Below are 144,179 nucleotides of genomic sequence, written 5' to 3' on the forward strand. Positions count from 1 at the left end.
TATGCAGGCTTACTGGAGAACCAAGAGGAAAAGTAAGAGAGAAAAAATGGAGTTAGCTGTCTAGAGATTGGAGCAATTTTGCACTTGAAAGCAAATCATATCACCTTTGGCTTTTTAAAAATACTGATAATAGATACTGCTTGCTGGAGTCTGTGAATACTGGTGGAAACATGTGTCCAGACTGGATGAAAGTACAGAACATGACCACGTGGATACTAGTGAAAATATGATGTATTAAGAATGTGAGTTATCTCCAAGAGGAAGATGATAAAAACTGAGGTTTTTTCCTGCCTAGAAGACTGATTATGAATAGATTTACCTTTTTAAATGGCAAGAAATTACTCTGTTTTCACTACAATCTTTTTCAGCTTCTTGCAATAGGATGATGTTGGAATTAATTTAAAACCAGTAACTTATCAGTTTCAAACACAGTACTATGTTCCACTGTAAAGTCTATTGACATGTAGATCAATTTGAAAAAAGACCAGCAGTACTGCCTCAGGATGCAGTAGTTGAGATAAGTCAAATAGTGGGGCTATTGTCTTTGCCATAAACCTTACACAATGCTGATCATTAGTGGCATGTGAATGCTATAGTAGTTTTTCAGAAGTTCATTACTTTGGCATATACATTTGCTCCATGCTGCATTTTGGAAGACAAGATTTGCCTACCATAGCAGCAACATATTTTAAACTACGGTTTCGCTGTTTGCCATACCATGATTAAGAAATGGATTTTTTTTTAAAGAACTGCGCCACAATAGTCTAAATTAATTTAGCCTGGTTATGACACCTGGTAGTATATTTTTACATATGTACTTAAAGACTTTAATGTACATTAACAAAAAAGTATGTTTCTGTAGTCACGGGATAAGGCGAATGATCACAGAACTGAACTCCAGATGTCTGAATTGAAATAAAATATGAACGTAGTTTGGGAACAGGTGATGTATTGACTTGTGTGTGTGTATGTATCAATACCCTCTACACAATGGAATGTCAGATGCACTTTGGTGCCTTGAGCCATTCTCTAAGGACCAAATTGTCTCCTGGGAATTTTTGCCATTTAAACTTACAATGGAAACTCAGTACCTACTTTTAAGCCGACAAAGAGTCACTATTCCCTACTGGAGCTAGTTATGAAGGAAGTTGAGGAATTTTGCCAAAAAAAGAGTCCTTTCTCATTGAATTCATTATAGGAAAGTAGATAGGTTAGTTAATGGCCAGGTGTTGCAGTATTAGAGGGCTCCCTGAAGTGAGAGACCAGTCTAATGTCCTTGGACTATTAAACTGTTCTTCCACTTTTTTTTTAGACCTTTCTCTCCTCTTACCTGTCATATGCACGTGTAGAAAATAAGGTGCATTTATTAACATATTTCTTCTATCTTGTACACAGTATTAAACTTGTGCTGGGATAAATTGCTCAGATTACGTAGTTGGACACCCATGCAAATTTTGTGAAGAGGTGTGCTTCTAAAACTCCTTGTCTTTGGCAGCTCCCCTGGAAATTGATCCTACTTAAATATCTGTAAAATCTATTTGTTTACTTAGGTTAAACACATTTCTCAACTAGCCAGCTAATCTATGGGAGATGTTGATCACTACTGCTCCTCTGGCCTGTAGGAATGGACCTGAAAGTACCTGAATTCTCCTACCTATAAGGAACTGTTTTTCTCTTCAACACAGCTGTATGTGTGCACACAGAAAAGTGTGTTTATTTGGAGAGAAATATGTAACATATAGCTGAAATTTTTTTAAAAGTTATTTTGATAAAAAGATTTGAATTCTAAGCAGAGTCCAGATGAAGAGGGGGAGAGAAGAGAGCATAAATAGTGCTCTAGTTTGGCTCCATTTTAGGGACAGCGATGTTTACATGCTTGGGACTTTGTAAGGAAGGGAAAGGAAAGAAGTGAAGGAGATGCAAAGATACTGATGCAGATCCTCAACTATTACATTGCTTCACTTGGTACAGCTAAGGTTAGAAGTAAAGAACATAAGGCTGACTTTAAATCATATTTACACTCCCTCCTACAACAGCTATTTAAATCCGAAATATCATTAATATCAAGCAAATATCAAGCAAAGACAGTTTGTCTTAGAAATAAGGTACCACACATATAAGTTCATGAATAAGATTAGCTGCATAATTCCTCCAGCACAATAAGTTGCAACTGCCCACATAATGTTGTTACATGCCTTGCAGAACAGAAAAAAATGATCTAAACTTAATGTGGGTAAGAAGTCTTGTGTAGCTGATCATAAGTCACCTGGCTCCTTTGTTTTTGCTGAACACTTGTCCTTTATTTGGTGTCTAATATCTGTTCCCCCCTCCCTGCCACCATCTATCTATAAGTAGGATAAATGTCTTTCAATGACAAGAAAAGGTTGATATGCTGCATCACACATAAAAACAAAACAGCTGCCATACTGCTTCAGACCATGGTCTAGCTGACCCACTCCACTGTCTTTAGCAGTTGTGCACAGTAGAGCTCCCGTGGGAGTGTACAGAAAAGAGCCATTATGGCATGATTCACCCGTCTTCCATCCCCAGCTTCTTGTAGGGAGAGGTTTCAGGTAGTCCAGCCCATGTTTGGGGCAATCTTGGCTAACAGCCGTAGCTGGACCTATTTTCCGTGAACTTATCCAGTTCTTCTTTTAAACTGGTCGTACTTTTGGCCATCAACCAGCACATGCATGGCAATGAGTTCCACAAGTTCCTTGTGCAGTGGGTGGAAAGTGGACACGTCCCCTTGTTTGTACCAAACCTGCTGCCTAATTAATTACAGGGGCGGAGCCCTGGCTTGTGTATGGTGGTGACCGCACCACAAAACTAAAGCGTGCTGGGGTGCTGGCCTTTACACAGCAGCCCGTTTCACAGCCGTTGTCTCCGTGAAGCCTCAGGAGGGGTGACCTGCTGGGGGCGAGCATGCCCCCCACAGGAGGGGCAATGTCTTTGCCGTTTTCCACTAAGACACCCAGCTAGCGGACCGGTCCAGGGGGTGATATTTTCTACTTCTCCCTGGCCGGGGACAGCCACGATCCTCCCCCCGAGGGCTGCTGGCCCATGCTGCCGGCGCTACGCCCTAGGGAGCTTCCGCGCGCCGCGCAGCAGGAGGCGCCGGGTGCCCGCTGCTGGGCTGGGGGAGGAGCGGGGCCGCTGCCCTCACCCAAGATGGCGGCCGGGGCTCAGGCGGGCGGGCCGGTCACCTGTTGAGGTGGAGGCAGCGCGGCGCCTCATTGGCTCCGGCTGCCCCGGGCCGCGGTGCCTGCGCGGCGGGGAAGGGGTTAACGCCGGGGCCGCGGGCGGAGGCGGCGCCGTCAACCGAGGAGGAGCTCGCAGCGCCGCCGCCGCGCAGCCCGGCTGGGCCGGGACAGGGGCCCGGCGACCACCCCATGGAGAGCGAGGGCGCCGGCTGCAGCCGCTTGCCCGGCGCGGCGGGTGGGAGGGGCCCGGCCGGCAGCGAGCGGGAGCCGCAGCAGCCCGGGGAGGAGGCGCCGCCGGAGACCGAGTCGGACTGGAGCTTCATCGACTGCGAGATGGAGGCTGTGGCGCTGCGGGACCTGCCCACCGCCACCATCGCCTGCAACCTGGACCCGCGCCTCTTCGAGGACAGCCTGTGCCGGGTGAGCGCGGGTTGGGGCCCCGGGGAGCTGCCGCGAGTCCCGCCGGTGCCATGGCGGCTCGGTCACTTTGTGGCCTCTCCCTTCCCTGCCGTCGGGGCGGCTCGGAGCTGGGCGCCGCACGGGGGCGGCGGAGGGCGCGCTCCGGCTCGCCGGGCTGCCGGAGGAGAGCTCGCCGCCCGGCCGCGGGCAGAGCAGGGAGAGCCGGAGCAGAAGCTGGCCGTGCCCCGGGGGTGCCCCTCGCTCCCTGCCTGGCGGCCCCGCTCGTGCTCGGCCGCTGGCCGGGGAGGCCGCGCGGGGAGGCTGCGGCACAGCCGAGGGCTGCCTGAGCCGGCTGCTCTCGTGGCGCCTCGCTGGCGGGCCGCGGCTCGGGCGTGGGGCGGTTGGGCGGCCGTTGGGAAGGCCGTTGGTGAGGAGCCGGTCATGCGGTGGGGGCCGGGCGTCTGGGTGGAGCGTGACGTCCGCAGGCAGCTGGGTGGTGGGGAGCCCTTGGAGGCCGGTCGGTGAAGCATTTGCAGCACTTGCCTGGATCCTGGCCGCCCCCCCCCCCGCCCGGTCCCCTGCCAAGCGCTGCTTGAGAGCAAAGGCCGGTGACCCCCCACATTCCAGCGGCGCCCGCTGGGGGGTCACCCTGTCCCACAGACTGCCTGTTGCAGAGATCCCATGCCCTTCTGTTGCAACTCCCTTGCATTAAACCAGTGGCCACTGTTGGCTGTGCCTGGTGATAGGCTATATTTTAACCTATGTGACCTTAAGAGGAATAATTCTGGAACTTAAACAAATATACGCAGGTAATAATTTTGATTTTTTTGGATAGCTGCTCCTCTGAGTGAAGATAGCGTGTGCTTAGTTAGGTGTCTTCAGGTTTGTGACGAGGGTCCCTAACCTGAGGATTTAGTTCTAAAGAAATCATCATTTTTTAAAGAAATGATTGCAAGCAGACCTTGACATCTTAATATACTAAACTCAGACCCTGCCTATAATTGGGGCTTGTTTACACTTAAAATGCTGCAGCGGCGCTGTTGTAGCGCTTCAGTGAAGACGGGACTTGCGCAGACGGGAGGGCTTCTCCTGGTGGTCTGGGTACTCCACCTCCCCAAGAAGTGGTCGCTTTGTCCATGGGAGAAGCCCTCTGGTCAACATAGCACTGTCTACAGTGGGAGTTAGGTTGGTGTAACTCTGTTGCTTGGGGATTTGGATTTTCCATCCCCCTGAGCGACACAGTTATACCACCATAATTTCCTAGCATAGACTGAGCCCTACATGCTTTACTTCGCTTGTTTGAGTAGTCTCTTTGAAGTTGATGGTACTACTCACACAAGTAAATTTAAGCAAGTGAGTGAGTACATGTTTGCAGGATCAGTGCCTTCTGTTGTAAAGAGATCTCTTTGCCTATGTTACTAGTAATGCTTGGATTATTAAAAGTGTAGAAAAAGATGGAAATCAGTTGTTTCATTTTGCTTTTATGGTCTTACTGCTTGTAATGGCTGCCTTTCAAACACTGCTAGGGATTGTTTAGTTTTTAAATCAACTGTTTTTGCTGGATTAAAAACTTGAGGAAATATTTGTACTGGTTTTTATCTTTTGCAAAAGCATTTTTTTTATAATATTCAGATCTAGGGGCCAAATTTAAGTGTCTTTTTTTTATTTTATTTTATTTTTTAAAGTACAGCTACTGGTTGTCATGGCAGTAGTAAGTCTCTGAGCTTCCAGATAATTACAATTCATTAAAGATGAGAGTTTACATTTTTTAAAAACTGGCAACAGTATTAACTGCTGATTTCAGTGTTTACGTTTAAGGTTGTATTCACTTTAAAAGACTATGTAGTTACATGAAAAGTTAAAACTTTATTTATCACTTAAGGCCTAGTATCCTGTTAGTGTGTCATCACTGCCACTGATAAGTTACGCATGTGTCAGAGGAAAAATAGACTTCTTAGTGTACATACTATTTTCAAGACTTAGTTTTCCTAAGTTCTGTAGGCATGTTGCCACCCTGTATTATAAGTGTTATGTAGATGAAGATGAGATTTAAATATGAGAATGAAGAATAGATTTCAGTTTTGCCAATACTGGGACCAATAGCCATTAAAAACATCTGGAATTTTCAATCTTAGTTAATGCAGTAATAGAGATGATGAAGATAAAACTTCTTTTCTATTGAAAAAGTACAATTTTTATAGTGCAAAATGTCAGATTGTGAGGGAGCATTGAATTTAAGAAATACATTTTAATGTAGGTTTCAAAGTAGCAGCCGTGTTAGTCTTTATTCGCAAAAAGAAAAGGAGTACTTGTGGCACCTTAGAGACTAACCAATTTATTTGAGCATAAGCTTTTGTGAGCTACAGCTCACTTCATCAGATGGATAAAGTGGAAAATACAGTGAGGAGATTTATATACACACAGACCATGAAAAAATGGGTGTTTATCATACACATTGTAAGGAGAGTGGTCACTTAAGATGAGCTGTTACCAGCAGGAGAGTGGGGTGGGGGGAGAGAGAACCTTTTGAAGTGATAATCAAGGTGGGCCATTTCCAGGAGTTAACAAGAACGTCTGAAGAAAAAAGAAAAGGAGTACTTGTGGCACCTTAGAGACTAACCAGTTTATTTGAGCATGAGCTTTCGTGAGCTACAGCTCACTTCATCGGATGCATCTGATGAAGTGAGCTGTAGCTCACGAAAGCTCATGCTCAAATAAACTGGTTAGTCTCTAAGGTGCCACAAGTACTCCTTTTCTTTTTTCTTTTTACGAATACAGACTAACACGGCTGTTACTCTGAAAGAACGTCTGAGGAACAGTGGGGGGGGAGGAATTTTAATGTAGCATGTCAACCAGATGATGCTTTATAAAATGGTATGAATGTTACACAATACCCCTGAAGAAAGGAATGAAGAACTTCCACTCCCTTTTAGGCGATGTCTACACGACAAACTTATGTTGACTCAAGTTACATCAGCATGTAGCCACTACCGCTAAGAGATAGTTTGACTCCTTGTGGCAGCGGTATGTGTACTCACAGTAAAGATTGTATCAGTGCAGTGTGTGATGCACCAGAGGTAGGTATCCCACTGGGCAACTTGCCACCATCCAGTACACTGTCTTTTGAGAAGTTCTGGCACTGTGTGAGGGGCCCAAAATGAGTCAGGCAGGGGTGTCTGGGACCATGGGGTCAACTTCTTATTTGCAACTGTCTCCATTCCATGGTGTTATCTGTATCCCATAATTTTCATGCTTTTTTTTTTTCAAAATCCCACAAACCTGCGTGACCCTCCTCGCTGTCTGACATCATAGAGCCTGCACAGCTCTGCACTATTATGAGCGTTACAAACACAAGAGTGCATAATCCTGGAGTATTTGGAGAACTACAAAAAGAACCAAATGAGTGGGCAACTTGGCTGTTCCTTGGGGGATGAATTGCTCACATCTTTAAGAATACAGAACTCTTCAGAAAGCTGCCCCCAGGGACTTTCTTTCTCAATTGGTGGATTAATAGTCATTTTGGGCAATCCAGCTTACCCCTTGCTCATGAAGCTGTACACCAGCTACCTGGACAGCACCAAGGAATGATTCAATTGTGACAAAGTGTGGCATTTTCTTAAGATTTTGAACGAATACTGCATGCCTCAGTTTCCCCTATGTGTTGCATGATTAACTATGTGGTGAGATGGTGTTTGATCTTTGCAGAGACTCCTAAAGGAACAGGTGTGATTGTCTAGCTGCCTGGGCCCAGACAATGGCTAGACATTGTGTAACTTAGAAACTGATGGCCTGGGGGGGCACATCCTCTGCAAGAAGCCAGACTGCTGTGTCAAGTTGAAGAACAAAGAGGTGGAGGCCAGGTGACCAATTTTTCCTGGGAAACGCAACAAAGGACAGAGGGGCAAATGGGCATGACTGAGTGTGGGCTGCTGGAAACAGGACAGTCTCCTTCTCGTGTGTTTTGGAGAGGGAACCCAGGCCCGGGGCCCAACTAAGATGGACTTTGCTAGGACTCCCTGCTTTCTGTGCTAATGAAGAACTTTCTTACCCTGTGTTCCAGACAACTAATAAACCCCTCTCTTTTACAGTTCTGTCTGAGAGTCACTGCTGATTGCAAAGTTGGGCGTGCATGCCTTTGAGTGCGTAAGACTTCCCCAGGTGTTCCGTTCAGACGAACCTACTGTGGGAGCTCATGGCGTGGAATGGGGGTGCTGAAAACTCCGAGGTCAGTCCCTGGAGGTGCTAAAGCTGAGGAGGTTTTCCCTAGTGAGTGTGTGATCTGAGGGAGTGCGACACTGACAAGGGTCCTGCCTAAGACTAATTCAAAGCTGTTCAAGAGCACTGAATCTGTGTGCCCATGACATCGACTATTGGCTCAGCAGGTGCAAAATGACCGTTGAATGTGCTTTTGATCATTTGAATGGATGTTGGCATAGTTTACTCACAAAATTGGACCTCAGTGAGAAAAATACCTCAATGGGCACAGCTGCCTGATATGTCCTGCATAATATCTGTGAAGCAAAGGGGGAAAAGCCTCGGCTGAGATAGAGGGCAGAGGTGGAGTGGCTGTCTGCTGAATTTGAGTAGTCAGATACAACGGCTATTAAAAGAGGTTATTGTGGAACTGTATGGCTTGGAGGCTTTGAAAGACTGTTTTAACTCTGAGCCTGAATAGAGTGCTCTACCTGGCCCTGCTCTTTTGTGGCCTGGTGGGAATTGTGTGGTGATTACTGTATATGGGGAATATAACCTTTTCAATGCATGTATTAATTTTGTTTGTGAATGATCCTATGGGTGTGACACTGTGCAGTAACAGGTAATTGGTTGCTTTCAGAACTGCTGAGCACTCAGCTGCATATGTTCTGAACTAATAAAAATGGGATTGTTGAACCTGCAGGTCTACCAGAGTCTGCAGCATGTGTGTTTTGCTGCCCAAGTAGCCCCATTATGTCCTGGTGCATTTGCCTCTCCTTTTACTGCTGTGACTCTTGGGCCTTTATATTCTTCACTCTCTCCTTCTCCAGGCTGTCCGCAATGTCCATCCTCCAGGCCTTGTGCTGCATGGTACCATGAGCGCTAGCTTGCAGGATCTCATTGAACAGATCATCCTAAGTCGTTGTCTTTCTCCTCCTTATCTGGCTCAGGCATTCTGTGGGTGTGGAGAGGGAGACCCTGAAGGCTGTAATGGCAGCACCTCCAGATAAAACATGGAGGTACCGTTGTCAGCATAATTTCTACAGAAAGCATAACTTAAGATGCTGAGCTCACTCCCCTTGCTACCCAAAAATTTTAAGCACTACCCTTTTACTCTTCCCACTTCTGCTTGTGCATCGCACCAGTCACAGCACCAGCCATGGTGAATATGGCCCTCTGTGGCTTGGGGAAAGGAGGAGGGAATTGCTTGGTTGCAATTGATTCTAGTAGAAGAGGGTACTGGCACTGAATACGGGCATTATTTTCCACAGGCGGTGGTGATTTTAGCTGATATCTCATTCCTCAGGGTAACAACAGCAGAGAGAGCACAGCTGCAGCTGATATCCTGACGGTACCTGGTTCCATGTGGTGCACAGCCTGTGTATTGCAATCATACTTGCTGAAGTTATTGTTGAGTGATGTGGGAAAGTGTCCTACCTTGGAGGAAGAAATAAGGCAGCCCTCCATAGAAATCTTTGGCAGAGGGTTGCAGAGTACTTCCATGGAAGTTTCATCAAGATCTCTCAGGAGGATTCACCGGACATTCCTGTATGCATAAACTACTACTCATGCTGTTCTCCACACCCTTCCTGCCACCTAACTCTAGAGGGGAATGAAAAGCAGATAACTCTACCTTTCTTGGTTATACCACTACCTCTTGTAGCGTGGGTAAATTAAGGAAAAGCCAAAAGATGTGTTTTGCAACTTTGGGAATGCCATTCCTGTAGTGAAAGTTTATCTGCACACTTACCTGAGGTTTCTTCCCCTGCATCGGGCTCACCCATGCTCGACTGGCTGGACTTCATTGGAGTCAAAAACATGTCCTGGTTCACTGTGTAGCTGGATCCACCCAGTCGCCTGTCCCATATCCTCCACTACCTCCTCACTGTTGAGAGCAGGGGCCTGTGACTCCCCTGTGCTGTGCAGGTGGTGTCTCCGCCACACATGGCATGCAGCTCTTTGTAAAAGTGACAGATCTGCATCTTAGCACCTGGTCGATTGTTGGCCTTCTGGCATTCCTGCCTCAGCTTCTTGGCTTTCATGTGGCACTGCAGCTAGTCTATGTTGTACCCCTTCTCCTGCATTACCTGAGCAATCTTCTTGTACATGTCGACGTTTCTTTGGGTGGCTTGGACCTGTGCCTGCACAGCCTCTTTTCCCCAAGGCCCATGAGATCCAATATCTCCTGTCTACTTTAGGCAGGCGCACATCTGGGGTGCGTAAGCGGCATGGTCACCTGGGCAGTTGCATTCAACAATGGAGCGGTGCTAGGTGTCTTCACTAAGCCAGGCAATCAGGAAAAGGAATTTAAAAAATTTACAGGGCTTTAATGAACTTCCAGTTTCCATCAGTGCTTGTGCTAGCCCACTGGAGGCCCGAAGCAGGAATATTTTTGGGGCAGTGTGGGGCAATTATGCCTGGGCTTTTACCTTGGCATAGTTCTCCACGGAGCCTGGCTCCTCCTTCTCCTGCTCCCAGCCCATCCTGGGGTGATTGCCTGGCTTTTTTTTGTCAGTTTCACAGCTCCAGCATGGAGTGTCTACATGGACACTGTGTTGCCCTAACTACACTGACATAAGCCCTAAGCCTCTCATGAAGGCAGAGTTATGTTGGTGTAGTAGGATACTTGCGTCGGCCGGAGCAAGGCTGGAGTATGTACACTGACCTAATTAGGTTGATGTACATTGCCTGTTATCCCTAATAACTTGGTGTGATCCCAGTAAATGTACAGAGGCACAGGCATAGACTCCGTGGGTGTTCCGGGGCTGGAGCACCCACAGGAAAAAATCAGCTATTTAGTATGTGCAACAGCCCTCATCAGCTCTTTGGCTGGCTGCGGCCAGTCAGCTGTTTAGCGGCGAAGTCCTCACCTATCAGCTCTTTCCCCTGCAGCTGCTGAAGCTCCCAGCAGGCTTCCACCCCACTGCAGGCAGGTGTGAGTCCTTTTAATTTTCAGGGCAAAGGGAGCTGGGCTAGGGAGACAAGCAGCCAGGACACGGCAGCTTCTGTACTAGCTGCAGAGGGGTGGGGGAGACAGCATGGGCAGCTTCTTGGCAGGGGTTTTGGGGGAGACAGGCAGGCAGCTTCTCGGCTGGCCACAGGGGACTGCTGGGGGGTGTATGGGCTGGGTGGAGGGGCGGGTTTCCTCGAGGACCGAGACAGCCATTCTCAGCCCACTTTGGTGTCTCCCCCAGGACCTGTGCCCCCCTCTAGCCAGGAGAAACTAGCTGCAGACCCACTTAGTGCTGGGCAGGGGGACAAACCAAAGGACATGGCTCCTTTAAGAAAAGTTTACCCTTGTGTCTGATGAGTGAACTTGGGCTGGGGCCAGCAGCTCGTCCCCTCCCCGTGCTCCTTCCAGCCAGTCGGGTGCGCGCGGCCAAAGGTGAGAGGGGCTTCACTGCAGCCCCAGTCGCAAATGAGCAGCCTCCCCCAGCCCGGACCCTGCCTGTGCCTGGACCCCTCCCTCACGGGCTCTGGGAGCTCCCAACCCCTACGGTTCTGATTCAGGTCCCAGGGCTCCGCATCCCTTCCCCCGTGCATGAGGGGACAGGAGGGGGAACACACCAGCAGTAGTTCTAGCCACATCCTCCCTGTGGGCTCTTCTCCATGACTGGCTCTCATGCTTGGCAACGTAACGCTTGCCCAGCTCAAAGCTGTTCTCTTCTCTCTCTTTTCCCCCCCCCGCCCCCAATCAAGCCTGCCTGAGGGGCTTTTCCTCCAAGAGAGGAAGTTTATTTCTCTCCCCCCACCCCCCCCCTTTGGCCATGGTCCCACCAGGGGCTCCCCTCCCATAAAAGTTGCAGAGTTGTGAGGGAGTCAGTGAGTGAACTTCAAAGCTGGGATGGGCTGCAGCCCTGGGGACTGGGAGGAACTGGAGTGACACAGCAGCCACACAGCAGGATGAATGAATGGGACATTTCTATGCCGGGCTGTTGAATTCAATTTCTCTGTGTCAGGGTGGGCAGTTTCTGGGCTGGCCGTTGGGGTTGGGGGGAGACAGAGCTGCTTTGAGTGCATGGGTGGGAGCGGGCGCGAGACAGAACCACCAGGAGGTAGGGAGCAGAGAGAGATGGGGGGAAAAGGGACACAGGTGGAGAGCAAGAAGTGGGAAACATCAGGAAGGGGAGATACCAATGATAGATACACATTCAGTAACTAGAATGAAAGTGTGTAAATATGCTGAAAATAGCCTCCCCTCAAAACTGGCGGAGCACCCCTCCAGCACACACACCTCGTCCTTAAGGCAGGAGGGGTAGAAAGGAGTGAGCGGCAGGTGGGAGGTATTTAGGGGAGGGAGGTCGGCAGGCACGAGGCGTTCCAGGGGGCGAGGGGAGTCTAGGGGGATGGGGCAGGAAGAGGTGGAGTGGGGCCGGGGCCTTGGGGGAGGGGGCGGAGCCAGGATGGGGCACCCTCTGGCAAAACCAAAAGTCAGCACCTATGTACAGAGGACAACTTGGCAAATGCTATTCATGGCCTTAATCTTATTCTGTCTCTTTAGATTAGGCCCCATGTGAATTCCAGGGTGCCACTGGAGTGAGTGGGAAAACGTGAATGACATCACTAGGCTTTGAGTAGGGTCCTGAGTGAGGAACACAATTCTTCCAAGTCACTGATTAACCCATGGGGAGGGCAAGGGGGAAATACTTTTCCCAGAGGAAGTCTTCTTCCTATTAGAAGAGGTAATCAGACTGACCCCTATGCAAGTCTTGACAAAAGTAATGGCCACAAACTGCATATATCTGATGGAGACCAAGGTGTCATATGCTGTTTAATGTCTTAGGTTATGCCAAACTCATACAGCACTCTAGTGACTTTTATGATCAACCCTCAGAATTGCAGGAGGGAATCTAGATGTCAGGCCATCTGTCTTAGCAAAACTAATGTTGTCCTTGCTCTAGCAGATGGATAGTAGATGAACATCCTTAAAAGGCCTCTGCTTGCAGATGTACCAAGACTGTATTAGCACAGATAGCCAAAAGGAGCCAATCTACTGAAGCTTCTGCACAGGGAGAATGGTCTTGTAGGGAGCTGTCACTATATGCCAGTATACTGCAACTTTCAGAAGTGAAGCAATCACTGCTCCTCATGGAAAAAATCCTGTGCTCAGCAACATATACCAATCAGGACAGATAATGTAACTCCAGTATCATATCACAGTCAGCAGTCCAAGATTAAAACCTTTCAGAGTAGTAATTCTTTTTAAGTCAAGAATTACTTTCAGTCCACCACTCCTTCATGTTCCAGGACATCCAGGTTGACAGGCAGGCTCAGCAATGAGGAAATCCAACCAGGAAAGTGGAGTCTAGAAAGTGAAGGGCTGGATTCTCAGCCAGTGTAAAATGGCATACTTTAACTAAAGTCAGTAGAACAACACTGATTTACAGTGGCTAAGAATTTGGCCTAAACTGATCAGCTTTCTGGAAAGTGCTGAAATAAACAAGACATCAGATCCTTTTCATATTGATAGCACTAGAATAATGAATACATTATTTAGAAACCCACTAAGACATGGAGCTGGCGCACACGCTCCTCTCTCTGTCTTATAGAACTGCTACATCTGGGGTCAATATTGTATTTCAACCTAGGAGTAGTAATTCTCTTAGCCTGTTTTGTGATTATAAGGCTCTTAAAAGACTGGACTATCAATTTGAGTAAAAGTATCCTCAGTAGTCTGTTGTTTTTTCCTTACCAAGCTTAATAATAGCTGATCAAGGAACAACAACAATCCCTGACTTACTAAAATTTCTTCAACTTGGATTCTAGAATGGTCTACAGCTAATCTTCCTAAGAAAACCTGAATGTTCATCTCCAAGGGTTTTGAGATGCCCTGATTAGAAGAATCACTGTAGATTCTGCTTCCTCTCTTCTTACGTTCCAGGTTACTAAAAAGTGGTTCTGTTTCTGCATTTCAGGTTCATGGTTTCCTCCCAAGCCCATTTCCCTGGGTTTCAAAGATTTAGTCTTTGAAACACTTTTCTGTTCTGACCCTCTGAAATTGCCTTCTCTAAAGTAACTTTTCTAGCAGCTGTAATGTCAGCCATGTAGATGGGCAAGTAATGGTGTGTTTAGAGAGAAGTAGAATTTCTTAGGAAAGCATCGCAACTCATGATAAGGTTGTAATCCTATTAGTTCTGTGTTCCAATGCAATATATGTGGCAGGACTCAATTAACAAAAAACATTAAATGTTTCGCTGTAGCACAATGGCTCCATCTCCTTGCCTCCCCAACTTGTTCTCCATTTGGCATTTTTAATGGTATTTTTGATGTAGGAGAGGTCTTTGATTTTATAGAATTTACTGTCGCATAAGTACAGTAGATTGATGCTCCTTATATATCCTAGAATATTGCACCAACAAATTTTAATGACTTTAAAAAATAATACTGGGTGAAGCCACAAGGGGGCTAAGTAACTTCATTTATGCTTTATTAGGCTCCTGCAAAGTAGGCTACATTGTTCATATTTAAGATCTCAAAGAATTTCTGAGTGTGAAGCTTCTGTTTCAGGTTAGTTATGGACAGGTTTGTCACTTATAAATGTTTTCCTCATGATTTGGGTTTTAAAATGAATATGGGTCTAATACATGTGTTGAGCACTCAGATGGAAGGAATTCTGTGTTAGAGCAGTAAATGTAGTTCTGAAGCTAGCAGATCAGGTACAGTGAAAGATTGTATGATCCAGCTAGCTTCTGTCATTTAAGTACAGGTACCTTAAATTAGCTTAAAGGATTTAAGTTTGCTGTAGACTTGTAAATCTTGTTGCATATTAAAACAAATTAATGAATGTAGTGCTAGATCTGTCTTAAATAATCAAAATAATTACCATTACAATCAGAGCTATCCCTCTTGGTTAAGACAGGATTTTAGCTAGAAGGTAAGACAATTTTCTCCACAAACTCTGGAGAATAACCCAGTTTTTACCAAAATTATCTTGAAAAAGAAAAGAGAACTGTTGTTAGGTCCGTAGAACCCTTCCCCCAATTGCTGGAGTGGTAAGGGTTGGAGAGTGGAAACAATCTCTCACAATGACCTTCCATGGCAGTTGCAGACAGAACTATCTTTGTATATTTAAAAAAAAAAAGTGTCCCTGCTAAAACCATGAAGGATCACAATTTGTGTTTACGTTTCAGAGTAGCAGCCATGTGTTCAGAAATTAGATCTGACCTGTTGCAAGTTTGAAGTAATATAGGCAAGGGTTCTTAATGGCAAATATACTGTATATTGTTAATGACTGTCATATAATGTTAAAATTCTAAAACTGTCTGCAGTGTAAAAGTTTAATGTTGAAAAAGACATTTATGAATTGATCTTTAAATGCTAAGTCATTATTGAAGTGATTCAAGCTTATTAAAACTCTTGTGATCTACAGCCTTCTAAATATCATATGACCTATTTAACAGAAGCTTTAATTATTTTGTGTCTTTCATTAAATATTCACAGAATTTCTCCATAAAGCTAATCTTACATTTACAGGATATCATTTTTTTTTTTTTTTTTTTTTTAGTTTTTTATTCAAGTGTTTACAAAACTTTCTTTAGAAAATTGTACTTGGGTTTTCCTGTGTGTCTCACATGTTCAATTAATCCCTCTCACATGTAAAATAATCCTGTTATGTCATGAATTACATTTAAACCCTTTGTGTTTAAAAAGAAGTGTTTAAAGAGGTGCACTTTATAAGCGTTACAAACCATTGTTTTAGTATTTTGGCCAAATTAAAAAAAAAATTTAAATGAAAGATTCTGTTGCAATTTGAATTTAAAATTCAAGTGTTTTATTCAATAGAATACATGTGTACATACATTTATTTCACTGTCAGGTAAAAAAAAATCTCAAAATATATTTGTCTCCCATATACACTTTGTTACCACACCCATTCACGTAATTCTCCCTGTGCTACTCATTCATGAATTGACACTGAGTTCTGGCAGTTGAGATCATGGTAGGAGTTTTCATAAACCAAAAGTCCACGACTGCCTTTCTTGTAATAATTTAAAAGACTTTTGCAGTAATCTTACTGTTTAATCTAATTGGAAGACTGAGGCCTTGAGTAAAATTTTCAAAAATTACGTAGGCACTCAAGTTTCAAAGTCTTATTGAAAGTCATTGGGGCTTAAATTCTTAAGTCATTCATGCTTTGGGAAACTTTATCCTTAATGTTTTTCTATAATTCATAATTCTAATAAAATTCATAACACAGAACCATGTGAATTATGAGCCTAATGCAGTATAAATCCCCTCTATGCTGTGCATATATACTTGCTGAAAATTTTAAGCAGTAAAAGAAAGCGATGAAGCATTGAAAATCTTAGTTTTTTAGGCATTTTGAACACAAGATCCTCATTCCATGTATATGTGTATGTATACAGAATTTGTTCAGGGGTCACTGCTCTGCTGTTTCTCCCTCATGGGGTGCAAAGGAGTTTCCCTGACAATCTCAGTCAGGAAATCGAATTAGGTGTTTAAAAATGCTATTTCCCCCCTTAATTTAAATTTTTAAATAGAGAGACCCCAATACCTAACTATTGTGTTAGATTTTGGGGGTCTCTGTTTATCAGGGGTTGGTGTCCGTAAAATATGGGAATATTCACATTTTAAATGCTTTCGTTCATGTGTCTTTTTCTGGCACCCCAATTCAGGAGAGGCTTCCCAGTTACTCTAAATAGCTTTTTTTTTTTTTTTTTTTTTCCCTGGACATAGCTTACCTTCCTAGTAAAAGAAGTCTGGAATAGAAGGGTTTAAATAGATTGTATAATTAAGTGTTTGACCAGGGCATCATGAATACCTTACTCTTGGAGCTTTAAAGATTGGAAAGAATCTGTTTTGAGAGGACATGCTTTTCAGCATCCGTGTTAGTTTTATAGCTAAGCCCTTGAACGTCTCATGATAGATAGAGGATTCCACTTCCATTTTTAGTCTGTCTGGCGAATGATTTCTAGCACTGTTCAGAATCCTAGGGCTCTTACTTACTCATTTCAGAAATGTTCAAATGATCCTCTTTACCTAGACAGTCCAGAAAGATAAACAGAAAATACTTTTATTTAATGTCTTGGCCAAATAGCTTTGATATGTGAATATAATGTACTGTATAAAATAAATAGTGGGTACATTTCTTTAAAAAGGCCTTAAAAGTAAGGGCAATGGGAAAAAGAATTACTTTAATAAAAGTAGTCTGTTATACATAAACTTATTAAAGCTACTGGCATTTTAATGGGCAGGCAACTATCAAGGATGGAAAAACGTTTCTGGAGTTCATAGCCATAGGGAAAAAATGCATAATTTTGTTAATACGTTATGTTGAAGAGGGAATTGGGCTCTTGTGAGGAAGAAGTAGAGAGGAGTCTTTAGTACCCCTAGCTTTTGATTATTTAGAATTTTCAACAATAATTTTGTTCAAATGGATGATGATCTGAAAGATTCAGCATTGGAATAATTGTAATCTAAGTGTGTGGCATGAGAAATGTTGAAAAATAACCTATGTACACATGCATATGTGCCCACACTGTCCAGCTCATAGACTGGGATCAGTGAATTAGTTTATTAAGTTTATTAATACTTAAGTTTGCTGCTTTCATTGCATGCATCCTGTCCCTCTTCTTGCATATAATGTGGCAATTCTAGAAGAATATGCATACATATGCATCTAATAAGGGGGAAAGAATCTATACAGGTATCACATTTTGTAGCTATATATAATCTGTTAACTCAATACTATTTTCCCTGTTAATATTTATGGAAAAATGTGATCGCACCCGGGAGGGCCAGATCATCAGCTAGTATTACACTGATGTAAAAGGAGTTGTGCTGACTTACACTGGGTGAGGTTCTGATCCTACATGGGAATATTTACTTTCTGATCCAGATCCTGTGCTGTATGCTAAATTAACATTTAGATTTCATTAGAAGGTTTCGGTTTTAGCTGTGCTGTGCAGGAACACAGAAAAGCTAATGCAGCTGTCACCTTTGAATGACCTTTATGCTGTGTACTGTAGCCCACTTTGCAATTTCTATAGTTTTCCCTTTAGAAACTACAGTATTGAAAAGGGTGTCTGTATGGTTTTGTTACCTGAATCTGTTGTTTTTCTGAAATGATACACAAGTGATGTGTGTACTAGAATGTGGGAAGTTCTCAAAAGACAAAACAGTGACTTTTAGGCTATAGCTACACTAGTGAGCTTACAGTGATTCAGCTCTGCCTCTGTAAGCTCTCTAATGTAGCTGCTTTAAGCCAGTGGGAGAAAGATCTCCTGTCGGCTTAATTACTCCAGCCCCCGTGAGTTGCGGTAGCTATGTTGGCAGGAGAGCTTCTTCCACCGATATAGCACTGTCCACACCAGTGATTGGGTCTGTGTAACTTATGTCGCTCAGGGAGGTGGCTTTTTCACACCACTGAGTGACCTCAGTAGTACTGACACAAATGGTAATGTAGAGATAACCTTAGGTCTTGTCAACAAAACTCTGTAGTGTAGACAAAAGTTGTTGACACTCGAAGTGCTATAATAAAAATCAGTATTGCATGTTCACACTCGCTCCCTCTGTCGTCAGAGCACATCCGCAGTTGGCGCACTCTCATTGACAATATGAGCAATGCCCTGTGGGTACCTATTCCAAGTCCAGCTCAACACCTGCTGCCGCTAGGTCTTGTGAGAAGGCGGAGTGGATCACAGCGCAACTTGGGACCGAGCTCAATGTCCCATGATGCATTGTCTTCTGTCCCAGCATGCCATGGTCTTCCAGCTTTCTTTCATGGCATTTTTCAACGGCCCTTGTTTGGGGTGCACCCCAGCATCTCTGTGAGAAGGGATGGATCCCGCACTGCTCTCCTGTGCTCTGATAACTGTCATTAAGACATCGCAGATTGCAGTGCAGTTGATCACAAAGTTCCGAACTGAAGAAGACTGCCAGTTGCCTGACATGCTGTGTGATATGGATAGGAGCAACTTTAGATTGCTTTTGGCATTCACAGAGCAGCTGCAGATGGTGGACTGTCGCTTTTTGGCTCGGGAAACAAGCACTGAATGGTGGGATCATATCGTCATGCAGGTCTGGGATGACTATCAGTGGCTGCAGAAGTTTCGGATGCAGAAAGCCACCTTCCTGGAACCGTGTGCAGAGCTTGCCCCAGTACTGTGGCGCAAGGCCACCAGACCAGAATGAGAGCTGCCTTGTCGGTAGAGAAGTGTGTGGCAATAGCTGCGTGGAAGCTGGGGACTCCAGACTGCTACCAGTCAGTCGCAAATCAATTTGGAGTTGATAAGTTGACTGCTGGGGCTGTGTTAATGCAAGTGTGCAGGGCAATTAATCGTGTCCTTGTACAAAGGACCATGACTGGGAAATGTGCATGAAATAGCGGATGGCTTTGCAGAAATGGGTTTTCCTAACTGTGGAGGGGCAATAGATGGTGCCCACATTCCAATTTTGGCACCAGACCACCTTGTGATGGAGTACATAAGAATGGCCATACAGGGTCAGACCAAAGGTCCATCCAGCCCAGTATCCTGTCTACCAACAGTGGCCAATGCCAGGTGCCCCAGAGGGAGTGAACCTAACAGGTAATGATCAAGTGATCTCTCTCCTGCCATCCATCTCCACCCTCTGACAAACAGAGGCTAGGGACACCATTCCTTACCCATCCTGGCTAATAGCCATTAATGGACTTAACCTCCATGAAATTATCCAGTTCTCTTTTAAACCCTGTTATAGTCCTAGCCTTCACAACCTCCTCAGGCAAGGAGTTCCACCGGTTTACAGTGCGCACACTGTGTGAAGAACTTCCTTTTATTTGTTTTAAACCTGCTGCCCATTAATTTCATTTGGTGGCCCCTTGTTCTTACATTATGGGAACAAGTAAATAACTTTTCCTTATTCACTTTCTCCACGCCACTCAAGATTTTATATACCTCTATCGTATCCCCCTTAGTCTCCTCTTTTCCAAGCTTAAAAGTCCTAGCCTCTTTAGTCTCTCCTCATATGGGACCTGTTCCAAACCCCTAATCATTTTAGTTGCCCTTTTCTTAACCTTTTCTAATGCCAGTATACCTTTTTAGAGATCAGGGGACCACATCTGTACACAGCATTCAAGATGTGGGCGTACCACGGATTTATATAAGGGCAGTAAGATATTCTTCATCTTATTCTGTTTTTTTTGATGATTCCTGACATCCCGTTTGCTTTTTTGACTGCTGCTGCACACTGCGTGGACGTTTTCAGAGAACTATCCACGATGAGTCCAAGATCTTTCTCCTGATTAGTTGTAGCTAAATTAGCCCCCCTCATAGTGTATGTATAGTTGGGGTTATTTTTTCCAATGTGCATCACTTTACATTTATCCACATTAAATTTCATTGCCATTTTGTTGACCAGTCACTTAGTTTTGTGAGATCTTTTTGAAGTTCTTTACAGTCTGCTTTGGTCTTAACTATCCTGAGCAGTTTAGTATCGTCTACAAACTTTGCCACCTCACTGTTTACCCGTTTCTCCAGATCGTTCATGAATAAGTTGAATAGGATTGGTCCTAGGACTGACCCTTGGGGAACACCACTAGTTACCCCTCTCCATTCTGAAAATTTACCATTTATTCCTACCCTTTGTTCCCTGTCTTTTAACCAGTTCTCAATCCATGAAAGGATCTTCCCTGTTATCCCATGACAACTTAATTTACGTAAGAGCCTTTGGTGAGGGACCTTGTCAAAGGCTTTCTGGAAATCTGAGCACACTATGTCCACTGGATCCCCCTTGTCCACATGTTTGTTTGACCCCTTCAAAGAACTCTAATAGATTAGTAAGACATGATCTCCCTTTATAGAAACCATGTTGACTTTTGTGCAACAATTTATGTTCTTCTATGTGTCTGACAATTTTATTCTTTACTATTGTTTCAACTAATTTGCCCAGTTCTGATGATAGACTTACTAGTCTGTAATTGCCAGGATCACCTCTAAAGCCCTTTTTAAATATTGGCATTACATTAGCTATCTTCCGGTCATTGGGTACAGAAGCTGATTTAAAGGACAGGTTACAAACCATAGTTCCACAATTTCACAGTTGAGTTCTTTCAGAACTCTTGGGTGAATGCCATCTAGTCCCGGTGACTTGTTACTGTCAAGTTTCTCAATTAATTCCAAAACCTCCTCCAGTGACCCTTCAATCTGTGACAATTCCTCAGATTTGTCACTTACCAAAGACTGCTCAGGTTTGGGAATCTCCCTAACATCCTCAGCCATGAAGACTGAAGCAAAGAATTCGTTTAGTTTCTCCACAATGACTTCATCGTCTTTAAGTGTTCCTTTTCTATCTTGATCACCCAGGGGCCCCACTGGTGGTTTAGTAGGCAATTTGGGGTATACATTTAAGTTGAGCCTCTATTATGTTGTCTTTGAAAAGTGTCCATGTAGCTTGCAGGGATTTCACTCTAGTCACTGTACCTTTTTAATTTCTGTTTAACTAACCTCTTCATTTTTGCATAGTTCCCCTTTCTGAAATTAAATGCCACAGTATTGGGCTGTTGAGGTGGTGTTCCCACCACAGGAATGTTAAATGTTATATTATGGTCTCTATTTCCAAGCGGTCCTGTTATACTTACATCTTGGACCAGATCCTGCTCCCACTCAGGACTAAATAGAGAGTTGCCTCTCCCCTTGTGGGTTCCTGTGCCAGCTGCTCCAAGAAGCAGTCATTTAAAGTATCAGGAAATTTTGTCTCTGCATTTCGTCCCGAGGTGACATGTACCCAGTCAGTGTGGGGATAATTGAAATCCCCCGCTATTGTTGAGTTCTTTATTTTGATAGCCTCTCTAATCTCCCTTAGCATTTCATCGTCACTATTACTGTCCTGGTCAGGTGGTCGATAATAGATCCCTACTGTTGTGCTCTTATTAGAGCAAGGAATTACTATCCATAGAGATTCTGTGGAACATGTGGATTCATTTACGATTTTTATTTCATTTGATTCTACATTTTCTTTCACATGTAGTGCCACTCCCTCTCCCCACCCCCCGCACGATCTGTTCTGTCCTTCCGATATATTTTGTACCCCGGAATGATTGTGTCCCATTTATTGTCCTCGCTCCACCAGGTTTCTGTGATGCCTATTATATCAATATCCTCCTTTAACACGAGGCACTTTAGTTCACCCATCTTATTATTTAGACTTCTAGCATTTGTGTACAAGCACTTTAAAAACTTGTCACTGTTTGTCTTCCCTTTTCTGATGTGTCAGATTCTTTTTTATGTGAATGTTTCTCTTCTGATCTGGCCCATACTTTATCCTCTTCCATCTGCTCCTCCTGATTAAAACCTAGAGAATCTCTATCAATAGATTCTCCTCTAAGAGAAGTCTCTGTCCAATCCACGTGCGCCTCTGCAGCAATCGGCTTTCCCACATCTTAGTTTAAAAACTGCAACCTTTTTAATGTTAAGTGCTAGCAGTCTGGATCCACTTCGGTTTAGGTGGAACCCATCCTTCCTGTATAGGCTCCTCCATCCCAAAAGTTTCCCCAGTTCCTAATAAATCTAAACCCCTCCTCTCCTCACCATCGTCTCATCCACGCATTGAGACTCTGAAGCTCTGCCTGCCTACCTGGCCCTGTGCGTGGAACTGGAAGCATTTCTGAGAATGCCACCATAGAGGTCCTGGATTTCAGTCTCTTTGCTAGCAGACTAAATTTGGCCTCCAGGACATCTCTCCTACCCTTCCCTATGTCATTAGTACCTACATGTACCACAACCACCGGCTCCTCCCCAGCACTACACATAAGTCTGTCTAGATGCCTCGAGAGATGTACATCAATAGGAGTACTGCTGGAGATACTGCACTTCTCCAATGCAGAGAAAAGGGAGTGGAGGGAAGCTGAAAGGGTACTTGTGGCTCACCATGGGCGTTTCACTGACATCAACGCAGGGTGGTCCGAGAAGGTGCATGACGTACACATTTTCAGGAACACCGGCCTGTAGAGAAAGCTACAAGCGGGGACTTTCTTTCCAGACCTGAAGATTACATTGGGGGATGTTGAAATGCCCATAGTGATCCTGGGAGACCCGGTGTACCCCTTACAGCTGTGGCTCATGAAACCTTACACAGGAAACCTGGACAGCAGTGAGGAATGGTTCAACAGGCTAAGTAGGTGCCGGATGACAATGGAATGTGCCTTTGGCAGATTAAACGTGCACTAGCAGTGCCTTTATGGCAGGTTAGACCTCAGTGAGGATAATTGGTCATAGCCGTGTGTTGTACGTTGCGTAATCTTTGTGAAGCTAAGGGTGAAAGATTTGCTCAAGGGTGGAGTGTTGAGCCAGACTGCTTGGCTGCTGATTTGGAGCAGCCAGATACCAGGCTATCGGAGGGGCCTAGAGCAGGGGCAGTTTGAATCAGAGAGTCTTTGAGGCAACACTCTGAAAATGAGAACCAGTAATGTATATCTCTGTGATTGGTGCTGCATTGTTACATTTTATGTAGTTTTCCTAGGAAGCAAAGGTAAAATTTGGAGGCTTACATTCCAGTAATCAAATGATTAAACTGCCTGTATATATATTGGTAGTGCCTGCTACCTCAATTTGTAGAAAACAAATAAAGATGTTACTGTTCAAAAGCTTTGCTTTTATTGCACAAGAAACAACACCCATACAAAGATGCTTGGTGGGAAAGGAGGTACCAGGGAAGGGCAGACTTTCAGAGTTGTGTGTCGGTCCAGCTATCATTTTGAAAGCTCTCCGAGGGAGTGAAGTGAAGGGAAAACCGAGCAGTCCTGGAAAGTGGAAAGGATTGTGGGGACGGAGTTTGGGAGGGACACAGAAAAGAGTTCTGAATGTGCTGCAGGGGAGGGTGGGCATGCATCTGTTCAGTCTGCAGCATTATTAAGGACTTCAGCATCTGTGTTTGCGTCTCCATGACTTTAATCATCCACTCGGTAGCATCCTTCACAAACTCCTGATTTTTCTTTTGTCCTGTCTTTTGGCTTCCCTCCTCTCCTTGCGCTCCCTTTTTTCTACTTTGGAGAAATGCAGCACTTCATGGAACATGTCGTCTTTGCTGCGTCTTAGGCACTTTCTTTTCTGGCGGAGATGCTCAGCCGGAGTGTGTGGGGTGTTCCTCAAGGCCACATCTGCCAAAGCACAAGGAACAAGGCACAGAAGCATAAGTTCATGAACAGCATTTAAACATTTCAGTAAAATTGTTACCTAACCAGAGGTGTAATCACTTTCTCACTTACCTTGACAAGCACACATCTCAGCGAACGCCCAAAGCATGGTGAGTGTTGACTGAGGAGGGGGAGTGCCAGCCAGGACAGTTTAGGCATTTTAGAACTCACTACTCAAAGAATTAAATGTAAGTGTAAGAGAAATAAAAATTATGAAATGCATAGACTAGTCAAAAAACTAAAATAACACTCTTTGAAAGAATACAATTACAGGGAATATATGTCCATTGCAGGAAGTACCAAGAAGTAACAACAACAGCAACACAAGTATGTGTTGGGAAGTGAGTGTGAAAGACTATATGTGCACGTGCTGGCTCTTGGGGAAGTTTCTGAGAGGTGCTGTGCACTGTCTCTCTTTAAGGCACTTACTGAAACCTCTCCTGCTTCTGAGCCCTGTCTCCCCTCTCTTGCTCTGTGGAGATGGGGTACATGGGCAGCGGGGAGGGAGGGAGTCTGTGTGTGTGATATATATGGCACTCACTCACCCGGAAGGCTGATTCAGACCACAGCAGCTCTCCCTGCTTTGTGGAGAAGGAGTACAGGGGAGGGGGACACCCTGACATTAGCCCCCTCTCCTCCCCTCCCGCTCTGCACAGCCAGTAGGAGGGTCCCAGGAGCAGCTGCAGGAGCAACTTGGCTGTAAAACAGCAGGGGGAGGGGCACCTGAACACATACTGCCGGATGTGCATGGCCTCCTGCTTCTTGCTCACTGGAGAGCAACTGCTGAGACTAGCTAGACACCTCTGGAGTAGTGAACAGGTCCTGGCTGCCTGCCCCACCGGGAGCTCCACATCATTGTCTAACTTCCTCTTCATCAACGACTTCATCCTCTGGGTTAGGTCCTTTTTCCACCACCTTCAGGCCTGCCAAGGTATCCATGGGGCTCTTGGTGGTGGAGGTGCAGTCGCCACCAAGGATAGCGTCCAGCTCCTTACAGAACTGGCAGGTCTTAGGTGCAGCACCGGAGCGACCGTTTGCCTCCCTCACCTTATGGTACGCCTGCCTCAGCTCCTTTTTTTTTTGCTCTGCACTGCAGCGTGTCCTGGTCATAGCCCTTTTTGCACAAGCCTCAAGAAATCTGCCCGTATGTATCAAAATTCCTACAGCTTAAGTGCAGCCGGGACTGCGCAGCCTCCTCTCCCCACATAGTGAGCAGATCGAGCAGCTCCACAGTGATCCAAGTAGGAGAGCATTTGCTGCAATAAGCCACCATGGTCACCTGGGAAGATGCAATGAGACTCCTCCATGCTGAGCCAACAGGAAATGGAATTTCAAAAATTCCCGGGGCTTCTAAGTGGGAGGGGCGGATGTTAGTTTATCTGGCTGCAGGGCAGTGGAGTTCAAAGTGCTGACCAAAGCGGTCAGGATGAGCATTGTGTGACACCTCCTGGAGGCTAATTAAAGCAATTCAAATCAAGCATGCTGTCTACACTGGCCTTTTGTCGACAGAAAACTTTGCGCAAAAAGCCTTATGTTTTTAGTCAGAGTGGTTTTATTTTGTCACAAACGGCATTTTTGCCACCAAAAGTCACATTGCAGTATTCACTGTTTTGTCAACAAAAGCTCCCTTTTTGTTGACAAAACTCTGTAGTGTAGACAAGGCCTTATATATGAAGACTTGGGTAGATCTTGGGTGGTCCCCCGTCCCCCCCCATTTGCAAAGAAGGAATATTGTGCTTTTGTTTTTGCTTTGTTTCCCTTTATGCCTGGGAGGAGATTTTTTTTTCTTCTTTTAATTTAGTCTTTCAGTATTCACAATTAGTAGTAGACTGGGCTAGACTCTAGTGTTTTGATTGGATTAATAATCATTTTGAAGTAGGTAATTTGGGGAGACTAACCTTCTGAATGTGGAAACAGAACAGTTTACTTATGTTGACCATTGCTGACTTAACGGAACTTTCTATACTTTAGAGAGAAAAGTTATATTTAATAGTAATAGTATGCAAGTTATGTCCCTTTTCTGTATGAGATGTATCTTATCCAGAAATTTTGCAACCATAGAAACTACTGTTTTGAAGTGGAAAATCAGTCAAAATCAAACATGCCTTTTTCTAAAAAAGTAAATAAATCTTGATTATATTAATATTCAAATTAACAATTCTTTTCCTAAGTGACAATGCATTACCGATACGTTGTTACATATGCTCCTAAAAAGTGCTGTGAAATACAGTACTGGGTGTATGCATCTTTCCAAGTAGCGTTGCACTATTTAAAAAACTTGCAATAGATAAAAGCTAACTAAAGATTAGCTTGTGGCAGCTCTTTGAAAGCATATATAAAATGAAATTGTGTTTTAAAAAAAACAAACATGCCTTAAAATAGATTTGAATGCAAGGACAGCGATCAGTTGTTCTCCATGACCACTGGGCGTAGGACAATAATTAATTAGGTTGGTTTGCAGCAAGAGAGATTTAGGTTAGAGATTAGGAAAAACTTTGAGGAAGGTTACCTAATGAGGTTGTAGAATATCTCTTTGGAGGCTTTTTAAAACTGATTAGACAAATACCTGTCAGGGATGGCGTAGGCATACTTGATCCTGCTTCAGCTGGCAGATGGACTGGATGACTTCTGGTCCCCAGCCCTACGTTTCTAAGATTCTATGATTTTCCACCTATACTGATGATTTCCTATGTCTTAATCTACTTTTAGTAGAAAGTCCAAACCACAATATTAGCATCGTGGTAGCTCCCATTGAAAGGGAGGGACGAGCACAGTTCACAGATATGGGACTAGTGAAATGATGACAGGTATTTTTAACTATTTTGAAAACCAATTTTAAATACTTCTTGCTAAGTAGATATAAGTTGAATATCAAATCATAACTAAATCACTTCAGTTTCCTTTTGGGCCACCTCTTGAAGGTCTCATTATAGCTTTTTCTAACGTCAATCAGTATATTTTCCCCACCTGTGAAGATGGCTATATAATTATATTAAATGCCTGTAGCATTGCTATTTATTATTAGATGTATTGATGGAAGACGTTGCTGCATGGGAAGCAAAATAGCTCATATTTCCTCTTGTAACAAAATTACTGTTTCTCTACTTTTTTTATAGTAATTTTCTATAAATGTTAGTTGCTTTGAGAACAAAAAAACTCTGGAGTGAGACAGGAGATAGCACTCCTGCCAACATAGCTATCGCCACTCATTGGAGATAGTTTAATTATGCCAGTGGGAGAGCTCGCTCCTGCCGGCATAGAGTGGCTACACAGGAGACCTTAGAGCGGTGCAGCTGCAGTGGTACAGCTGTGCTGCTGTAAGGTCTGTAGTGTAGACATAGTCAAACTTTAGAGCTTATACGAAGCTCTTCCTAAGGTCTGGGAAATGTACTCAGTGTGTCACAGCTAAATACAAGGTAGAATAGATTGTTTAGCATAAGTAGTTAGCTCATTTCAGGGGACCATTCATGGTGAAGTGGCCCATTAACAGCCCTCCAATCATGGGGGAGAGGGGCATGAAAGAAGGAGGGGGAAGGCAACTAGGGGGTTGCTAATGGGTTATAGATTGTTTTAATAAGCCATATACAATAAAAGCTGTGTTATCTGGCATGTTCGGGGAATGAGGGGTTCCGGTAAGTGAAAAATGCCGGTTAACCAGGAGGGAGGGAGTTTGGGTGCGGGAAGGGTCTCAGGGCAACAGGTCGGGGCATGGGAGAGGGTCCTGGATCTGGGGGATGCTCACCTTGGGCAGCTCCCCCGCAAGTGGCGACCTGTCCTGCGTGCAGCCTTCACAGATCCCATTGGTCACAGTTCCCAGGCAATGGGAGCTGCAGAGCTAGCACTCGGGGCGGGGGCAGTGAGCGGAGTCACCTGCCACGCCTTTGTCTAGGAGCAGCCAGGACAGGTCACCGCTTGTGAGGAGATGCCAGAGGTGAATGTCCACTGGCTCCAGCCCACTGCCCCGAGCCCCCTTCCGCACCCAAACTCCCTCCCAGATCCCACACTCCAACCCCCTGCTAGCCCCGTGCCAATCAGACTATAAACCGGAATTTCAACGAAGATCAGAAATGCTGGTTTACGGAACTTTCCGATTGGAGAAGTGCTGGATAAAACAACTTTTACTATATCCAATGTGTCTCTTCATTCCATGATTTTTATGAATTTAAGCTCCCAGGTTTGTCTTTTGACAGTGTTATGCAGGTTTCCTTTTGAGGATGAGGTCTGAGAGGTCAGATTATAGAGCAATCACTTTGTGAAAAGTATTCACTCACAGGTGATATGGGATTTTTGTCTTTTATAGTTTTCCTGTGAGTTCATTCAAGTGTAGTGGTGGTTTGGTTTCACCCATATAGGTTTGAAGGCCAAAAGAGGGGGTTCAGGAAAGATTTCTTTCATGATGGGATCCCCATCCAGTATGGGTTGTAGTTGTTTGATACCCATATAGGTTCCAGTGTGGGGTGGTAGGTGACAAGTACAGTTGGGTGGTCAGAAGGCGTTTTCTGTATTGAAGCAGGTTCTCTCGGGGTATTTGGATGGTCCATTCCATGATGCGACTTACTTTTCTGGAGGATTGTCTTTGTTTGGTGAAGGCGGTTTTGAGTGTGAAGGTGTATATCCTGGACTTTCTCCTTGGAGCATATTCTGTGGTAGGTGTTATCTACTGCCAGGAACTCATATCTTCATAGATCCAATAACCACCCCAAAACACACCAAGAAATTAGTTTTCTCTATGACTTATCTAAGTCACCTGTATGATTTAAACAAACTTTCTAAAGCATACTCCTGCAGTTAACTGATTTTATTCTAAAGTAGTCTCTAATTGGTGCCTGATTCTCTGTACTACATAAAGACAAGATTTTTGGTTTTTAAATCCGACTACTGCTTGGATTAAGGTTTGATTTAAAATGTCTTGCAGATTCATTTTTTGTTACAGAGGCAGGTACTGTCTTGGCTTGTATGACTGGATGATTAAAGATAGACATGGGATCACAGCTAAATACAAGTTACTAACTTTTTTATATCTATCTTCTCTTGACCAGTCTTCCTCTGCATCCTCTGTAATTAAGGATAGTCAAGGAAAAAATTACTGTCTGCTCTAGTAATCTTCAGAAAACCCACAGTAGTGTTAAAAATGGCAGGATTATATTTCTGTAGCCTCCATCAAATGAAATTTTCCACTGAAGTCAGTTGAGGAAGAACAATGAGTTGGTTTAAACATATATTTTGAAGTGGAACATTTTTGGATAGTTAGCAAAACAGACAAAACATTAATTTCAAGAAGTAATTGTATTTTTCCAGGTGCAATTATTGTATATTGAGAAATTTTTTTAACACTAATGATGGCAGAAGCCCAAAAAGGTAAATTTGTTAATGGACACTAAGATTCTGTGGTCTTGATTTTTTGTAATTCTAATTGCAAGCAGCTCTTGTTCACATTGTATCTTGTGACACATTGTATCTCTAACTCACTAATATTACTACTTAACCCTTCTGTTTCACCAGTGATCTGACAGTACAGTACTTGGTTAACTTTTGATGGCATTTCTGGGCATCTAAAAATAGAATGAGACAGGGTCATATGACCCTATGATCTAAATAGAAAAGCCTCAGTGTAGAGTAATTCCAGTGTTATGTCCTAGCAGGAAAAGTTTGTTTGTTTTTGTTTTTTTGTTTGACAGTGTAGCATTTAAATAAGTATGCATTTAAGTTTTAGGACATGTTTTTAAAAAACCACTTAATAGTTTTATAGGGAAAAGTGGTGGTCTTTAAGTTGAAAAAGTGATTGCTAATAGGAAATAATGCCTCCGCTATCATAGCTTGTTCAACTGGCAGGGCAACAGTTTTCAATTTTAAACGTAAGCTTTAGTCAATATTACGTAAGACCAGAGATGAATATTCATTTCATTCTCTCCACCTTTTTGCTGCTTTTTAATCTTGTCTTTTTTTGGCAGTCTTTTACAGTGGAGCTTCAAAACTTTACTATTGCATTATCATATTGATAAGATCAGTAGTTTCTATTGTTACTCTCTTGGTAAGTCAGTGAAGAGACATAGCTGCATCTTTTGTGAGTGGGAGCAATTGGGAACAGTCTGTCCTAAAATCCCTGCATTGAATTGCTGCACTGAAGATTTGCATTCTCTTGTTGGCTATGTTTCTAATACTGCATTTAGTCTTTGCCTGGAGTATGATCATAAACAGGAAAAAAAACTGAAACATCCTTAGAACTGCTTAAAAGGATACAAATCTCTCAGTAGACTGAATTTTCTTTTCTCCCTTCTCAAGAGAAAAATGTCTGATTCCTGAACTCTGATGGCTTTCTCCAGTTATTTTTAGTGTCTTTTGACACTTTTAAATCATTGTATGTTGTTTTGAGACATGAAAACACATGGGCTAATAGTGGGTTTAATAGTCAAGAGTAATGATAACTTAACATAAACTCTGATCTGATTATTCTTTGTTATGCAACCCCAGGCAGGAGTTATTCATACTTTCCATTGCTTGCAACAGCAGCTGTTTCACGTATCTCCCTGGAGCAATCACTATTTCCATTAGGACAGATCTGTTTGCTATCAGACTGCAGTGACATGGCTGAAGTGCCAAGAAGCCTAAGAACAGGAAATATTGTAAGAGATTTCTCTTTTCAGCATGCTTCAGAAAATGGGAGAATGATATTGCTAGTTGTTTTAGATTTGAACTCATTCTCACTTTAAAAAAAAAAATCTTCCAAACCAATATTCCACAAGCACATTTTTATTTTTTGTGCTGCCAGATATTTTTGCTAGCTTTATATATAAAAAATCAAATGTAATCTTTCCTTTTTTCTTCCTTTCTCTGCCCCCTGAAAAAAGCTGATATAAGCAAGTACGCAACATAGTTTGTAGGCTTGCAGCATTCTGCACTGTCACCTGTGATCCAGGGTCATAAAGAAACCTCAGAATTACCACTCCAGGAAAGGAGGAGACCAAGCCTAGTGTGGAAGCTGGTCTTCTAAAGAAGTTGGGTACTGCTTGCATTGAGCGCTTAATGATTGTGCTATATAATGATTGGGGGGAGGGATAGCTCAGTGGTTTGAGCATTGGCCTGCTAAACCCAGGGTTGTGAGTTCAATCCTTGAGGGGGCCATTTGGGGCAAAAATTGGGGATTGGTCCTGCTTCGAGCAGGGGGTTGGACTAGATGACCTCCTGAGGTCCCTTCCAACCCTGAGATTCTATGATCTATGTATAAATAATGGAAATGGAGCCCCTCATAACAGATGAAATTATACAGTATACCAGGCATTGTCCGTTTCCTCCTCCCTCTTCAGATATTAAGAAATCAGGTTAGTAAACTTTCATTAGAAAATCTCATAATGACAGGATTTTATTTATGGCAAAGGTGAGAATTCCTGTTCTTCACATCTAGGCTTATTTTGACAACTCATTTTCCCCTCTGTGAATAAGATTGGTCTGGTCCCATTTTCAATCAGTGGCCAGGATAGGACTTGGGTTTACACTCTCTGGCAGCTCAGTTCAGTTATGCCTACTTTAGACTTCTACCAAGGAGGAAGTGCGGTGTTGGCACAGGTGTATTAGGAAGTTTCCCCCTCAATTTTCAGCATATTTTACTTGTGGGTTTTTTTGTTTTGTTTGGAAGTTGAAGCCAAGCTTGCATTTTAGAAGGGATTTTTGCCTTTAAGAAGGAGTTTCCCTTCCATATAGACAGCAGTAGTCTCTCATAGAGGCGCCCAGATTGATGGCCAAACGAATGAAGGAAAATAATAGAAACTGTGCCTTCTTTCTGCCACCCTTCATCTCTGTACAGAAAAAAGACAAATCGTGTGTCAAAGTCTGCAGGATGGAAAATTCTTTGGTGTCCCAAATCCCAAACTTGACCTAGTGCAGCATTTGTTAATGAGAAAATCTTTCTTTTAGGAGTTCACAGAACCCACTGAAGTTCACCAGTAAGGTTCAGATACATATGGTAGCCATATGACATTTGTAGCTAAAATAATGGAAAGTAGGTATCCAGGTTAATAGTTTATGGAAGATTCCAGATACACTAAATACTCCTGGGGGAATTCTGTGCCACTGCGCAATGCAGAATTTTGCAGAAATTAACGTTCACAGAATTTCCTTTCCTGCACAGAAATGGGTTGCAGTAGTGCTGGCTGCTAGACCCAGCCCAGCTCACACACAGAAGACGCTACTGGGGAAAGGGGAAGAAGCTAGAAGGTTTCTGGTAGCTGCAGTTCCTTGCACGCCCTGAGGGAAGGAGATGGCAGTGCTCAGGAAACTCCAAACAGACTCGAGATCCAGCATCAGGCTGTTTCTCTCTGGAGCCCTGGGCTCTGAGTAGTGAGGGGGCCATGGCTGGGCTCTGGGGGCAGGGAAAGGGGGTTGGGTATCTGGGCAAGGGGGAGCCCGCAGCTGGGCTCTGTGGGGAAGGGGTTGGGTGACTGGGCTGGGGAGGGGCCCACGGCTGGGCTCGAGGGAAGGGTATCTGGGCTGGGGAGGGAGGGCATGCAGCTGGGCTCTGGGGAGGAAGGGGACAGAGAAGTAGGAACTTGGTTGTCATAGGGGTTTCTTTAACTCTCTACTCCTGGGGGAATTTTTGTGTGTCTGTATTGTTAGACGTACTTACCGATGGGTATTTTGAAATTTCTAAAATAATTGAAACTGGCATGATTATGTAGTGTTGCTTTGACAAATTTGCAGAATTTTAAAATATTGTGTACAGAATTTTTAACTTTTGGCACAGAATGTCCCTGGAAGTAACTCAAAGCTCTTTGGGAGCTTTTTGAGAAGGCAATTGAAGGAGTTAGCTCAAAGAAGAAACAGAGCCTCCAAAAGATGTCTTTGCACTTCCTCCAAGTCTACTAGTACGCAGGACAGACAGGAAGAAGCAACCGCAATAGCTGTGGCTCGCTTATAGCCCCCATGACCCTAATATTAGAAGCTGGTCATGCTGGCTTCTCATATTCAAATGCCTTTGTTCATCAAGTGGCTATATTACCTCAGGGCTTACATACATCTGCAATTTTGTGATTCATATGTGTGCTTTGGACACAGTGTAAAATCTAATTCTCGTCAAGTTTTTATAACTAGAGCTGCACAAATTGTTTTTTCCATTTTGGTTAACAAATCAAAAAATCTGAAAAGTTCAGTTTGGTTTCAAAAATGCTTAGTTTGTCAGCATATCAGAAAAGTCTGTTTCAGGTCCTACAGACTGTTTCATTGTGGTTGTTTTTAAAGGACCAGCTTCTGAAAACTGTATGTTACTCCTGAGGACATTCTGCTCCAAAAATTTAAAAATTCTGTACACAATATTTTAAAATTCTGCAAGTTTTATTTGTCAATAAATGCAGAGGCTTCACATGGCAGTGGAGAGCATAGGTCACTGGCTGCACGAAGGTGGGAGATCACCCTGCTGCCCCCACTCCTGGGACACGAACGCAGTGGTGAGGTTGCACCCGACCCTGACAACAGTACAAGGCCTGAGTCTGCCCCAGAAACACCCTGGGGCCCTGCTCCTCTGTGTCAGGAGCACCAAGGGTGGGGCAGGCAGGCTCAACCAGGCAGGTTCCAAGTGTGGGGGAATCCAGATGTGGGGTGAAAGGATTCTGTGTGGGACAATCTGGGTGCAGACAGCTCAGTGCGGGCAGGGAGGAGGCAGTCTAGGTGTGGGGGGGAGCTGGATGCACAGAGGCTCGTTGATGGGGTTCCAGGTGCAGGGGCAATGGGACTCTGCAGGGGCTTCCAGGTGAAGGTGGTTGGGGCTCAGCAGAGGGGTCTGGGTGCTGGGAGAGTGGGGCTGGGTTGGGATCTGGGTGCAGCTAAGTGGGGGTCAGTGGCGTGGGGGTCTGGATGTCGGGGCTCAGGGTGGTGCAGGGGAGTGGGGCTTGTCAGAGTTAGAGTTTGAGTGCAGGGAGCTCAGTGGGAGGTTGTCTGGAGACGGGGGGTCTGGGTGCAGGGGGCTCCAGATGCAGGGTATGAGGTTCAGGGAGGTGGGGTTTGGGTATGGAGTGGCACAGAATTCCCCCGAGAGTAGTATGTTCTAAACAGGACTTGGATAAAACTTTAAATTTCATGGAGACTACTAACACTCTGTTAAGGCTTTCCTTAGTAGAGAAGACTTAAAGACCAGAACAAGCAAAGATTTCAGCTTGATAAGACCTATTGCTTAATGTCTTACTACAACTCTAGGTTTCCATTATAAAAGCGCAGAAAACCAAGAATAAGCTGAAGGGGGAAGGGTGTCTAGTGGACACAACATAGTGCAAAGAATTAGGCTTTATTCACATCCCTGCAGCTGACTGTTACCTTGAGCAAGACAAAGTAGGTGAGGTAGGTTACCTTGAGCAAGTCACTATTGGCTGTGTATTCTGATTTTGGTGACCTTCAGTAACAAGACAAAACCACCAGCGAGGATTTTAGGTGCTAAATCAAACACTTTTTCCCCACTCACGTTCACATGTACCCTTCCTTCTGTGGGCGACGATGAAGAATTAGAATTTTAGTATAAAAGAAATATAGTTGATGGATTTATAGAAAACACTATGAATTACCTTAAATAGCACAAAGCAAACTAAACAGAGCTCGATGAACTGGTCACATATAGGCTTGGGGTGAGGGAATAAAAAAGTAATCCCAAAAAAGCTAGACTTCATTGTATATTAAAATAATATGTAAGCGAGAGTGGGATCTGACCAAATTAATGTCCAGCACAATCCTGCACCAGTTGCAGCTTAACACCTGATAAGAGAAACTGTCAAAGGTGTTTTATTGCCCCCCCCCCCAAAATAATCAAAAATAGATGCCCAGTTTTACGGCTTCCTGATACAGGCATAACTGTATCCCTTGTATAACTGTAACCAAGTTGATTTATTTTTAGCATAATTGTCAGTTACTGAGTAGAAAAATAGTTAACTATTAAGAAAGAGCCAACTGTCTAAGAAACTTTTCTTGTGAGTTCTCCAGATCACTGTCTGTTACGGGGTGGGGGCGGAATACTACTATTGGTCTTCCTTTTCTTTTTCTTCTCCCCTCCCTATCTTTCTACATATTCCATTAACACTCATCATTCTTTTAACATGTTTCTGTATTAATGTTGATTCAGATTATTATACTGTTGTCTTTCTGATCTAATTTTATGTCTAGATGCACAAGAAGCTGGTCACTTTTTCCGGTTAAATTTGCTCTCCAGATGGGTAAGGGGAGTAGGCCCTCTGTATTCAACTCTTTGGTTATTTTAATCACTGTACATATGCTGTATATATAGTGGTAGTCTTTCCTTTGAACAAGATGTTTTCATTGCAGTAATTTAATAAGACTCCTCCGAGAAATGCACTAGAGAGTGGCATTAATAGTAGACAAACTACAGATAACTTTGAGTAGTAATCTGAAGGAAGTTTCATATTTTTCCTTCTTAACCTGAGAAAATGTTTCATGATTATAGCTGCCATTAAAAGGATTTTTATGGCTATGAAATGGACGAAAAAATTGTATATCAATCAGAAGTTGAAACTGAAATATCCCGAAACTTGGGAAATTAAATCAGTGTTAATGTATGTTTGATCTGTCATAGCTGCACTATTTTCTTTTTGTTTTTAAGGCACATTTAGACAACTTTACAGAATTGACAAAAATAGCCAGTTTTACTTTTGTAGCATCATTTGTATTCATATATCACTTAAAAATCAAACTCAAGTTCTCTGTTTTCATTACTTCTGTATGCAAATAGAGAGATAACTGTAACTTTGTGTAACTTGACTCGTCTGAATACATTCAGCGGAAGTGGTCATTTGAGAGACATAGGGTTAGATTATGTACTGTTTAGCATTTAATTGACTTCAAATTATTCTAAAGACTTATGTCAGGCAAGGTTTTCCAACATAGTGTGGAAACTATTCTTGGGAATAGCCAAAATACATGTAATTAGTTTGTTCTTCTTTCATTAGGTAGACACACTTTGGTCAGAGTTGAAACATGTATCAAGAGAAGAATAAACAAAAGACATAATAGAATAAAAAAAAAGGTTACTGAATAATTTCTGTAGACCTTTCATTAGTATTCCTAGATAACAAAATTTGACCAGGACAAATAAAGTTGGAATATTTTAATAAATATTGTAAAACACACTGTGTGTGTGTGTGTGTGTGTGTGTAAATATAAAAAAATAAAATCAACATATACACACCTTTTTGAAAGACCAAGCTGAGGCCCATCTTCAAAAAAAAAATTAGGTGTTTTGAAATGTGAAAAACCTCCTCTTCCCTTTCCTTTCCTCTGTCTCCCAAGACTCTCAAAGTAAGGTGGCCACATAACAGTGTTTAGCCCACTGTGCCATCTTCAGTCTATGCATTATGCCTTTCCAGGACAGTGGGTAAACATCCTCCCCATAAAAAGACAAAAAGCGGGGAAATGTAGTAGGAAGAGAACCTGAAACATAAGCCCCTATATCAGAGACCTGGTATGAGGCCGAACCGGATCACAAAATCGGGCAAGAACAGAGCTGATCTTGCAAAAATACACATTCCTAAAAAGTGCTAGTCACAAAGTACTCATGCAAACCCATCCCGATATCAAGTGGTACCAGAATATCCCAATATCAAGGATGGTACAAAAACATTCCCCAAGGATAACAGGAACACACTGACCCCTCCTAAAAGATAAGGTCAGGATAACAGTAAGTAATAAATATGTTTTAATCAAACCAACATGTATAAGGTGATGGATAATAACTAGCCATGTCAGAGAGCAGTAACTAACTATGTCAGAGGGACCGTACTAACTTGTTTATATCGGGGTATAAGGTTGTATCTCAAAGGGAGTATCTTTGTCTGGCCTAGGGAGGAACAGAAAAATCCCGCCGTTCACTGAGCTGGTCCATTGTTATGTGCATACATGAATTAGTGGTCCGGTAAAGTCTGTGGGGTACTAGTACCATGCTTTGTCAACAATAAACCTGGCTGGGTGCCTTCGTCCCTTAACTAATCTTGTGGTCATTGGGTGGTTCGCTCGAGGTCTGCTGTGCCAACTGTCTGCACAGGGCTGGGGCAGCACATAAAGGAAACACACACACAGCACAACATCTAACCACAACCTGCTTGTCCATCACTTTCCAAAAAAAAATTCTCCACTGTAAGCGACCACACGTGACATTTCATGTTGAAAGAAGTATTTGAAGTTTTAAGAGTTTTATGTGTGTGATTAAGGCCTGTAACTGAAACTCTCCATTAAAGAGCACATAGAACAAACTAATTAAGACTTGATCCTTCAGGGAGTGCAGTGGGTTTACATGCACAAGTCTTTGCAGGATTGGGGTCTAAGTAGATAGGCTAGATTGATCCCTACTGGTACACCTTCTATGCCAGCAAAGGCCCCTTTGCTTAGAGGGAAAAGGGACATTCAGTGCCAGAGGAAGGAAGGTATTGTTTCTACTGCCAGTGCTGCCCTCCCTTGAGAGTTCCACCAGTAAGGGCATCTTAAGTATGTCAGGGATGCCATGGATGTGTATTAGTGCTTCCTCTTGTGTGGCAAAACCTCACTAGTGACCATTCCCACCGAAGGGTACCCTAACAGAGAGCAGCTTGCAGGAGCCTAGTGCCTCCATGTCCCTGTGTGGAAATCTACCTTTGAGGACTGTGTAAGGGTCTGCACTGTCAGAAGCATTCAAGGAAATTCAGACATACACACTCAGATGTGTCAATTCTGATGTGAAACACTTTTTTTAATACCTAATTTTAGCATACCTATTTGGACACTGAAGAATGTCATGTCTTTTAGCTAAGTAAGTAGTAAAGATATTTGAAGTAAGTGAATTTCACGTCCTGGTCCAAGGTAAACAAGTAAAATTAAATGTCTCTCTAACTGTTACTCTGTTAACAGAGTATCTGAATGAATTTAGATGTGCACTAGGAACTTATGTACAGATGTACTCCTGAAAAATAGGTGTTGACATTATCCACTTTCATAACGCTCACTTTTTTAACTTGATGTTTGAAATGTTGATGTTGCACTTGATGTTGCATTTTTAACGTTTATTTATTATTTTGGAATTATCTCAGATTTTTTGCAATAATGTGATTAAATCATACTTACTTTTAGCCACACTTACTTCTGAAACAGTTCAATTCTCTGTCAAAAAAAGCATGTCAGAAGCATTTTTTTGCTATTAATATACATTTTCAGGTCCATATTGAGAATCCTGCTTTTAAGTGGCTTTTAACTATGCACAGTATAATCTTAGAATTTTCTTGTTTGAAATTCCCTGGTCAATCCCTGATTGGTGTCCAAGCAACACTTTGTCTAGACAAATTATATGCCAATTTGGAGGTGTATTAAATATTTTGAAAAAATTTTTGTCGTGATGAGAATTTGTTTCTGAGCATTTTTTTAGGCCCTTAACTGCTCTTCCACCTGTCAAGTTGTAATAGTCCTAAACAACAATGGATAAAATCCTGCCTTAGCCATAAGAACCCCCTACTTCTGTGATATTGGATGTAAGCAGAAACAGGGAGTCACAACCCTCTCTGGGTGGACATCAGTCTGTTGAGTTGTCCCAAGCTGCTCCTAAACCAACTATGTCTTGGCAGAATCGAGGTCACTGTTCCTTCTGTTGGGTCTCTAAGGCACATTCCAGGTGCAGGTCTCATGTTTGTACCTCTTCCTGGGCATGTGGAGTTTTTCAGCCTGGTGTCTCAGCCCCTCTGAATTTACACAAGCTCCCTCAGAGTTTCACCTTGCTGTAGGTGCTTTGAATTTCTCTGTTAATTGCTTCATCGACAACATGGCAGATAGGCTTAGGAAAGGATTCCTTCTATGAGACTGAGGTTTGGGTCAGCATTCATAGGCTAGGCTGACTCTCCTGCTTTCTCTCTCCTTAATCTGATCTTCCACTGTGTGTTGATGGACTGGTGCCAAGACCAGAGAAGCAGTCGTCTTTTAAAATTCTGTCCTTGTTTCCTATGGGTATGTCTATGCTGCAGCTGGGAGAGAGCCTCCCAGCCTGAGTAGCAGACTTGCACTAGTGTGGCACAAACAAATATACTAAAAATAGCAAATTGGATGTTCCAGCTCAGGCTTTGAAGCTAAGGGGATCAGGTATGTTTGAGATCCTGAATTGGGATGTCCACACTGTTATTTTTAGCGCACTAGTGCTAGCCCTGCTAGCATGAGTCTGTCTATATAGGTAGGAAGATTTCCTTCCAGCTTCAGTGTAAGTGTACCATGTGCTTCAGATGGAGGAATACCAGGCTCCAGCATTGTCACCGCTCCCTTCCAGTTCCCTTAGAAGTTATTCAAAGTCTGTTTTCCTGGGATAGAAAATCCATTGTTCCAGTAGGGAAGAGTCATTAAATATTGATGTTTCTGTTAGCCTTCTCTGAAGAGTCCCGCCCCTCATAATGAGCAATACCATGTCTAGAATAGATTGGCATTGTCATGACCAGGCACTTTTTAGCACAAACTTGATGTCTTAATCAACATGGTTACAATACATAATGAAGGTCACAATAAAGTTTACAATCCAAAAGTGGCACTCCTAAAATAAAAATGGAGTTCACAGTGTGACGCCCTACCTCCTCAAACTGTGACACAGATCTAATCACCCAGCTTGGTTTTGAACAGCAGTGTAATGGAAAATTTAACTGGAAAAAAATTGTGAGAAACATAGTTTTTGTCTGAGGAAATCATAATGAAATACTGGAAAACCAAATTCACTTTTATAATTTAGTTTAGGTGAGAGAAAGCTACAAAACATCTAAATTGCACTGTTTGAGCTCCATATTTTGAGCTGAATTATTGTTTAGAGTTTCAAGAATAATTTTATCCTTAAACATAAAGTATTACATACTTCACAACCTTTCATGCGCTTATCTAGGTAGTGTCTTTAAAAAGAAGACAACTTTGTAAATCTGCAAGAAGTTAATATAATCAGTTTCAAGTTTTTCCGTTTATACGGCAGCATAGCTTTACAGATTTCTAAACAATGACAGGTCCTTGTCCAGAGGAGTTTATGATTAAGGGCTTGAGCTTGCTTCCACTTAAGTGGCAAATTTATTGTGCTGATTTTAAACAGGAGCAAGATTAGGCCATCAATAAAAAGTAATGACCTCACACCAGGAGATGACATGTAAGAGTAGAATAAATATTTTAAAAGGTTTGACATAAATAAGATATATAACGGAGTAGAACTGTGTGAGAAATGTAACTATAATTTTGCAAGAACATAGTGAAATTTTCATTTACAAAAAATGGTTTGGTTTGGTTTTCCATAGCAGAATTTATTCCAGGCAGGTACTTTACTTCATGAAACTGTAAGAATATTTACTAGAATAAATTGTTTAAAAAACAATTCTCAGTTTGCTTTTAGAAAGAAAACAATGTCTTCAGAAGTTGTAGTCAGAAACTAAACAAATTTGTTAGTCTCTAAGGTGCCACAAATACTCCTTTTCTTTAAACAAAGAATGTGTTCTGCTTTACATAATGTACAGACTTTGTGAAAAAGTTTTCCAGGTAGTCCGGAAAGTAGAATACAACTGTGAATCATTTTATGGAAAACACGATGGAATGAATTAGTCAGAAGAGGTATTTGAGTGACCCACCCCAGCTTCTGCTATCAGGAAATACTGTGACTTTCCATGGTTTTATTAAAATCATATGGCATAATAAGAAGAGCTTGCTGGTAAGGTTGCAAGCAGTTACAATCAGACCGCTCTTAACTTTACAAAAATACTCATTTGGAATGAATTTCCATGTTTAATCTCAGCTGAAATGTGAGAGGTTTTTTTTGTTTGTTTTTTGTTTTTTATTGTTGTGGTGGTGGTTTCTGGTTTTTTTTGTTTAAGAACAAAAAAGGGCCTTTTTGGATTATGCGAGTGGCCAAATTTAATGGCTGCTCTCTGAAGGAGTGAAAAAAAATTTCTGAACATTACTCCTGGGGGAATTCTGTGCCACTGCGCACACACAATTCATGTGCCATGCAGAATTCTGCCCCCACCCCAAAAGTACATTCTGCTGGAAAGGTGCTATAGTTACTCCTTTCGCCCACCATGGGCCGCTATGGCACCAGAACAGAAAGCAGCTGCTCCCAGGCGGGAGCAGCCCTAGCTGCTGATAGGGAAGAGAAAGAAGCTGCCTTCCTCACAGCACCCTGGCTGTGGGACCAGGTCAGCAGGCATGGGATATGGGGGTGACAGACACCATGGGGCATATGGGGCTGCTGGGGGAATCACAGACTGGGGTTCAGAAGGGCTAGTGCGGGGGGGGGGCTGGATGGGTGGTTGAGTGGGGGTACAAGGACACATGGGGAGAGGGTGCAGGGACACAGGGTGATGGGGCAGGGTCACAGGGGGAGGGGATGCAGGGAATCATGGGGATGGGGGAGGAGGGGTGGCTGAGTTGGGTGCAAGGACACATGGGGATGGGGGGTGCAGGGAAACATGGGGACAGGGGCAGAGGTGGCTGACAATGAGGGAGGCTAGGAGTCAGCCCTGGTCTGCATGGTGGAGGCTCCCTAGCAATCCCTCCTCAACCCCAAAAAACCTGTTCCATTCTTCTCCCACCCACACCCAGCAACCCTCCAAGTTCACACCCCGGCTCATTCCCAGCAATTACTTCCCTCTCCCTCCGCTCCTCCATTACCCCTGACACCTGCAAGCCTTTGCATTGCTTCTGAGGTGTGCGGAAAATACATTTCTTTATTGTAGTTTAAATGAATTATTACTCAGAAGTCTGTATTAATGCCTAGTAAGGAATCTTTGTCAAAAAACATTTTCTGAATCTTTTTTGAGCACAGTTGCTGACAAGTATTTTGAAATAAATTACAAAAATAATTGAAACTAGTGTGATATTGTTATTTTGACAAAAAAAATGTTGAAATTTTGCAGAATTTTAATTTTTTTGGTGCACATTATTTTGGCACAGAATTCCCCCAGGAGTAGAACATGCTCAGTGGGTATCTAAGATTGTTGGCAAAATGTAATGATTAAGGCTACGTTTTAGTCATGGGTATTTTTAGTAATAGTAATTGACAGGTCACGGGCAGTAAACAGAAATTCACAGCACATGACCTGTCCATGACTTGTACTTTTTACCCCTAACTAAAACTCGGGCCACGGGGCCGTGGGTGCTTGGGGAGAGTTGGCGGGGCTGGCAGACTCCCTTCCAGGTTCTGATGGGCATGTCTCTGCAGCTCTTAAGGGGAGGAGTGGCCAGGAGGTTTTCATGCGTTTCTCCCACCACAAGCACCAGCCCCGCAGCTCCCATTGGCCGGGAACTACAGCCAGTGGGAGCTGCGGGGGCAGCACCTGCAGGTGCAGGCAGCGTGCGGAGCCCACTGACCCCTCCGCCTAGGAGCTGCAGTGGGAACCAGAGACCCCCCTTCTCCCCCCGAGGTAAGTGCCTCCCCGCACCCTCCCACACACCCAAACTGTTGCTGCTGGCCCAGGGGCTGCCTGGCTCTGGAAGCCCCTGAGCCAGCACCGGATGCTGCAGAAGTCACAGAAAGTCAAGGAATCTGTGACAGACATGCAGTCTTAGTAATGATGCCTCCATCTTTTTATGAAATTGTAGTGTGTGTGTTCCCAGCTGAACAGGCTGTTGCTCTCTAGCTATTCCTAGGACAGTCTGTGGGAGATAGTACATGTTTCATTGAAAACCCACCAAGCACATTTCTCAAATCTTCCTTTGAAATCCAGATCAGGATTAGTAATGGATATGTATTTTATATTGTGGATCCTGAGATCTGTGTTGTCTCCACTAGTGTGCAGTATGTTCTTCCGTTCTCAGATTACTCTCAGAAAGAGAAATGTCTCTATTTGCCAGTGTTGTTTGTGGTGGTGGTGTAGCTGTGTTGGTCCCAGGATTTTAGAGAGAGAGGGTGGGTGAGGTAATATTTCATTGGACCAACTTCTGTTGGTGAAAGAGACAAGCTTTCAAACTTACACAGACCTCTCCCTCAGGTGAAAGTTTGAAAGCTTGTCTCTTTCCTCAACAGATATTGGTGCAATAAGATATTACCTCACCCACCTTGATTCCATTTACCAAGACATATCACAAAATAAATGGATTCACTGCTGCCATATTAACACAGAATTGTAGAAAACTGTCTCTAGCCTAATAGTAATATACGGAATGTATTCCTTTACGGAGGTGTAAACTTCAAATATATGGGTTTAGCTGCCTTTTCTTTCTGTTCCACATCTGTACTTCATCCTTCAGGCCAAAATTTAGTCCTAAGGCTGTACAGTTGAAATGACCAAAACTGCAAAAGTTTTAAGGCTTCTGTATCAACTTTCCATACCTGTGTATTTTGATACACATTTAACATTATATGTAGAAATGGAGTTTGTTTTGAGAAGTAATTGTAAAAATAGCATCTTCACATGCAACAGATTAAGCAAATAATATGACCTTCTTATTTCACTTTTCAGGTTAGCACCACTTTTAATCTACATATTTAACAGAAGAATAGCAATAGAAAACATTACATGTGCAATGTTCAATGTTGCTGTGGCAGCCTTAGCTTTGCGTATCTTTGCTTTTAACTGTGCTACCTCTACAACATGCTAATCTTTTTGCACTTAATTATGCATATGTATGATATGATGAAAGAGAAAATCTTCCAGCTTCTTATAGTAGAACACTTTCATAACCAATTAAACCAATCTGATGATATTCCTTATTTTGGGGTGTTCTGCAGTTCAGGTTTCATAGATTTTTACATCCAGAGACTTTGCCTTCAGACTTCAGAAGATCCATTCAAGGAGGACAGATTTATTTACTTGCTGAGTGTTTACAGCTCAGCTCAGCTCTGACAGAGTATGCCAGTTGACCTCAAGATAACTGGAAAAAAAAAGTATTTAAGGTATTGAAGTAGATACCTTTACTCTGTTTTTTAAAAATCAACCAAATATGGCTTTTACTTTATTTTTTTTTTTATTATTTTTAAAAACAGACATTAGGACAAACGCATCCCTAAGATAATTTCTTGATCCATATCAGGATGGATTTGGCTTATCACTTGTGTAGGCAGGCCAATACTGTAGATACATACGTATGTTTCAAGTGTCAGCTATATGATATGATACTTGGACAATTATGTTTCAGTCCTGATAGCAATGCTAGAATACATTCTTACTGACCTTTCATCCTTTGAGTTCTAAGCATACCTCATCCTTGGTTCATAATAGTGTTTTGTTTCTGATTTTATATTTTTATAAATCATGTGGATCTTTGTGATTAGAGTGTTTAAACTAGGGCTGTCAAGGGATTAAAAAAATTAATCTCCATTAATCCTGCTGTTAAACAATAATAGAATACTACTTATACAAATATTTGTTGATGTTTTCCACATTTTCAAATATATTGATTTCAATTACAACACAGAATACAAAGTGTACAGTGCTCACTTTATTTTTTATATCAATATTTGCACTGTAAAAACAAAATAGTTTTTCAATTCACTTAATACAAGTACTGTAGTGCAGTCTCTTTATCATGAAAGTTGAATTTGCAAATGTAGAATTATGTACAAAAATAACTGCATTCAAAACTAAAACACATGTAAAACTATAATGTAAACTTTAGAGCCTACAAGTGCACTCAGTCCTATTTCTTGTTCAGCCAATCGCTCAGACAGACAAGATTGTTTACATTTTCAGGAGATACTGCTGCTTGCTTCTTGTTTACAATGTCACCTGAAAGTGAGAACAGGTATTCGCCAGTGTTGTAAGATATTTACATGCCAGATGTGCTAAAGATTCATATGTCCCTTCATGCTTCAACCACCATTCCAGAGGACATGCGTCCATGCTGATGATGGGTTCTGCTCGATAACTATCTAAACCAGTGCAGACCAACGCATGTTCATTTTCATCATCTGAGTCAGATGCCACCAGCAGAAGGTTGTTTTTCTTTTTTGGTGGTTCAGGTTCTGTAGTTTCCACATCAGTGTGTTGCTCTTTTAAGATTCCTGAAAGCATGCTCCCTACCTCGTCCCGATCAGATTTTGGAAGGCACTTCAGATTCTTAAATCTTGGGTTGAGTGCCGTAGCTATCTTTAGAAATCTCACATTGGTACCTTATTTGCGTTTTGTCATCTCTGCAGTGTAAGTGTTCTTAAAATGAACAACATGCTGGGTCATCAACCGAGACTGCTGTAACATGAAATATATGGTAGAATACAGACAAAACACAGAGCAGGATAAATACAGTTCTTCCCCAAGGAGTTCATTCACAAATTTAATTAATGCATTATCTTTAACGAGCCTAATCAGCATGGAAGCATGTCCTCTGGAATAGTGGCCAAAGCATGAAGGGGCATACGTATGCCCAGGTTATCTGGCACATAAATACGTTGCAATGCCAGCTACAAAAGTGCCATGCAAACATCTATTCTCACTTTCAGGGGACGTAAATAAGAAGCGGGCAGCATTATTTTCTGTAAATGTAAACAGACTTGTTTCTCTCAGTGATTGGCTGTACAAGAAGTAAAACTGGGTGGACTTTGGTTTGTTTTTGAGTGCAGTTATGTAACAAAAAAAACTCCATTTGTAAGTTGTGCTTTCATGATAGAGATTGCACTACGCTACTTGTATGAGGTGAATTGAAAAATACTATTTATCATTTTTACAGTGCAAATATTTGTAATAAAAATAATGTAAAGCGAGCACTGTACACTTTGTATTCTGGTTTATAATTGATATCAATATATTTGAAAATGTAGAAGAACAACCAAAATATTTAATAAATTTCAATCAGTATTCTATTTAACAGTGCAATTAAAACTGCGATTAATCACAATTAATTTTTTCAATCGTGCTTAATTTTTTTGAGTTAATAACATGAAGTAATTGTGATCGACAACCCTAGTTTAAACCAATATTTACCAAAGAGAAGCTTTTGAAATTAAAATCTGGATTTAATGGTAAATGTTTGTTGAATTCGCTCTGTGAAATTTAAGAGAGTATGTGGTATGTGAGGGTATGAAATAAAGTTGACTACTGAGAAAGTGTGATTCAGGAAAAAAGCTTTTTAATTTAAATATCTACCAAAAATACCACACTTTTATTTGCAAAATAAATAAATATAAAGGAGATTTCCCAAGAATGGGGTTATGATCAATTTTATAACTGCCCCATTAGTCTGTTTTGTTAAAATTGTGGAGATCTTATGATTTGATGTCAGACTCTGTCTTCAGATCATCCTGAATGAAAAGGAGAAACGTAGTTTCAGCTGGCAAGATATATAATATTACAGGAGGAAAAAAAACAGTAACCTGATCATCTCTCATATCTGTTCCCTTTAACTCCCATCTATTCAAACCACAGTCACCCATTGGTACTCTGTTTCCACTCAGTGTGCTGTTTAATATGGTGGTTACTTAGGAAGATCCCGCCATTGGAAGAGGAGTGGAGGAGGAGAAAGAAGCAATAATGTTGCAATTCCCTAATTCTGTGACTTTCATATTTACCAGGTAGTGTTAACTTTACTGGTTGATACTTGGGGAAACAGCTGCTTATTTTGAATAGTGAGATGCATATCACAGGGATGGTTGCTTCTTACTCACTTAATTTGCATATTACATTTCAGCCAATGGAAATGCATCTTCATGGACTATACGGTCAAATTGCTGGGCATATATTCTAATTTTTTTTCATGATCACTAGTTCACTTAAAAAAAAAGTATTTCTGTGGTATGTGACTGATATAGTCTACCTCAAGATGATAAACAGCAAAGCCTCTGATTTGAAATTTAGTGATTCATTCAGACCCTGACTTAGGAAAGCATAATTGCTGATTCCATTTTTCAATTTAAACTAATTGCCATCGGTCAGAATTTTTTCAAGAAATGTACCTTGGAAAGAAAAAGAAAATATTACTGTTCCTTGAAAGGATTTGTACCTAATTTATTTTTTTTTAATCCTTTGGCATCCTTGTAACAGCAACATATACCATGTCCCAGTGGATCAATTATTGTTGTTCCATATTATTCTTTTCAATTGCTTGCATCATGTTCACAAAGGAGAAGTATGTCGACGCACTGGCTTGAGTAGGCATGATCATATCATGGCTTTTTTGATATTGGCTAACTGAGGGGTTTTGTTCTTTTTTTTTCTTTTGACAGATATGGTTATTTTTAGAGCCCTTAGCACAGTGGGGCCTGACTGTTTTTAGATCTTTGCCCATCCATCCTGCTGGACATCTTGCACTCACATAAAACACTTTTTAGAGATCCTACTGTTATGCTTTAGACGAGCAAGTGATCAAGCCTTTGCTATGGTTGAATATTAGTGGCAGAACTCAATTCTCCCCCCTTCTAAAAGACACAAAAACAAGCAACCTTGTAGCAAATAACTTCCCATTATCAAGTGCCTGAATCTTCGCTATTGTATTAGCATCGTTTTAGTGTGTTTCTGGTAAATGATCTACTTCCTGGGATTTCTCCACATACAAGCAACCTCTGCTCTGCCAACTGGGTGCCTTCTTAGTCTTTGGTTCCAAGGATCTCTTATGCATAGTTTTTATACTCCCCTTTTCTGAGTGGCAAGACTCAAAGCTGGCACCACTTTTATGGCTCTTCCTTGGCCAAGGCCTTGTGTCAAGGACCTAGTCCATTTGTCCCTAGAAAGAAGACTCCTTTGTATCTGGTTTTGCATTTTTCTGGCACTAGTCCTTGATTTGTCTCTCAAGATCCTAACCCTAACAGCCTGGCATGTAAGAGTTGTTTCTCTTTCTCCTTTGTTTGGAATTGACGTGGGGTGGCTGGGGGAGAGAATCTGACAATCACTGCACTCTTTAAATCCAAAATTTTTATGCTTTCTTTTCCTATAGTAGCTGCCATTGACTAAATTTTTAAAAAAACTTTAGCCTACAAAATGTATCAGTAGTATTAAAAAAAATCCCAATGGAATTGACAAAGCTGTTGCAATCAGGTCCTTAGCGGCCTTTGCTTTTGGGGAGGTGTTTGATCATGGGGGTACAATTCAAAAATACGCTAGAAGACATCTTTTTTTCCATAGCATTTTTATAGTCCTTTTTAGGTTTAAGCCCAAATGGAGGGTGAATCTAGTATACAAGCTCTTAATTCTCCCTTCAAACCTATGCAGGGTATTCCTTTGAAGTTCTTAACCCTTAACTCCTTTTTTTTCTAATGGCAATTGTCTCTACTTGCCTTGACTAGGAGTTAGCAGCCCTGGCTTAGACTTTCTTCTATACTTTGTCAGAAGAACAAAGTTGTCATCGGTACTCTTTAGTTTGTTTAGTCCCCACATTTCGATCAGATCCAGAATATCTGTCTTCCCTCTAATAGTTCTCTCCTGAGATTAATTGGTGCCTCCATAACTCAGATATCAGAGTTTGGAATTTTTACACAGATAGAAGGGAATTTTGGTGCTGATGAGTTTGTTCACGTATCAGAGTGGATCAGTGATGCTTGAGTGTTTAGAATCAGCCTTATGTAGTGGTGGTCAAGACCTACTTTACCGAAAGCACTGCCACTTCCTAAGCTGGGAAGTAAGGCTTCCTAAGGACAGATCTGCTAAGGCACAATGTGTAGTTTTCTAAATACACTTACTAGGAGATGTGGAGTTAGTCACTAGAGCTGGTAGAGTTGTACAAAGCATTTGTATAGCTTCTGTTCCCGGAATAATCTTGCTTTAATGTATGTACAGTGATACTTAGACACGATCTGTAGTTACACTGACCTTGTTCACTTGGAATATAGACTTTTTAAAAACCACTTAATTCTACAGTGGATATAATTAGTTTTGATACCCCACTGCAGTGGTTTCTCTGTTCTAATGCTCACTTACATTTCAGCACAGAAAAATATAAAAGTTGTGTGTCTGTTGAGGAAGTCACTGCTAATACATAAGTTCTCGATATTTTTTCCACTAGAAAATGCAGTTCTATTTGACAATATGAACAGGAATGTAATGCTGAATGCTTGGAAATGTAGGTAATTATGGATTTTCCAGTAAATATAGCATATGAAGAATACTTATTAAAATACCGTTACACACACACATTAAAATATTTGCTCCATGTAGCTCCATGTGTGTATTTTAAGGAAATACTTTCCATAAAAGGGGAAATACATCATTGAAGAAACTTTTTAATTTATAAAGGTATATGCCACATTAAAAAAATAGAGTTTAGTAAATGTGTCTAGCTGGTTACGCAAACATTTTCTGCAGTGGAATTTCCAAATTACCACTCTAATATTACCAGTCAGTGAACAGGAATTTAATGTTTAATGCTTGGAAATATAAGTAAGTCATGGATTTTTCCAAGGAAGGAATTAAGCACTGTAGGTATTATTTTCTGCCAGTTGAATGTGTTACAGTTTTCCAACTAATGGTCAGCCAATCTGTAAATAGCCTTTCTATGAAAAAGCACAGCTTTTTATACTCTGTTTGGACACATGAAAACTACATGATCAAGTATAAAAATATATTGTTATGTGTTATTGTAATAATATTTCCTTTAATGAGAACCTATTCAGTATAACAAGTTTTAAAAAAAACCTGCAGCACTGTTTCCAGGAAGGAAAGAACTTGTTTCAGTACATTCAAAAAAGGAAATTAAAGCATTGTCAGAGCACTTGTTATGATTCTTTTACCCCTCACTGGATTGACTACAAAATAAATAGTTATACAGTAGTTCTGTGCAGAACAAGGACCAAATTCTGCCCTTGGATACATGAGTCCCACTGATATCTATAGCTAAGGCACACTTTGATCTGCAGTCAAAATTTGGACTCCTTGTATCATACACTCCCCAATACACTATTAAAGTAAACGTGATTTATTAAAAACTGTACTTTTGGAGGATTGTTCTTGATGATTTTTAAAATATTAGCAGTAGAGGTAGGCGGCATTTTATGGGAATTTTTTTGTCAATCTTGTGACAAACTTTTGAATCTGGGTTTTAAAAAAAGCATTTAGCAATTGGGTAAGCATTTACTAGAGCTAAGTGGTTTTGCAGTTCATGTGCTTTTAATAGAATCCTTTAATCTTTCAGTAAAGGGAGAAAAGAGAGATATGGGACTTCAGGAGTTATTGATGACACCATAGACAAAACTGCTTCACAATCTACATGGTCTTACACGCATTAAGGAGTGGTAATGAAATAGTATTGCATACCCCTGCAAAAGAGATTATTTGGGGCACAATGAGCAACTGCCCCAAACCACCCTCTACATCCTTTCAGAGAAGAAAAAACAAAACCCCTCCAAAGCAATCCTGTCCAAACCAGCCAGAGATCACCTTAACACAACCCACAAAGAATGATAACAAATCTTAAGGAATCATGGACACCTGACCATATTCCATCACTTGGAGATCATCCAGACAACGACACTTGCAAAATATCGGTGGACTTCAGGCGACACCAAAGATTTCTCATAATCCCAAAGGGAAACATTTAGAGTGCCATTGTCAAGAGATGGAGTCTTGGGTGAGGGCCTCAAGAGTACTGTTTTGAGTTAAGTCAGCACCTCGGCCGTATGTTTAAAAAATAAATAACATCTTGCCTTTCTCCTTCAGCTGTGCAAGTACCTCTATGCTTTTTTTTCTCTAGCCTTGAGAGGCATGCATTTAGAACAAGGGTTCTCCAACAGTGGCTTCAGAGCATTCTTCCTTTATACAAGTCTGATAACAGCTTGGTCTTCCAAAGGAGACTGAAGAACCTCCAAAAAGGTCTTTCACCCAGTGAAAGCAAAGGTGAACGCTGAACGAAAACCATAAAAGGCAATTCATCTTGTCAATATTGAGTCAAACCCAAGATTCAAAATATATACAAACTGTGTAAATAGAGAAAAAAATCATTATTTTGGTTAATGTGTATCAGAGTGTCTGCAATATAATGATCAGTGCTTTTATGGTAACTCTTTATTAGATTTTGAGTTGCAAGTCTAGGTAAACACAGTGACATTGCTGATTCATTCTTTCCATTCATTCTACCTCATATTGAACTTACATGCTATCTCTTCCCTTTATCTTTTAGAATGAAAAATAATTTTTAAGATAAGAAATTTCTTGGCTTTTTCACATATGATTTTTCCAGAAGGCATTAACTGATGTTGGAATATTTGGGAGACAAGGTGGGTGAGGTAAAACAGAGCTTATCTTCAGGTCTTTGTATAAGCCCAACAGCTTGTCTCACCAACAGAAGTTGTCCAATAAAAAAATATTGCCATCCACTTAGTCTCTCTAATATCCTGGGACCAACACTACTGCAACAACACTGCATACAACACTGGAATATTTGACCGACATCAGCATTTTAATGTTTTAAAGTCCCAGTATAATGAAGACTAGGTAGGTACATGCTTAACAAATGCACAAACCCCCAAAATTTTCCTAATTTCTCAGCAAATATTTAATAGAACAGAATGCTCTCTCAAGGTTGACATTGAGACTTAGTTTATTCAATTTACTACAGTACACTTTTCAAATCTTTTAATTACATAACACTATCCATGTAGAGTTAAAATTTGAGAGCCTGGGCTATTACTCTATCCCCTCCCTCCCCCCCATTCAGTCTAGATTTCATATATCCCTCCTGTTTTCTTTAACAGATTTCTGGGAAGTATTTTTAAAAAGTGGAATTTAAAAAAAATACACATCAGAATAAATGACCAAACTACATTTTAAGTAACGTTGAGCCCAAATTGCCATGGAAGACATAGGACTCAAAACGCAGCACAACTCTTTTGGGCCTACTATGCAAGGGGATGCCAGACAATGAAAGGTCTAGTTTGAATATTCCTGTGCACTGTGGAGCATCGCTCGACTTGGGCTCAGTCTGTAATAGCATCAGAGGGTTTTGACGAGTAAGGCAGGTTAGGTGTTGGGGCTTAGGATTGACTATTAAATACACAGCAGTATGGATCCACTGCCAATACTCTTCCCCTTCCATCACCTGGGGTTTCCACATAGCTGCTTTGCCTCCCTCTGTCATTCTGCACCCTTACTTTGGGAGTTTTCATCAGCTCATGTGGCTCTAGCATCTTTATGCCAGGACTCTCAAAACTGCCTTTCCACTTCTTACCTCTTCTCTCCATCCTCCATCCAGGCGCATGTCTGTACCTGTCTAAGATGGATCCTAGATACCTCACCACTTATTTAAACATTAACTTCACCAATAGTGAACTACTGGGGGCCGGTTCTTTGTGATAATATCCCCTTTATGCTGCTCCAGTAGCTTGATGACAGCATGTTTCCCTTGCCAGGATACAAGGGAATAGCATAGGGATTTCCTCAGGTGATGTAGACGTGACCCTACACTTCACACCAGCCCCTGGCATAGGAGTTATACTGGGGAATGGCTGGAGTGTGGCTGCACTCCAGCTGTGGGAAGAGTAAATATGAAGGAGTGTAAAGGTGGCATGAAGCCACCTTCCTCCCCCTCCCCCCATTTCTCCCCTTCATCTTGTCCACCTACCCCTATTCCTCAGCCAAACAGAGCTCTGGTAAGATGGAGAATCAGTTCTATCTGGTCCAAATTTTGAATTGTAAGCCCTTGGGGCAAGGAATATGGCTCCATTCTGAGTTCATGCAGCACTGTGCACAATAGGGTTCTAGGTGCTACTGTGATACACTACAGAATAATTAAACCATACAGATTGTACCTCTTTCTAAATCCCTTTGTTTTGTAAGGGATAAACAGCTATAAAGTATTCTTCATATGCTATGTGCACAACGTCACTCAAATTTCTGATGGGCCACTTTTTGGTTTAGTTCCTGTTTTATACCATGTGCCCCTTTTTTCTTTCTAATAGTTAATTTGCCTTAAATACCCATTATTTGTTAATTTGGTCTAACTTTTCCCCAGACCTGATGTTCAAACTAATACTTTCTAAAACTCTATTTTCAAGCGGCTTTCATTTTTTCCTAGGTATAGTAGTGGGAAGAATATCTGATGCTTCCTGTATTCCACAGCACAGTAATAAATTCACCCCTGAAGTTTTAAATGTATTTATTTATGTATGGTGTATATCTTTAGGAAAAAAACATTACTTATTACTTACTTCTGTTCTTCTATATGTATCTTGCAGATACTTTTTATCTCCAGTAAAACTGTTTTTCAGATCTTTATTTCTTATTTAACAAGAATTTCCTTATTGCTATTTTATGTTAAAAATTCTTACACTGTTTAAATGTGCTACTAAATAGATGGGTTTGTTGCCTTTTTTTTTTTTTTTAAACTCCTCTTGGGATATTTTTCCTTCTACCACAGAGGAGGAGAGCTGATTCTAAAGAGGCCTACAAATCCAGTAATTAATGTAAAAAAATAACTTTTTACATTACCAGCCTCTTAAATTTCCTCATCGTGGTGACACGCATTGTTTCAAGACAAAAGTGTTACGCTCTCATTTTTTAAAGAAAAAAACTACAGAATCATCCTTTAGTGTCACTGGATTTTCTTTTCCAAGTATTTCTATCCATTTTGTTCTGGCTACGTGTTTCCCTGTAGGCTGTTTCCTTTATTTAAAAAGGTGTTGTATCTCTGGGAAAAAGCTTCTATAATTCCCTTGACTCACTTGTGACCCCAGAAGAACAAAACCCAGCGTATAACTTACTACAAAGGACTTGTGGTTTCACAATTTCCTCCATTTAAACACACGCTGCTTTTGCCATCATTAATACTGTGGTAAATAGTAATCAATTGATATTTAAATACTTTTTTAAAGGTCAGTTTCCAGGCTGAAATAAATGTATAAAATATGGGAAATGTAATAAATCCTCTAAGGAAAAAGCATGTTTGATTGGCTCACCTGTGTTACAATAGGTGTATATCCCTAACTCCTCCATGAATTATCTAATTCTTTTTTTAACCCAGTTAGTTATCCTTTTGGCCTTCACAATATCCCCAGGCATTGAGGTTGACTCTGCATTGTGTGAAGAAGTACTTCCTTATGTTTGTTTTTAAACCTTCTGCCTATTAATGTCATTGGGTGACCCCTGGTTTTTGGTATATTAAGGGGCAAATGACCCCTTCCTTTTAATTTTCTCTATACCGTTCATGATTTTATAGATCGCTATCATTTCACCCCCTTAGTCATTTTCTTTTCCAAGCTGTACAGTCCTAGTCTCTAATATCTCCTTGTCTGGAAGCTGTTCTATATTCCTAATCATTTTTGTTGCCCTTCTGTGCACATTCTCCACTAATATATCTTTTCTGAGATGGGGCAACCAGAACTGCATGCAGTATTCAAGGTATGGGCATAACATGGGCTTTATATAGTGGCATTATGATATTTTCTGTTTTATTATCTATCCCTTTCCTAATGGTTCCTAACATTGTTAGCTTTTTTGACTGATTCTGCACATTGAATGGATGTTTTCAGAGGATTGTTCACGATGACTCCAAGATCTTTCTTGAGGGATAACAGCTAATTTAGACCCCACCATATTGTATGTATAGTTGGGATTATGCTTTCCAATGTGCATTAGTTTGTCCTTATCAGCATTGAATTTCATCTGCCATTTTGTTGCCTAGTTGTGTGAGAGACCTTTTGTAGCTCTTCACTTAACTTTGGACTTAACTATCTTGAGTAATTTTGTATTGTCAGCAAATTTTGTGACTTCACTGTTCACTCCCTTCTCCAGATCATTTATGAACAGGTTGTACAACATGGGTCCCAGTATAGATCCTTGAGGGACCCTGCTATTTACCTCTTTTCATCGTGAAAACTGATCATTTAGACCTACCCTTTGTTTCCTGTCTTTTAACCAGTTACTGATCAATGAGAGGACCTTCCCTCATATCCATGACTGCATAATTTGCTTGTCAACAGCTTTCTGAAAGTCTAAGTACTCTATATCAACTGGATCACTGTTGTCCACATTTTTATCAACACAAAGAATTCTAGTAAATCACTGAGGCATGATTTCCCTTTACAAAAGCTGTGTTGACTCTTCCACAATATATCGTGTTTATCTATGTATCTCTGATGATTTTGTTTACTATAGTTTGAGCAAATTTGCCTGGTACTGAATTTAGGCTTACCAGCCTGTAATTGCCAGAATTGTTGCTGGAGCCTTTTTTTAAAAATAGGCACTATATTAGTTATTCTCCAGTCATCTGGTAGAGAGGCTGACTTAAGCTATAGGTTACATACCAATTTTATATTTGAATTTCTTCAGAACTCTTGGGTGAATACCATCTGGTCCTAGTGACTTATTACGGTTTAATTTATTGACTTGCTCTAAAGCCTCCTCTATTGACACCTCAATATGGGACTGTTCCTCAGATCTGTCACTTCAGGTGTGGAAATCTCCCTCATATCCTCTTCAGTGCAATGTAAATAATCCATTTAGCTTCTTCACAGTGGCCTTGTCTTCCTTGAGTGCTACTTTAACACCTTGATCGCCCAGTGACCCCACTGACTCTTCGGCAGATTTCCTGCTTCTGATGCACTTGAAAAAAAAATGCTGTTAGTGTTTCTGTCCTTAACTAATTGCTCTTCAAATTCTTTTTTGGCCTGCCTGATTGTACATTTACACGTGACTTGCCAGAGTTTATGCTCCTTTCTATTTTTCTCACTAGGATTTGACTTCCAGTTTTTAAAGGATGCCTTTTTGCCTCTAACCACCTTTTACTCTGCTGTTTAGTCATGATGTTGTTTTTTGGTTGTCTTATTAATTATTTTTTATTTGGGATATACTTTGTTTTATCCTCTATTATGGTGTTGATTGAGAACAACTGCAAAACCACTGCCTAACTTCTTTCATGTATGGTTTTGCATGCCACTGCAGGGACTTACAGCTTTACTTAAAGTAGCTGCAGGAGTGTTGTATTTTTGCATAGCTGCAGAAGAAGATGCATCCACTTTGTACTGTTTTCCTTGCTGAAGGAGAAAGATCAAGGCTGTCAGGTGCCCACAGACAGTCTAATGTCCGGCAGAATGTATCTGCCGATTGTTTTTAACAGGGAAGTCCTGTTAGACTTGCCAAAAGAGGCATTAAAAAACCAAAAACATCCAGATTAAAAAAAATTTAAAAAAACAAAACCCCAAAACATTTGGCTGTTAAAATTATTGCAGAATCTCCCTCTTTATATGCATTTCTCCTGTTTCTCTATCATATTACCTTTTTTAAGCCCCATTTACTGATAACTGCCAGCATAGACTCTTTCACTATATGGGAGGTAAGAAAGTTCTCTAGCTCCCTGTCCCTACTACTCTTTTTTTTTTTTGTGGATCAGCCAGCTGACAAAGATGTAAAGACAGCAGCCTCTTGTTAAATTAGTTTCTCTCCTTACAGGAAAGTTTCTTGCTCCCACTGACTGGAAAATTAGAGATGCTCAAAGAGGTTTCTTGTATGACTAAAATGTTGATGATTTGGTTCGAGTATTCAGGAAACCCATTTACACAGGTACAGAGTGTTTTGGATGACTGCTTGTATGTTTGTCTAACTTGAGTTTGCCTCTTTTTTTTTTTTTTCTTGTTCCTTGAGTAATTTCTTCAGTTCTTTTTGCAGAGTGTGCCTTAAAAATAACCTCTTATCCAGAGTGCAAAACAGGAATGCAGGCTGTGTTTCACATCCTGTTCTTTAGAATGCCTTTCACACACTTACGCATTCCTGTTCCTTTATTGGGATCTGGGTAAGAGGTTGACTTTAATTTTCACACATGCGCAAAAAATATACTTTCCTGATACCAGACATGTATAGATAATCTTGTTTCCCTGACTTTGAAAAACAAAACCTATCAATGCTATTAGGAAAGTTCATTCCAGGATAGTGTTTAACCTTTATTATCTTAAACTTTATGTAGTACATAAAAACAGGAATGAAAACAGTACATAGACACAGAAAATCAATAACTGTATAATAAGGTGGGGGTGTTCAGGGTATGAAGTGCAACCTTTGAGGTTTGGTGTAAACATTCACCAAGTGTAAGAAGGCCACAGCTGGATTATGAAATTCTGGTTTTGTTGCTTGTAGGACAAACATTTAACAGCATTGTCAATTCTGTAACTTCTAATATTACATGGGTTTTCCTCCTTGGTCTCCCAGTCAGTGATAGCATAGGTGTCAACTAAAAAAAGGCGATGTTTGTGGCTTTCCTCTTTTTTGTGACCCCTTCATATTTGTCTTGCATGTGTCCCCTGGAATTCCTGATATCCTTTTATACACCCTCTGTGGCTTTCAGTGTCTCCTTATTCCCCTTCATGTTCCCACTATACCACTTGTCCATTCATATTTCCACTATCCTCTTGTCACCTATCAGTTACCCATCATCTCTCTCCCCCAACCCTCCCAAAAAAACCCTGCTGCTTGGGCTTCCACTCAAGTCTGCTTTTGTGCCCTGAGACTGCTACCAACTAAGCATCATGGAGGAGGAGTAGCTAGAGGGTACAAGAATAGGGGACTGTAGTCTCCAGCCACCCTCTTCTCTACTCATACAGCAACTTAGTGGCAGAAATCAGCTTCTAGAAACTTGGGCTTCATCAGTCACAATCCCTGAGGCTTTGGCTGGAAATGAAAACATTAAGAAAGCAGAGCTGCCATGTTTCTCTTATCTCGTGTGCTACTTATATGTTTGATAGCCCTTTCGCATGTTCAGCAGGTTCCTCTTGCATCCAGCTAGAGTGTAAGGTTGCCAACTGTCTAATCACAAACCCAAACACCCCTGCCATGCCCCTTCCCTGAGGCCCTGCCCCAGCCACGCCCTTCTCCGAGGCCCTGTCCTGCTCACTCCACCCTCTCCATCCATCGCTCGCTCTCTCTCACCCACTTTCACCTGGCTGGGGCAGGGAGTTGGGTTGTGGGAGGGGGTGCTGGCTCTGGGCTGGGGATGAGGGGTTCAGAGTGTGGGAGGGGGCTCCAGGCTGTGCCTGGGATGGGGTGGGGGTGCAAGCTCTGGGAGGGAGTTTGGGTGCTAGAGGGGACTCAGGACTGGGGGAGGGGTTTAGAGTGCAGGAGGGGGCGTGGAGTGTGGGCTCTAGGAGGGGGCTCAGGGCTGGGGCAGAGGGTTGGGGTGCAGGAGGGGGTGTAAGGTCTGGGAAGGGGTTGGGGTGCAGGCTCTGGCCATGTGGTGCTTACCTCGTGCCGCTCCTGGAAGCAGCCGGCATGTCCCTGCGGCCCCTGGGCGGGCCGGGGGCTCCACATGCACCTCAATTTAGGCAGCCAGGGTCCCTCTCTGCCTCCCCCTTCTTCTCCCCCTGCTGGTGCACCAGGCCAACATGGAGGCAAAACATCAAATTGTGCATGTCCCTAGTAGTCAAGTGTTGGGAAGAAGGAAGGGTGATATTGCATTAGAGCAGCCAGAGACAGATTCTGTGAAATTCTGTGTTTTTTTCAGTGTTTCTTTCAGGATGTGTCATTTGTGTGGTGATATCAAATGCCATAAAACAACATTGCCACCGAGTTGTCACACAACATCAGGAAGTTGTAATAGTTATTTTGTTGTAACTTCTGATTGCTTCTAAAATAGATATTCAGTTCTTCAAGGTAGAGTACTGCTTTAATTACTAACACTTTATTAGATAAAACAGAATAGTTAACAGTATACATTTATTTTCTTGTATAAAGACACAGCAAGTTCTTTAGTTTAACTGTTTTTTGTTTATAATACACACTATCTTATTTTTAACAGAATATCTCCGAGCATGTAGACTGTTTCTTTTAATCAAAATACAGCACCAATGGGTTAGACTATGTTTTAAACTAATCTCTTTCCAAACTTCACTTTTCAGATTGAAGACAAAACATTTTGTTCCCTGGTTGATACATTATATGGGAAGTTTTGGAGCAGGACAATTTTATTTATTTATTTTTGGCAGAGTGATATTTGGTGATTTTGTTGACTTGTATTACAGTAACCCAGAAGCCTCAGTCAGGTTTTGAGCCACAAAAGTAGTCTCCAGAATGGGGGTGACTGTGCCATCAGGAAGAAACATGAAGTCATCCTGTTTGGGCCTCAGTGACAGGAAGAGGAGCATTAGCACAGGAATACTGATAGGTTTTGTTATGTCTCATTTCCCATAGAACTAAGTTCTCCTTAGTTCCATTACCTCTTTTATGGAAACTGCTTTTGTGAGTAAATGCCATGTGTGTTTTCCATAGCAAATTAAGGTCCAATCCTGTTTCCATTAAAGTCCCGAGAGGAATGCTACCCATTGACATCAGTGAGAGCAGGATTAGGCCCTAAAACTATGTATCTAGAATGGTTGTTACATGGTCAAAAAGTCTTGTCTCTTAGTTGAACCCCCATATTCAAATACATCATCATGCTTTGGGCAGACTAGTAATACACTTACTGTACCATGAAGGTGATGTTCAGGAAAAAAAAAGGCTTCTGAGTAGAAATAAACTGAATATAGAACTCTGCAACAAGAACTAGAATAACTTGACTAAGTATGTGGTCAGTTAATGCTGTGATATCACCGTTGTGATTTAAGTTGACTTGTTCAGTTCATTGCTGAAAGCTGGATTTCTGGGTGTATCAGTATAGAGAAATTTTTTAATTAGTCTTCCATTTTTGAAGTGGGGTTTGGAATATATATGTATATTCAAAGAGGTATTTTTTGCTTTTAGAGTTCTTAAAATACTTCTGTTCACTCCATATGATGAAAATGGCCGGCATTACTGGCAAAGAAAATGCTGCCATTAATATTTTTATATAACTTGCAATTAGGCAACAAATCAGAGCATTTCATAGAATCATAGAATATCAGGGTTGGAAGGGACCCCAGAAGGTCATCTAGTCCAACCCCCTGCTCGAAGCAGGACCAATTCCCAGTTAAATCATCCCAGCCAGGGCTTTGTCAAGCCTGACCTTAAAAACCTCTAAGGAAGGAGATTCTACCACCTCCCTAGGTAACGCATTCCAGTGTTTCACCACCCTCTTAGTGAAAAAGTTTTTCCTAATATCCAATCTAAACCTCCCCCATTGCAACTTGAGACCATTACTCCTCGTTCTGTCATCTGCTACCATTGAGAACAGTCTAGAGCCATCCTCTTTGGAACCCCCTTTCAGGTAGTTGAAAGCAGCTATCAAATCCCCCCTCATTCTTCTCTTCTGCAGACTAAACAATCCCAGCTCCCTCAGCCTCTCTTCATAAGTCATGTGCTCTAGACCCCTAATCATTTTTGTTGCCCTTCGCTGGACTCTCTCCAATTTATCCACATCCTTCTTGTAGTGTGGGGCCCAAAACTGGACACAGTACTCCAGATGAGGCCTCACCAATGTCGAATAGAGGGGAACGATCACGTCCCTCGATCTGCTCGCTATGCCCCTACTTATACATCCCAAAATGCCATTGGCCTTCTTGGCAACAAGGGCACACTGTTGACTCATATCCAGCTTCTCGTCCACTGTCACCCCTAGGTCCTTTTCCGCAGAACTGCTGCCTAGCCATTCGGTCCCTAGTCTGTAGCGGTGCATTGGATTCTTCCATCCTAAGTGCAGGACCCTGCACTTATCCTTATTGAACCTCATCAGATTTCTTTTGGCCCAATCCTCCAATTTGTCTAGGTCCTTCTGTATCCTATCCCTCCCCTCCAGCGTATCTACCACTCCTCCCAGTTTAGTATCATCTGCAAATTTGCTGAGAGTGCAATCCACATCATCCTCCAGATCATTTATGAAGATATTGAACAAAACCGGCCCCAGGACCGACCCCTGGGGCACTCCACTTGACACCGGCTGCCAACTAGACATGGAGCCATTGATCACTACCCGTTGAGCCCGACAATCTAGCCAGCTTTCTACCCACCTTATAGTGCATTCATCTAGCCCATACTTCCTTAACTTGCTGACAAGAATACTGTGGGAGACCGTGTCAAAAGCTTTGCTAAAGTCAAGAAACAATACATCCACTGCTTTCCCTTCATCCACAGAACCAGTAATCTCATCATAAAAGGCGATTAGATTAGTCAGGCATGACCTTCCCTTGGTGAATCCATGCTGACTGTTCCTGATCACTTTCCTCTCATGTAAGTGCTTCAGGATTGATTCTTTGAGGACCTGCTCCATGATTTTTCCAGGGACTGAGGTGAGGCTGACTGGCCTGTAGTTCCCAGGATCCTCCTTCTTCCCTTTTTTAAAGATTGGCACTACATTAGCCTTTTTCCAGTCATCCGGGACTTCCCCCGTTCGCCACGAGTTTTCAAAGATAATGGCCAAGGGCTCTGCAATCACAGCCGCCAATTCCTTCAGCACTCTCGGATGTAACTCGTCCGGCCCCATGGACTTGTGCACGTCCAGCTTTTCTAAATAGTCCCTAACCACCTCTATCTCCACAGAGGGCTGGCCATCTCTTCCCCATTCTGTGATGCCCAGCGCAGCAGTCTGGGAGCTGACCTTGTTAGTGAAAACAGAGGCAAAAAAAGCATTGAGTACATTAGCTTTTTCCACATCCTCTGTCACTAGGTTGCCTCCCTCATTCAGTAAGGGGCCCACACTTTCCTTGGCTTTCTTCTTGTTGCCAACATACCTGAAGAAACCCTTCTTGTTACTCTTGACATCTCTTGCTAGCTGCAGCTCCAGGTGCGATTTGGCCCTCCTTATATCTTTCCTACATGCCCGAGCAATATTTTTATACTCTTCCCTGGTCATATGTCCAACCTTCCACTTCTTGTAAGCTTCTTTTTTATGTTTAAGATCCGCTAGGATTTCACCATTAAGCCAAGCTGGTCGCTTGCCATGTTTACTATTCTTTCGACTCATCGGGATGGTTTGTCCCTGTAACCTCAACAGGGATTCCTTGAAATACAGCCAGCTCTCCTGGACTCCCTTCCCCTTCATGATAGTCCCCCAGGGGATCCTACCCATCCGTTCCCTGAGGGAGTCGAAGTCTGCTTTCCTGAAGTCCAGGGTCCGTATCCTGCTGCTTACCTTTCTTCCCTGCGTCAGGATCCTGAACTCAACCAACTCATGGTCACTGCCTCCCAGATTCCCATCCACTTTTGCTTCCCCCACTAATTCTACCCGGTTTGTGAGCAGCAGGTCAAGAAAAGCGCCCCCCCTAGTTGGCTCCCCTAGCACTTGCGCCAGGAAATTGTCCCCTACGCTTTCCAAAAACTTCCTGGATTGTCTATGCACCGCTGTATTGCTCTCCCAGCAGATATCAGGAAAATTAAAGTCACCCATGAGAATCAGGGCATGCGATCTAGTAGCTTCCGTGAGTTGCCGGAAGAAAGCCTCATCCACCTCATCCCCCTGGTCCGGTGGTCTATAGCAGACTCCCACCACTACATCACTCTTGTTGCACACACTTCTAAACTTAATCCAGAGACACTCAGGTTTTTCCACAGTTTCGTACCGGAGCTCTGAGCAGTCATACTGCTCCCTTACATACAGTGCTACTCCCCCACCTTTTCTGCCCTGCCTGTCCTTCCTGAACAGTTTATAACCATCCATGACTGTACTCCAGTCATGTGAGTTATCCCACCAAGTCTCTGTTATTCCAATCACGTCATAGTTCCTTGACATCACCAGGACCTCCAGTTCTCCCTGCTTGTTTCCAAGGCTTTGTGCATTTGTATATAAGCACTTGAGATAACCTGTTGATCGCCCCTCATTCCCAGTATGAGGCAGGAGCCCTCCCCTCACAGACATTCCTGCCTGTGCTTCCTCCCGGTATCCCGCTTTCCCACTTACCTCAGGGCTTTGGTCTCCTTCCCCCGGTGAACCTAGTTTAAAGCCCTCCTCACTAGGTTAGCCAGCCTGCTGGCAAAGATGCTCTTCCCTCTCTTCGTAAGATGGAGCCCGTCTCTGCCCAGCACTCCTCCTTCATGGAACACCATCCCATGGTGTTTAATTTTATTTAAACATTTAATGTTTTCCTGTCTTGGAATGTTTTTACAGTAAAAGCTGTGTTATCCGGCATTTTACCAACCTGAAAGCTCTGTAAACCGGCATTTCTGATCTTCATTGAAAGTCTTGTTTATAGTCCGGTTGGTGGCAGGCTCCCTACCTGGCTCCGCATGGCTCCCCGGAAGCTGCGACATGTCCCCGCTGCTCCTAAGTGGAGGAACAGCCACAAGGGGTTCAGAGTTTGGGAGGTGGTGTGGGGGTGACCTAGAGAAATTGGAGGATTGGGCTAAAAGAAATCTGATGTTCAACAAGGACAAGTGCAGAGTCCTGCACTTAAGACGGAAGAATCCCATGCACTGCTGCAGGCTGGCGGTTCTTAAGAAAAGGACCTGGGGATTACAGAGTATGAGAAGCTGGATATGAGTCAACAGTGTGCCCTTGTTGCCAAGAAGGCTAATGGCATATTGGGCTGCATTAGTAGGAGCACTGCCCGCAGATCGAGGGAAGTGATTATTCCCCTCTATTCGGCACTGGTGAGGCCACATCTGGAGTATTGCGTCCAGTTTTGGGCCCCCACTATAGAAAGGATGTGGACAAATCGGACAGAGCCCAACAGAGGGCAACGAAAACTATTAGGGGACTGGGGCCCATGTCTTATGAGGAGAGGCTGAGGGAACTGGGCTTATTTAGTCTCCAGAAGAGAAGAGTGAGGGGGGGATTTGATAGCAGCCTTCAACTACCTGAAAGGGGTTCCAAAGAGGATGGTGCTAGGCTGTTCTCAGATGAACTCAGTGTAACTTGTGCTTTTGAAAATTCCACTTTTAAGTGCCTAAATATGGGCCTGAGAGACTAATTTTAGGCTCATAGTTTTGAAAACTTTTTGGCCTGTGTACAAAATAGTTTACAATAATTTAATGTATTGAAAGTATAAACTTCTTAACAGTGAAGCAGTTTTGTTTTGAAGTGGCAAAGATTTTGTACACAAATATTAAAAACTTTTAGCCTCTGGTGCTGCAAATACTATGCACATGCTTAACTAAGCAGATGAGTAGTACCACTGAAGTCAAAGGGACTATTCATTTGAGTAAAGTTACATGCTGGTTTTAGTCCTTGTCCTACAAACCCTTAATCGTCTGTGTTTTGTTTTTTTTTTTGCCTGTAGCTGCTTTGTAAAATTCAAATAAGATACCTTAACTGTAGTAGATTTTATACTAAAATAAACTAACTAAAAAAAGCATTTGTAGTTTTGTTCATTAGATTAAAATTTATAGTTGCAATAGCACAGATTTTCAAATTAGCTTTACAAAGGCCCCATCTGATCTGATATAAATATTTTAAATCAGTGACTTAAATAGCCTTGATTTAAATCTCACCATCTTGCTTTATTCTCTGGAAACTTTCTCCGAACAACACTCTGAATTCATTGAACAGGGGATATAAGTGTAGGCTTTACAGTTTTACACCAGTGAGAATTAGGGTTTTGTATTAAAATCTTAGTAGTAAACTACTAATTGAGCTCTTGTATGATTTCATATTACAGGGCCTTGAGAGCATAAGAGAATCAAATAAAGTGGAAGCAGGAAATTACTCCATAAAGTTTAATTGGAAAAGGTATTTCAAAATGAATTTCCACTATAAAGTATTTCATTGAAAAACATATTTTTCAAAATAGATTTCCTCTAATCCCCAACTTAAAACTTCTTGTACATTTTCAGAAAGTACAAGGACTAAATTTACTAAGGGATTTGTTTTCTGGTTTCCAAAGTCTTGAAATTTCCCTGCTGGCTAATTACTGCTTATTACTGTAGACATTGAGCTGTTAGCAGTAACATTTTCCATCTTAAGATGGGCTGGCCCATTCAAGTGAAGAGCATGTTGTCTGAGTGCTGAATGGAATTACTACCAATGGAAACTATGCTGCAAGAGGAGTTGATAAAGCAGCTGCTGTGCAAACCTCAGCTGTTTTTTCCATCTTCCAAAGCAAAGTTAATTAGCATAGGAAAGCTGACTAATGTGCTGATGTCACCTCTTTCCAGTAGTCGCTTACATTTTGTCCCTGACTGCCTTAAAGCATGCAGGACTTTGTTCAGGAATTTGCTGTCACTTACGGGATGCACTGAAAGCTTTTTTGAGGGGGTTGGACTTTTTCCTTTATAAACACAGTCTACAGAACCAACAGCTTCCTTAAAAGTAATTGCCTTGGATTTGTGTTGAACTGCTATCGTTGCTTTAGTGAAGCACAAAATGCATTTTAGGAACCTTAACTACAGTTTTGGTTCCCTAATTGCCTGTGTGGCAGACAGCGATGTCTTCAATCAAATTGAAACGAGGGTATGGCTTTTTTAAAGTTGAGTTTTAGATCTGTGAATTTCTTAAATACTGAAGGATAGGTGCTGTTCTAAAATAGTTGAAAAATACTGTGCTGTTTAAAACATTAAACAGATAATGCTTAAGAAGTAGGGAAGAACTATTTCAGAGGTTAACAGGTTGTAGTCTGCCAATGTGTATTTTGTGTATTATGTTTCAGTCTTAATGTATCATATGGACTTTTAAGATCTTTATCTTCTGCTTTTTCAAATACTTGTTGTCTGTCCATAAAAATACTGTGTATATATGCATGTAATTGTGAATGTGAGCTGAAAAAACTTCATTTGAAGGCATTTTCAATGATGATCAGATTTAGAATGTTGCTAATAGGTTTGTTTATATTAGAATATATGAAGATGTTTAAATTACATTGTTGGTGTAGCACTGTAATTGTTAAGACTGGTGACACTTCTGTAGTGTTGGAATGCTACGTAATATAATCACTTCAGCTATCTAACTGATGAGAATGGAGTAACAAACACACAAATGTTGGACTTACAGTAGTGAATTATTGATTAGCGGTGCTAAGACATCTGTCAGGCACAAAACAATTGGATTTTATTAGTAGACACTATGATGCTAATATCTGATTTCATCTGGAAGTTTGATCCATGAGGCGAGTATTTTATAATAGTACAGACTTGTCTTTTTAGCTAACATAAAATTGAAGATTCCATACATTTCATTAATCATCTAGATGGTCTCCAAAGGTTTAGTGGTGAATATGAATTCTGAATTATAGACCAGTCTGTTTTTCTGAATAGGTATGAATGAGATATTGGTGCACCAAGTAGTGTAATATAGAAAAAAGATTTAAAAAAAAGGTTTAGATTTCAGAAATACAAAGCAGCTTTCTTTCCGGTGTAAAAAGCTAACAAAAACAAGTAATTCCTGTGCTAAGGATTCTATTCTTGAGAATTGTATTAAAACTACTTGGAGTTTACATACAGCTAGCTTTTATTAGAACACTAAGAGACAGGATAGTTTTGAGTTAACATGCATACATGAAATATTTGGCTTTTGTCTAATATATATTTGTTACTTAGAGTCTTGGGATAGCAGTAGCAAGTTGTTGTTGTGAGTTAGAACCACGCGTAGCTTAAATAAAAACTATAACTAAAGGTTTATATAAGAGAATAAGGAAATTAAGCATTCAAGAAAAAAATATATTACGCTATTGTGTTATACCCTTCTATGTAGCCTTATCCAAAAATCAGTGATTAAACTGAATGCAGTTGAAAGATGAACATGAAGTCAGAACATTCTGATCAGTAAGATTCTGTGAAATAGTAACATACAAAATGTCAATACATAAAACATAACTTACTACTAAGGGTTGTACATAGCGAGTCATTGTGCTTAAAATAAATCTGAAACAGCAAGTATGCCAGCCATACACTCATTTTTCCCTTCCCCTCCCCTCAGCACCCTGAAGTAAAAATGGAAACATTCTTCATAAATGTAAAAATAGCTGAGTTTGGTTTGGATAGTTGCCCCATGTGCTCTAAAAGCTCAAACATTAGTTACTCAAATCATCAATGAAGACTGCCAACTTTTGATGGACTTAGTTTCTTACTGCCATCTAGATAGGATGACTAAGTCATTGGGCCACACCGATAAAAGTACAAGGTTATGGAGTCAGAAGGGCTGGGTTCTGTTCCGACTCTGCAACAAATGTACTATTTTAACCTTGTGCAAGGCCCTCACCTCTGTTTCCATGTCTGTGTAATTAGAACAATACTTTCTTTACTAAGGGAATTGAGTCTTCGTTTGTAAAGTTCTTTGAGATCCATAGATGAAAGGTGTTATAGAATTACTGTGTGTCATTATAACTGAAATTTCCTTAAGCACACTTTATTTCCCTAAATTAAAAATAAGTACAAAAAATAGTTTTCATATGTCATAACATTACTGAGGTGTCTGGTTACCTTAAAAACAAGCACATTTTAGTACAGCACACTATATTCAGTTTTCATGTCTACCGTTTTCATGTCCTTCATGTTTACTTGAGTAAGGATTTTTGGCCCTCAATTTACTTTGCCTGCTTTTTATAGATATTTCTATATAAATTAAACTAAGCAATTAAAACTCCATGATCTTCATAACTTGTGAATAGTACTTTTTTTAGCATGCCACAAAATTGAGACAGAAGCCAGTAGACATGCAATATATTTTACTTATTTGTAATCTTTTCTTCTACCTTGAAGGCACTATTATTTCAGCAAGAAAAAAGCAGCTGCTATGTTTTAAATAAATGATGATTGGTTTATTTTGAATGGCTTACCATATTCTCTAATAAAATATTTTCGCATGCCGCTGTTAACTGCAGTCCATCATAATCAGCAGTTGTCCTTGAGGGAATGAGAATAAATTACAAGAAAAAAGGGATGTGGCATGTACATGGCTTCTTTTGTTTTTAAAAATATATAATTTTTTTTTACAGGCCAAATTTGAATCTCTCTTTAGAACATATGACAAAGATATCACCTTTCAGTATTTTAAGAGCTTCAAAAGAGTACGAATAAACTTCAGCAACCCTTTATCAGCCGCAGATGCTAGAATTCAGCTACATAAGACAGAATTTCTTGGAAAGGAAATAAAACTGTATTTTGCTCAGGTATGTTTTACCAAGCATTTCTATATAAATGTAATCATTTTGCCATTGAGTCTTATGCTGTTGTAGTTCACAATTTTTTTTTAAAGACCTGTGAAAATTTGTAGCATTCATTAGTGACCAAATTGATTGGAGAAAACATCAGGTAGGTACCTCCAAACTTAGGAGTGTTTGGAGTCTAATGAATATGTTGGGTTTCTGCCTGCTTGTGTATTGTTTGCCCTGTCTTGGGATAAGGGGGAGACATCTAGTACTCACTGTCATACCAAGAACTGGTTGGGTAAACAGGGGGAGGAGTATATTTTGAAAAATTTCAAACAACTTTTGGGAATATTCAGAACACTGGATTTTATTGAATATAAAAACCATCTTCTCTCACTACTTTAATTTTTTTCCCACTGATAGAGGGGAGTGTTCCTCTCTTCCTAGCTGCTGCTTTTTCATAATGTTCTGAAATTTTTCATCAGTTTCAATCAAAATGAGATATTGTTGCAAAAACTTCCATTTTATTGGAAATACTGTTTCTGTTGAAGAAATTTTGACAATTTTCAGCCAGCTTTAATTGAAAATCTAGTAACCCCAGAACTCCTAATGAGATACTTAAAGATATCCAGGGTCATAAAACAAAGATGGTTTTAAAAAACAAAACTGTAAGATTTCACTTGTGGGGGGGGGGGAGGGGGGAGACTGAAAGCATGTCTGCTCTTTGCCAAATTGTTAGCAACACTCCCTAGATATTCTGCATCTCTACAGTGCGACTATAGAAGATTCTGCGGCAGTTTCAGATACATTTATTCACTGGAATGGAAGGCTTTATTGAATTAAATCCCAATAACTAGTACAGTAAAAGCTGTATTATCTGGCCCTGTACTAACTGGAAAGCTCTATAAACCGGCTTTTCTGATCTTGATATAAAGTCTGGTTTATAGTCCGGTTGGTGTGGGGCCAGCAGGCTCCCTACCTGGCTCTGCGTGGTTCCCCAGAAGCAGCGACATGTCCCTGCTGCTCCTAGGTGGAGAACGGCCACAAGGGGTTTGGAGTACAGGAGGGGGTGCGAGAGTGGAGGATGGGGCACAAGAGGGGGTGCAGGCATGGGCTCTGGGAGGGAGTTTGGGTGCAGGATCTGGGGGGGTGCTTACCTTGGGAGGCTGCTCACAAGCAGTGACTTGTCCGGGCTACTCCTAGGTGGAGACCCGTGAGATGGCTCTGCACGCTGCCCCTGCCCCGCCCACTGACTCAACAGCTCCCATTGGCTGGGAACCCGCACCCAAACTCTCTCTTTCTTAACTGGCATTTTTCACTTGCCGGCACCCCCCATTACCCCAACATGCCAGATTTAAAAAGTTTTTACTGTACTAATATTGTGTCCCTTGTGGTAATAAGTTTAGTTTGAGGTGTTTAATATATACACGTTTATTTTTTAAGATGCTATATGGATTTGTACTGACAACATAGTTGGCAGCTTGAGTAGTGACAGTTATAGCTTTGGGACCTGGGGAAAGGTGTGGGAATTATGTTGGATAAATGCATTAGCTGGAGATTTCTGCCAAAATGATAAGCAACTAAATAGAGAGACAAGGTGGATGAAGTAATATCTTTTACTGGCCCAAAACTTTCGAGCCATGGCTTATTACAATGATCTGTAACCAACTAAATCCTCTTTTCGTCCTATGACTGCAAAGGACTGTTAGTGGGCCACTCTACCTTGAATGGTCCCTTGGAATAGAATATGTGCTAACAACCTATACTAAACAATCAGTTCCACCTTGCATTTAGCTGTGGTGCTTGGAGTACCTTTCCCAGACCTGAAGAAGAGCTCTGTATGGCTCGAAAGCTTGTCTCTCTCACCAACATAAGTTGGTCCATAAAAGATATTACCCCACCCACCTTAACTTTAATATCCTGGGACCCAACTACACTACATAAAGTAACTAAATAGTAAATGATATTGGGGAATTATTTTGTAATAGTAGATAAGGTAATCATTTGATCAGTTAACTCCCCTTTGAGATGACCAATTATTTTTGCCATGCCCAAACTCTTACACTTACTTACCAGCATAGTTTACACTTGGTTAATGTTTGATGCTCTCTGCAATCATAACAGTTAGAAATGTAATTTTTCTTCAATCAAAGCTTACATTCTTGAGCACAGTTCTTATAGCATGAAGTGGGTTCTCAGCAAACCTGATGCCTGTGGAGTCGCAAAGAAAGCACTGCTCTAATTGTTGTTATACAGAGATGCAAATAACACTGGCTTGGAAGTTCGATCTTTTCCAGCCTCAAAAATAGCCCTTGATTCAGCAAACAGGGTTGGCCTGTGGAGCTGCATTGGCAGTGATTCCTAAATATAGACAAGGGTGTGCAGGGGTCTGTACCAGAATATAGAGCTATACTGATTTCTGGTCAATACTTTCTATGACAAAGTTCCTGCTCTACCTTAGTGGGTCTTGTGCTTATTGGCGGATTTGCTCACCTTGGAGCTTCACGGCAGCACTCAGCTTGGCCGTTTTTCTGAACCCACAGTGCAGGTCGACTCCTCCTGTGTCTGACCAGGAGTTGGGAGGATTTGGGGGGAACCCGGGCCTGCCCTCTACTCCGGGTTCCAGCCCAGGGCCCTGTGGAATGCAGCTGTCTAGAGTGCCTCCTGGAACAGCTGTGCGACAGCTACAACTCCCTGGGCTACTTCCCCATAGCCGCCTCCTCCCAACACCTTCTTTATCCTCACCATAGGACCTTCCTCCTGGTGTCTGATGATGCTTGTACACCTCAGTCCTCCAACAGTTCGCGTTCTCACTCTCAGCTCCTAGTGCCTCTTGCTCCCAACTCTTCTCACGCACACCACAAACTGAAGTGAGCTCCTTTTCTAAAAACCCAGGTGCCCTGATTAGCCTTTCTTAATTGATTCTAGCAACTTCTTGATTGGCTGCAGGTGTTCTAATCAGCCTGTCTTACTTGTCTCCAGAAGGTTCCTGATTGTTCTGGAACCTTCCCTGTTACCTTACCCAGGGAAAAGGGACCTGCTTAGCCTGGGGCTAATATAGCTGCCTTCTATTACTCTCCTATAGCCATCTGGCCCGACCCTGTCACATTTCTAAAACCTGTATGGTTGCACTGGTTGGTGCAAACCCCTGTATACTCTTATTTACACTTAAGGGTTTTCACCAGTGTATCTCTACGAGTCATCAGTGGGTTACTGAATGCTGGATTCCTGAGTGTAGGTAATACCAAGGAGATCTCTAACTGTACCTCAGCTCTGAAAATGTGTGCACTTTCAGCTGCTATCATTAGGCACTCCTTTTTTAACTTTAATGGGAAAATCAATCTGAGTGTTCCTTTCTTCTTGGTATCCTTTGTGTTTGTTTCAGATGTCCTCAGGGAAAATCCTGAAGGAGCCAGTTTATTTATATACCTTCTGGAATTTTCACCACTTGTGATAATAAGTGATAATAAGTTTCAACACCATTTATCATTAGACCTTACAGCCCCTTTTTAATTTCCCTCTATTTTGGTCTTCTGGGAGCAGATTTTTCTCTGATGAAATAACTGTATATTAAAACAAAAATGGAAAAAAAAAAGCAGATGTGCACATTTCACTGCGTGTTTTGACAGCATTGTCAGCAAGGTGGTTTTGAATTTGTATGTTTGATATGTTATCACACAGTTATACTGCCACCTTGAGTGCTTGTTGTAGTATATCTGTTCAAACTTTAAATTCCATGCAAATGACACTTTTAATTTTCCATTAATCAAATAGTTAATCGTTTGTTTTATTCTCCCAGACTTTGCACATTGGAAGCTCGCATTTGGCTCCACCAAAACCAGACAAACAGTTTTTGATTTCACCTCCAGCCTCTCCTCCTGTTGGTTGGAAACAAGTAGAAGATGCTACGCCAGTCATTAACTATGACCTTCTCTATGCTATCTCCAAGCTAGGGCCAGGTAAGAAGGATTCTGAGCTTAAAGTTTTAATACTTGTGTTTGAGTAAAAAATGACTTGGAATACTAGTAATAATTCAAAAATTTTTTTCTCCAAGATATTTGTTCATTATCAATTAAATTACTAACTACAGAAAACACTCTGAAGTTTTTTATGTCAAGGATTGTTTTCGAAATCACCTTTTTGTATCAAAAAGATAAAAATTTCCATAGGAATATCCTTGCCAGAACAAAACATTCTTGCTGAGTCATACAACATGAATTATAAGATTATAAAATTTAAAATAAAATTGTAACTCTAACATAAGTTTCCCCAGAAATAAAATGGCACTTCTAAAATATTTATTTTTTAACTATATAGCTACTACTTTTTCTTGAACACAGTTGCTGTTGTTCAACCATCTGACAGTAAATTAATAACTAACATAGGTCTAGCCACTTTCATCAGAGGATTTGCAGACGTTGCACATATTAAGTCTCACACCACTGTGATGTTGTGTTGTATCCATTTGATAGAGGTTTTTTTGAAATCAGAGAGGATAAGTGACTTATCACACTGTAAGTCAGTGGCAGAGGAGAATAGAGGAAGCTCTAAGAGCCTGGCTCCCATTTATCTGCAGAGCTGGAGGCAGAATCCCTTGTTTGTTCTGTGGGAGCTTTCATCAATTTTCTGTAGACCTATTTGGGAAAAACTGTGCAAGGGACACCTTACAGACTATCCAGCCTGGCTTGCTCTTTGCTTCCCTAAAATATCTGATGTCGCAAGCACCACAATTTGTATGGTGATGCAGCTGCTAAGATACTGAGGTCTTAAAAGCATGAGGATAAAACATACCAAATTGATTGGAACAGAAGAAAAAGTGACCAGAGGAACACACATAGAAATATGATTGCTGGTTTCTTTCTCCTACAGAAAAGGTATTTGAAAATAATAAATTGTAGGGTTGTTTCTGATTGACACCGTCAAATGACTAATCAATGGACATAACAAAATTATAACACAGCCTATCTAAATGCTATCCAAGTAGATGTGTAAAATCCCTTCTAGCCAATTCTGTTGTTACACAGGAATCCCAGGGCAGAATTCAGCCCTTTAGGTTTTGGTCAGCAAAACTATATCTAACTTCATTAACTTCTCCTGCCAGTGGAAGCCTTGGAAAAAATCTGCTTCTGTGGTTTTAAATCTTCATGATATGGAGATGGACAGTTCTCCTGAATGATCAGATTTGATCATACTGTTCAAATTTTGCGGATGAGACAAACCTGGTAGAGTTGCAAACACTTTGGAGGCTAGAGCTAAAATTCAAAGGGATCTTGATAAATTGGAGAACTGGGCTATGGACAACAAAATGAAATTCAACAAAGGTAAATGTAAGGTGCTATACGTCGGGAAGAAAAAACATATGCACAAATACAGAATGGGGGATAACTGGCTTGGCAGCAGCACTGCTGAGAACATCTGGTAATTGTGGTGGATCACAACCGTAACACGAGTCAACAATGCGATGTTGCAAAAAAAGCAAATGCAATTTTGGGTTGCAATAACCAAGGTATAGTATGCAAGTCACAGGAGGTGATAGTACCCTCTACTTGGTGCTGGTTAGTCTTCAGCTGGAGTTGTGTGTCCAGTTTTGGTCACTGCTGTATAGAAAGGATATAGAGAAACTGGAAAGGATCCAAAGGTAAGCGACAAAGATGATCAAAGGGATGGAATGCAAGCCATATGAGCAAAGGCTGAAGGAACTGGGTATGTTTAGTTTGTAACAGCATAGATGAAGTAAGGACATGACTGCAGTGTTCAAATACTTGAAAGGCTGCCATAAAAAAGATGGAGAAAAGATGTCTCTCTTGCCACAGAGGCAGGGCCCGCTCTAGGTTTTTTGCCACCCCAAGCAAAAAATTTGCCTCCCCAAGCTCCGAGAGTGCAACTGCCCAAGCATCCCTGGAATTTTGCCTTCCCAAGCACATGCTTGCTTTGCTGGTGCCTATAGCCGGTCCTGCACAGAGGGCAGGGGGTTCAAACTGCAGCATAGAAGATTTTTGATTAAATCTCAGGAAATACTTCCTCACTGTAAGAACAGTAGGACAATGATACTCACACCTTCTTGTCAATTGTTAGAAATGGGCAATGTCTACCCTGATTGCATTCGCCTCATTAGCACTACAAAAGTAATTTTCCTCCTTTTGATATTCACCCCTTCGTGTCAACTGTTGCAAATAGGCCACTTCCACCTTAATTGATTTAGCTTCATCAGCACTGATCCCCCACTTGGTAAGGCAACTCCCATCTTTTCATGTGCTGTAATATTTATACTGCTTTCTGTATTTTTCACTCCAGGCATCTGATGAAGTGGGTTTTAGCCCATGAAAGCTTATGCCCAAACAAATTTGTTAGTCTCTAAGATGCCACAAGGACTCGTTGTTGTTGTTGTTTTTAAATTTAGACTGTTTGTTCTGTGCTTACTGTGTAGAATGGAGCTTTTTTGACCAGTTTTGCTAATGTTCTAACTTTCAGGAGAAAAGTATGAACTCCATGCTGCAACTGACACTACTCCCAGTGTTGTTGTCCACGTATGTGAGAGTGACCAGGAAAATGAAGTGGAGGAGGAAGAGGAAGGCATGAAGAAACCCAAACCAAAAATTATTCAGACAAGAAGGCCGGAGTATACTCCTACTCATTTAAGTTGAAGTGGTTCTAACTTTCAAGGGTTTCAAGTAGACGAATACAAGAAAAATGCTTACTATGGAAGTGTCAGGTCACAGGTTTGGTGGCAGTGGCTGCAGCAATAGTAGGAGAAATTCCAATGTAATTTAACTCAGAAAAACACTGGAAGTTTCCTCATTGTTTTTAATGCTGCACATTGGTTAATATGTATGGAACCGAAAATAAACTTCCAGATCAGAGTTAGGGTGATCAGAAAAAGGCATTTTGAGAAACCTTCCTTTTTAAGGAATCCTAGGCTGCTTCATTATAAAACAGATGGGGAAAGCTTTCTTTGTTCTAGCTCACATGATACGCCTCTAATTCATAGGCTAGACATATGTGAAGTACATGTGATACTGAGATGGTTTAAAGATATGGGAATTGTAAACATTTTTCTTAGGTTGTTTTGTGCATGTTGTTTACTGATGTTCAAAAATAACTTTGCATTATTTTCTATATAGTTTCTCACTTCACGCTTTTTGAAATCTGGGAAGTTGTCTTCAGTGCTTATCTCTCAGCATCCTGGGTCTCTTACTGTATGTATGTTTTATTGGTACCCAGTTTCCAGTGGACATACAATTTACGTAGCACCTTATTTTGGTGCAATATAATTTGTGCTTTTAAATTTTTAATCTGTTATTAAATGCTTATGTGGGATTTTGTCTAGCAAAGTTATGGAAAAAACTGTGCAATAGGAAAATTGTTCAAGTAAGTGGATTTAAGTTATTTAAACTTTAAGTTATACGTTTTTAAGTAATGCTGGTTCAATTATTTTGATTTTCTCCTTTTGAAAAACAAAATTCTTAAACATGTAAATAAAGCTAGTACTGTATATTCACAGCAGTGTACAGTTTTCAGTGAGAAGTATGGCAAAGGAAGAAAACCTGAGCTGTATTACTTTTTACATTGACTTGTACATTGTAGCTGGTGCAGTTACACATTTTAACAGTGATTCAACACACATGATGTGAAATAGATGACAGATGTGTGGTATGTTTAAGCGGGATGGAGTGCCTTTTCCCCATTAATTTGTGGTGGGATTGTTATACTAGTTGAACACTTGTATTTTTTCTAATGGCTATGTCCGTCCAATATGTATTCTCTTTTGGCTTTGTTTCCAAAACAGGCTGGCATTTAGAAATGCTTAGTACCAAGTAATAATGCATGCTTTATCAGTTCAGGTGATGGCTTGCTGTGGGAACAGACAATCTTTCATTCTGTTTGGTTTGAGTACTCTTTTAAGCACAGTGACGAATGATGGACAAGTTTTCTGTCATGTTTACATAACAAACAAATACATGCTGTACCAGTTCAAGTGTTTCCAAGAATCTGCTTTTAAAATGGAGATTCTGACTTTGAAATATTTTAATACTTTTTTAAAATATACTAATATATTGACAAAATATACTGTTGCGGGAGGACATGTTTCTCTTTTAGAAGGAGAGGTATTTTGGGGGTTCAGACATGTTTTTAGAAATAAAGACCCTGATCCTCTTTTTGAAGTCAGTGGGAACTTTGCCATTAGCTTCATTAGTAGTAAGACTAGGCTTGGGATCAGCATTGTAGCTGTTGTCGCATTAAAATGAAATGCATTATGATGTGCCATTTGTAGTTAATGTTGACTTGGAGGCCCAACATAATACACTTTTGGGTAGAAATAGACAAATATTATAAAGAATACAATACTGTATGTACCAATGAATTTGTACAATCATTCCAACTGATAATACAGTATAGACTCCACACCACTAAAAGCCTACCATTGTGCTGACCAAGACACACAATGTTATTGTGACCAAAGAGAACAGAAACCTGTTAAACCTCAGTAATCGTCTGGAGTTGTAGGGCCCTATTCTGATGGATTAGATTTACAGTAAGCATGCATGCACACAGACTGATGCTGAGTTTTGGTTCCTATCTGTGACAGAGAGAGATGCTCTCCCTATGTATGTTATGCTGTTTGATACCAAGTTAGCAGGTGTAGAATGTCACCCAGCATAGCTTTAGGTCAGGCTGTGTTTTACTGCTGATTTCATACAGTATATAAATTCAGGGGCACATGAGCTACTTTTCTGTTACTGAAGTGTAAACATCAGACTGCAATGCATGACATTCTTTGTTCTTTTTACTTTTAAGTGCAGGATACAATGACCAAACTAGAGAAACATCGAAGCAGGCAAATGTCTCTAGTATAGCTTTCTAAGGCTTCCCATGTAGCCAAAGACACTGCTGCTAAATATGATGCAGATGTTTTATATTTGCCCTTCATTCAGCACAAAACCTTTGGCCTAATTTCTGTAGCATTCTCCTCCATCTCCTCTTCTGCTGCCAGCATAGACCCTGAACACTGGGTGCTGTTACTGTTGCTTCTATGGGACTGCCAAGATGCATCAGTTATCTTCAATAGAAAAGAGAATGTAAAACAAACAGTGACATGATTTTGAATGTTGGTACACATTGAGACATTCTGCATGATGGAGGTTGAAGGTAGTCATTCAGATTCAGAACTATGAATGATTTGGGCTGGCTGCAGTTTCTGCCACTCTCAGCTGTATTTGTGAACATGGATTACTGGACGGTAACTGCCCATCTTGCTGTCCGCCCCCAGTTTGTGTATCTTGGCCGATGTCTGTTCTCTTAGCACCAATGTGGTGTATGGATCACTCTGTTTCTGTATGAAAATAACAGCTGTTCTGTTAAGACAAACTGGTATTTTATAAGATTGTATAGTATGGGACATATTTAAATTAAAATATTTGGATTGTCTACTTATAAATGTCGTGTTGTTTATGCATGAAACAATAGTTAAAGATTTTGGTGTAAAAACGCTTAAACTTCAAGCATCCAAAAATATACTTATGTTAGGATAAGGACTTTGTCCCCGCTTACTTGGTAGGCTCACATCCTTGCCAACCAAACTTAATATTAATTATGGGGGTGGGAGAATCCAGTTTGATAGTCTTTTACAACATTGTTTAATCTCTTTAAAAATATTTTTCATAGTGTCAATAGTTTCATATATGTAGCCAGCAAGCCTAGTCATTACAAAACATTACGAGGCATGCAAAATACATTAAAGGGCCACCTTTTAACCCAGGGTAAGAATTCTTTTATTCTAAAATAAAAGTGTGGAGAAAGGAGTTTTTGATGTCAATGTTAGTCTTTTACATTTCCTTCTGCATAGAAACTCTGTGATGTATCAGTATCTTACAATTGGCATTATTTACATTTATTGTGTGTAGCAACATTCTGCCTCCAATACAGACAAGCAATTCTCCAATTGAATTCAATGGAAGCCACTTACACATCAGAGGGAATAATTTGGCTCTTGATAAGACAGTACAACTAAGACTACAGGATTAATTGGACCAGTGTGCTTTAACTAGCACACCTCCTTAAGTTGGTTCACTTTTTAGAAACAAATACATGGAAGTTGCTGTGTCTGGCTAGTTCCACTCTGTTTTGCTTATTGACTGGTTTTTTTTGTTTTTTTTAATAAGAGTCTCACCCACTCTCACGAAACTCCAGAAAAATGAAAATGATATTCTGCCATTCAAGAAATCACATGCATATAAGAATGGTTACCAATGTGTGTTCATTCTTATGAAATTGGTACAGATGGGCTGTGTACAGTACCATAAGTGTTAACAGAATATGGCCCTTACTCATAGTCAAGACAAGTCCAAAAATGCATAGGGCAAAAATTATTTTTAAGCAGGCTATTATTTCTAGCCATCAAGAAGTACTTAACTATTTTGGGTTCTAATTCTTTAGGCTGGCATTGTCAAAGAAGCCTGAAGAAGTAAGGTGCCTAACTACCAATGAATTTCTCATGTCCTTTAAAAAATCCCAGCTACAGTACTTGCCTGCATAGTTAAACTATATTCTGCATTGTGCTAGAAGGAATGTCTTAGCAAAACAAGTTCTGTTAAAGTTGAAGCTCTCTACCTATAATTTGTTTGTATTCCAGTTGCACCTAGGAGCCCCAAATAATCAAAATAATAAAGTAATAAGTAGAATCCTACTTTATTCATGCAGAACTGAGTATCAAAATATTCGGGTTTGGGGCTTATGTTTCATCTCCCATTTTTACTATAATCTTGTATTAGCTCCAGTGGTCCAAAATTGTTGATAATCATTTTTAAATGATCACACAAATTATATTTAGTATAATTCATGTATTGTTTGTAAAAATGCAAGTCACTGACCCATATTAACACTGAAAATAAAATACAGAATGTTGTATATCATGCGAATGGGTAGTGGAGCCAGAAGGATGTTTCGCATCATCCAGTCTAATCACCTGTATTTTGCGGGATGTTTTACTTAAAAACCCAGTCCTGCAATCTCTTTACTCACAAAACTCCCCTTGCTTGAACAATGACTACAGCATTGGGGCCTACGTCATTTACTTGTCCCCTCTAATCAGTGTCTAAGTATCTAAAATAATGGAGCCCTACCACCTCTGTTGGTCTAACTACCCGGCTGTTAATGTCCCCATGCTTATCTCCACTGGCTGGTAGTGGGGGGACCCAGGAAGCAGCTATTTTCCATAGAATGCTTTCCCTGCGGCTCTCTGGAGATGCTCCAGCAGACTGAGGCTCTATGAAGTTTAGGAGACACTCCCCTTGTCACTTTTTAAGGCCTGAAGCTCCTCTCTTCCCCCACAAAAGACATGATAGCTCGATATCCATGGCTTCAAAACCATATTTTGATGATCTAGCACTTCCTCTTTTGAGTTTGTATATAGGCAGGATAGCATGGAGGAGCAGTAGACATTTTTTTATATCTAGTCAAAACTCTTCAGTCCTTGTCTTCATCCCATTGCTTTTTTGTGCTAACAAATTCTGACCCCATGAATAATTATATTCTTTAACTTTTCCGGTTACTTTGAAGATATTTGTCACTTGCCCTTCTGTCTACTTTTCTAACCTATAAAAATATAGGTCCCTAATTTGTTCCTTATGTTTTATCCTTCAGTCTTTCTGCCATATAGTTCCTTGTATTTTCTTTTTCTCCCAAAATGGTGGCACCCTCTGCATGCAGTCTACCACGTCCAGTTGCAACAGGGCTATTACTACTTTTGGTATTACACTGAGTTCTCCCTGCAAACACACACACATGCCACTGTCGTCTTTTTTCATTTTGCAACAGCAATGCACGATTTGTCCATTTGCCGCCTGTCACCTCTGGATTTCTGTCAAACAGGTGACTTTTCCAGATGTACAGCCTTTTGATCCTTTCTTCTCACTAGCTGCGTAACTTTACACTTCTTAGGAATGAACATGATCTTGTTGAACACAATCCACACTCTTCTTGTTTGTACAAAATTCAAGGGATAGTAATCTACAACTTCGGACCTTGATAATCATACACCTTACTATATCATATATTAATGTATTAAATGGTATGGGTCGCATGCCTGGAGCTTTAACTGTCAATGAGCACTCTTTATAACGGCTAATTTTCAGATATGTGCTAAATTTGTAGTCTGATATAGTGGTATCAAACTTATTCTGTGGTTCTGTACTGAATGTCTTGTTGCAAATTTAACATGCTCCATCCAGCCTTCCCTTTTAACTTTATTTTTTAGATGGAAGGATGTTTCAGAGGTAGGGCACTAGCACTGGACTTTATATCTGGGTTCAATTTCCTACTCTGCCAGAGACTTTTGTATGATCTTGGTCAAGTCATAGTCTCTTGGTGGTAGTTCCTTGCCTCCATAGGGGTATTTTGAGGATAATACATGAAAGAATGCATCCGATGAAGTGAGCTGTAGCTCACGGAAGCTTATGCTCAAATAAATTTGTTAGTCTCTAAGGTGCCACAAGTCCTCCTCTTCTTTTTGCGGATACAGACTAACACGGCTGCTACTCTGAAACCTGAAAAAATGAGGCGCTCAGATACAATGGAAATGGGGCAACATATGTACCTTACAAATTAGCAGTCACTAAGGCCACTAGATTTTTCACATGCTCTTTCTAATAAACCTCTTTTTTTATATAGTCTTAAACATCTCTTCCAATTTCCCCCCCTATAATAATACACATGAATATTCTGCTTGGAACAGATGTTATGTTCATTAGCAGAAATTTCCTGCCAAAGTCTTCCTAAGTCTGAGCTGCTCTAACTTCTCATCTAACTTGGGTAGACCAAACAAACTTGGGTAGACCAAACACTTTCAATCCTGCCCTTCTCAGGAGGAGTCTGTCCCACTCAGACCAATTCGTTTTTTACCTTTGCCCATTTCAGACTTACAGGTAGGTGTTCTGCTTTCAAAACGTGGTGGTTGTGAAATAGAGGCTGTGTTCAACCTGCATGGCTGGGATGTTTCCCATGGTGACAGGGCTCACTTACCCTTTCTACCACCAGGGCAGTTGCTCTTCACCTCTCTGCAAGCAGGGGCTGGCGACAGCAGGTATGTTGGTTAATATGGGCCACAGTATAGACCTACATAGCTGCAGCAGAAGCCATCATTCCAATTTTATCCCAGTCCATGTGCAGTTCCTCAGTTGGGCCTTTAAAGGTCAACCCTTGGGGAGTAAACCCGTAATATCTTACGCATCCTAGTGCTTCCGCTCATGTTTGCCTCATTCACCTGTTCATCAGCAGGTGTCTTAAGTTGTGCAACCTGAGCTCTTCCCTCTTATTGAATCCCTGCTACTAGGAAGAAGAGAGAAGCTGCTTTAGCACATGAGGGAGGGCTGAGAGTTACCATAGCACTTGGTCTACAGTCATTGGGTGAGGTACCATGGGCTTTCTTCCTGAGACAGGGCTCTCCATTTCCCGGCTATCTCCCATTGTTCCATTCCCCTCCCGCTTCTTTAGGCCTTCTGGCTCCCAACAGCTCCCAAAGATGCTAAATAGTTTGGGAAAACCAGGTCATCTTCCTAGTTGCTGATCGATCTTTCTTTCTTTCTTTATTTATTTATTTATTTATTTTTTGGTCCTGTGATACATCACTGGACACATTCACCCTGTCATCCCTGCTTCCCATCAGACAATTGACAACAAGACATTTCCTTGAGACGACAGGCTGGGAAGCTGAACTTTCAGTCCGAGGAAAAGCCTTTCTTAAGGTGAATGTACAGGAAGCCCAAAGCACAGGCATTAGGTTTTTTTTGTAATTCCTTGTTAGCCCCCCTCCTCTGTTCCCTTTTTCTTTTTTCAGTCTGAGTTCTTGGAAATACCACAGCAGGCAGGGAATCTCTAAATAGGAGTGCTTTAGACCAGGCACCCTGGCTGTGGTATTCAGCACCCCTCCACTGGTAATTAAAGCTCTATTCAGATTCTTCATTATTTCCAGGTCTCCTATTCCAGGGCTCTGTTTCATAGCACATCAGACAAGCTTCAGTTTAAGGTGCAGTCAGTGAATGGGGTTCACTGAAACATTGTGGAACTTCTGAATATATATTCTGGAACATTTTCTAGTCTAGGTATAGATCTATCTCACCACAGTATCTGAGATGCCTTCTTTCACTTCTCTCTGACCGATGGAAATCAAACTTCCACCCTATTAGCCAAGTGTCTGGAGTTTTTTTCTGTGGTTGGTTCAAGCTCTTGACAATGCTGCGAAGGAAGGACCTCTACTCTAGGAGTAATTCAGGAAGAGCCCAAGGAGTACCTGATCTGGAGTCACTCAATGTAATGTTTTTTTTATGGACTGTAGAAAATATAGCTATTACATTCAGGTATATATACCTGTGCTGGAACCTCCATTTAGTTCTATGTATGCTATGTCCTCTGCGCTTTTGAACCTCTTCACTCTGTGCCCTTGTTTTGATGGGCAAATAGTTGCCATTTAGTGGCCATCACTAAAGCTTGGGGGTGGGGGAGGGTCCCGTCATCAAATCACCTCTTCTGACTCTAGTGATATTTTTCTTAAGATTATTTTGAGAAATTCCAAGATTTCCTCTGCTAGTTCTCTTAAAACTCTTGGGTTCATCTTTCAAGCCTGACTGAAGTTTAAATAGATTTTAATTTTTGCCTGATACTTTTCACTATCCATCTATTACATTTAATAATTTTCCTCACAAGACTCTCAGATCTCCTTAATGTTGTTGTTTTTTAATTCAGAAAACTGATCAGAATAGCTATTTTTGGAGATCTTGCCTTTCCAGTATTTTCTAGTGGTTGTGACCTCTGGATTCACAAGAATAGCTAATGAAACCTTGAGCTTTCACTGAAGTAAGATTTGGTGTTGGAAAATCTAATGAAAAACAGGGACCCAGCTTGATAGACAACCTGACCATTTCTAGATGTATTTTTATCCATGCTCTTTGATTGAAAAAGATTTAAAAAAAAAAAAAAAAAAAAAACTGTTCCCGTGAAAATAAGTGTAGCTTAGGCTTTTTATACTCTGTTTTGTGCAGTAGTGTATAAACTGCAATTTACGGAATTATTTCAGATTTTCACTTTAATCCATATCAGGTTAGATTTTTGAACTGTCAAAATCTTTGAAAAGTTAGAGGTATCCAAACTTGGAACATAGATTTCAAGCCAACCATCACTGTAATAATCTGTTTCATGTGGGCCAAAATAAAATGAGGGGGGGGGGGGAACTAGAGGTTTTACAAAGAGTTCTTACTGGCTGTGCAGGTCAATCTCTCTATCTGATATGTCAGACAAAAGCTCCCAACCCATTTTGGAAAGCAAAATTTAAATGGTTCTGCTGCCAACCCAAAGCAGTCTAAAGAGAAACTGAAAATATTTTCTTTTTCGTGCTTCATTTTAAAGATCTACAAAATCTAATGGCTTTTATTATTGAATGCTTTCTAGCTTTTTCCTAGTTTATTTACAATGAAAACTGCCCCAAAACATGCTGTTTGGGCCAAAAATGTTTTAAAAGTACACCCTGATTTTGCATGTTGCTCTAAGCAGACCTCTACATCTGCCTGTGTAGAAAACTTGCAGGATCAGGCCTCAAGTATAAATAAAATACTTTAGTCCCGCTGCCTATAGTTATAAAGTAATAGTATATGTAGGTGCCCAGTAGGTGGAGCTAAGTATCCAGCAATATCAAACTGCTTACCATTTAGCCAAAATAAAGGCCCAAACCTGCAAGCTGCTGATCACCTTTCAACTCACAATAGAAAGACCACTGTAGAAGAGAGAGATGTGGCCATCACAGAGCCTCTGTTCCTTTTGAATATGGCTGATTAAAATATAAACTGTATAATGGGCTTTTAGTGAACACCATGTAATAATATTCCCTTTTTAATGATGAAAATTCTAAACTTATAATGTACAAATTGTAATTGCCATCTTGTGCCCCAGCCCTGGGAGCACTTAAGCACTCTGTGATGTCACATGTGAAACCATTCTCCCCTGAGTAGTCCATTGAACAGGATGAGGGCCTAAAGTAAGGACTTCCACTCATAAGTGGAACCAGGGTGCAGGAAACTCAGTGGGAGTTAGGTCAGGGAACAGAATTCACATCTTCAATCTGTGGACAAGCCACAGGGCTGCAACACAGTCCCTTGGTTACATCTACTCACAGACTAGAGTTTTTGCACAACTATGCTATTTCTGCAGAGTCTCTAACATACGGCGCCTAAGTGGTGCAGGACAGAACATCTCGTGTAAGTCCTCAACACTTGGGTGAAATTCACTTGTAGTGTGAGGTGGTTCTTGTGGGGGTTAATGGGTGACAAAAGCAGTACATGAAGGTTACATGGTACATGTGAAAAGCAAGGTATACCAAGACTTGCATGCATTATAAGCTGATATACAGTAGTAACTAATGCTTCTACTTTTTAAAAAGTCTTTTGTATTGCAAATTTTCAGACTACTGTTATTCTAAACCCCAGATTTGAGGGCTATTTCAGAGCACATATAACCCAAAAACTAAGCTACATATAAAAAAGGGGGAATTATATGTTAGAAGAGAAAAACTTAAAACAAGCATGTTGTTTGTGGTGCAGTAACGTTAGCAATGTAGCCCTGAGCATGAACTTCAGTATGGTTTCTAATAGTTGTGTTGCCTCTGACCAGTTGTATTGTGCATATATATACAAAAGTCATGAAAATCTATATGCGATATAGAGACTTTTTGTTCAAAAATATCATAGTTTAGATATTCCAATTCTGGAATTATCACAACTGTTTAAAAATCCAACATCCAGACTCCTGTTTTTGTAATCTGCTTTTTAAAACCTTTCAGCTGTCTAAAATGATTTTTTAGCATGGTGAATTCACTTGTAAATGAATGTGTAGAAAATTGATAGTGAGAAAAAATACATATATTTATTTTGCAAATTAAGATATAATCCTGTCCTACATGAACACTTTTTAGATTATTAGAAATGTCTGATATTAATTCATGCCCTTTTAAATAATAACTTAATGTTGCAAGATTAGAAGCAGTATGGAATGTAAATATATTAAAAAGTTAGGCCCTGGTTCAGCCAAAAGGATTTCATAATGGGAGTGAACAATGGAAGCAAATTCAAAAAATGCAGCATTTAATGTCTAGATACCATTGTGGATTTTGCAGCAGTATCCAACGTTGAAGTCAATGGAAGTTTTTCAGTGGGTGCTGGCTTGGGCCTGTAATGCGGGTATTTAAGCAATTTATTTATTTTATTTAAGGTATTGACGCCACTGGGGCTATTCACAGAGAAAAGTACTACTCGGCATGAGTAAGAGTGCAATCTAGCCCTGAGACTGAACTTATTCTCGATTTGTTAAGAGGCACATTTGATAAATAAATGGGCTTGATCCCGGAAGGTGCGAAGCACTTTGGCCTGAACCAGCAAAGTACTTAAGCACTTGCTTAACTTTGAAGTCAGTGGGGAAATATTAATGTGTTTAGCTGTATCAGGTCAGAGCGTTTGATACCTTGTAGGATTGAGCCCCTACTGAGCTACGATGTCATAATATTCCTGAAAGACAAAATGAATAAATTGCATCTGGAATTATTGGGCAGTTAGCAGACAAATAGTGTATAACAAGTCCATTATGGACAATGACTTTGTGTGCCTATCTATTTATGTTCTCTAAGAATTTACATATCCTTCAATGTATTAGATCTTCTCCATTACCTACATGTAATTTATTTGTCGTGCTAGAATGCACTTGAAAAAGTTGTTCCTAATTGCTGATATTGCAGAAATGAACAGCCAGTGAATGGTTGCCTTTAAACTAAAAGCTTTATGAAAATATTCTTCAGCCAAGTACTTTTAAAAAACAACAAAAGAAAAACTGAGAACCCATGTCAATTAGCACCTACTGTATGTATAGTTTCAGGGCAAGACCATATATAAAAGGAATAAAATGTTTTGTTGCTAAATGGAATTGTAATGCATTCCTTGTCACTTTGATATTGAGAAGGTCAGTGCTATTTTAAAAATGTTACAATGTAAAATATTCCAGTTGGAAGAATATAGGCTTTTTTGTGCTGAAGAATGATTAGGGAGAAAAAACTATTTTTGTAAATAGAAATTTTGCTGTGGGAAAACTGGTGCCTCTCTTGCCTGTAATTGTTTTATCCATTCAGCATAAAGTGGCTGGTTTTGAAACATGGTGATTGCCCTGGTTATTTTAACATCCAGTTCTCAAGCGGTTATGTTGTTTTCAGATACATTACAGGAAGAAGAATTGTTTGAAACATACCTTGTTTCCTTTGCCATTCATGGCACTTTATTTATTGAGCCACTCAGTTTCACAGGCAAGTTTATATAAACTGAGCTGCATCGCTGTGTACAATACTTCTCAAAATATTACCAAACCAATGTTGGCAAAGAGTCCTTCCTGTGGCACCTTATAGACGAACAGACGTCTTGGAGCATAAGCTTTCGTGGGTGAATGCATGCATTCGATGAAGTGGGTATTCACCCACAAAAGCTTATGGTCCAAGACGTCTGTTAGTCTATAAGGTGCCACAGGACTCTTTGCTGCTTTTACAGATCCAGACTAACACGGCTACCCCTCTGATACTTCAAACCAATGTTGAGTTTTTGAAGAGGGTGCAGGCGGAGCATGGGGAGCAGTAGGCAGACTGAGCAGAGTATGCCAGGAGCGTGTCGTGTGGCAGAAAGACAATGTGATAGATAAGAGACAAGGGAAAGAGGGAGGCAAAGGAATTGAGGTGACAAATGGGAAACAGGAGACTGTGGGGAAGTGTGGAGGGAGATGTTGAGTATATAGCAGCCATCATTCCAGCCCAGCAGGAAACCAGCAAGAGGCACCAAAGTTGGTACAGGGTCTGGGTACAAGCTAAATCCAGGCCACAGCAAGGACTTTCAAACCTGCAGCAGTGCAGCTAGTTGGAGAACTGAGGAGTAGAATGGAGGAGAGGAGCCACCAATGTACTAATTAGTTTAGTTACAAGGAATATACGTAATTAAGACTGATATACCCATACAGACACATTCTATATTCCAGTGATTAACTATCCGAAAAACCCAATCAAACTGAACAAAGACAGAACCTCAAAGACATGACTGGTGGGTGGAATGCATATTTAAGTGCAACACATTTACTATATAACAAGTCAGTTGACTTGCCCCTCTATGCCACAGAAGAAGGTAATTATGTTCTTTGAGTGATTGCACGTGCCCATTCTACTGTAGGTGAGTGTGCACCTAATCCACAGTTGTTTGAGATTTTTCTTTCCTTCAGTAGTACCTGCCGGGGTGGCTTGAGAGCTCTCTGCTGCCGCATGGTTCTGTGTTTACATATAAAATGTGGAGCCAGCCCTGACCCTTCCCACTCTCTCCCCCCCCCCCCAACAATTCCTTCTTACCACCAATGCCAGTTGCAGTTGGAGTGATTTCAGTCTTACTACTGCAAGTTCTTCCCTCATATCTTTGTAAAGAACCTGTTTTTCTGAGATTTAGTAGTCAGTTAGCTAGTATACTATAGACAGTTAACGATATATTTCAGTTTAAATTAGGTCCTTATTCTCACGAAATTTGAATTTCGGTACTAGGACCAGTACCGAAGCTCACTCACTCTCCAGGGTTTAAGACTTGTTGGTCATGTAGTAGACCAATGCTGGTAAGCAGCTCACACCACACCTGCTTGAAATTCTTGGGGAAAATCCCGTGTAAGTGACAAGTGTCACATTTGCAATGGGTTTAAACCCCACTCCAAAAAGGACAGAGCAGCCAGACGTAAACGTCTTCTGATAGAGGCAGCCACGTTCGGAGCGGGCTCCAGGTACCATGGCTTCTGTCCAGAGTGCACTGCCTGAGCTGGCAGCGCGTTCCCTGTCACCAGTGCCAAAAAGGTGGCACAAGGCTTCAAAAGACTGTGTCCTGTTCAGCAAGTTCATAGAGTTGTCTAAGAAGAAGAAACCTCTGCCAGGTCCATCGAGGCTGGCACCTGAAGTGCCTGTGGAAGAGTCTCAAAAATATGAGTGACTACTGGTACCAACAACTCCAGAGATATTTGCAGCCTCTAAGGAGCTACTTAACCTCTTGGTACTGATGTTCCCTGCGGTGCAGGAAGGTTTCCAGCCGATACTCATACCTAAGGCTCCTACTTCTGTTCTTGCAGTACCGATGCCATCTACACTTTCCCTACCTCAGAAGATGGTATGGTTGAGAGAGAAGCTGCTGATGGTCTGGCTGGTTCCACCATCTCTGGACTCTGGCTGTCTTTCTGTGGTACTGACAGGGTCTGTTGCCCTGTTATCAGAGCAGTTGGAGTCGTCATTTTTCTCAGTGTCAGAGACTGGGTCATATGTGTCTCAAACTAGATAGGACATATATCCTCCATCAGCCTCTCGTGGGCCATGGAACTCACAGCAGACTCAGCAATGGTCACCTCTTAAGGGCCAATGGTCCACACAAGAATGGGTTCCAAGACTGTCAATGGCCTTCTTGGACCCTGTAGGGTTTCCTTCCTCCTACCAGGGCATTCCCTCACCCACCTCAGTTGGTCTCCTTGAGATCTCACCATGAGCATCAGCACCACAACTAATATCCGCTGATAGTCAGAACTGGACCAGTACCAAACAAGCAGAAGCCACTCTAGCAGTTCTGCCATCACAGGAGTTAGATAGAGCTCTGACTCAGCATCCTGCTCCATCCTCTTCCTCATCAGATCAGGCTGTAGGAGCAGTGAGTGACACTCCCCCATGGTACCATCTGTTCCTACCCCAATGTTTGCCAATCATCTATCCTACTTCCTATGTGCTTGGACTCTCATCACATCAGATCAGTGGGTCTTAAGCACTGTGGAAGTGGGATACTCCCTCAGTTTGTTCCTATCCCCACTTTCCCGCCCCAACAGGCTGTCCTTCAGGTGGAGGCCATAGAGGAAGTTCCTCTGTTTCGTGGGGAGAGGGTTTTACTCACACTACTTCCTCATGCCTAAAGCAAGAGGCGGTCTCAAGCCTATTTTAGATTCAAGAGAGTTAAACAAATACCAGAAGGAAATAAAATTTGGCAGGGTTCCACTGGTTTCTGTTGTTCCTTCCCAAGAACAAGGGGGCTGATACGCTGCCCTTTATTTGAAAGATGCTTACTTTCACTTGATGATCCACCACAATCACTGAAGTTTCTCAGGTTCATGGTAAGGGGGACTCATTACCAATTCACAGTACTTCCATTACGGTTGCCACCAGTCCAGTTTTCACCTGGACAGGCCAGGGTATGGCTTGTGTGGCCAGGTGCCATTTGACAAGCCTAGTGTCCGTTTCTTTTATCTGCAGGGTGGGGGGGGGAGTCTTGGGGGAACAGGTGGAGCAGGGTGCAGCGCCTCACGGCATAGATGCCAGCTTCATCGGGCCCCAGGGGTGTTCAATGCCCTGCTCCACTCCAGGTCCCGCCCCCACCCAACCCCTTCTCCCAAGTCCTTGCCCCATGTCTTCCCACCCCTGCCTTGCCTCTTCCCACCCAGTTCTGCCTGCTCCTCCTCCTCCTCCTAGTGCCTCCTACGCACCACGGAACAGCTGATTGCAGTGAGCGGGAGGCACTGGGAGGGAGGGAGAGGAGTTGATTGGAGGGGCCACCAGCAGATGGGAGGCACTGAGGCTGCCGGTGGTTGCTAAGCTAGGGATTTGGCACCTATGCCTCCCTGGTGGTCCTGGGGCACATGGCAGCACGTACCCATGTGGTGCAACACACCAGACTATGCCTCAGAAAACTTCAAGGATGGCTAGCGTCAGTGTATACCTGGAGTCCTCATCTGTCAGGACAGGACAGTTCATGTACTAGCATTAGTTTTGTCCTCTCTGGACTGGTAGACAGACCCTCTGAGAGTTTGTCTAGGGATTCCCTTCATTCTCCCGCAACTAACGTTCACGTTAATCACAGATGTGTGATCCCTGGATTGTGTGGGAATACATGGGGACCTTGCAGACTCAAGGTCTGTGGTCTTCTCAAGATCTGAAGACTCTCATAAACATCAGGGAATTGTGAGCTGTCAGTCTAGCTCATTCAGTCTTCCGGCCACACATTGTGGGAGAGAATCTGCTGATGCTGACAGACAATGCACAACTACGTTTTGTGTAAACAGGCAGGGAGGACTTCTGCATAGCCAATTCATTTAATCTCAGAGCTGCTTACCTTCCATGGGTGCTGAATACTTGGGCAGATCAGATGAGCAGATCCTTCTCTGATTAATACAAGCGGTCACTATGTCTGGACATTGCCAGAACCATTTTCCAGCTGTGGGAGACTCCCCAAGTGGACCTATTTGCAACAAGGACCTACAGAAAGTTCCTGCCACCCTAGAAGAGCTCTCTACTCTATGCCTTGCCTCCAATTCCATTACTTTCCAAAGTCTTGTCCAAGGCCAAGCAAGACCACACTTGCATCATATTTATAGCACCAGTGTGGCTTCTGCCACCTTGGTACTGGATCCTCCTAATTTTGTCAGTCAGGCCTCCACCGTCTCTCCTGTTGGATCCAGGAATGATTTCCCAGGGTCAAGGTGCCTGCTTCATCCCAGCCTGCAAGCCTTCCACTTGACAACATGGATGCTCGTGGTTAAAACCACTGGAAAGGGATTCTTCTAAAGACATACAGAGGGTACCTTTCAAAGCAGAAAACCTTCCACCAAAGGGACTTATCTGCCTAAATGGAAGTGTGTTTCCCATCCATCGTCTGTACCTAACACATCAAGGCATTTAGCGCTATCAAGGTCCATTTGGCAGATATCTCAGTTTTCCATCCATCAGTGGATAGTAGATCTTTTCCCCACCCCATAGCTGTCAGGTTGCTGAAGGGACAAATGCAAGAGCCTCTTTCCCAGTGGGTTCTGAACTTGGCACTAGCAAAGTTAATGGAGCCACCCTTTGAACTACTTACAACTTGTCATTTCTATTAAAGTGGTGTTTTTAATTGCAGTTATCTCGGCAAGGAGAGTGGGTGAGTTGAGAGCACTGGTATCAAAGCCTCCCTGTACAGTTTTCTGTAAGGACAAGGTTTGCCTTCTCCTTCACCATATGTTCCTGACAAAAGTAATCTCCAAATTTCATGTTAAGTAGGCAAACCATCTTCCAACTTTTCTTCCACAGACTCATACTTATGGAGAAGAAGAAGTTAGAAGAGCTTTAGCCTTTTACCTATTTGTCACAGTGGCCAACAGAGTGAAGGGCCACGCAGTATCCTCTCAGAATCTCCCCTTCTTCTTCTTCCTGTATTTGTTTTTGCTACTGGTTGACTAATGTAACTCCTCCAGCTAGAGTGTTGGCCCATTCAACTAGAGATTGCGCAGCCTCAGCTGCTTTCCTGACACAAGTACCTATTCTTGACATTTGCTAAGTGGCAACTTGGTCATCGGTGCACGCGTTTGTTTCTCATGACTCTCTAGCCCATCAAGCCAAGAACAATGCCAGATGCCATGGTGTTCTACAATCACTGTTCAAATAGATTCTGAGCCCACCTCCAGACTGATCTACTTATCTGTCACCAACAGTGGAATGGACATGTGCAATCACCGGAAGTAGAAGAAACACTTACCTATCTTTCCATAACTGTTGTTCTTCGAGAGGTGTTGCACATGTCATTCCTCGACGCACCCTCCTTCCTCTCTCTGTCAGAGACTATCCAATACGAAGGAACTGAGGGGAGTTTGGGGGGTGGCTCCACCCATTATACCTGCACATAGTGGTGTGCAAGCAGCAGAGGGCGCTCAAGCTGTCCTGACAGGTACCACTGAGGGGGGAAAAAATCTCTGATAACCATGTGCTTAGGGTGCACTCACCTACAGTGGAATGGACATGTGGAAACATCTTGAAGAACAACAGTTACAGAAAGGTAACCGTTTCTTATGGATAGGTTAAAGCTTCCCTGCTCTCAGAAGACAACTCAAGGTAAAGTGATGGTGGGGAAGTTTGAGGCTATTGTAGGCTGTGCCCCACTTTGAGGGGGCTTGCAGGAATGGAGGGTTACTGTACATGGTGTTGGGCTCCTGGGAAGATTTGGCTAAGCTTTCTGGTAAGCATTCACATTTTGGAGGCTTAGCTGAACTAAACCAAAACCCTAACACTTGAGCAGTATGGGTCCCTTCTAACTCCAGAAAAAAAAATCTGTGATTCTATGGCTGGTTTGTACAATGGAAACTTTGACACAGCCTTAATGATAGACTAGTGCTGTTATAATATAGCTACGGTATGTAGGTCAGTAAGAAAGCTTCCCAATCCTAGCCCTGTAATCTTGTGGTGTAATATATAATAAGTGCTCACAGTAGAGTGGCTTACATGTCCAGTTGCTAATTAAGGAGAGTATTTTTAAGTCAGTCTAAATTTGTGCATAACAGATTTAAAGGGCCATATGGGCATGATGCTACTGATCCCTTAGCCAAATCGCATTATGTAGGAAAGGAGTTTGGCAAAGAGCTTGTCTTCCTTTAACACTGCCTGGAGCCCAGAGAGGGGGCAGCACTAATTTCAGGAGTATGGTTCATGTATGTTGTGCTGGATGGTAATAACGGAACTTTTTCTTCAATATAAGATAACTGCTCAGTAACTTAAGTCACTTCCATCCTCATAATCCAGCTGCCCTTTGACCGCATTTCCTGATAAACACCATCATCAAGGTACTGCTGTACTTACCCAGGCCCTCCAGCCAGATTGCACCAGCCCTTTGGGGGTTTCATTGCACGTGTCAGCATGTGGCCCCAGGTTGTCGCTCAGAGAATGCTAACGCAGAAGCAAGGTGTGCCTCACTCATTGTTTTGCCTATGTCATTCTCAAAGGTGCTGATGATATCTGATGAGTCTCAGTGGATGTGTGGACTATCTGTGGAAATGGGGGAGGGAAGACTCACTCAGGTTAAAAGCTATTATTTGCTATTCACATACAATCACCCTGTCACAGCACATGTGCTTTACAAAACTGAGGTCTCAGCCTCAAGCAACTTAAGCTACAATACAGGCAATTAGGGATCAGATCCAGCCATGTGAGCAAACTGCACTGGAGAGACCAAAGAGGAAGGCTAAATGAATAAATCAGCCTTTAAGTAGAGATAAACCCAATCAAGAACTCAGGATCCAAACTCTCTCAAACTTTGGGACAATTCTTAGAATCTGATTCACGCCCTATTGAGGAAAGTATACATTTAAATGCTCATGTCCCATTGAGATCAAAGGGACTTAGGTGTGTATGAAGTGCTGTCCTGAATGGGGATGGTCTTAAGATGTGCTCAAGTGCGTTCCTGACTTGGGCCCTGAGATTGTAAGTTGTTTGGGGCAGGGATCCTATCTTTGTATGTGTTTGCGCAGTACCTACCACAATGAACCCTGAACCTGAAAGGAGCTCATGGGCACTACTGTATGACTCGCTTCAGTCACAAGGGTTCACTTTAGTGAACATCATAAAAATCATCCATTTACTAGGATGACTGGAGCTGGGGTTATCATTTTGCTATCCAGGGCCAATCTGAACGGCAGTGCTGGCCCCCCAAAAGCAGTACTTCCCAAATTAACATTGCAGGATCAGCAAGGCGGTATGGCTGGTGCTGGAATTCCTGGAAATACATCTTAAAGTATTGGCAAATTACTGCTGCTTGCACTGCAGCTTGACTGATCTACATGCCTCTTACTAGCTGCAGATGCTAAGTATTTTGTTCCAAACTCAATTTCCCTGGACTACGTCTTATGATATTGCACCAGATGGGCTGTACCAACTTCAAAATCAAACAGAAACAGATTCTAGAAACTGTCTTCAAACAGGAGGTCTTTGAGGAATTTGTAGTACAGCTAAGCTTGGGATCTGCTTATGTGCCACCCTGTTCCCACCCATATACTAAAATATAAGTACACATAAACACCACTGACCAAATTTTTTTTGCTTATCTGTGTTCTCCCACCCCCTGTGGATTTTCTGAGCCGTCATCCATTGTGCTACGGAGAATCATGATTTTTCTCAGGAGGAGACAATTCCAAAGGGAGGTCCTATTAAAATATATTCCATAACAGAAATAGACTCAAGTCTGTACCTTTGTGGACAGCCCCATTTTCAGACTTGGATTAGGCTGTTCAGTCGTCTTCACCTGACTCCAGCCCTGATAGTAACATGTTGAATGTTTTACAGGAGCTCCATAACCTTGTTGCAAATTCGGCTGTATTAGAGACCAATGCAGGTCTACTGTGGACTGATCTGAGCAATGACTGGCTTCTGGCAATGCAATTAAACGACTCCAGCTTCAGCCAACTTTCAGTTGGTAGATGTCCAAGTTCGCAGGTGTACTAAAATCCAAGCTATTCTGCTTATTTCCTTCATTAGTTGATTAGATGCCCATGTTGTGCATCTGGGAAGCTGTACATCTGACAGCAGATGGCTCCTCAGAGCACAAACATTTGGTCTCAGATTTTTACCTAAATTAACACCCTGCTGGAAAACAGAACACTTTCTCATGTTGAGAGGTCCACAAACCTATCCAGGATTTTGTATTCCTCAAAGTGGGTGAAGCACAAGGTTTTTTAATAGCACTCTTAGCAGGGTACACATGAAACTCTCATAACTAACAGCCACCCTTCATAGTTACTGACTAAAATTTTTCAGGTATTGAAAACTGGCCTTACATGTTTTGATTCTGGGACACCCTGGAATTTCCCATGACAAGGCCTGTGTTGGATTCAACAAATAATAAAAAAGCTCCTTTTAAAAACTATCGTTTAGACTTTTCGCTTTTAAAATCTGTTTGTGTTTAAACTGTGTCAGGAAGCGAGTCCTTAACCCTAAAAACTAAGTCATATGGAAATGTTAGGGCTGGAATGGCATTACTGTTATGTGTGCATCTTCTCATTTCTGAAACTAATGTGTATTACAGTTAGGGTTGCCAGTGTGGGTTGTATATATTCCTGGAGGTTTCATCACATGACATAATCTTTAATTAAAGATTCATCTATAATTCCTGGAGACTCCAGGACAATCCTGGAGGCTTGGCAACCCTACTTATAGTAGAACCTCAGAGTTATGAACTGACCAGTCCACCACACCCTTCATTTGGAACTGGCAGTACACAGGCAGCAGCAGAGACACGAAATCAAAAAGCAAACACAGTACAGTACCCTGTTAAACATAAACTACTAAAATACGGGAAAGCTGCATTTTTCTTCTGCATAGTAGAGTTTCAAAGCTGTATTAAGTCAATGTTCAGTTGTAAACTTTTGAAAGAACAGCCATCACGTTTTGTTCAGAGTTATGAACATTTTAGAGTTACGAACAACCTCCATTCCCGAGGTGTTAGTCACTCTGAGGTTCTACTGTACTTGACTTCATCTTTAAAGAGAAAACCTTGAAATGTGGGATTCTTTACAGCACTCTAATCTATCTTTAACATTAAAAAAGCATGTTCATAAAGAGATGGTAGGGTTTGTATGTTTGATGATGGGATACAGGCCTTTTCATCAGCCAAAATCATCCTAGGCTCTGAGCAATTGAGGACTAAATTTCCAAGTCGCCACTATTATTTTTTTAAAAACCACAGCAAGACAAATAAACACTTTTTAAAAGAGTGATTTATGTTATTAGCCTATCCCTCTCCTCATCACAAGGTCCATCAATTTGGATCAGTTGTTTACTATTGGAAGAGGTGCAGATCATTACACAATTTGCTGTAGTATCAACAGAAATACTTACCTTGAGGAACCCCCCCCCACCCACACACACACAAAAGGTGAGTGAGAGGGCATCAATGGCTCAGAAAGAAGCCCCACAAGGCTGATACTAATCAAAGGTGTGTGAAGGAGAGAGAAAGCTGGCAATAGAATGAATCAGTGGAAAACAATTTATACCACCAGGGAAAAATCAAGGCCCCCGTCTGGCAAAGATTTTACACAGATGCTTAACCTTGTATAATATGAATAGTCTTGTTGAAGTTGATGTGTGTGCAAAGTTAAGCATGTGCGTAAGTCATAAGAACACAAGAATGGCCATACTTGGTTAGACCAAAGGCCCATCTAGCCCAGTATCCTGTCTTCCGACAGTGGCCAATGCCAGGTGCTTCAGAGGGGATGAACAGAACAGGTAATCATCAAGTGGTCCATCCCATGTCGCCCATTCCCAGCTTCTGGCAAACAGAGGCTAGGGACACCACCCTGCCCCTCCTGGCTAATAGCCATTGATGGACCTATCCTCCATGAATGTATCTATTTCTATTTTGAATCCTGCTATAGTCTTGGCCTTCACAGGTCTTTACAGAATCAGGGCCCAAGATTTTATGATGCTCTCAAGGCATTTTGTGGTGTCATTTAATGTTGTTGTTTTCCATGCAACGTGAAAATTTTAAACAACTGAACTTAATGTATTTTTAAATACGTTTATTTACTTATTGACATGAAGAAAACTGTTTGTTTTTTTTTTTAATAAAAGCAAAAACTTGCCTTTGAACAAGTGTGTAAAAGTCATGGAAATCTGTTTTTTTCCCCACGGCTTGTGAAATTTTGCAACGTTGATATGATGATATTTTTTCAAAGGCAAAAATTTATTTTTTCTTGAGGCATTGAGGTGAGCTGATTCTAGTGCTATTCTGTTGTTGCTCTAGGATTAAGAAAGAATCAAGACGGATATTTTCAAAGGCACAAAAAGCACTTATATGCCCGGCTCTGTTTAAAACCAATAGCAATTAGACACCTGTCAATGTGCCTTTGAAAAATCTTCCCCTACAGTTCTACATTGTTCACCAGTACCTATACATGCAGTTGCATATGTAGACTTTTATGTGCCAGAGCTGAAGGAACAAGAGAGACAGGCTGACCTCTCCTGCTGCCCTCTCCAACGCTCCCAGGACAGCCCTGTGTGGCCCCACCACCTGGAGACAGAGAAGGAACAAAGCCAAGAGACCAGAGACTCACGTGTGCAGCTGCTGAACCTTGTAGGAGAACAAGCTGGTTGAGTTCACCATGTCGGCCTCTCCCCAGTCTTCAGATATTCAGACTATGAATCAGCAGATGCTGAGTCCACGAGGAGTGCCTCGCCACCTCTTTGGGTCTCTAAACGCAAGTCAGATGACAAACTTCATTCCTCATCCTTTCCCCTGTCCTCTTCCAAGTGCTCAGAGCGTTCTCATGCTGACAAATGCTCTAAAGCTACGTTTTCCCTCCAGTAAGTTCTCCAGAACTGGTTCAAAACATGGCGCGCATAAGCGCTCATTGGCTCCATCAGAGGCAGCACTGCTGACTCCTGCTCCTCCAGGACTGTTGAGTCCAGTGCCTTCATCAATACCAGGGCTGCTGCCATAACTTCAGCTGGTCCAGACAGTCTTGGCACTGTCACTTAAGCACCTACCTGTCTCGGTGCCTTCAACTCTGCAGACTTTTCTATCTTGGAGAGGTTTGATTTGTTTACCTGTACCAAATCCCCCGCTACACCTGGTTCTGGTATTGTAGATTCCAGCTTCTTGGACACCATCAGTACATCCAGCTCCACTGGCTTTGCCAGCATCTTCCAGGCAATCAACACACCTGGCACTGCTGGTGTACAGTCAGCACGATCAATCTGGTCTGCACTATCAGTGCAATTGGTGCCCTCAGTGCGCTCGGCACTGCTGGCATCGTTAATGCAGTCAGTGTGACCAGCATCATCAGAAGCTTTGACAGCGTAATTCCATTCTCTCAGGACGTGTTCGCTGACACCGGCAGCTCCACCAGCACTTGGATGTCTGCAGAACATTGGTATTCTCCCTTAACCACACCAAATCATTCAGAGCCTCTCCCAGGCTCTTTGTAGCCTAGGCCGGGAGAGTCAAAGGCCAACCAGTGGCAGCTCAGCATATCTCACACAGGGTTTCTGACTGCATCAAACTTTTTGTTACAATTTTGCCAAAGTTTCTCCTCCACCAAAAATAACAGCTCAGTCCAATTCCTCAGCCTTTTCGAGAAACGTTCCCATAACAGACATCAGCAAAGCAGCAACATGGTGGTCTATAGATACCTTTTCCAGACATTGTGACTTCTCTCAGGTCTTTCGGGACGATACTAACTTCGGCAAATCAGTATTGTAGTCTCTGTTCAGATAATCTGAAGTCCCCCACCACCTGCAAGGGAATTGCCACAGAGTCACCTGCAGTGGAACATATATGTGCACAATCAAGTGAAGGAGAAAAGCGATTACTTATCCACAGTTACTGTTGGTCTTCGAGAGGTGTGCACATATACATTCCGTGACCCTCGGACCTTTCCCGCTGGTTGGGACAATAACTGCACAAGTGGCAAGAAGGAACAGAGATGGAGACAGCAGACATGCCCTTTTTCTGACTTTGGCTCAATGCACAAGGAGAGCAGGGGCACATGTGTCTCCTGGTGGTACTGCTGGCAAAAGTCTCCAACACGAATGCATTGGGCACATGCACATCTAAAGTGGACTGTATATGTGCACAATCACTTGGAAACATTTGTATTGTTCTTAGCTTTTGTAAGACCTTGTTTTCACACAGCCCAGAATGGGGGCCAAATTTGACTTGGCAATGTCCCTTTAAAATTAAACTAGTATGATACTACAGCGAACAAATGTACTTTATTGCTTTCTATGGAAAACTTTTTTACAGCATGCTGTATTTTTGACTTTCAATACTTTGTTCCATCCGCAGCGGCTGGGTCATGGCTGTCAACATATTTAATGTATTTGCCATCAAGCTCATTATTACATCTTGTGAAGGATGAGCGAGAACCATTTTGGTGGTGAAAAGTTAAGGTCATTTCCAGATCTGCTAGAGCAGAGTTATAAACCATTATAGTGATCCTAACATTCAAGTTTTCTATTTAAAAGATTTAACTATAGAACTTCAGCTGGTCATTTATATAGTCAGCAGTTAATTGCAAAATGATGCGACTATTAGTGTCTATAAAATATGATAGCTCCATACTCGTGTTTTCCTCTGCTTAGTCACAAAGCAGTTACAGCATGGGCTTCGGGTGAGCTGGCTTTCCCATCCTGCCTGACTCAGCCCTGACCAGTAGCAGTGAGTAGGTAGTTCAATCTCCCCTATCCATCCATTCTTTGACTTTTTGGTTGATGCTGCCGCTAAAGGTGTCAGTTACGATGAGGACATCCAGCCACTGAAAAGTGGATTGAGAATTCAAACTCATTTTGTTTCACAGAGTACAGCAAACAGACACTGGTGGCAATCAATTTTGGTCACTCACTGCTGAATTGAAACCAAGTTCACTGCTCCTTTAGCAATCGTGAGCTTCCTCATCTCCAGTGACAAGATCTTTGTTTGTTTTAGTAGATCACAACTTGAGAGCCAAAAGGCCATCTCATTTTAAGGACTGTTCTCTGACCTGAATAGAGTTCCCTAAATTGCTGAAATACATTATTCATGCTGTCCCTTATATTTAACTACTCCTACACGTATGTTGGTTTTCCTCCAACCTGCTTTTTCTTTCAGACATGGGTTAAATAAAACCAGCTGATTAATGGTTTTCCATCTAAAAGTAATCTCTAAAAATGAGTGCTTTTGGGACAGTCCTACATCAAAATGAAAAGCATTCTGCTGTCAGTGCTTCATGGATAGATAGCAAATTGTGTGTGTGCTCTGTTTCCATCCCCATGTAGAGGCATTGTAATTCAGACAGTTACTAGGAGTCACAGAAAGGGAAGATGAGAGGTAGTACTGAGTCAACAATGCTCAATGATCGTATTGAGTCAATGGTTTTTAAAAATATTGTTAAGCTGGAGGGTATTGATGGCTTCCAGCAATTGTGTCTTTGATCTATCCGCAATCACAGATCTCGCTGAAGCTGAAGGGCATGCTAGCCACCTTTATTTAGTGATAGCTGAAACACCAGAAGCCACTGCCCAGGACATGGACCAGCATGGCGAGGCTTGAATAGAAGTTGAGCCGTGTGGCCCAAGAGGTTTCCTTGGAGACTGATTGTAAACACAGGGGCTGTGGTGTTGATTTGGTTACAGCGGTTTGAATGTGTGTGAAAGGAATCAAAGTGAGCAGACAGTGAGAGACTCAGTGCAAGTGTGACCCAGGGGGAAAGAGAGAGTTTCTTTTGGGCAGAGTGGTGGCCGGATAGGCAGGCCTGGAAACTGTGAGTAAGGAAACTATCTTCTATTGTTTGTTCCAATGTGGTTAGGGAGACAGGACTTGATGTACATTCTTTGTAAATAAACAGGATTGCACACACACACACAACTCTGACTCCTATCAACAATTTCTCCTCCTAGCAGAAACATGGCAAGGCACCAAATATTGGCTAACCACTCGGACCAAGGGGTTACCATATTTTCCAAAGCGCTAAAATAATTTAGGGTCATTTGCTTGCTGGGGTTTTAAGAGCTATGTGCTCAGTCCATGGGTAGGAGTGGGTCACCTCACATTGGCCCAAACAATCCCTCCAGCCAACCCAGGGGTAACACTCATGGTCACTGTTGGGAGCTGTACCAGGCAATCCTCAATTAGAAATATAAAATGAGCTTCTCTGGGGCCTTTAAGAGGGGGATTAAGGGAATATGTCCCTGAGCCTTCACCGCTAAAATCAATGGGAGCTGATCAATGGGAAAACTTGCACTGCTAACACTTCACCAGCTAGGTGGATAAATAGGGGACTTCAGTCTGCAGAGCTGGTATCTTTTTACTTCAGTATACATTGGATCAAGCTCTCTATGAGGACATCAAAGAACTATTAACAAAAAAAACAAAACACACCAGCAAGCCTCAGTTCCAGGTCAAAACATATTGAGACTTGGTTGTTTGCGTGGCCCTTCCTGTGATTTTCCTCAGCTTTCAGGAGCTCTCACTGTTAAGCAGCTGTGGATATTCTGCCAGTTGGGCTTTTCTTGCTATATTGTCAACAGCATAGAACAGAAAACATTTAGTTTTTCAAAAAGAGTAATTTCAAATTGTGTCTAAAAGTTTAGCTAATTTCCCCCCCAAACCCACCAACACACACACACACTTTTAACTCAATAAGCATTTGGTTTTGAGGCCCATACTCCCTTCAAGTGTCTTCATGGGCAATCTCTTGTCCCTCCCTCTGCTTCATCCCACTGCCCTCTTCTGGGGAATGACTGGAGGATCTGAATCAGCGTAAGCTAATAAGTCTGTTGTTGGATCCTGCTGCTCCGGCTTTTTAAAATGTAAATTCACTTTGTGGTGTAGACACTGTCTTAATTACCGCAGGATTAATTATTCTTGTGGGAATGGCGGGAAGAAGGGATTGTACAAGACTAGGGATTAATACAGTTCTCTCGGAGCCAGAACATCCAGAATGCTTTTAAATGTTAGAGCCAGAGCCATGGGTCCCAACAGAGAAGTTACTGGCTCCTGCTATTCTAGAATTGGGTATTAGGCTGCCTGGTAAGACTTGAAGACGATGTCAATGGATTTGGCGGTCAGTGGGGCTGCCTGTTCCTATGCTGGAAGGAGTTCTGGGCTGCTGAGATTCTCTCATGAAAATGCAATGGAACCAAGCCGCCTACTGGAGAAAGAATGAAGGTTGTGGTGCCTGTCAGGGCACTGTGTGAGGAGGGAGAGGTGGCAGGATTGGAGGTTTGGGTAGCTCATCTGAAATAACCCATTGTGTAGGAGTACCTGAACTCTTGTATGCTCATTGGAACCAAATTAAAACTCCCAACCTTTAGAGGCTTTCCCATTGCCAGTACTAGTTATTTCTTAATAAGCACTCAGAATAAAAGAAGGCACCAACTAGAGCTCTTTCAAACTCACCCATTCAGCATACCAGGGGAAAGATCCTGCTGGTCTCCTGGAAACTATTTGGATGATAAATGTGTTTCGTTAATACAGTTTGGGTATTGGAAAGTGTTTGGAAAGAGGACTTTCCAAACAAAAGGAATAATGTGTAATATATCTGGCTCAGTAGCTGAACCACAGGAATTCACTTTTTCCATTTCCTCGTACAGGACAAACAAAGTAGGCTTAAAATTAGTAAGTCCCTGTTAGTCAGTGCATTGTGAATATCACACTATCCTAATGCCACTGCTCATGGAAAATGGTTTCAAAGCTAATATACAAGTTTTAAATAACTTTCCTGGTAGTTAGCATATGGACGTTACCATAATAAAGATGGACCTGCTATTTGGACAGCCAGCTAGAAAGCTAACAACCTTCACCTTTATACAGCTGGAGGTTTGAGATAGAGGGGGCCAGTAGGATTCAGTAACCGGAAGATTCTAGACACCAATAGAGTGTGATTGTAAAGATACCTGAGGGAAATTGCTAGAAGCTGAGTATTGGAATAAGATAGAATCTATGTGCTGAGTGATATCGTTTCATGGTGTCCTTCCAGAGATGCAATGGCCAAATTAATTGGACATATAAGTGGTGATGTAAATATGGAGAAAATCCACTTCATCACACCTTTCTTTTAAACTTCCCCTGCTTTTTTCCAGTGGAAGAAAGAGAGAAAAGGTAAAAAGGAAGCGGGGGGCAGGGGGTGTGGAAGTCCCTAAAATCCCAGCCAAGTTTGGAAAACTGAAATGTTTTGGCTCCAGAAATTGAAATGAAACACACAACTGAAATGTTTCGACAGTGTTGATATTTTCCCATCAATTTTCTTTGTCAAAATCTGTGCCTGCAGAAAATTGGATTTTGATGAAACCTCATTTTCCACCAGGAAAATCTTTCATTTTAAAAATGTTGACCAACTTTACTTATAATGTATGTGTGTGCATTTCAGAGTAAAATATCTTGCACTGGAAATCTATAACTTTAAATGATCATTTTTAATTTCAACTCTTCCATTTAAAGGTGCAATATTCCCTGAGGATGGTTACTTTTATTAACGTAGTATATGTGTGTGCTACCTGGAAATGTTAAACCCAAAAGAAACAAGTTACAAACTGTTTGGTCACAGCACCTTTCATGCATCGATCTCAGTCACAACAATTTAAGCTTCCTATCACCTTTCAGACTGAGGTATTATTATCCCCATTTTGCACATGAGGGTGGTGATGGTGGTGGTGTGTGTGTGTGTGAGGGGCGGGAAACTAAGCCAAAAACCATGACTTGCCCAATGTTACACAGTAAATCAATGCTGGAGTCTAGAGCAGGGGTGGGCAAACTTTCTGGCCTGAGGGCCACCTCAGAGTTACGAAATGGTATGAAGGGCCGGGTAGGGAAGGCTGTGCCTCCCCAAACAGCCTGGCCCCCGCCCCCTCCCACTTCCCGCCCCTGACTGCCCCCCTCAGAACCTCCGATCCATCCAACCCCAACTGCTACTTGTCCCCTGACCGCCCCCTCCCGGGACCCCCCATCCCTAACTGCCCACCCAGGACTCTGCCCCCTATCCAACCCCCGCCCCACTCCCTGTCCCCTGAGTGCCCCGACCCCTATCCACATCCCCGCCTCCTGACAGGGCCCCCCGGGACTCCCACGCCTATCCAACCCCCCTGTTCCCCGCCCCCTGACCGTCCCCCCTGCCAGAACCTCCATCCCATCCAACCGCTCCCTGCTCCCTGTCCCCTGACTGCCCCCCAGGATCCCCTGCCCCCTTATCATGCCACTTAGAGTGGCGGGACAGGCTTATTGGAAAGCCTGGGAGGTGGGCGGGCGCAAGCCACGCTGCCTGGCAGGAGCAGCGGGCCAGAGCGCTGCCCGTGCAGCCGCATGGCTGCGGGGGAGGGGCCGGGGGCTAGTCTCCCCGGCTGGGAGCTCAGGGGCCGGGTAGGACGGTCCCGCGGGCCGTAGTTTGCCCACCTCTGGTCTAGAGGATGTGACTGCCAGCCACCTGCTGTAATCACCATTTAGGAAACAGAATATGCTCCACCCTTATTTTTGTAATGTAGAGGGGCAGAACACATTAAACTGGTTCAGCAACAGCCTTTTATTCAAGTGCACAGAGAGAAGAGTGTGTATAGTCTGATTTAGGGGTGGACAGATCTGTTTTGCTTAATTTCAAGCCCATTTTGACAGGGGATTCAAAAATTTGACTTAAATGTTCTTAGGTTCACATTTTGCTTAGACGTGAATTTGCTTATGGTAAAGGAAATTATGTGTGTGTGTGTGTGTGTGTGTGTGTGTGTGTGTGTGTGTGCGCGCGCACGCAAAGCAAAAAGCCAGCCAGGGAGTCTGGCTTACAGAGAACAGGGGCATGAGGCACTCAGGCTAGAACTACCCAGAGACAATAGAGCAGATCTGAGGAGGACACCAGTTACCGTTGAACTGACTCAAGACCAAAAACATTTTGATTCAAAGTTGTCAGAACATTTTTGTTTTAACCAAAAATATTGAAACAAAACATTTGGACATTTTCTGAAGTGAAAGTTTTCAGAACTTTCCATTTCACAGAAATGTTGGCTATTTCAACTTTTCATCCTGATTTAACACGCAAATTTTGAATTATTGGAATTTCCCCTGGGATGGCTATTCCCATTTTTGACCATCTCCAGTGATAGCTTCTTTAGGCATGATCGAATAACCACACGTGCCTTTTACCTTCTCATTGATGGTTTACAGTAACTGTATTTCAATAAATCTCAGAAAATAGTCAGGAGGTTCTGTAGGTGTGTTATGGCACTTCTCTGCCATAGGCCTTCCAGCAACTGAGCTGAAAGGAATGGTTCCTTTTTCTCAGACCCTCTGCTGAACCTGCATTCCTAATAGGTTTCCACCTCTTCTTTTATGTCTGCACCATTGCCAGGCCAATATGCTGAGAGGTGGGTTTTGAGGATGGCAATTCACATACTGTAAACTATCAGACCATTTAGTTCAGTGAGCCGGCATAAAATTCTTGGGCTATACTTGGATGTTACTTATGGGCTACCCATTCTTCTTTGCCATTTATACTGCTCATATTTGTTCTAGCTTTGCAGGAGAGCTGGTCTGTCTCTTTCAAGAACATCAACATTGGCCTGGACTTCTGTCTCTAGATGGTTGGCAGTAAAACATCCCATTGGACTTCTGGTAGAGTATCTGCCACAGTCTTTCTCACAGCACGTCTGGACATTTTGCAATGTCATTAAGCAGAGCTGCAGCCTGTGGCACTTCATAGAAACTCTGTGTCCTGTTTATTAAAAGTATTAAAGATTTATTGTACCATAAATCAATTAATTATTCACATTACCTCTATTTATATAAAGCCCAAAGTGTGTGAGAGGTTTTATAGACAAGTAAGACAAGTCCCTGCCCTGAGGAACTTACAATCTAAATAGACAACACACACACACATGACAGAAGAGGAGTGGGATGCAATGAAAAACAAGGAGGCTGATCTGTGAGCTTTGGCATGAATTTTGTGGATATCATGCTATGCTGGTACCAGGTAGTTGTAGGGATAAAAGCCTGGCACCATTGAAGTCTATGTCCAGCACTTCACCCCAGCTCTTTTGTGGCTTGATTCTGCCCCACATACCCATGGTTCATAGTACTTACACAAGTAGTTCCATTGACTTCAATAGGGCTGCTTATGTGAATAAGAGTAGCAGGAAAGTGGTCTTCATATACTTAAAGGAAACCATCACAAATGTCACTACCTTTCACTCTAAGTAAAAGTAGCATTCTGGCACCTTATCCTTCTCTAACATAAACACACAGCTCTGTGTGTGTGTGCATTTATTAAAAAAATTCCAAAACAACACTCCACTGTGCACACCTTTTCCCCTAAGGAGATGACGAGACAACAGATACATGACAGATGTTAATCATGTCGCTGAATGTATGCTTGGACCTATGTGCAATAGAATAGAATTCTATCCAAAACAACAGCGTAGACATTTAAAAATGGAATAATCAATAAATATGTCTATGGAGACTGTCTTTCCAGACAATGAGGACAATTGAAGAGGGGTGGTGATGTGAAAATCACTCTGCTCAGAATTTAGTGGGGAAAAGGCAAGACACCTTGCATGCTGTTTTAAAGGCAAGTTTCAATAGATAGTTACAAAAAATACGTTGGCAGATGTCTTTTTTGTTTCTTAACATTTTAAAAAATGTTTCATTGCTTTGCACGCAGATATGGGGCCTGGGTGCTATAGATTAACCTAATCTACTTACTGCCCCCTCCTTTCCTCCTGAGAATTGGTGTTTCTCTGATTTCCTTCCTCTTCCTGTTTGCTCTTAAACTCATCTATCATCACATAATATGGCCTGCCTCTCCATTCCATTCCACCAGTGTAACTAGACTGACTTTACTGGAGTATATACTGGCGTAATGGAGTGGAGAATCAAGTCCACAGACTAATCTCATCTATGGTATTTACAGTAAGACTTTACTGAATGAGTCTCATAGAGGCCAAAGTTGGGTTGGGGCGTGATGGGAAGACAGATGAATTGCCAAAGAATCAGAGAAGGAAGAGAGAAGTATTCCCAGGGGTATGGGAAGGTGCTGATTATCTAACCTTGCCAATCATCACCAGAGCCATCTGCCTATAAAGTGAACAAAACCAAGTTAATTTAAAATAAACCTGTGTTTAAAAGAAATTATAGATTGAAACGGGTCTTATAAACATTGTTCAAAGTGGTCACCTTCTCTCACTGAATTTTATGCAGAATAAGTTTCTCCACATCCTTATTGCTCTCACTTTCTGGAAGCAGCAGCTTCCATGTAGGTCAGAGTCATCCATGGCCATAGGAAAGATGAAACTTCCAACAGTCATTCTCTTCAGTAATATTTATTATTTCTCAACCATCTTCTTATAGCAATATTTATCTGTAAAAAAAATGCTTCCATTTTCCATTTTAAAATGACCCCATTTGATCTTGAATTTTAATTCAATTCAATTATTTTAATTATTTGATCCGGTATAGGGGAGTTGTCTAATAATAGGGAGTTCTGACAAATATCACTTGAAATAATCTATCATCCCTAGCATCCATTTCATCTTGGAGGTATTGCTTGGTGGTGAGGGTTCCTGAATTTACCTTCACTTTTTCTGGGTCAGACCACACCCTTTTGCTTTATATTTCAAGAGCTGTGTAAGAGTGTAGAGGAACCTTCCAGAACCCCTGGCTGTGACCAGGAATGAAAACACTGTTGTGTCCTGTCAGCTTTGAGGCAATGTCATGCAGAAGATTGCCTCATTTACTTTCCTGATTCCCAGTTCCATAGTCATTCCTCTAAGCTGTGCCACCTCTCCTGTTCCAAGCTTCAGAAGTGGCACCGTAGGTGTGTACCATTCCGTTTTTCACTACTCTCTCATTTGTTTCTGTCCTCATTAACCCTGCTATATCTTTCTTCAGTAGGTCATTCGGGGAGTGTAAGATCTTACCTGCTTGTTTTAAAAGTTCTTTTAACAGGTTCTTGCCAAATATGCCCCAGGCTCCCTAGATTCCTCTTACAAGATCTATTGTTCTGGCTGCTGTCTGACCTAACAAGTTATACACAGAAGACCTACTGATTATAAAAGCTACATATGCCTGTGTAGGGTATGCCCTTAAAGGTGGAGCGAGCCACAGATGAGTCTCTGTAATTTTTTCTGCCATCTGTGCTGTTGATTATAACTAGAGTTTTCTCTGTCTCAGGGGAGGACTTTACTCATTTTGTGAATGTTTCCTCTGTGATGCCAGTTGCTCCTATTTTTATTATAAAGTTTAATAAAACAGTTAAACTTTTTCAGCTTCACCATGCACTTGAGTCCCTCAGAAAGACCCAATGGGCAACAACCAGTTTAGCTGTGGTTTTGGTGTACCAGGCATGTTCCCACTGACCTACCTTCCTGCAATTCCTGCTCATGCCTCTTCTGGCCAGCTGGGTTTCATTGCACTTGTGCACTGGTTTGCCATTCCTCAGTTGGTTCCTCTTCATACTGTCCACCCCCATTCACACCTCTCTCTGTCTGTCTGCCACACCCACACATTGTCCCTCTTCATTTGGAAGTCTCTCTTTGTAAGCGCTTCCAGTCTCTTGTTGCCTGACCTCTTTTTGACATTTCTAACTATTTTACCATATGCACTGCTTTGCACAGTGATATCCTTCACTGCATTAGTCAGGGGGGCCTTATTATCTAGGGGTCTGAACATAAGTCAGTCTCTAATGCACGTGGCGATCCACAAAATCCGTTTTTTCTACATGTTTGCATGGAAGTCTTTGTGACAGACGTGGAGTTAATATGCCTTGATATATAACATGTAAGAATGGTACGAGTATGATCAGAGGCCTGGCCAGTGAGGTAAAGTTACTGTGTTACTGCAGTGGGTGTTAGAATTTCCTGTATGACTGTATGGATCTAACCTAAACTGGGGCAGTCAGGGAATGTTTATTATTTGCCTATCATGCTTGAATTCCATTGGGACTGTGTAGGAAGGCAGCACAATGGTGTGTAAATAAGAACATCCCAGCACATTGTTGGGAGGGGTGGGGAGGGAAGGGAAGGGGGGGACTTGCACTTCAACGCTTCTGGCTGAAGTGGCATAGTTATTTTGGCAGAATGGGAGCCTGGACACAAAAAGAACACAGAACAGTTAAGAAGCCCTTCTGAGGGGAGGTAGGGAGATCATTTACCAGAAGCTGTCTCAGCAAGCAAGCTGGAGGAGGCTAAAAGAATTGGACCTTTCCAGGTCCAGGGTATAGTAAACCTTAGGGAAAAGGTAAACATGCATACAGTCCGTTTAAGTGATTTTAAGATCTATTTTTTTGAAATGCTTTTGTTCTAAATACTTTGCTTGAAGGAGGATGCTTGGCCAGTGGTTCCCATAGTCCTTGCCCCAGAGGGAACAGAACTTCAGGGTCTATGCCTACGTCAGACCTGCTGAGCAAACATGGTTGATCACAGGGGACTGCAACCTAGGGCCCATCTGAGAGTGGGAAAATCGCATGATTCCATCCCAAGAGACAGGAGATGGCCTGAGCCTGGACCTCGATGGAGTGTGCCCAGAGAGCACGAGTGGGGTCACAGGTGTCGTTTACCCAGTAACTAGGAGAGCGTATCCAGGCTTAGATGGTCTCCTCTACTTTAGTTGCTTTCTGGAGGAAGTGGGTGCTCTAGCGTGCTGCAGCATGGCTGCCCATCCCATGAACTAGTGAGTACAGCTGGGTAAAAAAAGTGTTTGGCTGAATCATTTATTGGATGAAAAATGTAGTTTTGGCTGACATGAAACTGTTTGCAAATATGACATTCATTGTTTCTGCCATTCACAAAATGGTCAGAGGAGGAGGAAGAGATGGTGAAGGTGGTGATGCTGCTGCCCTCCTCCCCTTTATATCTATTAGCCTGGAGGTTAGGGCACTCACATGGGATGTGGAAGAGTCAGTTTCAAATCCCTGCTCTGGAGCAGACCCAAAAGAGACTTTTGCAAATCAACAAAAACTCTGAAAAATTTCAAATTCAGTTTGACGTGAAACCATTTTTTCCCCAGAACTGCCACAGAAACAAACAATCATTTATTTGCCCAGGGGTCACCCAATGAAATTAATAGGCACCAGGTTTAAAACAAACATAAGGAAGTACTTCTTCACACAATGCAGTAAACCTGTGGAACTCATTGCTAACGGATGTTGTGAAGGCCAAAAGTATACCTGGGTTAAAAAAAGAATAAGTTTATGAATAAAGAATAAGTTTATGGAGGATAGGTCCAGCATTGGCTATTAGCCAAGATGGCCAGGGATGCAACTCCATACTCTGGATGTCCTTAAACCTCTGACGGCCAGAAGCTGGGGTTGGGTGACAGGATGGATCAGTTGATAAATTGCCCCATTCTGTTTGCTTTCTCTGAAGCATCTGACACTGGCCACTGTTGGAAGACAGGATACTGGGCTAGATGGATCATTGGTCTGACCCAGTACGGCCATTCTTATGTTCTTTACCAATGAGTTAACCTGTAGCTCTGAGTTATGCTCTTTGACCTTGGTGGCTATGTGGAAACTACTCAAGTGCAGTTGCAAGTCAGCCTAGTCTGGCAAAGTAGACTCGTATAATTAAGGATTTTTCCCCGTTTCTTTTCTCTTTTTGCCCTGGGCCACCATGTCATGCAGAGATAGGCAGTGCACATGAGATTACTTCAACAGCAATCTTTTATTTAAATTGAAATATGTAAAGAATTTATATGGTCTAAATTTTTTTCTGACCTGTCCATCTCTAAGCCTTCAAGTTTCACTTATCTGTAGCTGGCTTTGATCTTTAATATATAGATAGATACACACTTTGATAGTTCTATAGCTTTAAGATTATTATGATTGTTCTACTCACCAAAGCAAGCAAAATGGTAATTACAGCAGTTTAGAAATTCTGTATCACCTTTCAGCATGACAAAGCACAAAATGTTTTTATAGACTTCAGTCTAGTGCATGAGAGAGATCACTTACCTACCACTTGTATCCTATAGCCTTTCTGCCTCACAAACGCTACACCACAGTGTTTAGTAGCTGAAGCAAAGAATAATTTCTGGTGAAACTACAGCAAGCATTTTAGAGAAGCAGAATGCAATTACCCTTGTTTAAATTTGGCCATGGGATTAGCACTCATGCGAGAAGTGTCAGGCGTCTCGAATGGCCACCTATGGGAAGAGCTTGGTTTCACAGACCCTTCCAGTAAATGGCACTCCCAGTGGCACAGAGCCCCTTAACATCTTGCTTGAGGCATTATATTCTTTCTGATTTGGAGAGAAGTGCCAGATGCTGATTCACCAACACTAGATCCTGGAGCGTCTCCATTTTACATGGGGCCTCTCGCCCAAGCACTGAGCAAATCTTATGAAAACTGACAAGTAGATTGGCTGCAGGGTTAACAAAGATGGACACTTATAGTAACTAAAATATTTCTCTTTGGTGAGAGCCTTAAACACCTTCTGACAAACAAAAAGTCTCTTTAAAAATCAGCCTGGAAGGGTTGAGTATCCATTACTTGTCCTAAGATAAGAGTTTGTCTGGGCAAAAACTTGCTCTGCCTGCAGCACAGGAGCATGTGTGATTTTCACAATTGCAAAAGCAAGATTTAAGTCTCAGATAAAGAGGAGCCAAGTACATGAGCTCACTCAAAGCACTTCATCTCAAAGAAGTATTAAACACAAATGTCTGTTGGTTCTGTGGCAGAAAGGTGGACCAAAATGAATGAAACCTGACCTGGGAAATATTTGGTTCACATGGATCCTAGTTCTGTTAACCTCAGCAATGAATGGCAAGATCAGGCACATATTACACCAGCATGAGTAATGTTCTCAGCCGAGGGATGACCCATAGAGGGTGCCATTGCAGCTTGAGTGTAAATTACAGCAATCCTTAGACTGACTCCTACGCAAGGGGAAGGCAAAGCCCTAAACATCTCAAAAATACTGGTGCCCACATGGAGCAATGAAGAATCTGTGCTACAGTGTTTTGGGCTTTTTTACAAGGGAATACTTGTCTTTACCAAAAAAAGAAAAAAGAAAAGGAGTACTTGTGGCACCTTAGAGACTAACCAGTTTATTTGAGCATGAGCTTTCGTGAGCTACAGCTCACTTCATCGGATGCATAGCATATCGTGGAAACTGCAGAAGACATTATATACACACAGAGACCATGAAACAAAACTGGTTACCAGCAGGACAGTGGGGTGGGAGGAAGTTTTGTTTCATGGTCTCTGTGTGTATATAATGTCTTCTGCAGTTTCCACGATATGCTATGCATCCGATGAAGTGAGCTGTAGCTCACGAAAGCTCATGCTCAAATAAACTGGTTAGTCTCTAAGGTGCCACAAGTACTCCTTTTCTTTTTTCTTTTTACGAATACAGACTAACACGGCTGTTACTCTGAAACCTGTCTTTACAAAAGAAATCTAAAGCTTTCCCCATGGAGGTTCATACATGTGCTGATCCCCTGGAGAAGTGTCATAAAACCTTGTGCTGGATCTTCTGGAAGAGAAAGTGTTTGTCCTCCCCCAACCCATCCCATCCCACCCCCCAAAAAATGCATTGCCCCAAACAATTATTTCTCCACTTTACAGAAAAATCTCTCCAAAGAGCAGTTGCAGTACAGGAGATCCCATAAACAGGCCATTCATGATCTCTGCTGGGCATAAAAAGGGGATTTAGAAAATTAGAGAAGGTGCAATGTCCTGCCTGCTGTGATCAAGATTAAATCAGCAGCAGCCTTATTGGGCTACCAGGTCCCTTTAGACCATCACTGGAGACAGTAGCTATCAGCCCTATCATAAATGGTTTTCATGATGCTATTCAGAAGAACTATAGCAAATCAATGAGATTTCCCATAGAAAGATTTAGCAGCAAACAGTGCATGAATTTTACAACATCCTGTTTTTAGATTTCAATTTGTCCTGTTTTACAGATTGCACAAACTTCTTCCTCCATTTGCATGAACTGAATGAGGGCCTATTGAGAAAGAGGAAGTAGGGTAGAATGCCAAATGTCAGATTTTAGATGTTGTAGTTCCTGGGATGATCTCATGATTCAGCCCCAGGGAATCAATGTTATATCCATTCTCTGAGCCTGGACAAATCACTCACTTGTGGTTAATTGAGAAGTTGTTATTAACTATTTATTGGGTGATGGATATTTTTGTTTATTTCATTCCCCCCACCTACCCACCCAACAAACACACACACACTATTATTATAGCAACTTGTTACTAAAGCCAACATTAAAGTAAAAGTCAACTTCACAAATGGTATCCAGTTGGGGGTAGCCAGAGGATTACTACTGCAGCCAAGAGTCAGAAATCAAGATGCACCCACTACATACACTCATTGAAAAGAAAAGGAGGACTTGTGGCACCTTAGAGACTAACCAATTTATTTGAGCATAAGCTTTTTGCGAATACAGACTAACACGGCTGCTACTCTGAAACCTGTCATTGAAAAGTGTAACCAAAAGCCAGACCAAGTAAATGCACTTTACAGAATGCCCTGAGGTCCGCTAAAAATGGCTCTGGCAAACCCCCAGGGGGAGTGAGCTCCCAATGCACTAACCCTTCACTGGGAGCGTTTGGTAGCAGCAGTGGAATGTTCAATCACAGGAAGTGCAGGCAAGAACATCCCCCACCCAACAATAATTGTCATGGTCAGATCTAGCAGAGACACCCTGTCAGGCCACTTGATCCCAGCTCAAACAAAGATTTAATGATTATCTCCAACCCCTCAGATGGTATCCAGAAGCAAACAGAAAGCTAATGTGAATGTGTCAGCACAGAGCTGTGTGCTCAGCACAGCATGAGCCAGCAACTGCACTCTTCACTGGCTGAAGCTGCTGGGTAGACCTAAAGAGAAGACCTCAGCAAAGCACATTGCAGCAGATTGTCCTAGAGGTTACAAAGACACGGATGATCACAGCAAGAAGGGTCAATACCTCTTGTCCAGCCATACATGGGAAAAGGCACTGCAAGCCACTCAGTTACCTGGGACTCGAGCAAAATGCGAGCTATTCCTGAATTGCCCTGTATCATTTTGATGACTAAGGACACCCACTTCAAGCTCTTGAGGCATGGTTTTTCACTAGTGTTTTCCTTTTGATATGTGGCAGTATCTTCCCTGGATTCAAAGAATAAGACAGTCCACACACAATGAAGTTCTCTGTGTCTCTAAGTATACCAGCTAAGGACTGAGCCTATAGAATACACTAGCCGAATTGCTTTGACAGTCTGTTCCTGCTTATGTATCTAGCATCTCTGCTGCTGTTACTTCTGGTATCATCTGCCTCCTCAGTTTAGGCTGTTGGTGCTATGTCTGCATAATGTCTGGCCACACATCAAGGCAACACTCCTATACCCAAGTCTTTCCTTTCTTACGGCATTGTAAATCAGGAGTAACTCCACTAAAGATAACGGGGTTAGACCAGTGTAAAATTGGTGTAAAGGGACATCAGGGCCTCTGGAGTATGCTAAAGTAGGGAACATCAATTCCAATGCCTCAAAGAAGAAGCTACTGGCATACAAAGTTGGATCAGAAAACTCAAAGCGGAGTGGGAAATCCCGCTCTGTATCACCGCTCTGGGTCAGTGAATAAGAAATAGAGAGAATCTCAGACATTTCAGAAGGGCAGTAATTTTCTGGGACTGTTCACATTAAATGTTTGTTCAAGAGAAAAGTAGTTGGAACAGGAAGGTATGCATGGCTGCTGCTGAAGAAAAGCATACTTGTGCCTCATTGGAAAGTTTTTTGTTTTGTTTTGTTTTTTTAAAAAGAACAGTACATCCTTTCTAAAGACGTCCGTGATAATGCAGTCAAGGTCAATGAGAACTCAGGTTACCTACTGCACCACATCCTCCCAGTTGCATAAGTTAAAGTGCCATGTATAGGGTAGCTTTCATCTTTCGATTTGACTCATTGGGGAAAGTTTTGCCTTTATTAATTTGCACAACTGGACAGGACCCTTTTCCTTCACTCTGATAGTGTCCCTTTTTGTGCTCATGGATTTCCCAGTAGATACTAGAATATATATATTTCTGTGATGCGAAGAAACAAACAGAAAACCTGGTGACTGAATACCTTTGACACGGACTAGATAAAAAGTTATATATGTGCCACTTTCTTCTGAATTACGTGCTCAGATTTGTACTACCCAAGGAATATTTTTGGCAGAATAATGTCCTTAGGACTTTGTCCTGCCCTCTTACAGCAACATGTAGTGCTACAGATGAAGTCAGTTATGAGATACATGCACACATAATGCTCCTTTTATGGACTGGGTGAATGATTTTAAAAATTGTGAATGAAAGCACTGTTTGGCTCACTATCATTTGAGAGCTTTTATTAGCTATTATGAGTGGTCAGACAACTGCCAAGTATTTGTGAAAAAAATCATAAATCTTAGCAGTTTTCACGGATGTAATTATGAATGTATACAGGAGGTGATTTATTCGTTATTGTACTATTTAAACTGTTTCAGTTATATCCAGTCAGGAAACAGAGGGAATAGTATGTGACTTAATTGGCCACACAGCACTAATAGTTAATGGCAAATAGTCAAAGTGACCATTTTGCAAAACCTGCTGGGTGAAAATTGTTCATTCAATCTATCTGGTGGGTAATTATGAATAATACATACAAATGAAGATCACTTCACAAACCATTTGCTACATAAAAAGGGGCTAAGGTTATTATTCATAATGAATAATTCAACAAGCTCTTCAGATCATAAATAAACAGTCACCTCTAGAAGGGACTGAAAAATGTGGCAAAGAATTTTTCTCCTGGAGGGCCATCAGTGTATTTTTGTCTCACTGCATCCCTGTCTCTAACTTGGCAATTTTCAATTATATTACTGACACTGAGCCAAGTAAAACACAATTTACATGCAGACTTGAATATACTGAGCAACAATACAGGTCACAAATAATGCAATGCATTAAATATAAGTGCAAAGATTTCCACAGTGTTTCGCCCATCAGCGTTATAATAATTTTCTCAATAATACTGTTAAGGCAAAAAATCCAATATTAGTGAAATAAAGAGAAAATAACATGCTAGATATTTTTCTTAGTCAAAGCACATATTGACAAAGGTGAGCAGTTAAAACCTACCAGGATCTTGGCACTATTGACATTAGCTGCGTGACAGAATAAAGCTCCAACACCTTAGTCATAATACGGCAGTGTCATTGTTTCTGAATTCCCCGCCTATAGGGTGATATGACAGCTCTCCATGGTTCATTGAAAAAATATTGATCTGTACACATTTTCAGGTGTAGGCACCTTTTCCCAGCTATAGACTTCTGGATACAGTGGGATCTATTCTGATTGGACTTACTTTGCGGAAGTAACATTTTTCTAATACTTTGGTCACCTCGATTTTTTACCACACAGCTGCTCATTATGTGAAGTGTGGGAGAAGGGGTGGGGATAGCAAATGTTATCGGAAGAAATGATTGGCCCAAGACCTAATGTTCAGATCTGCATTTCATGCATTCCAACATTCAGGAGAGTCTGGCAGTGCTCCCATTAGAAAAGAGAAATGGAACCTGCGAAAAGGGGAGAGAGATAAAAGGTCACAAATATAAAGCTTTGAAAGTACATCAGAAGCTTGGTGTTCAAGGTGCACGTGGCCACTAAGCTGAATTAAATATACACGACATCAGATATGTTAAATCATGCAGAGACTCTGTGTTTAGCAGCTTTATGAAAAGGGAAATCCCTCTCCAACTGTATTCAAGTTTCCTCATGTCTCTTTCACAATTTTGCATGGTATGAACAGAACACACAACATTCCTCCCCTACCACTACCACCCTGCCTCTCCCCCACCCCTCCCCCAAACAGAGTTAGTAATTTTTGGTGGGACATTTTCCAAGTCAAAAAATCTCTGTGCACACTCTTACCAGTGGAAGCTGCCTCCTTGTTGTTGAATGCCAGAAGTGTTTAGCTGTGACACTGAGTCCTTTTTCCTGACCTGGGGAAGAGTTCTGTGTAAGCTCAAAAGCTTATCTCTCTCACCAAGAGAAGTTGGTCCAATAAAACCTCACTTAACTTCTCTCTTTAGAAGTATTTCCAGTTATTGTTAAGACTATCAAGTTTCCACAATATAGGGCCTTTTCCTATGATTCACTGAGCATCTCCTCAGGTGGTGAACCCCATCAGCTCCCATCAAAATCAATGGGAGTTGATGGAATTGGGCCCATCATCAACACTAAAAAGAATTCCTATGCCAAGAAGTCTTTGGGTGTCTAAGCCTCGTTGATTCTGTTCCCATCTTTCCTTTCCCAGTGTTATAATTGCATACATTTTTTTAACATCATAGCGATAAATTCAAGAATGTTTTGGATGTTTCTTCTGTGTTCATGCCCTTATTTCTCTTCAGTTTCTTCAGGGCTTACTCCACCTACAGAATTAATGGTCTGAACTGGCTAATGAATTTCACTAAGGCCACCTCATCCCCCTGCCCTGGCCACACTTCTTATCCAGTCAGAACCACCACTCTCCAAGCTATGCAATCCCTTATGGCCCTGCCCCCTGGGAGATTATGACCACACACCACAGCCTCCTCCCTGATGGCCTTTCTGTTTTGGGAACTTTCTGCCACGGTTTTATTCGTAATCCCTGAGATCCATTTTTTGCGTTAATGTACTGAAACTGTGTGGTTGGAAGAATAACAAACAATTTAATTTCCTCAAGTCAGTGACATTGAGAACCTGCTGATTCCATTATGAATGTAATAAATTATTTTTGCCCTTTTGTTGTGTAGTGGATGATATCTGATCATCGCTTGTTCACTATGGAAACTGGAGTTCATTGCCCTTCCCACTCTGGGGTAGCATACTTGAGTTACAGATGGGATGTTAGATATAACCAAGGTGAGGTCTTTGTTTCACTATCATAACTTCTCTGGGGTTTAATGAGCCAAGACGCTGTATGACGATAGACCAAATACTCTAATTCTATATCTGTTATTTTTTGCAGCTTGCATCTGATGGCTCTACTGACTTTAATTAAATCAATGAACTGAGGGTTTTTTAAAAAATATTTCTGTAATGAGCTCAAGTTTTTTGTTTTTTGCAAAGCTGTTTTTTCCATTTGTGTTAGCTAATGTTACTGGAAGCCCAGTTTTAAAATATGGAGCTCTACCCCACAAACCTAAAGTAGCTGTCAGTGTGTCAACTTTGATTTAAAAGGTCTTGTCTTTTAAGATCGGCTGGTTTATGATAGATCCACAGGGAGTGACTTTAAATCCTCCCAAGTAAATATATGAGGTATTGTTTTAGCCATGCTGAATTTAAGATACCTATATATATTTTTCTCCAAGTTTTCAAAGTTAGGCACCTAAATCTCGACTTAAGCGCTTTTTAATTTTTTTCCTCCAGATGCCTGAGGGATTTAGAAGCTTGTCCCATTGCCTTTCAATGTTACTTCAGCTCCTGAGCCACATAAACACTTTTGAAAATGTTACCCTTAATAAGTTGCCCAAGTTTCAGAATTGAAGAGCACCCACAGTCCCTCCTGAAGTGGGAGATCAGCACTTCTGAAACTCAAATCACATGTTAAAGTATCTATGTAGGTATTTAGATACCTTACTTCAAGCACCAAACTGAAAAATGAGGCTGTACTCTCAATATATTAAGATTGTAACAGGTGTGAGCAAACTATTTTGTTTTTCGGTATTAGTAAGGGAGGAGCCATGTTAAAATCTATTTGTCAGTCTAGTTTCTTATATGGCTCCCATTGCTGTAGTACCTGAGCGACTGATATATATGAAAGTGTTTAACTTTCAAGAACCTCTGTGATATGTGGAAATGCAATCTCCATTTTACAGTTGGGAACTGAGGCAGAGTGATTCAGTGACATGACTAAGATCACTCAGGAAGTCTGTGTAAGAGCTAAGAACTGAACCCGCTTCTTCTCAGTCCCTGTTTGGAACCTAACCTCAAGACCACCAAGAAGGAGATTGTGTTGAATGGTTTCTTGGGAGGAATTACACACCTAAAATCTTCTGGATAGGTGTAAGGGGGAACAAATTAGTCTACACACATGTGTGTATTGTGCACATTTCAACAGAATGAATGTTGTTGAGGTGGTTGGATGCATGTGCCATTATGTGTCAGCTAGCACAAGGTCTGAGATAATTGTAGGCTTGAGGCATCTTCTGTGTGAGTGTAGGAAGTTGGATGGGATCTCTGTGGTGTATTATTAAGAGTACAGCTCTGGTCATCTCCTTAGAATAACAATGAGAGTGTATGTGAGGTGATCTGAGAAGCAATCGTTTTTTTCCCTAGATATTTTTTAATTTGTTTTTCTAATGCTCAGAAAGGCAAGGAGTTGATTGAACAAACAAATGCAAAGCACAGTGCAGCCTGGCCTGACCTTATATGCCATTGTACTGACACCCTGACCTGCAGCACTGAGAAATTTCTGCCTTGAGGACTCTACTGTGTATTAGATTTGTTAACATAAGCAAATATATATTCATGTTTCATTGGAAATGAACACCATCATGCCAAAACAGAATGGGACAGGTTTCACATTCCACTCCGTACCATTTAAGCAGCTTCAGTGGCATAAAGCACCTGTCTAGTTGTGGGAATCGGCATCTGAGGAATACCCTGAGTGACATGGAGTGGCCTATACGCTCCCAAGGTCACCAGCACAGGTGTTGGAGGTGTGTCAGGAGAAGAAGGGGGCTATATTTAGTAGTGGAATGTCCCTTTAGGGGCATTTGCAGCATACGCTGGAGCAGCACTGAGGCTGCTATTACTTAAGCTGAGGTCTGGGCTTAGAATATGGGAGGTGAGGTGGTATAAAACTGTATTTGCCTTCCCCATTCTGTTTTTGCACTGAGTGGAGTTTGGGACGAGTAGAGAAACTGGTCTAATTTTGGAAAGTGAAATTCTACAGTATTTCACCACCCACCCTTCAAGCAGTGAAACAAACGTATGTCCTTAGTCTGTTTCCATAGTCCTCTAATTCCTTAGTCTACTCTTTGAATTCTCCCATTCCCAGGAGACAGGGGCACTGCTGCAGAGAAAAGTGAGTTCCTCCTGGGATGAGAGGGAAGAAACAATATTTGCTCTAGGATGAAATTCTACATCCAAAACAGCATACTTGGAGGTGAGGACTCCCTCCTGCACGCCGCCTCAGGCAAAAATCCAAGCGGCTTTATTGGGATTTTACCTTGGTCAGGAGACAGGATTGGCTCTGTTACCATTACCAATTTAACCAAACGTCCTCTACATGTGTTGGTATGTGTTGTGTGTTTTAAAAAGGGCTCTCTTTAAGGAGCCAGTCTGTACTCCTTTGAGGGGGGGGAAAGCAACATTTAAAATTTTAATTTTGTACAAGTAATTACCCCATTCGGTCCTTGCACCTCTGCTGAGCTGACCAGTTGCAGTTGTGGCTGCCAGTCACAACAGTAGTTATTGTGATATGAACACCTATCTACTCAGAATGGAGCAAAGATCATTCAACTTGATTGCTATGTTCTTGTCCCAGTTGCAAAAAGACGGATTCTGAGGTCAGAATCAGGCAATCTACTGCTGCAAAAAGACTCAGCTCCCGTGTAGGAATGTGTCTGAGAACTTTATGGTGGTCTCAGAGTTCCACCGCAGTGTGATTTTTAGTTCAGTTATATTTATTCTGATTCCTTTATTAACTGGATTTTCAGTAGCACCGAGGGAAATGAATCAAGGATCCTCGGGTTCCAGGCCTTCACTCTACAAGCAGAGTAAAAAGACAGCCCAGGCCCCAAAGAGCTCGTATTGTAGAGCTGCTTGAAACTGTATTTCAAAGGTTCAGTATGGGGTTCTCCAGCGCGTGCTCTGCAATACCCGATAACTGGAGTTTGCTTTCAAGAGATCTGCTGAATGAATTTTAATTTCTAGTTAGTGGCACAGTCTTCCCACCAGTTAAAGGATGAGTTGTCAGCAGTATAAACTGTAACATCAGCCACCTCTAAACCAAATTCTCTGTGTACCATCATTAAATGAATGATCACTGATTTGGATGACACAGCTGGCTCTTCATAAAAATTGAACGCTCTATCATCCATGTCTCTATTGGCATCTAAAACGCACAGTTATCTAGGGGAGAGGGAATTACAGTTACCCACATTATGGACAGTGGAAGCTACTACAAACAGATTGTACAATTTGTTCAAGTTTAAGCACATTTTAAATTAAACAGTCCATTCTAAGATGGAGATTCAATCTGTGAATCATTACAAAGGTTGAGGCAGATTCTCAGCTGGTGTAAATCAGCATGGTTTACAACATAGTTACACCAATTTACACCAGCTGAGGATCTGGCCTGTGATAGTTAACTTGTTTCTGTAGTCAAGCAAGCTGTCCCTCCCCCCTCACCTCCCCCTGTCCCCATCCCCTCCCTTCCTGCCCCTGCCCGTAGCGTGGTAGAGGAGGATGTGGCTCAAGGACCTAGCATTATGGGGAAGGAATTTGATTGATTGGTGTCCTTGTTGTTATGAATCTGATGAGCATACATTAATGTTGGAATATTGGCAGGTCAATAAGTGTATTAATATCTCAGCAGTTATTTTCAGGATTCTGAGTGATTCTATTTTTGGTTCTATAATTTGAGACAAATTAAAGGATCTTGATTTTCAGAGGGCTGGTGTTAAGGTCCTTCAAAAAATCAGGCTTCTTTAAACTGCCATAGGCTGATCACTCAGAATCACCAGACACTTCTGTATGTTTGCACTGAAGTTGAAGCTTATGACCCTGAGATTTTGCCAAGAAGAGGTTGTTGGAAACCTTAGTGAGAGCAGTTTCAACAGAGTGAAATGGGCAGAAGCCAGATTGGAGAGGAGCCAGAATGAAGTTGCAGAGAAGCTTGAGGCAATGTTGGTAAAACAGGTGTTACAATAAGTGTTAGGGTTGAAGGGAAGAAGAGAAAGGAACAAGCAATTCAAATGACTAGATAGGGATGGGCCCAAACCAATATTTGATCTCTCTCTAGCGGGGAGAATCAAAGACTGGGAATGTGAAATTTAGTGGTAGGGGGAGGATTAAAATTCTAATCCAAATTGTTCTAAATTTCAGTGTGATCAGATTTGATATGCTTATTCATTAGAGAGAGAGAGAGAGAGAGAGTGTCCTGGTGCAAACACTATCCTTACCTGGGACTTTGTTCTGGCCCATCTCTGATACGAGTGTATGTTCAATGTTACTGAGTTGATGTTTCTGTGGGGATCTTAGCTTTTAAATGTCTTGAGATATATGTTTAAGTTATTAGCATTAATGTTTCATTAACATTAGGTTTTTGCATTTGATTTACTTTTACTTTTAAATACATGAAAAGAGAATGAAATAACTTAGTTCAGTTTTCTTGTGCTAGTGCCTCAAGCAAAATACCAATGAGCCTGTTGCAGTGTGTGTGAGTGATCAAATCCCACATCCTAAGAAATTTAATTCACGCCAGTGATGTGGTTATTACAAGCCCCTCATTGGTGTGAACTACACTATGTTCCTTAGTGTGCAATGTAATCCTTTTAAATTCTAAGAATTCATTAAACCACCAAGATGGGAATGCCTGCATGTATCCTCCAACCTGTCTGGTGTTTGGATTCCCTCCGAGACCTCCAATCTACCAGGCCTGCCCCAGGTAGATTGGAATAGTGATTTGTAGATTGTCACTGGCATGGGATCAAGGTAAGATCTAATAGCTTGGGGTATCGTAGGATTTGACAGCTGTTGGAGTTACTGGATTTATATTTGTGGAGAAGGTGATAATCTAGGTCAATTTGGCAAGTAGGAGGGGGATTCAAGCTATGGTCACTGAGGTTGGCATTTAACATGAACCAGCAATTGACCACACTTTACAAAAGTACTCTTGATGTACGAATGCAGGACTGAGAAGGAGAGAAGTATATCTGGACTGTGTCCAGACAAGAAGGTTCAGGATCAAGCAGTCCATTTTCTCTGAGTGTGAGCTGGGGGACTAGCTTGGTACAGATCGGTCCAGGAGCAAGGGAGTACAAAGGTGCCTTAGAACTACTTTTGTCTCACCCTCTTCCCCCCCCCCCCCCCGGCTTCCAGAGCCAAAGTGAGAAATCCTGGGCTACAACTCAGGTTCTTGGCCACTGGGCCCTGCACTACATATGCATTATAAATAGAGGCAAGAGGTGTATCACTTCCAGCTGATTTTCCTAGGATTTTATAGTGATGATAATGGTTTAATATAGTGTGATGCATGGGAGTTATGCCAAAGATAGCAATCTCATGAACTACATGATTCATTATTTCATTGCTAACAAAAGCCACTGGAGCAAGTCCTTCACTAACCTTTCTGATAAACACTGAAAAAGCCCCAAACAATAAGTTGTTATTCCATACACCAGCTCAGTGCTGCTTGTAGGAGGGTGACAGCGAGGGCCAGTTTGACCTTGTTTGCAAGAAACCAGCAAGCAATTTTGAAAGAGCTGCAAAGCCTTGATTTTTGTGCAATGTTACTGACCAATCTCCTAAAACAGGCAGCATCTGGCTGACCTGTTGGATCCCGTTGCTCAGCGTGTCACTACTGCATAGGGTGTACTGAAGAAAATGAAAACACTGCTTGTTTACAGACCCAGTAGGGTATAGAGATTTTGAGCTAGATCCACAAAGGGAGTTAAGTGCCTAACTGGCAGGTCAGGTGCCTAAATCCAAAATGTAGAACCTCCCACTCAGTTGCTGACTAACCCTGTAGGTGCCTTAAGTCCCTAGGTGCTTAAATTTCCACTGATAAAGTCCCCTGAGAACCTGCCAGTGAGTATGTACACAGCCACCTCAGCCTAGGTGCCCAGGCTGCGAGCTGATGCCTGAACCACAATGGAATTCTTCACACTAGGCATTCCCCTGCCTAACTCGCCTGGAGGGGCCTGGTCTGGTAGGCACGCTCAGAAGCTCCCTATCAGATCAGACCCAGCACAGGACAAAGGGGGAGGAGGAGGTGCGGGTGCTGCTGCTGCACAGTACCCCTGCTCCAACAATTTTTAATTATTTATACACAGAGAAACCACTTCAGTCGGTGAGACTGCGAGAGGCATACCCCGGAACAGTACATAAGCTAGGGCACGGGCCTCAGAACCAAGTTCAAATCCCTTCCCCACATCAGACAGAGCAGGAAATTGAACCAGGGTCTCCCACATCCTAGGTGAGTACCTTAACCACTGAGTTAAAGATTATAAGGGGTGCGGGGGGAGGGCTCCTCCTCTTCAGAGTTTAGCGACAAAGGGCTTAGGTGCAAAATTCCAGGAGAGGGTTCACAGCTGTGAATCCTGAGTGGAGACAGGTACCTCCCTCCGGCTCAGACTTAGACTCCTATCTCTCTTTGAAGGGCTTATGCCTCGTCCTTCTCTTCAGTATTTCCTGTTGGCTAGCTTAGCCAACTCTCCACTCAGCATGTTTGAAACAGCACTTCTTTAAACGGCACTAGGGAACGTTTAATACACACCAACAGGGTCTACACGGACAAATTCATGTGCACCATGCTTTAGAAATCACATCCCTGCTGTAGTGCTCATGGGCCCACCTGTGGACAAGGCTCAAGGTGTCTCACTCATCTCAATAATATTATTGCAAATATCAGAACACATTGGTCTTTCTACTGGAGAGGGCATGAGGAAAACAAGCCTTGATGATTTAGTGATTCCAACAGAGATACTGAGAAATACCTTCCTTTTAGCGCCCTTTTAGTACATTTAGGGCATACTTTGTGCTGTCTTAAATTGTTGTGTGGCATTTACCTAGTAAAGTGACAGGCACTTGATAAAAACCAAGGCCAGAAAGTCTGCCAGATAGTACAAGTGACAGGATTTAACTGGATGAAGTGGATTAACCAGAAAAATGCATCTTTCTATCACCAAAGATTGGCATGTGGTTTGTAAGTCCTGTCTCCAATACGTCACTTAGGAAAATGAGTTTCTCCACATCAACTGACACCTCAGAACTGACTAGTCATTTTTAAAGAATGGGTCTAGTCAGCGTAGGCAGCTGAAGACAGATCTCTAGCCATGAGATGCAAACAGTGATCACAAACTGTTTTCGTTCTTTTCTCTTTGTATCACAAATATTTTATCCAACAGGAAATATACATAAATAGAATCCTGTACTGCTCTCAGATATTCAAGCTGTTCTACTTCTGGGTAACTCCACTACATTGGTTCCCAACCTTTCTTCTGGTGGCATCTACCTTATGACAGATGACTGCCCCCCACTATCTCAACCCTCATATCCCATGCCTTAGCACAATGCCTGGCCCTTTGCTCTCTCCTGTCACTATCTGCCTGGGTACACTCTTCTTTAATCCTTCTCATCTTTGTTCTTGAATCTTTTGTGTTCTCTTTTGATCTCTTTTCTTGCAACTCTCCCTTTGGCATACAGTGGTTCTCAACCTTTCCAGACTACTGTACCCCTTTCAGGAGTTGGAAGCCTGATCCCCAGCTCCTGGAGCTGAAGCATGTAACTTAGCTTCTTGGAGCCCCCGTTGGCACGGGGCCCCAGGCAATTGCTCTGCTTGCCATGCCCTAACGCCGGCTCTGCACTTGCGACCCCCCCCCCAAAAGCTGTCCCGCAACCCCCTGGAGGTCACAACACTCAGGTTGAGAAACACTGATCTATATGAGTTGATGTACCCCCCCACCCCCGGAAGACTTCTGCGTACCCCCAGGGGTACATGTACCCCAGCTGAGAACCATTGCTCTAGCAGACTAATAATATAGAGTCAGATGCAGCTGATTACTAATCCAGGCTGTCACCTTCTGTACATGTTTACATAGCCCTTTGATTTTTTTTTATTTATTTTTTTTTATATCTGTGTACTGTTGTCAGTGAAGATTTACTGACTTGGTTACCAAATACCATACTTCTTCCTTAAGGAGCCACAGTGTTCACCTTAACATTCTTCACTGAGTTCTTCTGGATTCACTTAAACTTACTGGATAGTATTCTGACTTTGAGGGGATGGAACTAGAGCTGGGTGAATAACTGACTTTTTGGTTTGCTGGCAGTTCCAAAACAATTTTTTAAAATTATTTTGAGTCAAATGAAATGTTTGTTTCCATTTCAAACTTTTAAAAGGTTTATTATTTATTTATTTATTTATTTATTTATTAAAATAAAATTTAAGGAAATTTCAAAACAAGAGTAGTTTCTAATCGAAAAACCAAAACATTTTGAAAATGTTGAAACAAAACTTTTTTTTTCAGATTTTTTTTGGGGGGTTGGGTTTTTTTGACTGAAACAATTAAGTGAAGTTGACATAAATATGCAAAATGTTTCGGTTGCCTTGAATCATCATTTTTCACCCCAAAAAGGTTTGGTCAAAACATTTCACTCAGCTCTAGCTGTAAGGAACTCACCTTCACCCAGAAGAGAACTCAACACATGAGGGACGTGATTCATTACCACATACTTCTGTAGCATTTTTAGTAGTCTTGCTTTGACTAGAGGCAGTGTTTTCTTGTAGTTACAGTAGGGAAGTGTGTGACCGATTCTCTTATATTTCGAACTCTACCATTGACTCACTCTTTGCACTTGGCCAAGTCACTTACCCACCTCAGTCTCCATTCACATATTTGTATAATGGGGGTAATAATACATCCCATCCCTATCTTTCACATGGATCATAGAATCATAGAATCATAGAATATCAGGGTTGGAAGGGACCTCAGGAGGTCATCTAGTCCAACCCCCTGCTCAAAGCAGGACCAATCCCCAATTAAATCATCCCAGCCAGGGCTTTGTCAAGCCTGACCTTAAAAACTTCTAAGGAAGGAGATTCTACCACCTCCCTAGGTAAAGCATTCCAGTGTTTCACCACCCTCCTAGTGAAAAAGTTTTTCCTAATATCCAACCTAAACCTCCCCCACTGCAACTTGAGACCTTTACTCCTTGTCCTGTCCTCTTCTACCACTGAGAATAGTCTAGAACCATCCTCTCTGGAACCACCTCTCAGGTAGTTGAAAGCAGCTATCAAATCCCCCCTCATTCTTCTCTTCTGCAGACTAAACAATCCCAGTTCCCTCAGCCTCTCCTCATAAGTCATGTGTTCCAGACCCCTAATCATCTTTGTTGCCCTTCGCTGGACTCTCTCCAATTTATCCACATCCTTCTTGTAGTGTGGGGCCCAAAACTGGACACAGTACTCCAGATGAGGCCTCACCAATGTAGCATAGAGGGGAACGATCACGTCCCTCGATCTGCTCGCTATGCCCCTACTTATACATCCCAAAATGCCATTGGCCTTCTTGGCAACAAGGGCACACTGTTGACTCATATCCAGCTTCTCGTCCACTGTAACCCCTAGGTCCTTTTCCGCAGAACTGCTGCCTAGCCATTCGGTCCCTAGTCTGTAGCTGTGCATTGGGTTCTTCCGTCCTAAGTGCAGGACCCTGCATTTATCCTTATTGAACCTCATCAGATTTCTTTTGGCCCAATCCTCCAATTTGTCTAGGTCCCTCTGTATCCTATCCCTGCCCTCCAGCGTATCTACCACTCCTCCCAGTTTAGTATCATCCGCAAATTTGCTGAGAGTGCAATCCACACCATCCTCCAGATCATTTATGAAGATATTGAACAAAACCGGCCCCAGGACCGACCCCTGGGGCACTCCACTTGACACCGGCTGCCAACTAGACATGGAGCCATTGATCACTACCCGTTGAGCCCGACAATCTAGCCAACTTTCTACCCACCTTATAGTGCATTCATCCAGCCCATACTTCTTTAACTTGCTGACAAGAATACTGTGGGAGACCGTGTCAAAAGCTTTGCTAAAGTCAAGAAACAATACATCCACCACTTTCCCTTCATCCACAGAACCAGTTATCTCATCATAGAAGGCGATTAGATTAGTCAGGCATGACCTACCCTTGGTGAATCCATGCTGACTGTTCCTGATCACTTTCCTCTCATTTAAGTGCTTCAGGATTGATTCTTTGAGGACCTGCTCCATGATTTTTCCGGGGACTGAGGTGAGGCTGACTGGCCTGTAGTTCCCAGGATCCTCCTTCTTCCCTTTTTTAAAGATTGGCACTACATTAGCCTTTTTCCAGTCATCTGGGACTTCCCCCGTTCGCCACAAGTTTTCAAAGATAATGGCCAATGGCTCTGCAATCACAGCCACCAATTCCTTTAACACTCTCAGATGCAACTCATCCGGCCCCATGGACTTGTGCACGTCCAGCTTTTCTAAATAGTCCCTAACCACCTCTTTCTCCACAGAGGGCTGGCCATCTACTCCCCATGTTGCGATGCCCAGCGCAGCAGTCTGGGAGCTGTCCTTGTTAGTGAAGACAGAGGCAAAAAAAGCATTGAGCACATTAGCTTTTTCCACATCCTCTGTCACTAGGTTGCCTCCCTCATTCAGTAAGGGGCCCACACTTTCCTTGGCTTTCTTCTTGTTGCCAACATACCTGAAGAAACCCTTCTTGTTACTCTTGACATCTCTTGCTAGCTGCAGCTCCAGGTGCGATTTGGCCCTCCTGATTTCATTCCTACATGCCCGAGCAATATTTTTATACTCTTCCCTGGTCATATGTCCAACCTTCCACTTCTTGTAAGCTTCTTTTTTATGTTTAAGATCCGCTAGGATTTCACCGTTAAGCCAAGCTGGTTGCCTGCCATATTTACTATTCTTTCGACTCATCGGGATGGTTTGTCCCTGTAACCTCAACAGGGATTCCTTGAAATACAGCCAGCTCTCCTGGACTCCTTTCCCCTTCATGTTAGTCCCCCAGGGGATCCTACCCATCCGTTCCCTGAGGGAGTCGAAATCTGCTTTCCTGAAGTCCAGGGATGCTGCAAGGTTTAACTAACTAGTGTTTGTAAAGTGCTTTACAGACCCTGAATGGGGAGCATTATATGAATGCTAAGTGGTGCATTAAAGCAATTATTGTTCTTTTCATTTTAACAACCTGCTTCATCTTCAGGATACAACAGTCCGACAGGAGGCATATTTTATTGTCTACTCCCACCCCATGGGGGAAAAATGTGCTCCACTCTTCTGGCAAGGATGTGTGAGAAGTATTTCAAGATGCTTATGTGTTAGTCTTCATTCCTTCGTTTTAAGTACTGGTCACGTTCCAGACTCTTCGGTAGTCCAATCGTGCTACAAGGACCACTCAATTTTGAAGGAATATGTACAATGAATAACAAACACAACTACAAAAAGGAAGTAGGAGCTGGTAATTTTGTTCTTAATGCAATATTTTCTGTTTTGGAACCTATGCTACCTTTAGTCAGAATTCTTGGGGACAGGAAGTTATTATCAGCTGGCACATGGTGGGAGACTTACCAGATGTATCTGTTACGGGCACTTAGGGAGTATGAAGGGCACGTTATGCCACATTTAATCATATTTTAAAAGTGAATTTAGGGCTCATGGAAGCTATCCAGTTGAGCTCATCCCTTCATTTCACATAGGCACTGAAGCCTTTCAGGCAGTAATGACTGCCAGCCAAATGATCCCTCTGCTTATCCAGTGGAAATGGACACGCCTTAGTCCTGGATAGCAAACCTTTTTCACATAATGAACAGAAGTAAATAGTGTGTTCCACACCACAGTCTGCATGTGTCTGTTTGATTTAAGGAGCAATTGCTGGAAGTGGCTCCCTCTCCCTTTAACACTGAGAAGGATAATGCCAACGTCTACTCGAGGGGTCTCACAGGACCGAGATGTCTGTAAAAGTCATAGCATTTATATAAGCCATTTTGCATATGATTTTTATTTCCCAAAATGTTTCATTCAGTGTATCAATGCAGAGCTAAGCAACGACCTGTGACAGACTTTATAATGCAACTGAAGAATGAGCCATTTTCAGAGAGCGTCAGAATGATTGTTCTGAGCTTCTGTTCCCTCTCCCTACTTCAGACTCCAAAGAGGTGTGGGGCAGGGGGACTGGAGCGGGCTGTGAGGACTGCAGGATGAAGTATGTTGAAAGGAATTTTGATAGATGCACGAGTGTGTGCAGGACCTGTGGAGTCAGTTGTGTGGTGTGTCTTCGGGGTGGGGGCGATGCCGGGAGAGCAGGCGTGTGGGTGACTGGGGGGGATGTGCTGAAGATAGGATGAAAGGAAGGAGGCTGGGTCATTGTATGGCTGCCCTAGGGGTGATTACCCAGGAGCAGGGGAACACTGGGCGCAGGCAAGGGAGCCAAGGGCTGAGTGTCCTTAGGGCCAGGTGCTGGGCGTTGTACCAGGTGCAAGTCACACTCCCCTTTCTTATTTTGTGAGAGGAGGCAACTCACTTGCTGAAGATCTGCTGTCCCCTGGGATGCTGTGTCTCTGGGCCACCTGCCCTCCATGCCCAGCCAGCCCCCAGCTCTTGCACAGAGCTGCCCCCAGCCTCCCTGTCCCCCGTGCTCACAGTGTGAGGTTGGCTCCTGGTGCCCATATCGCAGGTTCCCGCCCACATACATACATAATCTGAGGCTGGTTCCCAACACCCAGACTTCAGGTTGCCTCCCACTCATGCTCATAGTGCGAGGATCTATCTTACAGCACCCAGATCACAGGCTCCCTGCCTCTTCCAGCTGCACAGCCAGGTGAGTTTGCATGTTTTCCTGTTTGCCTCTCAGCCTTTGTACAGATCAAGGGAAGAGCAAGCAGCTGGGCAGATATGCTTGCTCAGGACTTTTTTTTGCAGGGCCCCCATAGGAACTAGGAGCAAATTTTCCCCTGCTCTGACCCCAGTGAAGCTGGGGGCGAATTTGGCCCTAGATTTCTCCAGAGCTCACTCGTTTCTGCTTCTCTTTTTCTCAGCAGTAGCTGGAATCCTGAGTCTTGACTGTATTTTGCTAAGACAGGCTGGCACTGCAAAATAAAGTTCAGTGCAAAGGGGCTGGAGTGAGAATGGGGGAAATAATAATGCTCACAGAAGCCACAGTTCACATAAGCCTCCCGCAAAGGAATTTGTGGAGATAAATAAAAAGGGAGAAGGTCTTTAACTTGGTGTTGTTATTGTTTATTTGTATGGAGCCAGGGGTCAGCCTGGCACTTTGCAGTCCATGTGTTGCGCATCAGCCCAGCGTAGCTAGATCTGAAGGGACAAACACTGTGCACATGATTTTAGGCTGTCATATCATATGTGTGAAGGGGGAGTTGAATTTCTATCTTGTAATCATATGAACATAACATTTTGTAAAGGAACAAGCCAACTAGCCCAGCCCTGCTGTATCTGTGTGGCTGAAGAAAACAATCTGATTCCACAGGAGTGGAAGCATAAACCTACCTAAAGCTACATCTATACTACACACCACTGCTGGTGGTGTGTAGTTTACAGGTAGCTATGTAGTTTACGTGAAAGGCACACCATGGTGTGCAGCGACACGAGTCAGTGGCAGGCTCTGGCAGAGGGAGGCAGTGGGGCAAGACGTCAACTGCTCCCCATTCTCAGAGCCTTTCACTACAGCTAGGAAAGGCTCTGGCAGGGAGAGGAAGGCAGCAAGGAAAGGCTCAGCCTTTTCCCCGCTGCCTATCCCCCTGTCAGAGCCTTTCCCCCCTGCTGGAGTCGTTCCCTGCAGCAGGAAGGGGATTCAGCAGTGGGGAGATGGCAGTCTTTCCCTGTGGTCCTCCCACAGCTAGAGCCTTTCCCTGTAAAGGGAAGAGGGGGTCCATCAATGGGCGGCAGAGCAGCTCTACATTGTTAAAAACAGCAGTGTAGACGGGAGGTGAGTAGAGAACATGTAGGGTATGTACCCCAGCTACATGCTCACACCCTTCCTGATGTCTTTACTCCACTGACTTAATCCGTGTTTTACCGTCTACACTGCTGTTTATACCTCTGCTGAGGGCTGAATGTGTGTGTAGACCGCACACTGCTGAAAGAACCCTGCTGTGTAGATGCGCCCTGTCTATCTTGGGTGTTTCTCTTGTGCCCATCACCATGACATGTAAACACATATCTAACTACGCCCAGCATTTGTTCATAGTAAACTTTACCTGTTTCTGTTCTGTCTCTGGTGGGATCCTGGCACTCAGATTGTTGCATACATTTCTAAAAGCCATACGAAAAAAATGGGGGCTCAGTTGTGGAACACTCCGCTCTTCAGAAACCTGCTCATCCTAGCAATCTCTCTGAGTGAACGGCCAGGGAAGAGAACCACTTTCACTCTGATGTAATGGGTTACAAGTATGTATAACGGATGAGGACAGTACTGTGGCAAGACATTTTATGGGAGTGATTATGGGCAAAGGGCTGTGCTAACATCTATGTGTTGGATTGGCACACAGGTTTTCAGCCCCAAACCACTCCGTGAAAAGATTACAACAGTGCTGTATTTTCAGAAGACAAATACTTCTGTAGAGAGTTCAAGGGTAGGCTTGTATGGCTGACAGTCCTACAGCAGGAAAGATATTAGGGGCAGATCCTCAACTGGTGTAAATCATCCTCGCTCCATTGACTTGAAGGGAGTCACACCAATTTCCACCCAGTGGAGGATCGGGCATTTAACAGTCATCTGTGTCTACATTACACACACTATGAAAATCTGTCCCTTTCTAACCTCAGCACGCACGGGAAAGCACAGGGAGCCTAAAAAAAGTGTTGGGCCCAATCCTGCCCACTTTATGGCCAATTTCAATAGCCCCCTGGACATCACAGGTGCAAGATCAGGTCCTTTTATGACCATTGTAATAGGCTCACTCTCCCTGAGTGACAAAACCGTAAAAGGGAGCTGGGGCCACACAGAATTTTTCAGCATTTGTTCCTTGGAATGCATGCTTTCTGATCCAGCATGAGCCTGCCAGAATCACCAACCCAGATGAGACATTTAGACTATACACTGCAAAGGAATATTGACATGTTGAAATTAACCGTTCAAGTTGTGTGGTATATGTTGTACTTGTGTGTATCTCACATCGCTGTAACTATGCTTTTAGGGATGAATTAGGGTTCGACTGTCTTTCATTTCTCAGCACAGCCACTCCATAGTCACACATGCTTATATCTGGTAATGAACTGACGGATAGAAATCAGAGACGATTTATTATGGTACTGTTGTACTTGAACTTTCATTTGAAAGGCCTGGAACCAGGTGTGTTCATGGGCAGTCTTCAAGCCAGCGTTCAGCAGCCTCGTGTCATGGAGGTGGGAAACCTGAGACACACACAGACAATTCATCTGGCTCTCCATCAAGTTGCAGAGTGTGCTGAGCTTCATGTGTTTGTGGGTAATGGCTTTTCATCCGGCTCGTCTAATGCCCACATTCTGCGATTGCACGGTTACAGGAGATTGTTCGTGATCACTCCACTGAAAAGCAATACGCTTTTAAACAAAGGGATCCGGGTGGTTTGAAAGCTTTATTTACCAACTTTCTGGATTGCTACATGAACTGTTTAAGCACTAGTTTGAAAGGCAGAGAACCCCCTCTGATATCTTCCTTCCCATATATCTGTAATTTGCCACTTCCGGCTAATTTCTCTTTGGCAATAGGCCCCCATAGGATGAAGATACAAATCAAGAACAAAGTGGCCATTGGATGCTTATTTAGCAATTTTAGTTTTCTGGAGAATTTTCTCCACCATTAATGTACCTCTCCCATCTCCTCCCATTCTTGCTTCACAGGTGACAGGGCTCTTGTCTAGGCCAGAGAGAATTAATTGGGTGATAATTGGGTAGCACATGCACATAAAGAGATTGTTGGAGGGCAGTAGGGATGACTGAGCAGTGTGAATATAGTTCAGTGTACATTTGAATAAGGGAAAGGGGATACTGACTGTCTAAAGCCTTGTCCACAAGGGTGTTTTGTACCAGTGCAAGTCACAGTTTGCACCAGTGCAGCACACTTACGCTAGGGGTTTGCACTGGTGCAGCTACATTGGTGTGTAAAACTCCTAGTGTAGAAAAGCCTTCAATTTAAATCATCCCCAACAATATCCGCAGACAAATAGAGAAAGGAAACATTGGGCCAAACCCTCAGCTGATGTAAGTCAGATGGAGCTACGCTGATTTATAGAAGCTGAGGCTCTGGTTCCTTCTGTTTTAAATAGTGCTACATTTACAAATAAATATTTTAAAACACACTGAAACTGATGGAACTCTGCCCTCAAACTCTCCTCTTTTCTCACCGAGAGAAGTGCCGTATGAGCTTCCTGCAGGCCTGCTCTATGACCCTTCTTGTCAGAATGACAGCTAGCCGGTGCTTGGGTGCTAATTTAGTTGTGTTTAAAGCAAATTGAAGTGAGGTTGAAATGTCTGAAAGGCACTGGAGATGTAGTTGATTGCACACATGAGGAAATCAAGTCAACAAAGTGGCAGCTAGGGATATTTTTGTACCTACATCAAGCAGCAACTGAGGGAATGAAACTTAGCTCTTGGTTCAAAGAGAGAGTTCAGAGAGAATCCCTCATTTCCTTACACAGTAAGGGCAGGATTTGGAGAAAAAGTGGACAAGACGCCCATATTGGGAATAAACAGAGCATGAAAGAACAGAAGTTCAATTTCAGCCTTGGTGCAACTCCATTGTAGTCACTAGAGTTATTGCCACATACAAGGGTTGATTCTTGTGTGAGGACCACCAAGGAATTGAAACTGTAGGTCTAATTCACCACTGCATTACTCCAGTTTTACACTGATGCAACTTGACTGGTTTCAGTGGAGTTACACAAGTGCTAAACAGGAGTAATGCAGTCGTGAATTAGGCCTTGTATTCTTATGTCTCAATGTAATATCACCCTCTGACCCTTCTTAAGGGTCTTTCTATCTGAATCCAAAATCCCGCTGGCACTTTAGAACCAATAATAAATTACTTAAACACCAATAATAAATGACTTAAAGGTTTCCTAAAGTCCTCATTTATCTCTTACCCACCCAGAATGGAAGTAGTCCATCGAATTTATCTTTGACAATTATACTTGCACAGCTATCTTTGAACCACCCATTATGCCCATCCATTGTAGATCAGTGGAGAAGGAGTAAGTGTACACAACATCCAAATGTAATGTGCAGTAGTTCACACACACCTCCATTTGCAATTTTTAAAAATTCACACACATGTTCTACAAATCCATCACTGTGTTTACTTTGAAAGTTCAGTTATCTTGGAAGCATTGTCATGTGTAGGAGGATAGTTACCTGAGGGCTCCCAACCCATTTAAGTTAACGGATCAGTCCTTAAAGGTTGCTCATGTATGTTAATATTTTACATTAGCAAATAGATAAATAGCTCTCCAGAATGAATGGTCAGCTGGGAGATTCAAAGAAATTATTTCTTGTTTTGTTTTTTAATTACGTTGATTGGGTGGCACTTTCCATTTTACAGTATTCATAATGCTGATGCACTTCCCACCCAGTTTGTAGAAATAATTATCTCCAAGAAAGGCCTCAATTTCCTTTTTTCTTTTCTTTTTTGCTTTTAAAGAATCTGTCCACAGCTGTGAAATGTGAATGTATTTTGGCCTGCTGAGCTCAAGTTACCAAGACGTAATTTTCTGTAAGTAAATTTGACCTGTCAGAGTCCTTTGTCTAAAGCAATAATTTGGATCTGGGTATTATTTTGTAAGGGAGATTTTTCCATCTTGTGGGCAGATAATTTGGACCCCTCGTCAAACAAATGTTAAACTCAGCTTCTATGTGTTGTAAAAGGTAATCCGAGGGCCTCCATGCTGTAGAAAGATACTGTTGCTACATGAAATTTGATGGTAAGCGTTTTGTTTCAGTTCACATCTCGACTGAGCCATACTTTCAAATTTCAGGAGCGACCTGAACCACCCAGCAACCCAAACGGCCAATTTTTGTCTGATTTCAGTTTGAAATCATCAAATTTCCTTTGGTTTGATCGAAACCATTAATCTTTCCTAGAAAATGTGAGGCGCAGGAGTCCCTGGGGCTGCTTTCTCCAAAATGTTTACAAACTTGAGCTGAGCGTCAAGTTCCCAATGAATCCAAACCCAGGGGAAATGTTACATAGTTTGGGGTTTCAGAGCAAAATGTTCACACAATTCTAGTGCTGAAACCAACATACTGTTCTTGTATTAGTGTGTCGTTTCATTCACTTTCATAGCATTATATTTCAGGTAAATAAATGCGGTTTTTTTAAAGGACAAAGAATCATAGGATCCATTTCTTTTTTTCATTTCCAGGGCATCATAGCACCTCTGTTTACAGATGTCATATAGAGAGCTGGGTAAATAATAGCTTTTTCTGTTTGCTGGCAATTAAAAAAATGGTTTTGGTCAATTTGAAAAGAAATGTTTTGAAATTTTTCATGAATCAAAAAGTTGAAACAATCATTTTGAATCAAACAATCTGTTTTCATTTGGTTTCAAATGTTTCATTTCAGTGTTGACCATTTTTTGTTTTGGATTGTTTCCTTTTTAAGTTAAAGGAAAATGCAGGGGCGGAGGGTAGAAGTCATTTCAAATAAAAACATCATAACTTTTGTTGGGGTTTTTTTGGATCAAAAAAATAAAAAATTGGGTTTTCTTTTCGGGCAAAAGAATTTGACAAAATTGACAGGAATTTGCAAAGGTTTTGGTGTCACTGAATCTGCAGTTTTCACCAAAAAAACCTCCAACCTTTCATGCAACAAATATGCCCAGCATTAGTCATACACTATCTAGAAACAGAAAATTTAAACCAGCCTCACAAGATAGCACATATTTGAGTGCCATTACTCCTAAACTGAGTGTTTGGAGTGAAAACCACTGCTGTGCAAAGGGCCAGCACAAGATCTATGCATCACTCAAGTCCTACTTTAAGCCCTCAAAATAAAGCTCAAGTAGCATGTAAGACCTGCATAAACCTTGTGCTGGCCTGCTGCCCAGGAGCAAATTTTACCTTTGATGTAAGTGAATAAAATACAGTACATGGCTAAAAAAAAATCTCATTTAAATCAGAAGCGCCTGTGTAAATGAACCACTCTGTTTTCACATAATTAAAACTGTATAAAGAACTGACAGCTCCTATCTTGTTACAAGATTACTGTCAGTGAAGTCACCTTGAACTACAATACCTGCTATTCAAAAAGTCCAAGGGCATAATACGATCGGGAATGTTAGTTTTAATTTATTACAAAAGCTAAATTATGCATTGTACTAAGATTAAAGTGACATGTCAGTTACATTGTCTGGTTAGGGAGACTTGGGTATTGCAATCCTGGTACATTGTTCTTATCCACTGAAAGGATTTACTGCACAGGATGTCTGGTGTTGAAACTCTAAAGGGGGAAATGATCATTAAGCTTCTTGTGTAAAACTCTCAATCAAAATAGAATTGATTACCAAAAATCTTTGATTCCGCGTGCCAAAGTGATTTGATTGCACTTTATATGGCAGTATACCTGATTTGTAGGGATGTCACCAGAGGTCAGCTTAACCATCCGGCAAAATTCACAGCTGCATGGTGGCTTTCTTTGAGAAGGGCTCTGTGAATCAGTTACAGGTGGGTGGTTGGTTTTTGTTTTATTGGAGGTAGGGTGGGTGAAGGGAAGGACTTTTCATCACCAACCCCTAGGAGCTCCTGCTCTGGAGGCTGCTGCCTCTTTCTTCTGTCACCTGCTGTTTCCACAGTGGGGAAACAGACAGAGAGTGCAGTAGTAATTTATTTAGGATGTTTGTACTTACATAATAAACATTACTATAAATTTACACATGAAGGGACAGGTCCTCAGCTGATGGAAATTGAAATTAAATGCATCTTCACTGAATTTAATAGATTTATGCCAATTTACACCAGCCGATGATATGGTCCGAAATATTTTGTTTCTAAGTTCAGCATTCTCCCATGAAATAGTTTTCTTCTCTAAGAAAGGAAGGCAGACAGGATATTTATCAGTTGTACAGAATTATTGCCACATTGGGTTTTAAAAGTGTACCTGGTTTTTATGCTTTTCTAGAAATCACCACTTCAGAAAGGAAAGAGTGACGGAAGAAGATGGCAACGCTGTCTAATGATACGGCACTGAATTCACTCCTCTCCAAATTATTACAAGAATATGTAGACCAGACAAATAACTCTGCATCTTCTCAGGCTGGAAAACCCAGTGACAATCTGGAAATCATCTATGTGCTCTTGTTGCTTGGTTTCTTTGGCTTTTTCACATTTGGAACAATGCTTAGCAACATCCGCTCCAAAAAGCTTGAGCACTCAAACGACCCATTCAATGTGTACATTGAAACAGATATTTGGCATAAGTTGGATGAGGCAAATTTTCACGCAAAAATTGTGGGAAGTTATAAATCGTGCTGTGTGTTTGAGAACCAGCTTGCTGTGGAGCAACCTATTAATGAGATTCCTCAGGTGAAGTCTTCATAGAGAAATGGGAGAAAAGATGGTCTGTTAACTTTACAGGCATAGAGCCAGTTCTTCACCTGGTACAAATGGAAGTTGCTGGTGGCCCATCCGGTGCAAAATAATTTTGCATGTAGAACACAAAATCTCTTTTTGCATAGCATCTACCATGATGTGGTAGCACTGCATTTCATACATTCCTTGTTCCATGAAATTGGACAATTGTGCTGCAAAGCTTTCAACCTTGAATATCAGGTTGCAGTAATCTCTAAGATCAAGAACAGTAGGAGCCAGATCCTCAGCTCGTGTAAATCAGCATAACTGCATTGTCCTCACCAATGAGGCTAGTTTAAAAAGTGTTTTATACTTTGAGACTGCATCCCATATTCTTACAATGATCAAAATTTAGAACCTGCTGGTAGCATTTGTAGTAATCTGCATGACTAAAACAGGAATTCATCTAGCACACACTAGACATGTTAACAATCAAGTAGCATCTAGGCAATTCCACCCTTTCAAAATATGGAAAAAGCTGATCAATAGAGCTGGTTGAAATTTGTCATTCAAAAAATGTTTGAAGGAAAAACAATCTTGTTACTAAATGAGAAATTTTGTGGAAGATTTTTGTTTCTTTCCATGTTTTTGATGAAAATCTGAGAAAAAAATTGGTTTCCAGTTTTGCATGTAAAAAACCCAGAAAACTGTTCTGTGAAAAATGTAAATACAATTTTCCAACTGACTCTACAGATCAGCCCCGCTCTGTATTTTCTCCCTCCTCATGAAGAAAGATTATGCACTAGGGATGAAATTCACCGAACTGCACAAGGTGAACACAATGTCTGTGCATCACTTACGTTCCACTTACATGCTATTTTGATGGGATTTAAGTGGTGCTTAGATCTTGTGCTGCCAGTGCACAGGGTGAATTTCATGCTATGTGATGAGTTTGTTTAGCAAACCTCTGATATTTAGCCCCAATTCAGCAATGCACTTACAAACGTGCTTAACTTCAAGCTTGTGAGTAGTTCCATAGAATGCTCCAAAATGACAGTTTCACATTCAGTAAATGTCCTTTATTACACAGTGGCCAAAGCGCAGCCCAGGTGATGGCAAGACGATTTTTCTACCTATCTGGTGCCATTTGTTTGGTTCTGAGTCAAGCTGAAAGCATCAGCTGAACTCAGCAACTTGGGGAAGGGGAAAACCTAAAATAAACAGCAGCATTACTTGTCTCTGCAAAAACAGGGGCACATGCCTTCCTCAGGCAACACATGCTCAAAAACAGGGATCTCGGCACCTCACCTCTGTGCCTGGTCTCAAAGGAGCATGGCCTGAGCAAAAATGCCCTTTCAGCTGCACATCGCATGTACAGTTTCTGGTTCAAAATTTCCTATAATTAACGTGAGGTGGGAAGACGCTCCTCTCTGGGTCGGGGTAACTCTTGTGGAGAGCCACTTCAGCTGCAGAGACAAGTAGGCAGAGGGCTGGAAAGATAAGTGCAGCACCACAGGATGTGCCAGGCCACATACTGGCAAGACATATTGCTGTAATTCACTGATTGTTCTCTTTCTAAGCTTAGGTGCTCCTGAAAGCACGACACTGTCATGAGAAATCACCATGCTATTAAAAGTATTGCTTGTGCTATTAATGTTTGTGCTTATCGTGCTACCAACAATAGCTGAAAATAATTGGTGGAGACTGTCAAAGCAGTTTAGGGGATTTAGACAAGTACCTTCCATTAATCTGAGCGGAAGGTCTATGTTTTATGTGCCCTAGGCTGCTTTGAGAATCTCAGTCATTGTTATTATCTGATTCACTTTTTCTAGAACAAAGCAACGTATCCAAACACCCTCCGACTCTGGGGAGAAGAGCCTTCCTGGCCTGGAACTTTTCTTCTCAGTGCTATTTATGCTGTTTGTTTGTTTGTTTTTTTGCATTTCCCTCACCTTGAACAAATGAAAACAGGCTAAGCAGTTTTGCTTTCTCGTTCCCCTGCAGTAGGCCTGTGCTGTACAGTTTAGAGGGAAGCGTTGCCGGGAAATGGTTAAACCTGAACAAAAACGAGTTTAATTCAACTAAACCAGTTTAACAAACACTATCAATGTTCGCTTTTTTTGAAAGTCTGGTAAACAAACAACTCTCCCCACCTAAGTTGTGGCCCTAAACTACATGACAGTGTCCTTGTTAAAAAGAATGTACGTTACTTGCAGTATAATTATTAGTGGTGAAGGTGACTGACTTTTTTAGTTATTATATAACTTCTATGTTGTTTTAAACCTATAATTTTTTTTATTTATAAAAGGGGGGAATACAATTTTATAGTCATTATTTCCTCTATAGAGGAGCTATTAATTGGCTTTTCAATGGTGGTGTAAAAGTGTACCATAGACTTTGAATGTTAACTTTTAGTCATAATTTTTTTCCAGTTTGTTTTGTGAAAATCGTTTTCCTTTTTACAAAATCAATAAAACATATAATTACAAAAATGTGGTGTAGCCTCAGATGTCATTCCTCATAAGGTCATAGGACTGGAAGGGACCTCGAGAGGTTATCTAGTCCACTCCCCTGCACTCATGGCAGCACTAAGTATTATCTAGACCATCCCTGACAGGTGTTTGTCCAACCTGCTCTTAAAAATCCCCAATGATGGAGATTCCACCAGCTCCCTGGGCAATTTATTCCAGGGCTTAACCACCCTGACAGACAGGAAGTTTTTCCTAATGTCCAACCTAAACCACCCTTGCTGCAATTTAAGCCTATTGCTTCTTGTCCTATCCTCAGAGGTTAAGGAGAATAATTGTTCTCCCTCCTCCTTGTAACAACCTTTTATGTACTTGAAAACGGTTATCATGTCCCCCCCTCTGTCTGCTCTTCTCCAGACTAAACAAACCCAATTTTTTTCAGTCTTCCCTCATAGGTCATGTTTTCTAGATCTTTAATCATTTTTGTTGCTCTTCTCTGGACTCTCTCCAATTTTTCCACATCTTTCCTGACACGTGGCACCCAGAACTGGACACAATACTCCAGTTCAGGCCTAATCAGTGTGCATTACAGCAGAAGAATTACTTCTCGTGTCCTGCTTACAACACTCCTGCTAATACATCCCAGATGTTTGCTTAAGAGTTACATAAAAGTCTATGTTTCTGTTTGAATAACTATTTACCGACCTTTTGCTTTCAGTTTTCAAGCATACTCAGCAGTGTCATAGCTAAGCACCTTTATGTCTTCATTATAAGTATAATTATAGGCTGTATAATGTAGGGGAGAAATAATGATGTTATAGGCCAGATCGCTGGCTGGTGTAAATTGGCACCCATTGAATTACCCCAGGGTGAGGATCTGGCCCAACATTATATGGAGGAAAATACCCAATTGGTTCATCTTTTAGATGCACATCACACACAGTTTTAACCATGTTTGTAAAAAACATCCAATTAATTAAGGATTCACCCCAAGGCAGAGCCCTCCATACCATAGGAACTCTGTTACCAAAATAGTGCTCAGGCATGCGGGAGCGAAATCAGGAAGGCCAAATCACACTTGGAGTTGCAGCTAGCAAGGGATGTTAAGAGTAACAAGAAGGGTTTCTTCATGTATGTTAGCAACAAGAAGAAGATCAAGGAAAGTGCGGACCCCCTACTGAATGAGGGAGGCAACCTAGTGACAGAGGATGTGGAAAAAGCTAATATACTCTATGCTTTTTTTGCCTCTGTCTCCACGCACAAGGTCAGCTCCCAGACTACTGCACTGGGCAGCACAGCATGGGGAGGAGGTAACCAGCCCTCTGTGGAGAAAGAAGTGGTTCGGGACTATTTAGAAAATCTGGACAAGCACAAGTTCATGGGGACTAATCTAATTGCCTTCTATGACGAGATAGGTGGCTCTGTGGATGAGGGGAAAGCAGTGGATGTGTTATTCCTTGACTTTAGCAAAGCTTTTGATATGGTCTCCCACAGTATTCTTGCCAGCAAGTTAAAGAAGCATGGGCTGGATGAATGGACTATAAGGTGGACAGAAAGCTGGCTAGATCATTGGGCTCAATGGGTAGTGATCAATGGCTCCATGTCTAGTTGGCACCCACTATCAAGCAGAGTGCCCCAAGGGTCAGGCCTGGGGCCGGTTTTGTTCAATATCTTCATTAATGATCTGGAGGATTGCACCCTCAGCAAGTTTGCAGATGACACTAAACTGGGAGGAGTGGTAGATACACTGGAAGGTAGGGACAGGATACAGAGGGAGCTAGACAAATTAGAGGACTGGACCAAAAGAAATCTGATGAGGTTCAACAAGGACAAGTGCAGAGTCCTGCACTTAGGACGGAAGAATCCCATGCACTGCTACAGACTAGGGACCGAGTGGCTTGGCAGCAGTTCTGCAGAAAGGACCTAGGGGTTACAGTGCACAAGAAGCTGGATATGAGTCAACAGGGTGCCCTGGTTGCCAAGAAGGCTAATGACATTTTGGGCTGTATAAGTAGGAGCATTGCCAGCAGATTGAGGGACGTGATCATTCCCCTCTATTCAGCATTGGTGAGGCCTCATCTGGAGTATTGTGTCCAGTTTTGGGCCCCACACCACAAGAAGGATGTGGAAAAATTGGAAAGAGTCCAGCAAAGGGCAACAAAAATGATTAGGGGACTGGAGACCATGACTTATAAGGAGAGGCTGAGGGAACTGGGATTGTTTAGTCTGCAGAAGAGAAGAATGAGGGGGGATTTGATAGCTGCTTTCAACTACCTGAGAGGTGGTTCCAAAGAGGATGGATCTAGACTGTTCTCAGTGGTAGCGGATGACAGAACAAGGAGTAATGGTCTCAAGTTGCAGTGGGGGAGGTTTAGGTTGGATATTAGGAAACATTTTTTCACTAGGAGGGTGGTGAAACACTGGACTGGGTTACCTAGGGAGGTGGTGGAATCTCCTTCCTTAGATGTTTTTCAGGTCAGGCTTGACAAAGCCCTGGCTGGGATGATTTGATTGGGGATCGGTCCTGCTTTGAGCAGAGGGTTGGACTAGATGACCTCCTGAGGTCCCTTCCAACCCTGAGATTCTATGAGTCTAGTACTATGGGTTTGTCTACACTTACAGCGCTGCAGCGGTGCAACTACACCTCTGTAGCGATCTGTGATGTCGCTACCTACGCAGACGGGAGAGCTTTTCCCATTGACCTAGGTGCCTCACCTCCCCGAGAGGCGGTAGCTATGTCGATGGGAGAAGCCCTCCCGTCTACACAGCGCTGTCTACACCGGGGCTATGTTGGTATAACTATGTCGCTCAGGATTTTCCAGACCTTGAGCGACAAGGTCACAGCGACACACATTCCTAGCGTAGCCCAAGCCTATGGGGGGAGATGCAGGCAGAGTGAGCATGGGGGCGGGCGTGGAGGTGGATGGAGCAGGGATGCATTCCCTGTAATCTCTGGAAGGGGGTTCCAAATGTGATGGCAGGGAGAAGCAGCAAGGGAGATCAGGCTAGATACCACCAGATCATAATTTAGCTTAAAAACTGGGGTGAACTCTTTGTGAGTACATGAAACATAGCACATATTGAGAGCTAACACCTGTGAGTGCATTTCAAAGCATCGTGTAGGTCTTGTAAACTTAGCTCCAACTTCCTCTATCGTTAATCACTGACTAATTCAGGGTGCATGATGCTAGAGTCTTAATTGCTCATAAATATTTAACAGAAGCAAGAGTGTTAATTGAGCGAGTAACACTTATAGATGTGCAATTAGCTCTTGGTCATATTTACAGACAAAAGACCGGCAACAACAACAAAAAATTGTCATAAATATCATTAACTAGCACTCACATTTCCTGGCATCCTGCCATGTAGGTGACTACTGGTAAGCTGAAAAAGAGGCTACAGTCATTAGATACATTATTTGTTGTATATTATTTAATCAACAATTTTTAACTCATTAGAATGGGAATTGATGTCCTCAGGGACAGGCTGGATAGACTAGTCAGGAGGGGGATAAACTAATAACAGAATAAGAGGGTAAAACAGAGGGAAGATCTGAGTACTCATTTAGCACAGAATCAAGATGTTGAGAACAAAATTAATCAAGGAACCAAAGAACATGAAAAGAAGAAATTCTTGAATTATCTATACACCAATGCTAGGAGCCTGGTTAACAAACAAGAGGAGCTGGAATTGGTAATTTATGAGCATATATTCAGTCTAGCTGGTATTACTGAAACCTGGTGGAATGACTCTCACAGCTGGAATGTTAAAACCAATGGTTATAACCTATTTAGGAAGGACAGTGGGCAAAAGGGGAGGTTGAATGGCACTCTATGTAAAAAAACAGCATTACCTGTTTGTGAGTCACTGATAACTCAGAAGAAAATAATCTTGAATGTTTATGGATCAGCGTCCTAACAGATAAAGCATAAGATGGGGTATTATTTGGTGTCTGCTACAGACCATCAAACCATGCTAGGGAACAGGCTCTCCTTACATACCTATCTGTAAGGAAAGAAAGCTCCATGATCATGGGGGAACATCAATTTGAGTGGCATATGTTGGAGGCCTCTTGCTTCCAGTAATAAGAAATTCTTAATACAGATGACAATTTACTAACTCAAAAACTGTTGCAACCAACACAGGGGACTTCTATATTAGATCTGATCTTAATAGGTGGAGAGGAACTGATCATAGAACTAAAAATTAATGATAGCCTACTTACACATGATCATGACTTGATCACATTTTTAATGTGCAAACAGAATAAAGTTCAAAGCAGTTATATATACTTGGTGCTTTAAAAGGTCCAGTTTCATAAAAATGAAAACAATTATGAGCCAAATTAGCTGAGAGGAAATATTTAATCAGAAAAATGTGAATGATAACTGGGAACTGTTTAAGAACACTTTACGAAGTGCCCAAAATGTCACAATCAAGGAAGAAGGCCTTATTAGCTAAAAAACTGACCTAGTTTAGAGGGGAGTGAAAGCAGCAATGAAAAATAAAACTATATCTGTAACAAATGCAAGAAGGGGGAAGCT

General features: G+C 42.0%; 2 protein-coding genes across 4 annotated transcripts; both read left to right on the forward strand.

Moving 5' to 3' along the window:
• Nucleotides 1-3,392: 3,392 nt before the first annotated feature.
• Nucleotides 3,393-77,054, forward strand: RCAN1 (regulator of calcineurin 1). 3 transcript variants are annotated; one of them, XM_074970290.1, is made up of 5 exons: nucleotides 3,495-3,623; nucleotides 7,691-7,827; nucleotides 67,490-67,663; nucleotides 71,442-71,601; nucleotides 74,114-77,054. In XM_074970290.1, the coding sequence occupies exons 2-5, from the start codon at nucleotides 7,795-7,797 to the stop codon at nucleotides 74,284-74,286; spliced, it is 540 nt and encodes a 179-aa protein (XP_074826391.1). In that variant the 5' UTR covers nucleotides 3,495-3,623; nucleotides 7,691-7,794; the 3' UTR covers nucleotides 74,287-77,054. The 3 variants fall into 3 exon arrangements, with proteins under 3 accessions (XP_074826373.1, XP_074826391.1, XP_074826382.1); XM_074970272.1 differs by lacking the exon at nucleotides 7,691-7,827 and having other exon boundaries at nucleotides 3,393-3,623; XM_074970281.1 differs by lacking the exons at nucleotides 3,495-3,623; nucleotides 7,691-7,827 and adding an exon at nucleotides 64,809-65,010.
• Nucleotides 77,055-136,816: 59,762 nt separating this feature from the next.
• KCNE1 (potassium voltage-gated channel subfamily E regulatory subunit 1) lies at nucleotides 136,817-137,618 on the forward strand. Its single transcript, XM_074946575.1, has one exon. The coding sequence runs from the start codon at nucleotides 136,817-136,819 to the stop codon at nucleotides 137,195-137,197; it is 381 nt and encodes a 126-aa protein (XP_074802676.1). The 3' UTR covers nucleotides 137,198-137,618.
• Nucleotides 137,619-144,179: the final 6,561 nt, after the last annotated feature.

This window comes from Natator depressus, chromosome 1 (genome assembly GCF_965152275.1).
Source record: "Natator depressus isolate rNatDep1 chromosome 1, rNatDep2.hap1, whole genome shotgun sequence".
NCBI lineage: Eukaryota > Metazoa > Chordata > Testudines > Cheloniidae > Natator > Natator depressus.

Bases quoted from the DNA above. Each gene is read 5' to 3' on its own strand.
- RCAN1 (XM_074970272.1), top strand. From the start codon at position 3,393: ATGGAGAGCGAGGGCGCCGGCTGCAGCCGCTTGCCCGGCGCGGCGGGT. The intron at 3,624-67,489 runs GTGAGCGCGGGT...TTTTTTTTACAG, and splicing joins TCGAGGACAGCCTGTGCCGG to GCCAAATTTGAATCTCTCTT. The intron at 71,602-74,113 runs GTAAGAAGGATT...TCTAACTTTCAG, and splicing joins TATCTCCAAGCTAGGGCCAG to GAGAAAAGTATGAACTCCAT.
- KCNE1 (XM_074946575.1), top strand. From the start codon at position 136,817: ATGGCAACGCTGTCTAATGATACGGCACTGAATTCACTCCTCTCCAAA.